Below are 144,179 nucleotides of genomic sequence, written 5' to 3'. Positions count from 1 at the left end.
AAAATAAGTGGTTTCTTTTGCTGGCGTATGTTTATCCTGATAAACCTTTCTGTAGGAAGAAGTTCTTGGGTGTTCTGGATCAGCTCTGTCACCTCATCCTTCTGGTATTCAATCCATGAAGAGTTTTTAGCTATGCTTGCAAATTTTCTGATTCAGGGTTTTTTTAGCACCGTTTTATTTCTTATTTTCTATATTTAAAAAATATAGTTATAAAAATTGAGATAAGAAAATATTTGATATTATTGTTTTTATTTTTTATTCTTTTTAATGAAACTTTTATTATTTTTAGAAAAATGAAAGGAAGAAATACCTACATTTGGTATTTTCAAAAACAAAAAAATTCATGTTTATTACTATCATTTCAAACACCGCCTCCACAGCTACCATCATAGCTTTCATCCCATTATTGTCACCTCTACCACATTGATGGCTCCTCCATCACCACCCTTACCATTGCTATCACGATCATTGTTACCTTCGCTCTGAATAATCATTATTACTTTTGCCACATCATCGGTCCATTTGTCACCACTATCTTTGTTGTTATTATCACCATTACCATCATTCCCTCTATCACACCATTACCACTAGTATCGTCTCCTCACTATACCACCATCGCTTCCATTGCCTCCAGTGCAACTGCCGCCGCCTATACCATCACCATCATATTTATTTTTAAAAAATAATTTGACCGTACAAAATATATTTATTTTTTAAAACTTAAAAAATAAAAATAATTAAGTGTATGATAATGCCAACTCTGGTTATGATTAACTTGGATTATCTTGTTCTTTTCCCATGCGTATTTCATTAATTTCCTCTCGATTTTCGGTAATAGGTGCTTTCATTGCTTCAACTTCAGCAATTAAAAGGACTAAATATCCAGTTTCTCGCACTCATCTTTTTAATTTTTTGATTGAAAATGGGGGAAGCAGAGCACTTCCCCCAGATTTATTGCTTAGAAATTATGAATTTGCCACATAGCATGACAAATTATGATAGACTAGAATAAAACGAGAGCGTTTATGGCTTCTGAGAATTGACTCTCTAGCTTTCCCGCTGCAGAGATCCCCCCAAAGCACAAAGAAATTCAGAGCCATATGAAGTGACGAACGGATCGAGCCAATCTTCTGAAGAAAAATCCCTGCGTTTCGTTCCAACCAAATCTGCCAATGTATCGACACAATGAGCTGGTCCCAATCTTTTCGCGATTCTCACTTGATTTTCTTCCGCCGCCAAGTCAGACCGAAGATCCCGAATGTCCTTCGACCAGCCTGAAATGTTTAAGATGTAATTTCAAAGGGAACCATAAACTTTTAGCAAAAGTATATTTCACAAGAAGATGAGAGGTAGATTCATTGGGGCTAGCAAGTAAAATAGTTAGCGAGTTTAAGCTTCTATTGACATAAATGATCTTAAGATCTTAAAAATAGACCTCACCCAAAATGGCTAGCCGGAAGGTATTATTTGAATTTCTTGATCCTGTACAAGTAGCCAAGATCTATCCAGAAAATAACCGATATGGGACTAAACGCAGGTCCGCACACAGACTAAGAGTTCAAATCTAATCACAAGCACCACGACTTGTGGTCAACCTAATGAATCCGTACTATAGTGTCTTCTAGTCTACATAGGTTTCGGGTCAGTCCGCTCTAATACTATTTGTCACAACCCAGTATCTCACCCAAAAAGGATAATTGGAAGGTATTATTTGAGTTCTTTGATTCTGTATAAATACCAAAGATCTACCCAGTAAATAACTGATATGGGATTAAATACATGCCCGCATGGGTTCTCACATAACCGGGGCAATTCTAAGATGATGTTAATAATCTAATAGCTCAGATTGTCAAGCTCTACAAACTACAGCGGTGCATCCTTCGCAGCGAGCGCGAAGTATGCTTACGATCATTCCGATCGCACGGCAACTTCTAACAGATCTTGCAGTAGCTTCAATTCAAATGCGAAAGCTTCATAATGCCTTCAATATGTACTTCCAAACTCGGAACCAGCACAGAGTTAGTTGTGACTTCCATGGCCTCGCAATGGAGATGGACAAGGATGATCCATTTTATGTACCTCCCTCTAAATAAAGCTCACAAACCTGTTCCTCGAAATCACCTGCATCTTCCTCTAGCATCCTTGCACTGCCATGTCTTATCATGTCTTACGTCGTCGGGCAAGATTCTAACGTTGTATCCATTGATTCATTTGTTTCAGGGAAGTCGCATGTGTGCTGTTCTTGAGAAAAATCTAAAGAACTACATCTAATGTGGATGTTGCAGTGGCACTGGGTTTTAGTTATTGATATTTTTGGTTCAAACTTGATAGCTTTTCATTGCCTTTTCTTTTGGTTATTCTTCTACTGTTTTATATAGCTTGAATTGGTTTCATTGAAAACTTCTCAACTGTTATCTGAACTCTCTTGGTCTTAAATCATTTGGACCTGAACCTTATTTGTGTATCTGGAAACCTGGTCTCAGATATCAAATCATTTAGAAGCCAATGCATACCTGCTACTTTATATTGTATTCCTACTTGACCTCAACTCTGTCTTGGCAAGAATCGATCAGTTTAATTATCAAAGAACTATTTGCTTTTAATTGCATTAACTCATTGATGCCACCTTTGGCCAACTCGGTCGACGTAAGCTCATTTCTTTGATAAAGCTTACAAAATGATGCTTCTGATGGAGTTTCCAATATCCAGTCCCAGGCTTGGAAGATCAAACCTGATTAAAGGTGTATCCTTTATCAACTCAATCAACTCACCATCGTTGTATATATTCGTCTCCGCAAAACTAGGATCAGTAATGGAAACGGATTGCTTGGAAGGAAGTTTCTTGGAAGTGAGATCCATTCACCAGCATTTGTCACAGCAATGTCTAATCTTTTGGACTGTGCTTCAATCATTTGATTTGCCTTCTTGTTGGTGAGTGTAAAGAGGTTGTAGTAGCTGGAAGTGGGGTAACTGGGGTGGCTCTTATGCCATTTAATAACTTCTTCTAGTTGGCCAAAAAAAAAAATTTCTCACCCTCCCAAAAAAAAGAAACGGGCTGAACTTTCCAGCATGGCCAATCCCAGCAAGGATTCCACAAGATCTGCCATCATGATTCGTACCTGTAACTTCATTCCTGTTATCTAATTCTGGGAACACATTCAAAGTGTAGATCATGAACGACAGATACTCATTGCATATATTTTAATCAGAACTCAAATAAGAAATTTCTAAAAACCCTTCTCTGTTTGTTGTTGGTAGTACAACTTTTAGGGTTTTTGAAAGTAAAGCTTTTACTTGTAGCAAAAAAAAAATGGAGCTTTCAAAAAATAAAAATAAAAAGAAATGCTAACTACGTAACCTAACTGAGAAAATACTTTTAATATAATAAAATAATAATAAAGGGTACTAAATAGTATTATAAAATATAATAAAATATAATATTATATATTATTACATAGTATAATATTATTATAATATAATATGATACGATATAATATAGTAATATATTAACATGTTATTATAATGATATAATGTAATAACATAATATAATATAACATAATATCATAGCTAATGTCAGTTAATAATTATAATAAAATATTTTGATATAAACTATTGCAATTATTATTATTATTATTATTATTATTATTATTATTATTATTATTATTACTACTATTACTACATATTACTATATTATTTCATAGTATAATATTTTTATGGCACTTCTTTATGGAAGTTTTGGTCACTATAAAAATTTCATTAAAGCCACATCAACTTTCTGGCATTTGCTATAAAATAGCTCAGGAGAGATTCTTCCGTAAGTAAATCTTTTTCAGCTTTTTAGCAAAGTTAAAATAGTTTCCAATTATTTACCAAACATCACTGTATCATTCAAAGTACTTTTTTTTTGGACAATTTCTGATGCTCCAAACACCTTGCCAAATGGGGAGTGCCCCAATATAATAGGGGTGCACTTCAAAGTTAGTGGCAACATACAAGAAACTGAGCCATCAATCATGTGCAAGAGTATAAAATGACATAACTTTTTTTTTTTTGGTACAGCGACCACTCACATATAACCGGTGTGAGTTATAGCCTATAAAGTCAGAAAGAAGCAAAAAATGCAAAGAAGATGATACAGAATCATGTTGATGTCTCCGGAATATTGGGCCGCATAAGAAGCCACATAATCGGTAGCACTATTGGCCTCCCTGTGTATGCATTCACCTTGGTGACCACATAACTATTCAGATGATCAAATTAGACTTTATAAACCAGCTATTATTCGAAAATTTCCAGATAAATAAAGATGATTAGTGTTGCACAAGTTCATTCCAAGAAGAAATTTGAATAAATGGGAGCTCATCATACAGGGATCGATCTCTATAATCCCGCCACATAAATATACCTCAATCACTGTTCCCACCCTAATTGAACACCTAAGCCTTCCCATTTTACACCCATCCTTGAGGCATTTCAAGCTGGGAGGGTTTATCATTCTCCCAGCCAGAATACATGCACTGTGGCAAAAAAACTAGCTCATTTTGAAGGTGGAATGCTCGTATATCATAACGACTAACTACCTAGATGCTGTAAGATTTACCTTGCTTGGTCTACTACTACTTTGAGGATCTTTGGTTGGCTATGCAGCTCCATCAATAGCCATATTCCCCAATCCCACTGCCATTTCCTCCTTTTCATCTCTCTCCTTCCTCTGCTTCTCGGAAACAGATGGCTGTCTTTGATCAGTGGGTGGCACGCATGGCTCACGTAGTAAAGGTCCTGCATCAATCCATGGGTGCTGAAGCAACTGAGAAGCTGTGGGACGCTTTTCTGGAACGAAGTCTAATACAGGGACAAGGAAGTCGGCAATGTCTTTTGCATCTCGTTCGTTGAAGTTGTACTTCTCAATGAGCACTTTGTGGAGTGGCCAAAACTTCAAGCGGCGGATGTGCCTCAAGTCCCCATACCTGTTAAAGAATGCACGGGAGTACCGGCCGCCCAAGGCGATCTGGCAACAAGCATTGAGTGAAGTTGTAAACAAAAAAGCTTTCTATAGATGAACTTAAGTGGGGAGTAAAGATGGCTTTACCTTGCGTGGCATCATACCCAGTAGCTCCATCATCAGTGCTAAGTGGTCCTGCACATCATAAGTAGAATAATGGATAAACAATTATAGCTCAAGTATTACCAGTATAGATTCTCCCCTATTACAACATCATCACAGTCAATCTAGATCATCCTAATCATAGCTGCTCCAGAAAGCCTGGAAGAATCGAGATACCATATCCATGCATTAGTAGAAGATGGTTTGCGCAGTGTACCAAGCAGCAAATTCATACCTCTTAATTTAGGAGAAAGCTATCTCTATTAGACATGCATAAGAGCATGCAGTCATCCAACAAAGAATTGTATGCACTAGGGATAGTGTTTGCAGGCAACATTGATGCAGGACAGTAGAATGCTTGTCTGCACAGAAATTTCTATAATGCCACGAAACCAGCATAGAAATTTTTATGCTGGCAATAGAAGATAGAACAATTTGCAAAATTTGCTGTTACGTATGCTCAGAGAACCAGCTTATCTGCTCCTCTCTTGAGGGCTTTGTATGCTCCGCATTTAACTAGGAATGTGAGGCATGGATTTTATTCTGATCTGGATGGGCTGCAAATTTAGTTTGCAAGCCTGAATCATTATAAGTACCAAAAAGTATGTTTCTTGATGATATCAGGTTTGAAGTTTGGAGACACGCGTCAAAGTTAATGAAACCTGGAAAAATATCAGGTTTGGCGTTCGGACATGATAATATCTATGGGAAATATAAACAGCACAATGCAACATCAGATATTCAAGCACACCTAGCATTATGTTTCTTCTTATTTTTGGAGAAAGCAAATCTTGATCGATAAAAGAAAAAAGGAAATATTCATCTCGAGAATTCTAATAAAATATTTCAGCATCACAAAACAATGAACACCAGCTATTGCAGGAAATGTGCAACTATCACTATTAACTTTCGCCTTTCACATTTTCACTTCACTGTAACATCTAGGATTGATAATGATAAATTGTATGGAATGTCAAAAAATTGATAACACAACATTAGCAGCCACTAGTTTATCTGTTGGTATGTGGAAAATATGCAGACACTCTAGACTGGTCAAAAAGAAGAAAAAAATCAAAAATGAATGTTTTTTACCTACGCATCAAGTGAACAATATAAATTACTGGCATAGCAAGTGTCTAAGTGAACAATCAATAACCCCTGTTAGTTCAAAAAAAAAATGTTTAACATGGTTTTAAAATCACTCAAGAGAACTAATTAATCCAGCTAGGGCATCTTTGGGGAGCATTTTTCTTAGATGCAGTCCCTAATGAGCAACTGGGTGACAACATGTGGTTTGAACTCTGACAGAAAAGTAGCGGCGACATGAGAGCAGTGACCCTCAGACACAAAGAGAAAGATGACATAAGAATGAGATAAATGTGGCAATTGATTCTTACATAAAAAGTCAAGCAGATGGCCTGACAAATGTGGCATTAACATAAAGCAAGAATTCAGCTCAGCTGTAAAAACAATGGCAGAAGCATAGGCAAGATAGGGAACAATAGAGATTGTAACAATCATCCTAGAGCTCGGTCGCTTCTACAGTGATTTTTCCCTCCTTTGTATCTTTACAGGCTACCTAGCTAAAAATGGATATATTACGAAAATTTTGGGTTTCCCGACCCAGACACGAATATGACCAACAATTTAATATGGTCAACCCTACCCAGGCTTCAGCAAGAGATTGATGTAACAAACAATAAGAGTTTTTCTTGCATTTAATTCATGTAATGGCATAATCAAAACCCCAGCCTTACATAATTTTCTTACTAGGAAAATAAATCTTCTGAAATTTCACTCAACGTCCACATGATTGACTAAGGCCTTGATGCCATGTTGCAATATGCAACACAGGCTCTGCTTAAAAATTGGCTATTAAGAGCATTTTGCACCAATACATAATCAAGTGTATTTTTTTCACCATATAAATATGTCATGTATGACGCTCACTTACACTTGAATACCTTAGAACTCTAAGGGGCTGTTTTGTCGGCTAAATATATGAAAACCGGTAATTATAGAAAATAACTTTACAGATCTATATGTAAACATATGTTGGTAAGAGTTAAGTATTAATTTTGATTTATACTAGCATTTCATGGAGAGCAGAGCTTGGTGCAATAGTAAAGTTGCTTCATTATAACATGCGTGCCATGGGTTTGAAACATCAAACCACAGATACAGTCTTTCCGTCCATAGGGAAAGGCTGCATACATCTAACCCTCCCCAGACTCCAAACTGGCGGGAGCCTTGTACATCTGGATGCCCTTTTACCAGCATTTCACGAAAAATAAACTATATGATTAATAAGAGAAAAAGGGATCTATGCTTTCAGATATCACCAGACACTCAATACTCATAAAATATCATACCTCCAAAATAAAAAATAAAAAATTAAACACAAACACAAAAGAGTAATAGACTATATGAGTAATAGAAATATCCTCAGATATTTCTTTCATCCTTACCACCGAGCTGCAACGAAAGAAACTAGCATGAAGTAGCCAGCTAATAAATTTGTTTTCATCTTTCATGTCTTCTTTAAATGACTCTTTTTTTTGGTACAGATTGAATGACTCTTTTGAAAGGGTAATGAAAAAAAGTGGCAGGTCATCCTTTTTTTCCTTTATAAAAACCAGTTCTCATACCCTCTTTCTGACTCCATCTCCTCCCTCCAACAATCTCAACCCTAGAACTCTCACTACAAAAACCTGCTCAGATCCTCTTATGATTTCTTGGGATTGGACTGCATATGCACGTCATTATTGAAATACATGTGCAGAGGTAGATTTTAGGACAACATGGAAATGTTAGGATTTTTTCTCATTTATTGTATTTTATATCATAAATGCCAATAAATAGGATTTTAAATCATTTCTTTGACAATAAATCTACAAACAGATGCATTCTGCCGGTTCAAATTCTGACCCTTGTTATCCTATGTGAGTCGACTCGGAGAGAACAAAACTTATTCAATCTAACAGTTTCAACGTAAATCCTAGATTTGCATGTGGCATATATATTCAACACAACAAAAGCTTTAAATAGCTTGAAATCATTCTGATCATTATGTCTGCCTAATAATAGAACAGAACCTGTAGCACTCTTGAGTAACTTGTGACGTGCATGCTTATTTCCAAAGATGATATGCATTCTAAACCTTCAATGCTATGGAAACTTGGAAAATTCCTACCCAGTTGTTTTGTTTATGGTTACATATATTTGTCGTTCTAGTCATGCCCTAAAGGCAGCAGAACTCATTGTCAGTTATTTCAGAGAAGCAAAATGAAAACTGTAAGGCATATCCCTTCTGGATTGGGAACAGAGAATCTTCGAGCGGAATAAAAGTGATAGAAATCTTAAAACACACGTTGTTGGTTTCCAAGACTTACAAAGGATCCTATAATAAGAAAAAAGGAGACTTCTACTAGTCACTAAGAAGTCACTTAAAGCATGGACATCAAGTAAAGCGACAAATGGATCGCACCATGATTGTCCAAGCTGCAAAGTTCCATTCATACCAGGCCTTGACATTGACAGTGATAACATATTTTACACTAGCTTGAATACTTCACTCTAAGCGTGATATGAAGTCACTAATAAGTTCATATGTTGAAGTTTCTTTCAGTTTTTTTCTTTTTTTCACCATTTTATCTTAAGTAAAACCTATATCTATCAAAGTACATCTTACTAACAAATAGCCTTCACTTCATATGCTTTAATATGAGCAATTAAAGAGCTACAGTAGAATCATTCATAGAAATTGAATGCTGCCGATGTATTTGTAACCTTCTTCAAGAGTGCTAGAATAGAAGCATTAATAGAAATTGTAAAATAGATTCTTCCCCAGTCCATATACTTGTAAGTTGTAACTTTCTAACTCCATCAAGTTAACTAAAAGTGGTGGTAAGAGGATGGATAGCACTTTGTGAATAATATGGGATGTGGATTTTTATGTTGAACTTTCCATGCTGCTAACATTTCCTGTTTGACGAATATGTATAAATTTAGTGTTGTTTATCTCAGATCCTGCATACATAACCTCATCTATTTGTGCTCTTCTCACCTTTTTATCATGCTTGTTAATTTTTAATACTGCAATTGTTGTTAATATGATATTAAATTTAATAATTTGCAAATGATGATGCTTATTTTGCATTACCGTTTGCGTGTACTCTTTTATGAAGAGCTTTAATTGAAGTGCTTTAGAAAGAAGCACTCTTTCACTTATGCAGCTTAAGGTAACACAACATGTGAAATCATTTGTTTTAAACTTATTTGGTCTTAACCAAGGTTTCAAATACCAGTACTAGACCTCACACCAGTTTTTTGCCAGAATGGCATGGTACCAGGTAATGGCGCATAGTACATGATTACATCTCTTACCAACACACTTTGTACTGGTGCTGGAAACCAGCCAGAGGTACAGGTACATTCATATTGGCCCGTTTCAACGCTATCTGAAACCTTGGTTTCAATAGAATAGGTCTAATTCTAATAGATATAAATCGAACTATCTTGATATTGTATTAAGCAAGGTCCGCCGTATCGGTGCCGGTCGGCGTACCGGTGGCCGGCCGGGCCAGTACCGCGAGCCAGAAATTTGAATTTTTTCTTAAAAAAAATGTTGTCTCTGTTGGATCTTAAATTAAGTGAAGATTGATGTTTTTTTATTGCTTTTTTCATGATTTTTGATGTTTTTATGTTTAAATTTAGGGTTGAAATTTGAAACATAGATGATGCATGTTATGTTTTTCTCCCGTTCCAAATGATAAAATAATACACATAAAATATCTTCAAATTAAAATAGAATCATTTACATACATTTAAAGCACTCTTGGATATCTAAAATCGGAACGAGTGCCGATGCCTCTCGTAGATATCCGGATCATAAGTATAATCAGGAGGAGGCAAATCAACCCAATCAGAAGGAACGCGCGCCAGGTTATAAGAACTGTCAGATCTCTCGCTCACGCTCTGGCTCTGAGAGGTGTCCTCTGATTGTGTAGGAGCCCATCCAAATATAGCGGAAGTAAAATCCAATGCACCATATCCATATTCGTCAAGCTAAAGCTGTGGATAATAGAATCCGTATCCGTATGCTGTCGGATTTACAGTCGTATCCTGTCTTCCTGAACGACCTCGAGCCCGTCTTCTATATCCAATGATATCCTCACGAAATCTATCAGGTGGTCGACCGTGGTCCGTATCCTGTGTAGCATCCGTAAATTGGGACTCACCGGTGAAATAAAGACCACCCTCCGGCTATGTCTCATGAGTACCATATTGTCCTCCGCTCCCTCCATGGCTAGAAGATCCATCACCACCAGAACCTTCATCGCTGCTAGTCCAAGTCTCTTCCTCGATACTCTCCATTGGGACCCTTTGTTTGCCTTTCCTGGCCCTCTTTGTTTGGCTATGTCGCCCTTGTCTGCCAAGCATCTCTCGATCAGTTCTCTCGGAGGGTGTCTCGTACCAATCATGTGGTGACTGGCTCCCCTGTCCCTGCGGCTGATCAACTCTAGGAGTGCGTGGAATATTGCGCTCAGCCCATTGCTCTGGATCGACCGTAGCTTCGGTGGCTATGAAGCTAGCTGATCGTGGAGGCGATCCTGGCTCGTCAAGCTCGGGCTCCTGCTGCTGGCCTACAAGCCAGCCGAGTAGTGGATCATCGTCATCAGCGGTGAAGGTCCGTAAATCGGATATGTATACTTGAGCTCCGCTTCCTCCTGGATGCACTTTAGCCTCAACCGCAAATTGTAATGCACATAAACAAGGTCGTTGAGGCGTTTTTGCGTCAAACGGTTTCTTTGTTTGCTATGGATAAGGGCGAAGGTGGACCAATTGCGCTCACAGCCACTAGAGGAGACTGTTTGGGAGAGGATCCGGATAGCTATCCGCTTAGATTTCTCGCGGATCCGCCAAAATGCACCCACCATTCAGCTGCAAAAATGTTTATGAAAATTACATATATGATAGTTTCATAATAGTAACTAAGTAACACCAGGTGAATGTTTTCCTGATGTGTCACATACCTGGATTCATATTATGTTTGTTGACGACAGCCGCTCGTTGGCCAAAATTGTAGCTGCCCTCTCTAAATAATTTGCTCTGTGAAAAATAAGCATAAGAAAGCCATGTTAATAATTGAAGATGCCGATATACTTACAGATGCTGGTAATTACTAAATCATAATTACCTCTTCAAGACATAAGGCCGCTTTTTCTGAATCATGCTCCATCTTGTAAATCACATTACGCAAAGCATCCAGAAGTGTTTCATCCATACCAATTCCATCTATGTTGTACTGAAACCGGGGGTTTAGGTAGTATGCTGCACATATACGAGACTATCTTAGCATAATTATATAATTACATCCATCACTATAATTGTCACTATAATTATATCTTAGCTTACCCGCTAGATGCAATTTCTTACCCATTTGCGCTCCCCACCATTGCTCAATGATGTTGATGTACGACCGGCCATGTGCTGGATCTGCCTCCATAATCTGATCCTTTGTCTTGACCATCATGTGATATAAAAACCCCATCTGGGGATAGATCTCGCTATCTACGGCCCGCAGCACTTCATATAATGGTTTGATAGCCTTGACTATTGTATTAGCCCGCTGCCAGAATGGCTGTCTCGTCACCAAGTCTTTTATCTTGCTCCCTTCAGTGCCGGCATAAGAATATCTACTATCATACCATTCGGGACTGGCAAACATCTGATGTAGGACTCCTCTCTTCTCAAGTATGCTATCAAGTGCGATGAAGTTGGTAGCAAACCGTGCGACTTCTGGTCTCAGAATCTCTCCTCCTGCATACTTTCTCATCAGTGAAAGGATCCAGTTATGGCTATAAATATACCTGGTAATGCATTGGGCTGTCTCCATCGTTTGTTGCACCCTACGGATCTTTCCAATGTCCATCAACATGAGATCGATACAATGCGCAGCACATGGGGTCCAGAAAATATGTGGTCGCCGCTCCATCAAGACCTGCCCGGCAACCTTATATTGCGGCCCATTATCAGTGACGACCAGCACGACATTCTCCTCTCCTACCAGATCAATCACATCCTCCATAAGTTTCAGCATGTACGTGGTGTTGTGCACATAAGCCGAAGCATCAACCGACTTGTGGAAGAAGGTCTTCGCATCACAGTATGTCAGAAAGTTGATGATGCTCCACCTGATCGGACCGGTCCAACCATCGCACATGATGGTTAGTCCATATATGGATCACTTGCTCTTGTAGGAGTCAATCCAATTCTCCAGCTCCTCCTTATTGTTGTCAAGAAGCTCACCGTATATGTCCTTCGGGCCTGAAGGAACTACACCGGGACCGGCAGCTTGTATGGCGGCAATGGCAGACCTGTAGTATGTATTGTCTGCCACATTCGCTGGGATGTAGCTGAAGTGAAACCAGAATCCAATAGCTCGCCATATAGTTTTCTTCTTATCCTTCATCCACATTGTGTCTACCCTCTGCTGCCTTGAATCTCTGCTGAGGAGAGCATGCGGATCTACATCATGAATTGTCGCTCCTTATGGAATTTCTCTAGATGACTTCTTTCGGCTACCAAAACTACCCAGCATAGATGCAACCGGCCACGTTCTTTGCCGACGCCCTCCCTGACTGAAGTTGTCCTCAAGAACTCTGGATCTTGTCTAGTGCTCCCAGAACCGCCGCCCGACTCGTATGCAGAGGGCCCAAATCAAGCCCTATGTCTGGCCACCTCCTCCTGCTGCCACTAATCATCCAGGCTTGCATGCATGGCCGCCTGAATATCTGCCTCCTCCTCATCTAGATCCTCAACCTCCTCTGGCTCCCTAGAGTGATAGGAAGATAGCTCTGCCGCTCGGCGATCGACCTCGGCTCTCTTCTTGGAAGCCATCTCCTTTGCTTCTTTGACCTTAGCAAGATTCTGCCTCATCAGCACACGAATCTCGCTAGAACAATTCGGGCACGTAGCAACCTCACCGGAATTTCTGGCTAAGTGTTGCTTCAACCTGGTTACCCCTCCTCCCTTAAAAATCTTGTCGCAAAAGTTGCATTGAAATTGGTGTCGTTGCCCCTCTCTTCCAAGTTTTCGCCCATAAGACCAGCCAATATCACGCTTTGTAGGGTTCGTTTATCTTGATGGCTCCATTTCTATCATAAATGTACAACTTATCAAAAAATTAAGCAAATAAAGTAAATTTTCGCATTATCTTATTTTTTAAGTAATTTATAAACTATTTTTTTTAAGTTACTTATTAACAAAATTAATGAAATAACATAGGACAAAAAAATCGCACCTTAAATAGTCTTTGCTAGATTTTTTGGGTAGGACCTCCTCCTCAATTTGTGGGCTATCTCTCAAATATTTCCGTCTCTGATTACTCTTCAGAGGCTCACTGAATTTGAGTTACTCTGGACAAGTCAATCTCTCTGAATGCTCTCGATTTGAGTTACTCTGGACAGAGCCTCTCGTTCGGTTCTTATAACCGAACGAGTGAGGAGGAAGGCGAGGTGCAAACAGGCCAATCTTTCTCGGGCTCGGCCATCAAGATTTATTTTGAAAAGGCTGAAACAGAAGTGGCCGAGAGGCCACTTCTTTTGTGTTGTGAAAAGAAAGAAGTGGCCTCTCGGCCACTTCTTTTTTAAAAAAAAAACTAAAAAAAGAAGTGGCCGAGAGGCCACCTCTTTTCTTGCCTCGACCACTTCTTTCTTTCCCATCAAAAAAAGCTGTGGCCGACAGACCACAGCTTTTTTTTAAAAAGAAGTGGCCCGTTTGGGAAACCACAGCGCGGCGCAGTGGTTTCAAAAACCACAGCGCCTCGTGCTGTGGTTCATTAAAAAAAAAAATCGTACCGGTTCGCACCAGTACGAGGCCGGTACCGACCTGTACGGGCTCCGTACCGGTCGGTTCTGCTAAAAAAACTAGGAGATACCGGAAATAACATGGTTCCGGTACCGGTCTAGTTCCGGACCGGTACGGTAGTCCATGGTATTAAGCAATTAAAAAAATGCCCATAAAACCATATGTTTGGTTTGGATTGAGTTCACGCAAGCAAATTAAATTTAAATTGACCTAATCATGTGCATGTGCAAGACAACTATTCTTATGTAAGGCAGCTTTTTGACTAGATTTCCTAACTTCTTCTAAAGCAGCTTTTTACTTCTGTTTATGTGAGTAGTACTTATAGAAGGTTACCATACACATCCTTGTCCCGAAAGGCAATTTTTTATTGTAAAAGTTCTAGAAATGCTTTTGTTAACAACACCAAACACACCCTCATCATGTTAAGCTAGATTGTGTGAAATAATTGCAAATTTGTATCTCAAGAAAATGGCAAAATTTGGGGTAAACCCATTTGACACCTAAAAAAATATATTCATGTTTAGACCCCATGTATTCTCTGAAAAATCTATAGGTCAACAATATTCCCAAAAAGCCAACCATTTGTGGGAAGAGAGATCATTTATTTGAAGATTGAATGAGAAAGAAACCATCTCATATCAGTGAATTTTCATTTGGTCCTTGATTTAAAGATTTTTTTCACCTCCAACTAGTAGATAAGACCTCAATTACAAATAAGCACCTCCTGCGAGAGAGGCCGATTTTGGACCTTCATAAACAAACCTAAACTAGTCGAGCTAGGTTCCATATATAAATTCATTGATACATGTAGGACTTCTTGATTGCGATGCAAGTAGTATTTGTGCACTACAAATCTCATTCGATCATATGGACACTTCAATAGGAAGTACTTCTATACTTGTGAAATACAAGACAAGACAAACCCATAAACCTATCTTTTAATACATCTTTGCCCTCAACCAACAAACACTGTCTTTCGCCAAATTACATTCAAAATCACGTAACATTTATCCCCTATGATTTGTCCATGACTCATTAATGTGATTTAAGTTATATGACATGAAGTTAGAAATAGAGATGGGCATCGGGCCTGGGTCGGGCCGGGCCGTGCCTGGCCCGGCTTGTTACTAAACGGATCGTGCCTGGCACGGCCTGCTTAACCTAAAGGCTAAGCCCGACACAGCTCTAGGCTCGTGGGGTGGCGGGCCATGCCGGGCCCGGCACGGGCCGTGCCATGCACGAGACGGGCCATGTCGGGCCCGGCACGGGCCGTGCCAGGCACGAGACGGGCCATGCCTGACACGAATCAACGCCGGAACACATGCTCCTTGCCGGTGTCGCGATCCATATGTTTTATCCACCGGGCCACAACCACTGCCCAAGCTCGGCCCCTTCCCCACGCCAAGATGCAGCACCTCCAACCCCCTCCCTATCGGCAAGAACGCCGACTTCACCAGCCTCGTCCCTGCCGCCATCGCCGCCGCCCCGCTCCGCATCCTCCCGGCGCCCTTCCTCACCACCACCATCCCCCTCGGCCCCGCCCTCGGCCCCGCCCTCGCCGCCCGCAATACCTTCACCGCATCCCTCCGCCGCCAGTCCACCACCATGAAGTCCACCCCCTGCATCTCCCCCATCACCTCCTCCGCCTCCCCAACCACCACCGCCGGCTCCACAGCCGGCAGCCCCGCTCTTCGCATCACCTCCACGTACTCGGCCACCGACCGCTCGTCCGGGACTACACACACATGCCGCCCCCGCGTGTGCCTGGCGGCAGCCTCGAGGCCGAGGCTCGTGGCTGCCCCGTCGCCGTGATCCCAGGCCTCCACGATGAGCTGAGCCTTCCACCCACCGGCCATGGCGGCTACCAGCTCCGCCACGTTGGTCTCCTCGAGCTCACGGTTGGCTAAGGCTTTTACGGCGCCGATGTACGCCTTGGAGGCCGTTTCCGGGCACCAAACCAGCTTCATCTTCCCCCCCTTCTCTCTCTCTCTAAATCTCTTTCGTCTCTAGCTTGTTCCGATGGACGACGAAGTGGGGAAGCGTGGGAATATAAATGGGAGCATGTGCCCTAGGCCCGCGGGCCGTGCCGTGCTTGGCCCACGAATTGTGCCAGCCCAGGCCCTTATGAGCCGTGCCAGGCTCGGCCCGCGGGCCAAAAATCCCTAACCCAGCCCGGCCCCCTTTTATGAGCCGTGCCTAGCACGGCCCATTACTGTAGCAAGCAGGCCGTGCCAGGCATGGCCCGCTTCGTGCTGCGGCCCGGCCCAATGCCCACCTCTAGTTAGAAATCAATCTGAATTGCACATAACACGACTTAATAAGAAAAGATTCTTACAACAAAACTTAAAATAAGCTTTCCATCAAGATTTATTGAACCAAAACCGGAGGGCATACCGGCCAATGACTGGTTTGGCATGGTACGGGTCCATACCATACCATTCCGAGGTGTACCGACAAAGAGAGAGCCAGAGAAAGGGGGGAGAGGGAGGAGATAGAGGAAGAGAGAAAGAAATAGATGGAGGGAGAGGGAGAGGGAGAGGGAGAGGAAGGGAGGGAGAGGGAGAGGGACCAAGAAAGGGAGGGAGAGAGAGAGGGCTCGAAAGCCCTTATCTTGTTCGCAGGGGGTCGCCCCTATATTGAAACAAAACAGGGCCAAGCCCTAAATTCTTTGAAAGATTTCCAACTAAAGTCGGCAAACTTCAACCTCTCCCTCTCCCTCCATTTCGAACCGGTGGACTGAACCATGCCAATAACCAACCGGTCCAATTCAGTACGCCCGGAACTGGCCGGTTCGGCGCAATTCAACAAACCATGCATCCCATGGCATAGCATAAAAACAAATGAAGGAATAAATAACTTACGTCATAACCTCTAAAAACCAAACAATCCTTGTAGACACTCCAAAACACAAAATTGAGCCAATAGGGCACCAAATATTGTTGGTGTGCTGTATGTCTGTTCTTGAGGACTCATCCAAGTTACCTAAACACTCCATTTTTAAGCTATTTGAAAATGTGAAACAGGATCGGCGGAACCGTCCCATTCCATTCCGCTCCATACCGTGGGCTCACTGGTATGGTTCCGGCAATGGAAACGAAACTTGTTGCCGAAGCTGGAGAAGAAAAAGGAAAGAGAGAGCGAGCGGGGGAGAAAGGGAGAGGGAGAGGGCCGGAGGTCGGCAGAGGCCATGGGAGCGAGGCCACATCCACTACCCGCCACCGGCCTCCCTCCTTCTCTCCCCCTTCTCTCTCTCTCTCTCCTCTGATCTACGTGTCGTCTCCTCCATCAGTACAGACCCGGCACGGCCCGTACCGACTCGTACTGTCGAAGAAGCGGTATGGTGTCCAGTACCGGTTCCGCGGACCTTGGTCGACACTTTTAGACACTGGAACAAAGCTAGACACAACACGATATGGCTGAACTCTTCACCTTGAAGTGTCCTATTGACGTTAGACATAAGTGTCCAATACTTGAACTTTTTTGGGAGTATCATGTAGGGACTATTAGTTTTAATTGTTGGACTCTTTGAGTGAAGTGTCCTTATTTTTCTTTTGTAAACACTTAAAGCAAAGTCTCTTTATTATTTATAATATAAAGTTATCTTAGTTATATGAACACTTTAAGCAATTGTATTATGTTTTTAATATAAAAATAACATGGTTAGTTATCATTTTCAATATCTCTACATATCTTGAACGAAAATAAAAAATAAATTAAACAACATGGCTATTCCACTAGTTTAATTTTCAATTAACTTCTATAATTAATTAGCATCTATAATTCCAAATCTCTTTTTTTTTTTGAATAAGCGTCAAAAGACCCAGAGACACTACATTCATACATACATACATATGCAAACAGATACAAATATTCTCTCTATACATATAATATTAGATGTAAATACATACCATGTTCCCATGCCTTGATTTTTTGAGGTTGCTGCGTTTGACACTTGAGGACACTTGCCACTTGGCACCCATGCCAAGTGTCTAAGTAACATTGGGACTCATATGTCAGGAAAAACTTGGTCTTGTTAAAGTATAAGAGGAGACCTCTAACAGAGGAATGATGTATTTTAGATTTATTATTGATGCAAAGTATCGCTTGTTCCTACTCTTTACTCCTAGAATTATTTATTGAAAGCTCATTTTTCTCTTTGATTGTCCTAAACTGATAACTATGCAATGTTAACATAAGCAAAAGCATCATCTAATGATTGAGGTGAAAACCGTTTGTCGGTCTTGAAAAATCAACATAACCTGAAATTTTAATCTATGTCTCCTTTAAAATGACGCATACATGTTATGATTCTAAACATGAATAAGGGATGTGCCATTTATCAGTTTAATGAGTGGTTAGGGAATATCTAGGATTCTCTTCTGAAACTATAAAGAGCACATTACATGTCAAACTTGAAAGTACCTGACTGTAAACACATAATCAAGGTTGCATCCTTTAGAAATAAGCATAAGCATTAAACAAGATTGTCATTTTCCTCCAAACAAATAGACATTTCACTTTTTAACCGCCAGAATGTACAAGAAATCAATTAGTCCATACATCTTGTTATTATGACTCTCCATAACAGGGGATATCAACAGCTACTCCTAGGGCAGTACTAAGACATGTTAATACTCTGAATTATTCAAAGATGAAGAAGCTGAGCTAAAAATGAAAACCTTCTATAAAGGGGCTAATGCTAACTTTAACTATACTATAATTTGCATTGCTTTTTCTACAATTATCTTTTCAGTATTTAATGATGCATAAAGGTGATGTATAACTATCTGCTAGGTCAGAGTTGCTTTGAGGTGGTTCCATGACATGGAAACAATTGGCAAGAGGCTGTTTGTAGTTGGTATAAAGAATTGAGAAGCATAATTACTAAGAAGTTTTTAACCAGTACAGCCTGCTTGCCACTAAATTACATTGCCTCTCTCTTAATCAACTTTCTCTGTAATTCCTGTAAAGGAACAAATGGAGAGAGAAGTTGTGGAAGGGAAGATGTAGGGGACATACAATGGCTCCATTATGGATCATTTGGTGCTAACAAAATCTATACATTTTGACTTATTGGTTGCTAGATCGTCCAGTTTAATCTTTCAAATTCTGTTGAAGTCAAAAAAAAAGATAGTAGTACATGACACAACAAAAGATGTTTGTATAAGAGATAATCACTCATATGCAACTGTAGAAACCCCAATAGAATTCCTCCAGACAAGGAAACAGAAACTTAGCAAGGTATGGTAGACACAAGGGGCTGAAAGGAATTAGAAAGAAAAACATCCTCAACAAGAAAAGAATAGAAATTAAGAGGCTGACCATAATAGGGAGACAGCTTTTACAATGAAAAACTGATTTAAATTAATGAGAGGAAGAGGAATTATCAAATACAGATAGACTTTTTTTTTGTTTGGAGATATAATGTCAAATTATTAAAACCTTCCTTGAGAAATATTTGGAGAATTAGATTTAAAAAGATATTGATGCAAAGGTGCATTTTCACATGGTAGTTTTTTGAGAATCTAACCCCAGACAATGTCATGAAAATAATGGAAATGGATCTTATTTGAGAAGATATTATTAGAAGACATATATGCCTAGGAGGATTCCACTAATAGAAAAAGGGAGAACCAGAAGGCTGCCACCAATTGGGAGAGGAGAAAATAATCTTCCATCTATTAACCTTTGGCAGTAATTACAATGAGATTCACATACTTCCAATTTTACAAGGTGGTGAAGCATATCAAGGCAAAACATAGGTTCAGATCTCAAATCCTGCAAAATCAATTTTCTGTATTATAATGCAGCTGAGATGAAAACAAGATACCTACTCACATGCAAAGTTGTTAGACAAGAAACAAGCAAAAGAAGAAATTGAAAAACTAAAAGAGGTCCGAAGTATTGAAATATTGGACCATTAAAATAAGCACATGATGCCAGAATCGTGAATTTGAAACTGCATTAGAAAACTTAGTATTAGATAAGGACTTTAAGTTTCCATCTTGAACTAAAAAAGAACTAAGTATATCGTTTGTTTGATAAACCAGACTTCACAGTATCCAATCTGAAATCCAGTTTACTAGTAAACAAGTACTATATGATAGACCATCTAATTCATTAGCTCACTCCAGGTGAAACGTTGAGTACATAGGTCAGACGTTCCCAATATTTGCAAAAGAGAGGCCTGCTTCTGATAAAATCAGAGCAATATTCATTTAATTTCACCGAATTTACGCTCTAAAGACTGAATTATAACATATTCTGAACTAATGATGGGTTTCTGTAAGATGATCTTTCCTCTGCTTGATGACATCAGAAATGCAGCTCATAGCAGGAACCTTTTGAAGGATACCCTTAAATTCACGTGTGTTCTAAAAAATAAACTAGATATTCTAGGGAGTGTATGAAAATAAAGTTATATTACATGATTGGCAGGAATAATGGAGTGATTATTCACGTAAAAAATGCCATAGTTAAATTATAGGTGGACAAAGTTTTGCCTTTGAACCTGAACCTGTGTTTAATTGTCACCATATGACAACCACATGTATGTGATATAGTTTCTCCTACAAAAAATTGCAGATAAGCCTCGTAGAAACTTCATTGCCGCAATTTAAAAATATCACCTTACTACCAGCACAGCCTACAACATAAGTGACTCTAGGCAACAGAAAGATGAGTTACCTAGGTTGATTCCAGTTTTGGTTGCATGTATTGTGCAATGTATATTACAGTAGACAGAATGATGTAATGTGAATGTATAAAATTATTTTCACACATGTTATTCCATTAGGTTTAAGAAAGATTTATCTCAGCTGTGAATACAGGCAAAGGTACTTAAGCAATTAGAACTGACAGGAGAGCAGCTCTGGGTAGCATTAATTCAAGCACCACTAAACTTTTAAGTATCAAATATGATTTAACACCATTGATAACCAAAATGTAAATAAATAAGGAAAGAAAAACTCTAAATCAAAAGGTACCAATTTCATGTCTTTTACCTCATCCCGGTCAAAATTGTCCCCACTATGTGGATCAAAGAGCACATCCCCTGTCGCAAGCTCAAAGCAAATGCAGGCAAATGACCACATATCAGCAGGTGTCGAATACTTGGACCCAAGAAGCACCTCAGGGCAACGATACTGCCTTGTCTGTATATCACTTGTGAACTGCTTGTATGTCCAACAAGCATTCCCAAAGTCCACCAGCTTGCACTGTAAGTCAGCCTCCATCACCAACTTCTTCCTCGTGTTCCTGCTCCCTCTCCTATGCCCATGCACTGCTCCCTTTTGCACTTCAACACCACCATCACCATCACCATCATCATTTGGTGCAGATGAATCCTGCACCCCATCAGCATCTGCAGCAGCCGTAGCCATGGCACTTCCTGATGTTGCGGCAGCTGCTCGCTTTGCTTTCCGCTTCATCTTTTTCTTCTGATTCCGAGTAAGGTCCCCATTAACAGGGGCAGGGGACTTGGGTGGCAGGTCATTGGACTTCGCAGCAGGGATAAAGGGGGGAGTAGTGGACTGACGCGGGTCCCTGGAAGGGTCAATGCTGGATACCAGGAGAACGTTCTCGGGCTTAAGGTCAGTGTGGATGATCTGTAGATCATGGTGGAGGTAGTCAAGGCCCACAAGAATATGGCGGCAGATCTCTTTCACCATGGAAAGGGGAACACCCCGGTAGTCGGTGTACTTAATGAGAGTGAGGAGGTTGTCCCCGAGAAACTCAAACACCATGCACACATGGTGTCCATTAGGTCCTGAATGCTTGAAGTGATCGAGCAGCTTCACAACACATCGCTTGTTGTCCGGATCCCCCTCGGCAATCTGTTTCAAGATCTTTATCTCGTCCATTGCAGCCTCCGTGTAGTGCTGCGCACTTTTCTGCACCTTCAGTGCCACATACCGCTATAACACCAAAGCAAAATCAGATTTTGATTCTAGTTCCTCCATGTTCAAGCAACATATGAGACAGATTACATATAGAAAGATCAGGCCTTTATCAAGGTCATCATATTGCAAATACAAAGAGTTGCAGCCATGAGTTAAGATCAAACTTTTAGACCATTTTTTTCCATTTTTGATCTCGGAAACAAATGGGTTTTCGTACTTTTTATCAATCCTCATCAGCTCTTACAGCAAAAGAGCTAAATAATCGAAACAAGATCAAGTCTTCAACCATTACTTCTTCGACTTTTGAGAAAAAACTTTAAACAAAAAAAAAAAAAAACGATCTTCCTTTCTTTAGGAGAAAATGATCAGATTAATAGGACTCTGTCTATAAACAGCGAGAAAAGAAGAGATGGATTCAGCTTCTACGGAGAGAATCCGAGGGTTTTAGGGATCTTACGGAGTGGACAGTGTCCCAGGCGAGCCAGACGGTAGAGAAGTGGCCCCAGCCGAGCTTGGACTGGACGACGTAGGCCCCTTGCTTGAAGGAATCGCCGACGCGGACGGCGTGGTACCCGCCCCGCCGGTAGTCCTCGATGCCCTCGTCCTCCGACGTGTAGTTGCTGCTCTCGCTCCGCCCGTCCTCCGACGCCATCCGATCCAACGGACCTCACTCCCCCTCCGATCGATCCCCCGCCGCCTCGCCGCCCTCTGTCGCCTGATTCGAGAACTAGGGTTTGCTCTCCATGCGCTCTCGTCCTCCCTCCCCCGCTCAAGCTCTCCCTCGCACGGCTTCGGAGCGAAAATAAGTTAAATAAATAAATAAATAGCTTATCCAAAAAAAAATGAGGGGAATATAAATTGTACCTCATCAACTAATTAAGTAACCAAAACCACAGCTTCTTTTTGGGAAAACACTGGAAAATTAGATGACGTGGCTGACCTGAATGCTAACAGGCCAGATGGTTAAGAAAAGATAGTGGGTGCATTTGATGCTACCAGTGCATGGAAGTTGATGCGAGGAGCCATTTTGATGGAGGAATCTCACTGTCGCCGGAATAACGGGAGGAGGTAGAAGGCAAGGAAATGGGCCTTCTCTGCTTTGGGAAGGAAGGTGGTGGGAAACTAACGACTGTCAGATGGCAGTGGCGCATAGGCTTGGGACAAGGGGGTTGGACCAGCACTGGACCGAGCTTGGTAGGATTATTTATTTATTTTTTTTTACTAAGGCAGGTAATTCATATAATACGTGTATGAATACATCCAAAAAAAAATCAGAAAATAGAAGGTCACAGAGCTTCAGAGGCAGCTCTCCATTCCCGGCCCATAAGGTGCTACCGGTGTGGTTAGCTCCTATTAGCTTCTCTAAATACATGCTTAACCTGAACGGTCCCACCATCCCTCATCATCATCCAGATGTCTTGAAGCAAAGGATGGTCGCAATCGGTAGCCCTCGAAGCTCTTTGGATCCAGCTGATGACCTTGGCCGAGTTACTCTCCAGAATAATTGAACTAGCTAGTAGCACTCAACGAGCGTGTCGAAGGCCCACCCAGACAGTCCTTAGCTCCGCACCGAGGACCGTGATGCCGAGTAACTGATATCCACCTGTTACCACTATCCTAGAGCACGAGTCCCTGATTACGAAACCTACGCCTCCACTCGTGCCTCCATTCAGCATAAACCATCAAAGTTGACCTTGAGGGAGCTCGAGGGTGGGGGCTCCTAGGTGAAGAACACCATAAGAGGTACTGCCAAGGCAGAATAGGAACCTCAGATATCCCAAGCTGTCAAAGGCCCTTTTACGAAGGAGACTTGACTAATCTCCACCGCCTGTGCCCGAACGCTCTCCGCTACGAGTCTTGGCGACAAGCTATGCTCATCAAAAGTTCGAGCATTCCTTTCCAGCTAGATCTGGTATGCTGTGAAAATCACTTTAACAGCCTTCTAGCATGTCAGTGGGTTGTCCGACTACCGATGGATGGTCTGTAAGAACTGGTCCCTCTAACTCTAAACCTTCCTCAGAATCTCTACCAATTGTCAGGTCACCCTCGCCCATGGACACCGAAACATCACATGGTCTACCGTCTCGTTGACCCTACACACCCCGCACTCAGCTAGGATCCTCAAGCCTCGTCCGCTTAGCACTGCTCTAGTCGGAAGCCAATCCCAAACCACCTTTCATAAAAATAGTGCGATCCTCAAGTGAAGGCCCAAATGCCAGATTCAAGCACACTCCTAAGTTTCTTCTACTCACCACACCTGAATGCACGACATGAAAACTCACAGATACATACCCAATAGTTCATTGATATACACTTACTATTTTGGTGACCCTACCTTATTACAACCTCACAATGAAGCAAATATATATTAGATTGTTAATTTGTTAATACATAGCATACGTTCAGGTTATGCATTGATGAACTCTCGATGCCACATCCATGCTATTTGACCTTCGGAAACCTTCTCAAGGTCTTTAATACCGAGCTCAAATCTATCGCTCACGGCATCAACTCGACACAATGAGGATGGTGATGTTGGGGGTAGAGACAGCCAGCAATGAGGTAAAGATCTCAAGTTTGTGTAGATTTGAGGCCTTCAGGTTTAATTGGAAGGAAGAAGGGTGATAGGAAAGAGGGAATGTTGATAAAGAGTTGAAATAATGAGTCATGACAATTTGGTGGAGTTCTCCATACTGTGGAGCCTCGTTGGTGCGCCAGAGAAGAGCCAATAATCATAATAAGAAGAGAGGGAGAAGAGAAAATTTAAGATTCGTTTGGTTCGTAGAAAGTATTTTTTTTAAAAAAATATAATTTTTGAGAAATAGATTTCTATGAATATGATGACTGAAAAAGTATTTTTAGCATGTTTAGTTGATCATGAAAAAAATGGCAGATTTTTAAAATAATTATGTTTGGTTCGCCATCCTTTTTTTTTTAAATTATATATAATTGCTTAGGCTCGGCTCTTTCGGGAGTATTAAGAGAGGATAAGAGGATAAGCGGCACGCTAAGTGCCACAGTCGGGGTCGTACTACCGTAGGAGGCCACGAGAGCGCACGTGCGAGGGGCGCGCGCGCGGTGGAGGTGGTTGGTTGGCTTCACCTCTCTTGGCGACCTTCACTTCTCTCCATTTCTTCTTTCTTCTCCTCGCCTCCTTTGTGACTCTGCTCAGAAGACCTCTCCAACCGCCGGCGGAGCTCCGTCCCCGTTCTCTCTGTCCGGTGAGATCCCATTCCTCCGATCGCTTTCTCTTCTTCTTATCTGCCCCAAACCCTAGAATTCTTCAGCTCCTTTTCCGATCGCTGCAGCGAAGACCAGAATTTCAAAGTTGTTTCTTGAATCATTGGTATATAAAACCCTATATCTTCCATGGAAACCCTAATGTCGTGGATCTCCGTTGCTTCTTTCTGGATAAAGAGTGGATCGATCTGGATTCTGTTCAATTTATTGCGCTGTTTTTTCTTTTTTGATTTGTCGTGATATTGAGGGAAATTTTGAGTTTTCGTACCATTTTCTTCACCTTTTAATGAACTCCTTATCTTCTTCTATTTCGTTCGTGCAGTTTCGAGTTTTGATGCGGTTCTTACTGTGCCATTTGACAAATGGTTGTTTGTGATTAATTTGCCATCTGTATTCTTTTGGGTCGAGTGTGGAGAGGCCTGTGGGCTGTGTTTGGGTTTAGGTTCATAGTTTCGTGATATAATGCCTGGATCTCTGATTAGTGGTGTTCTGTTGATGGTTTGGAAGAGTTAAATTGGGGTTTAGTTGTGATGGAGGTGTTGCCTTTGACAAGATGTAAAGCACTTGAGATGGAGCTATGTAGCTACTACTGTTCCTCATTACTTATAAAAACTGTTATCTCGACATTCAATGGATTTGGATTTAGAATATTGAATGTGAACGGTGCTCTGACGTTTCTATGGTAATGTTAGTATGTCCTTCTAGTTTAAGATTGTTTCTATCATACTTTGCCAAGTCCTATCACCTATTGACTCAGAAATGCACAGTACTCATTGCGCATTGAAGTTTTAAAAAGTAAGAATGCTCCTTTTATCCTTTATTAACCAAACAATTTATGGTCATGTATTTGATGACTTACAGATCCCAATTTCCTACCTAGCAGCAGTAGTGTATGTATCATCTCATTCTTTAATGAAATTCAGTGCTAATGGTACTGGCACCAGTAGTCTTTATTTGCTTTATTTCATTATTGTATTTAATATTTTTTTTAGCATAGTTAAGTGTATGTATTATTCATGTAAGTGTGTTGTAGGGAGCATATATTGCTTCATGCTGTGTCTGTGTACTGTACGGATTGACCCCCCCCCCCCCACCCTTTTGTTTTGACTAACTGAGATTTGCTTTAAGAACCCATTTTTGCACACCATTTGTTTTCATGACCACATCCATTTTCATCACAAGCTTCTCCAGATTTTGTTTATAACTTCCTTTCATTTTTTCAATCTTTTCTTCCTCTTCTCAGCCCTAGGTGTTGTCCGAGCTCTTGTACTTTTAGTTGCACATACCCATACCCCTTCATCCAGTTCTTCATTATCTTTTCCTCACCTATATCAACTTCTATGCTCCTATTATAGAAGCACCTTGTTGTTCCAAATTTTACCATCATCAAATTAGCATTCCACAAATACTCTTGTGTGCTTGCACTTTCTTTGTTGCTGAGTGTTTTGAAATAAACAATCTTCAGGGCTCTTTTATCATCTTCCAAAATTTTCCTTTTGTGAACCAAACATATATCTGCCACAAAACACTCTAGAATCATCTAGTCATCCATCTGACTCTAGTCTGTCATAGATGTCTCGACCCATCTTACCATGGTTCTATAATAATATCTCCATGATAAAAAATGCTTGTGTTCTGGTGTCCTTTGGCTATCATGTTTATTGGGGGCAAAATGTCAATTTCTATTTTCACTAGTATTGTGTCTCATAAGTCACAACGCTGTGGCGTCATTTCGGCATGTATTTTGATGGGGATCTTATATCAATTTTTATCTCCCTAATATTTTGTTCCCTATATTCATTCATATCTACTTTCTGTTTCTATGTTTTGATTTATCTTAATTTTGTTCATGGGTTCGTGCTAGGCCCTGATAAAATCTTGTAAGGCCTGTTCTGTCCCATGCAACAAAGTTTAAGATATTCCTAATTCAATTTTCTGAATTTTAAGGAAAAGATTTATATTCTATTCCTGGATGGGATCTGAAATTTCCTTAATGACTTTGCAGGTATTTTGAGTGGAATTATGAATTTTCTATTGCGAACTGCCCATCCTGTAGCTTCAGATCTACATAGTGCTCCTGAAGCCAAACATCAGAAAGATGTGCGACCGACACAGAAGCAAGCTACTACTTTGGAGGGTCTTATTGCTGAAGATCTATTTCCGAACTCGCTCACAGAAGAAGATGATGACAAAGACGGTGATGGAGTTGGTGATGCAGGTGGGGAAACCCAAGGTTCAGAAAACCAAGTTGCTTGTGGAAACCTCACTGATGTTACAGAAGATGAAGGATGGATCACAATTCCATACAGTATGTCCTCTCAAACATTTTAATTCATTTTTTTGACAAGCTTATTATTGATAGATAGATAAACCTAATCTATGACTAACAATACAACTTGGATTACAAAGAGTCTGCCATTGCTAAAGATTATGAAGGCAGGTTCCATGGTTAAATTGATCATCGACATAACGTTACTTGTGAATCTTGTGAATCTTTGTAAATGCTTCTTCACTGCAGTAGGAATTTGCTACCTCAGTGCTGAATAACACTTCTCCATGGATCTGAGAACTGAGATTTCCTAAGTATAAAATTTCCAGATTCTATAAACATGGCTTTGGTAGGTTCTTGAACTATATAGATTTCAATAGTAAATATATCTGATCTTCCACATACTTCTCATTTATCAGTTTGCTTTCAGTATTTGATTCATATCCTTGATTTCTACTATAATTGGTAGAAAACATCGTGAGTGGTGAGTGTTTCCATCAGATAATTTTCAATGTATAAACAGGTTGGTTTAGAATATTCTTCTTATGTCCGTTGAGTGTGTTTTAAACTGTGTGTATGCATGTCACTAGAAAAACTCTAGACATATACAAATGCACACACTTGTAACTGTTTGTTTTTAGGATAACCACAAGTTATACTATTCTCATATGGGTATCTATGTATAGTGTTTTAAAATGATTCTCTGCCAAAAAGCATGGTCATTCATCTAGGAAAACCTAGCATCAGGGTATGATCTTTTCTTTTTTACTTGTACTTGTACTAAATAAAGTTTCAAATATGATATTACCAATTTTTAATTCAGATCTGTGGAAGTCTCCTCTTTCATTTCCCAATTATATCGGCCCTCCATTTTGCTCGAATTGTTAAAAAGAAGAGGGGACAAAGGTAATTAACAAGATTTGGGATGCACATTGGTGCCATGAAATTTCTCATTTCTTAGTTATTAGTAGGAGAAACAATATAAAAACGTTTGTGTGTATATATATATATATATATCATACATAGGGACACATCTATGTACATATATAGTTTCAAAAAGATACTATGTGTTGAAGACAAAATAAGTACTGAAAGCGAATATGGTGCTGCTAAGTTCTATTTTTTTTTGAAAAATAAAGCATGCATTATCATCTTTTTGGTCCTTTGTTCTTAATGTATTTATTTGTTCATCATATCCTGGTTCATTTTACTAAAATATACTAGCATTTGCGGGAATTTTCTAACATGACACCAAAACATTTCCTATATAACTTACTAAAATATAACTTTTTACTTAGTTGTTGGTGTATGTTACCATTATCAAAAGGAACAGTATAATTGGTCAAAATTTCTTGTCTAAAAGCTTCAAATTTAAGTTTCTTTGAAGTATAGGAAACTATAAGTCTAATAATCTTTGTCATGTATAATAAATTTCAACTTAGATGTATTTTTCCCCTGAAAGGAGTTTCCTGGATGAGAAGGAATCATTGCGAGAGGGAGGTTGGGGGAAGAAGGCTACGATTGGCTTATGAGTTGTGCCTTAGAAACGAACGATATTTTGTATTATCAAACCTTGTCTTCTTTGCGCTTTCTCTATACTCTATCCAAGTCTAACAGGGATTTTCGGAGGGTTATTTTCTGGTTTCATGAGCTTAGCCTTATTAATGATGAGGTATCTCTTTAAACTTACCAACTGCCCGACTAGGTTCTATTGCAGCTCTGTCTCTTGTCCAAACTTTTCTTGGCTAGGATTTTGGAAGGTGACTATTTGTTGATAGCTTATGGCTGGTCATAAAAAGTCTATTAATTCCTTCCTAGGACCCTTGTCGACATATAGTTGTACATGGATTGGATGATAATAATGATGAAAAATGATGAATGATCAGTATTCTTCCTTTCCCTTTGAGAGCTGAAGGGGACTTTTGATGGAAGCTTTACTGAGGGATGATGAGCTTAGAAGTTCTGCCTACTCACATTCTAAGTGGTGTAGAAATTGTGTAAACACTTGCTAATTCTTTTGCTGGGCCTTGAAGCACTCATCTGTTATTTCATACAAGTGGTTCCTTCCAATTACTTGAATGGTAAATATTAAATTTTTCTTAATAATAATATCAATTTATATGTAATAACATATTATATTTTGATAAAAAGAAAATATGCAAAAAAGTTATTGCACAAGAAAATTCGTGAATAAAGTAATGAATTTTGCAGTGGAATTATTGAATGAGAGTTGAGATTTAAGATTCAAGTATTTTCCAACTTTAAAGCAGCAAGCATCCACAACAAAAATAACAAAAAATTAACAGCGATCATCCACTGATAACAAATACTGAAAAAAACAATTTTCTGTTTCCAACCACCAAAGAAAACCAGGGATGATGATACAAGATCATGAGACCCTTCCGAACTTCTTCTGACTTCCTAGCCCCTCACCTGTTAGTTTGGAATGCATTTTTTTATTCTTTTCTTGGGGACTATTTCAAGTTCTGGGTCTTGGGATAAAAATTCTAAGCAACCCAACCAGTAGATGAGATTTGACATGGATTGGAGTCTTGGAGATTTATTTTTCTGTATATTGGTGACTTAGAACAGAAACAGTCCTACTTTAAAAATTTCAAAGATTGTTAATGGGCTGTTTAGGGAAGATAGTGATGAAGCTATTATGTTAACTTTTGCATGATAGTGTGCTGTTAGTTTCCTTAAACTATTGGACTCCAAGTAAATAGGGAAATCACGAAGGATGGGGGGCGGGGGGGCGGGGCAGATGAAGTTGGGTCAGGAGAGCCCATATCCTAAGAAAGAAACCTAATATAGAGTTTTTTGCATGGTTTTGGGTACCTTATGAGTGATCCTAGTTCCATAGTGTCCTAAAACACTGAATAAAAATTTTGCAATGGAGTTATAACCTTTTACTATGGAGGTGTTTTGATCATAATAAGTTTAAGGCTCCCTCTCAAGGAATCCAAATTACCAGTGACTATCATATTGGAATCATATGTACTAATATAAATAAATAAATATAGAGACTCCAATGAAATACATTTTCAGGGCAATTGAAACACAAACTTTTTATTAATTGGCAATTGTAATTGTACAAGGAGCTTCTTCAAACTGCTCGTTGCTTTAATGTGTATCACTTAAGCATTTGTTGTCTGCACTAGTCTAAAGCACTTCAGCGACTGCTTTTACTGTTAAGATTAATAAATTAGAAGAAGCCTTATATCAAAGTAGTAAAGTATCTGATTAAATGTGTTGTTAGTGATGATGCAAAAATGTCAACATAGTATTGTCTGGTCCATGGTAGTTTATGTTTCAACCAATATCCATATGTTTCGGCTGAAATTGATTAGTTTATTCTGAGCCTGAGCTAAAACTTAGCCTCGGATTGCCCAGATGTTGGTTCAGTTTCTGTCAGTTTGGTGGTTTCTGCCATTTTCTGCAAGTGCTAACTGAAACTGATCATAGATACTATATATGTTGATTAATTGGCTTTTTTGGGGCATTTTTGGATTATCTATGCAGTTATTTAAGTATTTTTGTGTAATTAGTATCAACTCTCCATCTTTTTTTCTTTGTTAACTTAAGAAAAAGGGTTCTAGCTCAATAATATTCCTTTTACGTAAATGAGTCATTCAAGTAAATTTTCAGACTTAACAATTATTAAGAATGTATCGTTAAGTATATCTACGTCAATATGTATGTATATAAAGTCATTTAGTCGACGATGCAAGAATAAACTATGAGAAAACAATGTTTTCTAAATACAATTGATATTTGCAATTTTATAATGGAATGGGAATTATTTGCTTTGATTCAATATTTGGAGAATTAATCACCTAGCAGCGCCAATGTGCTTACTCATTAGTGATAAATATGGCTTCTGAAAAGCATCTCTTGATAATTAAAATAGAAGCTTTGCACTTTTACAGGATATTGGAAGCAACTGGGACTCGAGCTTATAGAAACTCAATAGAAAGTTAATAAATAGAAGAAAAAAGTAACAATTGCTTTGCTATTTGTCATCTGGGGTAGTTCATAAGATTTGAGCTTTAATTTGCAATATCTGAGCTCAAAGCTTGTAAACATTTAAATGAACTCTAACTAATCCTGGTTTTGTTTGTGACTTTTCTAGATTAGAACTTTTATGTTGGTAATTGGTACTTGATATTATGGTAAATTGGTAATCATTAAAACAAGTTCATGTCTACAGGCAGTTTGTGTGTTAAGTTTTACTCTTGTAAATGTGTATGTAGCTACTAATTAGATAATTAGATTGCTATTAAACAATATAACTTTATATTACATTTGATTTGATGTATAACATGATTATTTGACAATTTCATTTATATTACATACATACATACATACATACATATATTGGAAACCTCAGACTTTCAATTTGGATGCACTAAAACCATATAGTCAATCATTCCAAATGATTCAAAAAGACTTAAAAAACATGATGTATGTTTTCTTGGCTTTCTTTCATCTTTTTTTTTTTAATGTTGTTCTTGATTTTTCTTATTTTCTTGACTGAAATTCTGAAGTCAGAGTGAGACTGCTGAAACCCAAACTTAATCGGAAACTAAAACTAAAATCAGATTAGGCTATCTGTTCTGATTTTGGATTGAATAAGCTGAAGCCTTAAGCTGAACCTGATATTGTTACAAGTATATAGTGGAAATTGCTTCGGATCTGGAATATGTTTATCTGTTCACAATATTAGTTTTGTACTTGAGCGGCAGGCAGTGTAGATATTGCATGTTTCAGTAAAAAACCAGGAACAAGCGGCCTCTTTTTTATTGGATAGGAGTCTACCAAGCTCCCCCTTCACCCCTCTAATGGGTCCATTGTACCTAGCACTCTTTTTTAGCACAAGAGAAGACATGATAAAAATTGCTTTGTTCGAGTATTCTTTACTGAAGGGCAACCTAGAAAATGTTCTAGCTAGGATGGGAAGCTATCAATTAGAGTTTATTTAATCAAAAGAAAAGCTAAGAATGTTGTTGGGTGCTTGGCCTAATGGTCTTCAACTCATTATTCTCCTCAATCTCGAGGAATATTGGTTTTGGATCTTGTTCGGTACTCTAGGGTTATAAGTTGCTACTACTAATTGATAGGCATGATACCATTCTTGGTAGTGATTGCAACACAGTTTGTGTGACATTGAGAATTCACAACAATGTTCGCGAAATTGATACTGGAGGGGGTACTGGTCGGCGATCAATTTGGCATGGTATGGGTCTATACCATGCTGTTCTGGGTGTACCTTCACAGGAAGAGCCAAAGAGGGGGGGAGAGGGAGAAGGGGAGAGAGAGAAAAAGAGAGAGGTAGGGAGGGAGAGGGAGGGGAGGAAGGGAGGGAGAGGGCCGAGAGGCCTTCGTTGTCAAGGGGGAGAGAGAGAAAGGGAGGGAGATAGAGAGGGGAAGAAAGAGAGACTTACCAGGGCATGTTGATAGTGGCATCATCATTAAGTTGTCAGGGATGGAGGTTGAGGAGCAGCTCAATGATATTGAAGGAGGCGATTGGGCGAGGATGGAGGCTTTAATAAAACCAAACCAAACCATCCGAATCGTGTCGGTAGCCGACCAGTTGGTTCGATACGTGTTCGTCCTTTCCTGTCCACCTAAAAATATGCTAGACAGATCGTTGTTAGAACCGACGAACAAAAGTTAAATTTAATTTACTCTTACCTGTTCTACTCGAAGAATAGTGGTTGTAAGAGGTCGATCCACAGGGAGGCGATTGGAGTTGCTTAAAAATTAGAACGTTCACTCGGATTTGAAATCGATTTTTGAATGATAAAAGGAAAACATTATCTTGAGGATGTTGAATGATTCCCTGGACTACCAGAGAATGTTTTCTAATTGAAATTAACAGAAAGACAGTTACTTAAATTTGAAAAGCATTTATTTAATTAATCAAAGAAGAGTTTTTTTTGCATAAATTAAAATGGATGAAAACAGTGCTTAGGGAGATTGAAGCCTGGAACATAGACTGCATAACATAAAACAAACTGCAGGAATTAAACTTAACCTGAAACATGAATTGCATATAAGAAAAATTAAAAGATTTCATAAAAAAAAAACAGAAATTAACTCGAACCTAGAACAGGGATTGCATGAAAGAAATTTTTCTAGATTTCATAAAAAGAAGACTGATTACAAATAAAAGTGGAGATTAGAGGCCTAATACTCCCCTATTTTGCAAATAAAATAAAGAAAAGAAAATAAAGAAAAAAAATCACTTCTCTTTCTCTCCCATTCCCACGGTGGGCTTCCAACATAAAATAACTTTTTATGTTCTTCTTCTTCCCAAGAACAGAGCACCCCTGTTCTTGAAAAACAGCCGACTCCTTCTTTGGTTCCCACCCCAAACGAGCACACCCTCCCCTTGGCCTTCCCCTTCTCTTTTATAGCCGCGGGGTCACTTGGAATTTGGGGAGGAATCACCGGTCATCCGAGATGCTGGGAAGGAGGAGGAGATGGCGGGCGGATTGCTCCGGACGACTTCCCTCTTTGGCCACGGACGCGAGATCGCCGGACGCCTGATGCGGAAGGTGGGGACGGCTGGGATTCGGATCGCAGAAGGGAGGTGCGGACTTCCTTCTTCGGGCGCTGCTGGGATCACGGCTTGCATCACGGGGCTCCGGGAGGTGGATCAAGAGCGACTGGGATTGGATGCGGAAGGTGGGGACGCGCTGAAATGGAAGAAAATTTGGGCATTTTCACCGCGTGAAGAACGCGGTTGCTGGGACGTGCCGGCTATGAGATGCATCTGATACGCGGGCGTTGCTGCTGCTGATGGTGTGGAGGATTGGGACGCATGCGGAAGGCACGGATGGAAGGTTCACCGTGTGATACACTGGGGATCTAATCGCGAGATCCTTGGGAAAGAGCTGCTGGTTGATCCGGTTGGGACGCGGCATGGACTGGCACGCTGAAGAAGAAGATCACGGAAGAGCTGGGATTTTGATCGTGTAAGGAAGGAGACGCATGCGGAAGGTGGGGACGCGGGCTGGTGACACGTCTGATACGCGGAAGGCTTGCTGGAGCGTGGCTGAAACGGGCGAGAGAGCCGCTGGAAGGAAGAAGAATGGTGAATCATCAAAACAAATTTCCGTAGCACTGTTCATATGAACAGTATTTTTACGTAACACTGTTCATATGAACAGTTTCATCTCAAATACTGTTCATATGAACAGTGTTTTCACGGAACACTGTTCATATGAACAGTGATTTCAGGAATGAATAGTAATTTCGGGAATAAATAGTAATTTCAGCTATTGTTTATGGGATTGGAGGTTAAAAAGTTCTTTTTCTTTGTGATGAAGTGAGAGTGGGAATCTTTATTCCGGAAGAGTGCACGTGCTAATCCGGAAAGGAGGGAATGCGAGGATCACTGGAGGATCGCACGCGGGCTCGGATGTTTGGGAGCAATTGTGCTCGATCAGATCATGGCAGGATTGGGCCCGCATCGTTTGAAGTGTGGGGAACGAGCTGATTAGGCTTACTTGCATAAATAAAACATTAATTAGTTAATTTTATTATTAATAATTAGCTAAAATACTAATTAAAATGGTCTGATGATTGCACTTTTGTGCTCTCATCACACCCCCCAACCAGCTTATTGCTAGTCTCTAGCAATTTAGTGCGACAATGATAAAATGAGAGTGCAAAAAGTTTTATTTATTATATATATATAAATATACATGAACTAAGATAAATACTCACTTTCGTAGAGCATTATGATTGCACTTAGCACGTGCAACAAGCCGTTAAACCCCTAGGTTACCCTAGTGGACGAGTGTTGTCTCGTGAGGGTTTGCAGTGAAGTTACCCACAAACTTCAATCCCAAAATAAAATTTGGTTTATGAAATGAAAGTCTAATTTCAAGTAAATAACTGATAAGAATCTCAAAAGCACACAAGGCTTTAATTACTAAGTAGCCCAAATTCTAGGTTAGTATGCAATTTAAGTTGAAGTTATTAAGTTTTCTGCTAGGGAGTTGTAATACTTATTTATACTTGAGTGCTTAGTGAAGTCTAGACCATGCACCAGCTAAGGTTTCGGATCTCCAAAATATCGCTAATATTAGTAGTTTCCAAGAATTGGTCGGACAAGACCTATTTGCTGATTCAAAATCATCTTATCTGCAGGACTTCGAGAGCTGTGGATGTTTACTTTAATACCTCATGGGCTTTATCTGTAATATTCCAGTTTACTCGAATTTTTACAACGACGGCTTTCACACTATTGTCTTTCTTAAGGTCAATATACACATTTTTTTTTCATCATTTTTTTTTGTTTTTTTTTGTTTTTTTTTGTTTTTTTTTCGTTAAAGAGAAATGATAGTGTATATATTGTGCACTTTTACTCCTGTGATGATTCCTCCATGTAGCGAGCAATTAGTCGACAATTCTCACACCAGTTGGCATGAGGTGTCGGGCATCAAGACTCCCCTACGGACCTATGCTCGGGTTCCTCATCACAAGCCCGCTGACCATTGTCAATAGGTAGCCCTTTTCGATGCACCTGACTAAATCCACCAAATAGTTTTTTTTTTTTTTGAACTTTTTTTTTTAATAAAAGATATTTACATGTTGGGTTGCCTCCCAAGAGCGCTAAGTTTTATGTCTTCAGCCAGACAAAATGTAAATCTCCCTTTTTTTTTAACCATTATCTAAGAATGGTTTTGGACAAGTTCGATGAAGAACAGTCGGCTGCTGACGATCTATGCTCATAAGGGGAACAGAACTAAGAGGCGCATGCTTGACCCCTTCCTCGGAATGGGCAAGGTAAGCTTCTAAAGGGTCCTTATTATAAGTTTGTAAGAAAGTCTCCTGAACCAGACTTTCAATCATGTCAACTTCATTGATTTCTTTGTCGTCTGGTGGTTGTTTACTTATGTTGAAGACATTAAGCTCGACTTTCATGTTGCCAAAAGATAACTTCAGCATCCCATTTCGACAGTTGATCACAGCATTTGCTGTGGCTAAGAAAGGTCTACCTAAAATTATAGGTGTGTGACTGTCTGGATGTATTGCAGGTTCAGTCTCAAGGATAACGAAGTCCACAGGATAGTAAAACTCATTTACTTTCACTATTACATCCTCTACAATCCCCTTGGGGTACTTCACTGTCCTATCTGCTAAGGAAAGGGTAATATTTGTAGGCTTTAATTCTCCCAAACCTAATTTTTGGTACACATAGTAGGGAAGTAGGTTTACACTGGCTCCTAAATCTAATAGAGCTCTCTGGATGATCGTCTCTCCTATTTTTATTTCAATAGTTGGGCAACCAGGGTCTTTGAATTTCGGGGCAATCTGTTGTTGAATGAGAGATGAGGCTTGTGCAGCCATAACAGCTTGCTTAGGAATACTTGTTTTTCTTTTGACCGTGGTGAGGTCTTTCAAGAATTTTGTATAGGAGGGAATTTGTCGTATGGCATCGAGGAAAGGTATATTTATTTGAACAGTTTTAAAGACTTCCATTATTTCATCAAAGTTAGATTGTTTCTTGGAGTCCCGAAGTCTACTAGGAAAGGGAACCTTAGGTTTGTATATTTCTATGGGTTCTTCCTTTTTGTCTGATTTATCCTGTTCTTGACCCTTCTTCTGAATAGGATTCTTATCGGATTCAGTTTTATTTTCTTTTTCATGTTCAGGAAGTTGGACTTTATTGTCCACTTGCTTGCCAGACCTTAAAGTGGTAATTGCCTGGACTTCATAGGTCGGATTTCCATTAGAATTGATTTGATACTGACCTATCTGACCTTGATTTTGTTGTTTACTAGGGTTAGGCACTGGTTGACTAGGTAGTTCTTCTCTCTTCCTATCCCCTAGAGAGTTAGCTATTTGGCTCAGACTAACCTCAAGTTTTGCAATTGCTTGCGCATGGAATTGGTTAGTCTGGGCTTGGGCTGTATTGGTCTGTTGTTGTTGCTTGATAAAATCTTGTTGTTGTTTCATCATATTAGCCATCATGGTTTCTAATTGTGAAGGTTGCTGTGGGATAGGGGCATTATAAGGCGGTACAGATGGAACCAAAGGTTGGTTCATTTGTGGTGGACCTATCCTGGGAAAGTTGTTCTGAAAACCTGGTGGACCACCTTGATGCTGAATAGGTTCATTTTGCTTGTATGAGAAATTTGGGTGGAACCTATTATCAGGGTGATAAACTGGGCTGAACGAGTTGGGAGTGGGCTTCTTAAAGGCACTATATGAATTTAGAGCATTTGCTTGCTCGGCCTTTATGGTGGGCAGATTAGGGCAGCACTCCACTAGATGCTCAGGACTGTTACACAAAACACACAAACTATATGACTCGTGATCCACTTTCATGACGGGATTTGACTCTTTGTATGAACTCGAACTAGTGGAAACAGTGAAAGCATCAAACTTTTTACTTAAGTTGTTCATTCCAGTCACTAGGTTGGACATAACATTTTTGAGTTCTGGGTCTGTTTTCATTTCATAATTACCTAGTTTTCTAGACCCGAACTCATCTCTATTTACTTCCTCACCATAGCTACTCCAATTTTGGGCGTTCTCGGCTAAGTCAACAAGAAATTCATAGGCTTGATCCGGGGTTTGGTTCATGAACCTACCCTTGTGCATGGACTCAATCATGTTTCTATGTGCCGGAGTTAGTCCTTTGTAAAAGAAATGTACTAGATCAGCCTTGTCAAGCCCATGGTGCGGGCACTTGACTAACAGATCATGGAATCTTTCCCAAAGTTGGAAAAATTCCTCCTCAGATTTTCCTCTAAAAGTTCTGATGGCATCCTTAATTTTTTCAGTTTTTACCATGGGATAGAACTTAGCCATGAACTTCCTAGACAACTGTTCCCATGATGTGATGGAATTTGAAGCAAGGGAATACAGCCATGCAGCAGCACGATCTTCTAAAGTCATGGGAAACAATCTTAATTTAATACCCTCTTCATCTAAGTTTTGATTTCTAAATGTTTGACAGATTGTCAAAAACTTGTTTAGATGAATATAGGGTTGTTCACTCTCGAACCCATGAAACTTGGGTAACATGTTTATTATTGCAGCCCGAATTTCAAATTGGGCTGCATTATTTATTGGCAATACTATACATGTAGGCGGACTAGCGGATGCAGGAGCGAATAATTCATTCAGGGTTCTAATATGTTCACCCATTGTAGAGATCGACGGTTGGTTTACAGTTCGCAGGTTATGATGAAAAGTTCTGTCAATCTCAGGATCAAATGGGGTTAACTTATCCCTTAATGACCTTCTACCATGCATACATTTTCCACAACTTAATTAGACTCAAAATTATTTACTTTTTTTTTTAAACGAAATCCTAAAAGATAAGAAGAAGGGCTAGACCAAGATGACCACAATCAACACCACACAATAATTTGACCCTATTAATTTTAGAGCTAAGTGAGGTTTAGTAGCTTCTTAAATCTAGTTGCATAGAGACTTATCAGGTTAAAAAAGTTCCTGAAATTCTCTTTAGATTAGACAGCTCCTAATCTCCCTTTCAGATTAAGCTTGAGCTTACCAGTTAAGTGATCCAATAACCAGTGACCAGAAAAGTTCCGGGGTGTGCAGTGGTGCCAGAAGGGATATACCGATACCACAATACCCGTAACAGTTCTCACTATTGTAAAACTTTCCTAGACATCACCAATTACTAAATTCTCACTGGAGTGGCTTTCAGCTGCTTCTTTCCAAGAGCCTAATTGAGCTCGAAAACCCTAAGGCCAACGTCTAATTTGATTTTAATTTAATTTGGCTTAGGATAAATATGCAAGGTGGTGATTTTTGGGCTAAGGACAGGTAATGACTTCCCGACCTTATCTTTTTAATGGGTTTTGCCCTTAATTACTTTATGCAAATGCTTAATACTAAATGCAGCAAATAATCAATATTTTTTTTTTAAAGTTTATGCAATGTCATTAGGTTGTATTGATTAAATGAGCAATCAATAAATTTTTTTTTTATTTTTTTATAATTTTTTATTTTTATTTATTATTATTTTTTATTATTTTTTTATATATAGCAATAACTTGAATGTAAACTAAACACAATTCTTATGCGTCAGTCAATCTCCGAATGTCCGTTGAATAAGCTCTGGAGATTACTCCGTGAGGAGTCCCAATAGAGGTATGATCACCTCGGGGGATTGCGCCTTATCAATTACTAGCAAAAATAATATAGATTTTTTTTTTTTAATTTTTTTTTGAATTTTTTTAATATATTTTTTAAATTTAAATTTAAATTTCAAATTTCGAATTTCAGAATTCAAATTTTGAATTTAAATTTTTGAATTTTTGAATTTTGAAATATTTTTTATATTTTATTATTTATTTATTTATTTATTTATTTTTTTTTTTTTTTGAAATTTTTTTTTCGAATTTCAAATTTCAGAATTTAATAACTACGAAATTATTAACTAAAAATAATCAAAATAATAAAAATAAAAACTTACTACCGGAGTGCGTTCACTCCGGGCATCCAAAATCCAATTTGATCTTCGTGATCGTTCTTGCTTCTCGATTTGTCTCCCCGGCAACGGCGCCAAAAATTTTGTTCGTCCTTTTCTGTCCACCTAAAAATATGCTAGACAGATCGTTGTTAGAACCGACGAACAAAAGTTAAATTTAATTTACTCTTACCTGTTCTACTCGAAGAATAGTGGTTGTAAGAGGTCGATCCACAGGGAGGCGATTGGAGTTGCTTAAAAATTAGAACGTTCACTCGGATTTGAAATCGATTTTTGAATGATAAAAGGAAAACATTATCTTGAGGATGTTGAATGATTCCCTGGACTACCAGAGAATGTTTTCTAATTGAAATTAACAGAAAGACAGTTACTTAAATTTGAAAAGCATTTATTTAATTAATCAAAGAAGAGTTTTTTTTGCATAAATTAAAATGGATGAAAACAGTGCTTAGGGAGATTGAAGCCTGGAACATAGACTGCATAACATAAAACAAACTGCAGGAATTAAACTTAACCTGAAACATGAATTGCATATAAGAAAAATTAAAAGATTTCATAAAAAAAAAAACAGAAATTAACTCGAACCTAGAACAGGGATTGCATGAAAGAAATTTTTCTAGATTTCATAAAAAGAAGACTGATTACAAATAAAAGTGGAGATTAGAGGCCTAATACTCCCCTATTTTGCAAATAAAATAAAGAAAAGAAAATAAAGAAAAAAAATCACTTCTCTTTCTCTCCCATTCCCACGGTGGGCTTCCAACATAAAATAACTTTTTATGTTCTTCTTCTTCCCAAGAACAGAGCACCCCTGTTCTTGAAAAACAGCCGACTCCTTCTTTGGTTCCCACCCCAAACGAGCACACCCTCCCCTTGGCCTTCCCCTTCTCTTTTATAGCCACGGGGTCACTTGGAATTTGGGGAGGAATCACCGGTCATCCGAGATGCTGGGAAGGAGGAGGAGATGGCGGGCGGATTGCTCCGGACGATTTCCCTCTTTGGCCACGGACGCGAGATCGTCGGACGCCTGATGCGGAAGGTGGGGACGGCTGGGATTCGGATCGCAGAAGGGAGGTGCGGACTTCCTTCTTCGGGCGCTGCTGGGATCACGGCTTGCATCACGGGGCTCCGGGAGGTGGATCAAGAGCGACTGGGATTGGATGCGGAAGGTGGGGACGCGCTGAAATGGAAGAAAATTTGGGCATTTTCACCGCGTGAAGAACGCGGTTGCTGGGACGTGCCGGCTATGAGATGCATCTGATACGCGGGCGTTGCTGCTGCTGATGGTGTGGAGGATTGGGACGCATGCGGAAGGCACGGATGGAAGGTTCACCGTGTGATACACTGGGGATCTAATCGCGAGATCCTTGGGAAAGAGCTGCTGGTTGATCCGGTTGGGACGCGGCATGGACTGGCACGCTGAAGAAGAAGATCACGGAAGAGCTGGGATTTTGATCGCGTAAGGAAGGAGACGCATGCGGAAGGTGGGGACGCGGGCTGGTGACACGTCTGATACGCGGAAGGCTTGCTGGAGCGTGGCTGAAACGGGCGAGAGAGCCGCTGGAAGGAAGAAGAATGGTGAATCATCAAAACAAATTTCCGTAGCACTGTTCATATGAACAGTATTTTTACGTAACACTGTTCATATGAACAGTTTCATCTCAAATACTGTTCATATGAACAGTGTTTTCACGGAACACTGTTCATATGAACAGTGATTTCAGGAATGAATAGTAATTTCGGGAATAAATAGTAATTTCAGCTATTGTTTATGGGATTGGAGGTTAAAAAGTTCTTTTTCTTTGTGATGAAGTGAGAGTGGGAATCTTTATTCCGGAAGAGTGCACGTGCTAATCCGGAAAGGAGGGAATGCGAGGATCACTGGAGGATCGCACGCGGGCTCGGATGTTTGGGAGCAATTGTGCTCGATCAGATCATGGCAGGATTGGGCCCGCATCGTTTGAAGTGTGGGGAACGAGCTGATTAGGCTTACTTGCATAAATAAAACATTAATTAGTTAATTTTATTATTAATAATTAGCTAAAATACTAATTAAAATGGTCTGATGATTGCACTTTTGTGCTCTCATCAATACGCTCTGAACTAGCCGGTTCGGCATGGTTCGTTGAACCTTGCTTCACAACATGATGCTTAAGTGTGGTAGAAACTAGTGCTTAGCAAAAAGGGTTAAGTCTCAAGGGTGTTTAGATGCCATAGATTTTGATAATATGGATCTATCAAAGATGCTTATCGTGGAATGGGTGTTTCTTGTAGGGTTGCTTGATGTGCCCATGGTAGTCAAGTTGAATTGTCAAATATGTAGATGGCCCAGGATTAGCTATGCTAAAGATATGTTGGGTAGTCCTATGTGCACAAAAAGCAGGAGTCTTTCTCTAATGTGTGTGTGTGTTGGGGGTAGGGGGAGGAGGTTTAAGCGATGCTAAAGATATGTAGATCAATTGTGGGAGTCTATTAGTAGACGTTCAAAAAGTTTCTCAAGGCAAAATTCTAGGGCGGTTATTTGACATTTCTCCTAATGACTGGATCCCAACCATCCATCAAATACTTTTTACTCTTGAATCACAACTATCAATGAGACGCATAATCTACTTCTTTGCATTGCATAGACTCTCACTTCATTAGATGATGGAGTGGTAGCTGTCCTTGATATATGTCATAAAGGATTCACCCTCTTGTTGCATGATATTTCATAGATTGATGGGATCAAAATTGTTAATCAATTATTACTTGATTGTTTGAGGGGATTACAAATATTATCAATTACTATTTCCCTTTAACTGGTTATGTGTCTGATACTGTAGCATCTATCGAGTAGTGTTTCGCTTGTTGATGGTAGCAAGGTTGTCCGTAAAATGCTCTTTCCTCTTTAAATCAACCACTTGTACTGCAACTGTCAAATAACATATCATCAAGGGGGTTATAGTCAATTAGTCATCCATCAAATATTCCTTCTCCATGAGTCAGTCATGTGTGTTATATGTGTCAAATACTTGTGAATATAGTTCATATTCTGAGTTTATAATACCAGCCTTGCGTACCCCAAAAGTCATCATTTTGCTAATTTTACTGAAAAGTTATGAAGGTACTTCAACTTTGCATTGCTTGGAAAATGTTAATGGAATCTGAGTGATCTGGAGGAGGGGAAGTCTCCAAGGTTGCGAAATTGAGGTTAATTTTTGGGGGAGGAGGGGGGGGGGGGGGGGGGCGAGTGGGAGCTTTTAATTCGCCAAGATTTTTCTCATATGGAAAACTATGATTTTACAAAGTTGGAATTGGCTTAAGTAGCAGGAGAATGGAGCCAGAATTTTAATGGATGTCCCTATTGCTTCATAGGTTGCTATGCTGAGGCTTATTTTTCTTGCATCTAAAAATGTATTTTGATTTCTTTTTTCTGTGCTGAGGAAGTTTTATAGTGCTTGTACCAAGGACCAACGCAAGACATGGGGAAATTCGGGAATTGACATGGATGCCAACTTCCTAGGATGGATTTCTTGAGGTAGGCCAAGTTGAAGTTGGTTCATTAAGTTCTTGTTTATCAAAGGAATAATTAAATTTGATATCCAAATGCAGATTTGTAGATCAGAAGTTTTTTGAAGCTCCCATTGTCCACTGATTTTATTTTCTAGTGAAAGGTCTTAGTTGGGGCAAATTTGCTTAGGGCTTGTTTGGTGTTGCTTCTATTTTTCAAAAATGAAGCCAGACCTAGGTTTTCTAGCTTCTCATAGAAGCACTTTTTGGACTTTTTCATCTTGTTGAAGCATTTTTAAGGTACCATTACCAAATACTTTTTTTAAGAAATGTTTTCTTTTTTTTTTCTTTGCTTTATTTTATTATTTTTTTTAAAGATTAGGAGGAGCTAATCCCCACCTACCCACCCCACTCTAAAGGACTGACTGCAACTCGAATCAAGCACTCGCCCCCTTGCCCAAGTGGCAACCAGTGATACCATTTGAGCAAACATTTTTTTTTTCTTTTAAAAGTTACAAAGTGCTTTATTAAGCAGCATCAAACACACCCTTAAATTAGGAAATGGATGAAGTGTGCAAGCTTCGCCGTAAATAGATAAGAGTGTCGTACGGTCTTGCTATTTTCTTTCTCAATGTTGGTTTGGGAGAACTTGTAGTTGCGTACAAACACTATGCCTTGCCTCAATAATATCTTTAGGCTTTAGCTTGTTTTAAAGCTGAGCTGGTTTAGGTTGGTAAATAGATCTTGAATTTAGTTGGAACTTCACCCCCAAAAATTGTTTGTGATATATCGTTGTTAAAAGTGAAAATCATGTGGATGAAAAGAAGAAAATTTCAGAACACACTTGAGCCCTTGCAGTTGGAAAACAGGCTATCTTATTATAGGTTAACTGCCAAAAATTAAAATTACAAACTATTAAAGGAATTGATGAACTTTTAACTGAGAAATGCCATTTGGTACAGACATTTTAATTTATAGGTATGACTTTTGTCAAGTTTGAGGACCATAACTCTTTTTTCTTTTCCCTCCTTTTTACCTATTATGTCCACTGGATTTATTATATTTTAACAATACTGATTTCGTTGCCTTGGGGACATGGGGGCAGCCCACACCCTCCATGAGTGATGTGTTCCCCCTAAATCAGCTAGGACTTGCGGGAGTATATCTGGTGGTAATAAACATATGTGCATTGAATTTTTCTTTCATTTTAATATCCTGACTGTTGAAGAAGTCCTGCTTTGTTAGTCTACTGCCAGGTATCATGCAAATTGAGATTGTTGTGAGATAGCTGATGAATCCTATACTCATAAAACAAAAATAACCAAGAATCTTCGTAGTAGTTTATACTGTTTGTTTTTGATTGCTTAATGTATCCTACTATACTATCTTCTCTTATCTTATTTGCATAGATTAATAAATCCTTTTGCTCCATATGTTAAACCTTATCTCATTTTTTAGCTTTCTGCTTCCTTTGTCTTAACTACCATTCTGGTAGGATCCAGTATTGTTGTCTAACTGTGCTGAGACGCGTGTTTTATCCTGTGGCATTCATTTACTTAAGCAACTAGTGAAAATTGCTGGTCAGGGCTTTTAACAAAAAAAAAAAAAAACAATAGATGATTGTCTTTCAGACATCTGATGAGGCCCATGAATGAAACTTATAACAAGCATTGATAGAGATTATGGATTGATTTTGAACTTTTCATGGACATCGTTTGCCAAAAATGGTACTAGATCCTTATTAATTTTGTTTCATATGTACCCACTTCCCCCTCGACTAAAGTTGATCATTTTGACTCAAACAATTTTATATCTTGCCTGTTAAAATTAGAACTTTTTTCAGGTTTGTACAGCTCAGGTTACAATAGATAATGCTGATTACCATGTCTATGGGATACTATCCATACTTCTATTAAAGTAAAAGATTTTTCTTATCATTTATTCCATAGTTATTGACTTTATACTTACAGAGGAACTTCCAGACAATTGGAGTGATGCACCTGATATACTACAGTTGCGTTTGTTAGACCGTTCTTTTATTTTTCCTGGTAAGTACATTTTTCAAACTATTCTTTCTCAGCTGATTCCATTACATCCAAAAGACTTTTTTGGTTGGGATCTGATCTGTTTCCATCCCAGGTGAACAGATTCATATACTGGTATGCTTATCAGCAGCAAAGCAGGACACAGAAATCATTACTCCATTTAGAGTTGCGGCAGTGATGTCTAAAAATGGTAAATCTAGTCAGAATGGAAACCAGCAGACCAAAATTGTAGGAATTAAATCCAGGGATGCCAATGGCACACATGAAGAAACTGTTCATCAAAATATAAAAGACAATGGAGAAACTATATCAACTGGAAACGAGATGACGCCTAGACGAGTTATCTCTGCAACCAAATCTCTCCTTAGGATGGAAGATCATAAGCAACAGACTGAAAATTTGTTGGAAAGATTTAGAAATTCAAATTTCTTTGTTCGAATTGCCCAGCTGGATGAACCACTTTGGTCTAAGAGAAATGTGGCAGAACAATCCTCAGTGAATTCTGAGATGGCAGGGGAAAGATTCCAATCAATTGGAGGATCATTGAACATGTCAACGAGCCTTCTTAATGCAGTTGTTGACAAGGGAAATTTTGGTGGTAATACATCTGGTGGACTGGCTCGAGACACTGTCAAATGCTACTCCCTGCGCAATGGTGACATAGTGGTATGTTTGAGAGAGTTTTCTATTTTTATGCATTTTATAATCAAGAGACTAGATAACATTCTTTTAATTTATAGTAACCACATATCATTTGCTCGTTACATTTTTCTTCTTCCAAATTCTTCCATTGGTTCTCTAAATGTTTGTATTTTAATACTTCTCATGAATAATGGCAGTATGAGGACATTGCCACCCAAAATTATGTGGCATGCCAAACTTGTGTTAACTTGTGTTCATGATGCTGATTGTTCTTTAGATTGTGACTGAAGATATAGCTTACGTTATATTCCTATTTGTTTTTTCTTGAAGATAAACATCATCAAAACTTTTGTAATAAAATACTTTTTTTGAGTAAATATTGTTAGTAATTAATAACTAGGGCATAAACTTTCTTTGTGGTGTATGTTGTTTTTGTATGCCATTTTTACTCTTAAATAACAAGTGCATACAAAGTTGCAAACACTTGTGTGATATGTATTTGTATTCCATTTTCACTCTTAAATAACAAGTGCATGCAAGTTGCAAAAACTCGTGTGGGTCCCCCTGCATGTAAATATGTGTTATAGTTCTTAATTTTGAGAAATTTGACTTCCACATTAACATTGCATCTTTGTGTTCCCTTCACCTATTACATTAAATGTAGTTAAATACTTAAATCTGTTATTCGACAAGGCACTTTGCATGTTAACGGTCTAAGGTCGAAATCTCTAATCTTTAATAAAGGTAATTGTTCCACCAATATTTTTCTACTCTGTGCTGCAATTCTTTTACTTCTCTAGAAATTCTTTTATTCTTTTTAACATAATCAAGAAAAAATGGGACTCTGTTTCACTTTGACTTTTTGGTCTATGATTTGTGCTAAGTGGTTAACAATTAAAAATCCCATATTCCCATATGAAACCTTGTTATCTTCCACTTTCATCTAGAACCTTTCCAAGTTTAGGAAATTTTTTGATGGTCGCTGCCTGAAAGGCAAAGTGTGAAGTTGAATGGTGACTTATGAGGCAGGTTTCTTGACCCACTGGGTTTCATGACTGGCCCTACTCTTGCCATAAGTTCCTTGGCCAAGACTTTGAAGCCAATTCCTAAAAGTTGATAGCTATTCATAAAGATCTGTTTAATCCTTCTTTGAGCCTTTTTGGGCTAGAGTTTTACTCTACAGCTGACTTTATTTTTCCAAGAGAAAGGTTAATATGGTAGTAAGATATGATTGGATGAAGCACTTCCATAATTCTGAGTTCAACTTCAATGCTTTTCAAAATGTGGATTTATGATCTGGATTTAATCAGAATTATTTTTTGACTTGATCACTGGTTTGAGGTACCATGGTACAGCAGTACAGGGTCGTACTGATAAAGTATTGGTAGGGTATGTATGCCCCTCCATCTGCTCATGGTTGGCCAACACAGGGTGGTGCAGCGTGCAATACAAGGCAGGATAGATTGCAGTACAGCCAGTGGTTTGAACCTTTCTCAGCATATTGTTTATGCAATGGTGTAAGTAATTAAATTGAATAATATAAGTATGTGTGTTATTTATAATGCATGGGCTAATGGGAACAATTTAGAGGCATAGTGACAATACACAGTAACAATTTAATGCAAAAAGGAGGTGCACATGGGGTATTTATAATGTTCTAGGGCCCCTTATAATGAATTAGGACTCATGGGTGCCTCTAGAATCTGGCTTAAAGATGAACAACAACAAGAATCTAGAATCTAGAACTAGTCTCATGCCATAAGGGTGAAAGGCGACTTCTTGAGACATCTAATGACTAATGGCATCATAACTGTTAAGTGTCAACCCTTCTAATGACATAAGGTTGCCATTAGATGACTCCTTAGCCAAATAGGACTCAAATGCACAGTTTATGATCTCATTGCATGGTTTCTGCCATTAGAATATACAGACTTGGCACCATTGTCACAATTTAGGATTTTCAGCCATATCTTTCTCATTCAATCTCCGATTGATGTGATTCAAGCTGCCTTGGAAAGCTAACTAGATGCCGGACACAATGAAGATGGTCCTATTGAAAATTTTTGTGTGGTGATGCCCTGGAGTTGCTAATACTTACGTCATCTACCAATATTGCAAAAGTTTTAGCTCTTGAGGTACTTGCGAGCCAAGTGCTACCATATGGTCATGCTTGGCCATCATTTAAGGCTTCCTAGAGGTGACCATGGTTCTTTCTTACAGATTGTTTGCCTTTAGCATGAATCTCGAGGGAGGGTTATTGTCGGCCTGCATCAGCCTGCTTTTCCGTTTCTTTGTTTCTAAGTATTCACATAGTTTTTTTCTTTTTTTTATTTATTTAAAAATGCTAGCTAGTATGTAGATAAATAATTGTGATATAATATTTTGAATGTGCAAGTGTAGATAGTAAGGATCATGTGATTTTTTTTCAAAGAGAATCATAGCAAAGAAGACAGTAGTGTGATTTCTACACATTGTTAAATACAGATACCACTATAGGTCTATACTTAGTAAGAGCACAATAGAAGAGGAACTATGGATCCATTAGATAAATTTGAAGTTCTGAAGTCGTGAAAACTTAGAAAAGGATGGAGAAGGAAGAGGTGTTAGGACTACATGGGTTATATAGTTAATTGGGTTATTTAGTTAAGATAAGGTGCCAATAATTGAAGGTGATTTTTGGTATATGAAGAGGGTAATGGAACAAAGAGAAATGACATGGATGCTGTCCAATTAATCTATCTTTATGCCGCAAAGATAAACCATGGAAATTATTTATTGGTTATGTAAACTTTTGATATTGTACATGCACAAACAAGGAGATCGCTTTTGTATTACAATATAATAAACTGCATATGAAGAGCTTTTCTAATGATCTCAGTAGTCAGTACCTTAGTTTCATTTATTATTGGTAGTTTTGTTGGATATATAATTTCTTGCTATGATAACATATGGTACAATTAATAAGGTTTGGCTAAGCATAAGCAAAGTTCAAGAGTTCTTGAAACTATATTATACTTTTCATGATAGAGAAATAAAAGATTTATAAAGGAGTAATGGAAACAGGCAAACCAAAGGTGCTTATTTGTGATCACTAACTACTTGTATGAAGGAATGGTGACATATGTACATGCGTGTCTATGCACACACACGCGGACATGTTTCCAATGGTAGCAAAACTACTCTAAATTGTTAATCTAAAGCATGTGTTTGCCTACACTTGCCATAGATGAACTAATTGTTCATATTCAAAAGAATTTGCACACAGAATAGGCACTGCCCCAGCTAATGTGCAGGTTCAGCAAGTCACCTGTCCAACTGCCAGGTCAATTGGTTGAACTGAGAAGATCTATATATATATCTGTGCTATATATTATGGAAGCTCCAAACATGACTGCCCATCATCGGTTCGTTCAGCTCACCTTGGTGACCACATACATAAGGTGGAAAAGAGAAGATCAGAAAATGAAACGGGATGTGGGAGGGGAGTGGGGGATGATAGACTCTAGTCTGTCTGTAACTAGGACCCTGTCTAGGAAACCTGACAACTTGCAGAGGAAAAAAGATAAAAAAAGGTAGTCCAACACACTGATTGGAGGAAAGAACATGGACTTTATGTTCCCTCTTCATGTGCATTGCATGTGCTGAATACCAGTATCTAAAAAATTAAGCCATGCAATCTATCCTCAGCAATTTGAAGTTTTTGAGCAGAGGTGCTGTCATGTGAGACTGTGAGAGATATAGAGGAGCTATGAGTACGTCTGGTACTCATGATCCTGTTAATCTCAGATAAGAGGTTCCACTAATAAGGTGATTTCTTTCTCATCCATAATACGTCTGGGTACTCATGATCCTGTTAATATCAGATAAGAGGTTCCACTAATAAGGTGATTTCTTTCTCATCCATAATACGTCGGGTACTCATGATCCTGTTAATCTCAGATGAGAGGTTCCACTAATAAAGTGATTTTTTTCTTATCCATAAGACATAATAGGCACAATGAATTCCATGAGTCCAATGATTATGAACCATTGCTCAAAATTTATTTCTATACTATATGAAGCATCCTCGTAGAATTTTTCCAAAAAAAAGTGTCATTAAAATGTATTTTTCTTCTCAAACTTACTTCTATAATACAGTACTAGAATACCAATCCAAGCCTCTTAACACAAATACTAAAGTGCCCTTTAAGATGGTCTGCATTGTTTTTATGATAACTCACTGTTGATATTCGTTGAATGCCAATGGCTTCCTTCAGCATTATCTTCCGATAAAATATTATTTTTATGTTTTATGTGAAAAAATTCTCGGATAACCATATACTACTGATTTATCATGCTTGTTTTTGTCTGCTGGAAGGATGCAGGTTCTTTTACAGGTGAATGTTGGAATTGGCATTATAAAAGACCCTGTTCTTGAGATTCTTCAATTTGAGAAGGACCAAGCTAGCAACTCTGTTTCTGAGAACCTCAGTAGCTCACCTGTTCCGAATAGTGAGGATCCATGTCACGACCTGCTTAGATGGTTGCTCCCCTTGGATCGCACTCTACCTCCTTCGCGTCCATTATCACCTCCTTTAAGCTCAAGTATATCTCAGAAAACAAATTTATCGTCTAGTTCACAAATTTTTTCGTTTGGTCATTTTAGAAGCTACTCCATGCCTTCACTTCCTCAAGTTACCGGACCACCTTCATCTGCTGTTCCTCCTTCCAACTCAAGACCAGCATTTGATCTTGAAGATTTTGACCGCTTTTCACCAGAGAAACAAATAAGAAGTCGAGATATGGGAAATGCAGGGATTTTATCATTTCGAGGTGTTTCTTTAGAGCCAGAACGGTTTTCTGTTCGCTGTGGGCTGGAAGGCATATACTTACCAGGCAGGAGGTGGCGGAGAAAACTTGAAATCATTCAACCATTGGAAATCCGTTCTTTTGCTGCTGAGTGCATTACAGAGGATTTTATCTGTGTCCAAATAAAGGTATAAGTACTTATTTTTTTTACTATATCAAATTAATTTGTTTATGATCCTCATTTGAAAGCAATATATTCTTTGTTTTGTCTAGGAAGTGTTTGTTACTTTTTCAAATGCTGCAACCGATCTTAACAGGCTAGCATTTATATTTTGTTATGCAGAATGTGATGCCAGCCCATATACCAGATTCTATTATTTTTTTGGATGCAATAACTGTTGTCTTTGAGGAGGCTTCAAAAGAAGGTCCATCTGTATCCCTACCAGTTGCATGTACTGAGACAGGAAATGGTCATAGCTTACCCAATCTTGCCCTCAGGTTGGTGTTCGATACTCTTGCTGTTATCCAGTGTGGTATTCCTGCTTTTATTTTTATACATAAATATGTACGTATGTATGTACATTTGACAAACTCATACAGAATCTAAGTTTATTGCTACCTTGAGTGGCAACTCTGCATTGATCCTTTTTTTGGAAGGGCAAGGAACGCAATAGCCCACCCATTTATAACTCTGTATTGACTTGAAGATGTGTTTCAGTATCCGATGCTGGCATGAAGCATAAAAAGATTCTGGGGAACCCTATGTGCTAATACATACACACAATTAATTGATAATGATGAAATGCATAATATAATCTAAATATAGGAAACAAAAAGAACTATAGCTTAGATAAGTGAAATATTTATAGAACTTGCTGGATATACCAAGAATTTGGATATCTAGATTTGAATGCAGGGCATGTGCATTAAAAGCTCATTGCGTACTGAATGATTTTCACTTGCTGGATTTTATTAAGAAGTTGGTTAACTAAATCTTGTAATCTACCAATTACATATACCTAGAAGAACTGCCACTCAAATCTTGGATACCAGATTAGTGACTTATGTATTATATTTTTTATTCACGTGCCTTTTTGTAATGCTATTTAGCCATATACCTCTGGAGCTAATATGATGCATGTAGATGTGGATATCGTGAATGCTGCTTGGAAAATTTAGACATAAGCTATGCATATAAAAGTCATACTTGGTAAATCCAATATTTTATCAAATTGGAAATTTACAATATTATTTTCTTGGAAGATATATTTATAATTTCATTTTAAGTACAGTCACTTGTATCAGACATTAATGAAGACAATTTGTGTAAGCATCCCTTAAATTGTCACCCACACCTCAGAAAATTTACTAGTTTTGCATCTATGCTTGTTCTCATGAGTATGTACCTGTGCAGGAGGGGCGAGGAACATTCTTTCATTCTCAAACCAGCAACTACACTGAACAGAGATTTTAGGGGCAATGGTGAGACAAACTCTATGCAACCACATTCAAAGATGGGTACCATGGTGCCAAATGTGCATATGATATCAAGAAGTGCAGATCAGTATGCAATTCTAGTATCATGTCGCTGCAACTATACTGGTAATATCTTTATACTGTTGGAAATCAATTGCTTTCTATAAGCATTTATGCTATTAGTTTGACTTCTAACCTGTAATTTCTTTTGCAATAGAATCAAAACTATTTTTCAAGCAGCTGACAGATTGGCGACCCCGCATTGCAAGAGATCTCATGATCACTGTAGCACCAGAATCATATCAACAAACTATTAGAGCAAATGCAAAAGCACCCCACCTTCCTGTTCAGGTTTCTCCTGCATTTTCTGAGTGTTGGTCCATTAGCAATATGGAGAAACATATAATTACAGGACATATGAATGTGTTCTCTAATGAATGTAATCTCTTGTGATTTTTTTCAGGTGTTAACTCTAAAAGCTACTAATTTAACATCTGAAGATCTTACACTAACTGTTCTTGCTCCAGAATCATCTACTTCTTCACCTACAGTTTTATCCTTGAACTCTTCACCAAAAGCCCCAATGGACCCTTTTATTAGTTTTCATGAGTATATGGGAAGGATGGGTGGGGATAAACTTGGAATCAGGACGCATAGGCTGAGTTCAATGCCTGCCTCAACAGAATCTCAAAAAGTGAGTGATAGTGGTGGAATAAGATCAAGCTCCCTTGAGCACTGGACTGATTCAATGTCTCATGTGATTTCAAGTAATGACTCAGGCTGTACACATCTATGGTTGCAGAGCACAGTGCCTCTAGGGTAATAAAATATTCAAATTGTTCTATACCCAAAACTAGTAAATATATAGCTCTTGGATAAATAACTGAGATCTTTATTCTCCATGATCAACTAGATGTGTTCCTGCACATTCGAACGCTACAGTCAAGCTTGAGTTACTTCCATTAACTGATGGGATAGTTACACTTGATACACTTCAAATAGCTGTCAAGGAGAAAGGTATTGCTCTGCATAATTTTGAAAATTCATTTTTTCCCCAACTCTTTTTCAGAATTTTTGGTGTTCTCACATAATCTTCATTGGAATTAAAAATTTATATATCTTTTGTGAATTTGAATGAATGCCCAACATGTTCAAGTTAGTGATCCAGAATCCTAAGGACATATTAAGTGATACAATGTTGCCTATTTTTATAAATTAATATCAAGAAATGATTAAAAAAAAGAAAGATGAAGAGAGAAAAGAGGAAGAAGAGATTGGCTTAATAGAGGGGAACCTCATGTAGGTTCACAAGAAGCATGTAAAGAATATTTTTTTTTTGAATGGTTGGTTATGATGTATATGGTTATATGTGATAATCCCTTCTGTCCACCCTCCAACCCCACATTTTTTTCCTTTTCTTTTCTTTTTTTAATCTCTATGAGTGTTTGTTGATCTGCCCATACTATCTCTGTCTTATTAGGAGATTAATGCTGTCTATTTTCTTAAGTTAATGTCAAGAAATAATAAAAAGGACAAACACAAAAAAGGAAAAAGGGAAGAAGATATTGACTTCATGAAGGGGAATCACAAACAGGTGAACACGAACCAAGTGAAGAAAATATTTTTTTCGTTTTGAGCAGTTGGCTATGATGTATATAATAGGGGAAATAATCATCTCCCCACCCCACCCCACCCCACCCCACCCCACCTCCACTTTTCTTCCTTCGCTTGGTCTCTGTGTCTTTATGTACTATTTCCATCTTAACAGGAGTTGCAATGACTTCTATTTTTTTAACTTAATGGCAAGAAATGATAAAAAAAAGAAACATACGAGAAAAAAAAAAGTAAAAGGGAGAAGAGATTGACTTTTGGTTAGTTGGTTATGATGTATATAGTTGTGGAAATACCCATCATCCTCACCTTTCTTCCCTTTTTTGTGTCTGTGAAGTCTGTTGATCTGTCCATTCTGTTTCCATCTTATTCTGTACCTGCCACCATGGTTTGTTCTCGTGGCAACTCATGCGTACAAAGTTCACTGTAAGTTGAATCTTTCTACTTCATTCAAAATCATCCAATGTAACATATTTTGCTTAATATTCTTTAATAAGTTGCACGTGGCATACAACTTAACTAAATTTCCAACTCAATCTCAATTTTAAATTGTTGGTCAAATGCTTATCATATCACAATCACCCTTGACATTGTGGCTTGCAGGTTCATTTCTCGTTTTTGTATATTTACTTTATTCTTGGGCATCACTATGCTTTTGCAAGTATTCCAGGTCTGTTTGGATGCTGGAAGATCTTATCAGAGAAATAAGATCTTATAGGCATGTTCTTTTCTTTTAAAACTACATATGAAACGAATGTCTCATCAAGAGCTCATGGCAGAAAGCAGCGGTCAGCAACAGATAATCCCTTATTTTTAGGCATATTTAATCCCTTTTTCGAGGTGATTTAGCTTCTCTCTTAAAAATTGGGATTAGTTGTTGCTCGGCTTCTCCAATTTCTGGGTGTCACCTCCATCCATATATCTTTAGAACATAAGTCCCTGTCAGAAGCTCTTAGTGGACTAATAAGATGTTCTGGCATCCAAAAAGGCCCTTAATGCTTCATGTTATTCAACATATCACTGTATCAGTTAATATACCAAATCAACAGTGTCCCAAACACCCAATATTTTCTATACCGTAGTATTTCATCTCTCTTATCCCTGAAGGTTTTCTTTTTTCTAATCTTTTTTTTTTTACTTGAGTTATTTGGCTTGAAACTGGATGTAAATCATACTGACCAAACAAATAAGAAAGTTTGGAAATTATCCTCAAGTTGTGGGTGCTCTCATTTTTCCTGAAGTGTCAAATATCATGATAGATATGCGATGTTTTATGTACAGTGGATGTTTCTGCGAACAAGTTGCTTTGCTTGCCAAAACTGATAGTTCTCTATTTTCGGAACGACTAACTTTTCCTGACATATTCCGTTGGAAACTTTATAATGTGTAATTATTCACTTTTATTATGCTTCATGTTTTTGTTTATGTATACTCAAAGAAACTCCCTTGTCTGTTTCACTGCTATCATTTAAGAAACTCTACACATTTGAAAATGGGGAATTTTTGTTTCATATTAAAAAATTTCAGGTGCTATTTGGAGGTTTTCTTAGTGGTTGGTTACATATTTGGTAGAGCATGTTTTTCAAATAAAACTGACTTAGCACCAAGTGGACATGCATCTAATTATAATCTGAGGTGCACCAGAATGAATCACTTCTGCACTTCAAAACACAGTTGAGCATACTTGGATATAATGGAAAGTTGAATCTAGTTTTGTCTGATAAGTTCATTTGATATATGATATAAATAATTATTCATGATGTCTATGTATTTTCTGTGTAGATATTATATATCCTTTTCAGTTAAGTACTACAGTTTGACTGGGTCAAGATTGTCTTGGTATACCAGTCCAGCATGAGGTTTTTTATACATTTAAAAGCAATTAACTGAACTTCATTGTTGCTGCACTTACTTTAAGAAAGAACCTGGTTTGAATTTTAATATATATTGGAATTTTGAATTTTAAAAGACCTATATTGACTAAAATGTATATAAGTAGATGAATGAATGATGTTCATTTATCCACTGGATGCCATTTTGAACTACAAAAACTGTTTTCTGATGAGATAGTCTTATAGTTTCTGTTTAGTTCCCGGTGATTGTGGTAGATTGAGAAATTAAATATATATTTTCTATTTAATCCCAGTGATAAATTTTCATGAGCTGGTTTTTGACATAGCAGGTCTGACATATATCCCAGAGTACTCATTGAAGATATATGCGACTTCCAGCATTGCAACAGGGATTTTGTAGTGCACGTTAAACCTGCTGTATCCTGTTATTCAGTTATCTCAGTCATCTTGGTGGATCAAAATGTTGCCTGCTAGGTTTTGTATGATATTGGATGGATGGAGGTTCATACCAACAAGATTATTAGCGCTAAATGATTTCATTTCTGCCTATTTGAGGACCAATGTGGGCCGAAGGGTGCACGTATTATTTTCACATTCATAGCTGATGCCTTCGGTTCTAATTTCTGAGCTGATGACAAGGTTTCTGATGTGCCATGTGAACAAAGACCTGCATTCATGTTGTACTCTATCAACCACTTTATAATGCCCAGTCAGATCTCCCATATTTGGGAATGCCATAATTGTATTTTGTTCCGGTCAATTAATTTGTGATTGTTCTTCAATCTCGGAATAAATTTGAAGATCATGTGGGTGCCATTTACTTTTTTTTTCATGTCCAGAGTTCTCCCTAGTTTTGCTTGTAGCATTTGTTTTACCATAACATATGTTGAATTCCTTTCTATAGTTATGTACAAACGTGTGAATCATCTCACATAGTCGCATGGGATGCTGGCTTGTTCTTAGCAGGGATACCAGGTGTGAGCTCAAGGCTCTGAAAATTTTGGTAAGTTGATGCAATATGAGTCCTGCCATTTTGGGTCCCAAAGTCATAATGAAAACACTCTTATTCAACACAAATTTTAAACCCAATTACTTTTTAATTGCTACAAGTTTGCAGAGCCAATAAAGAAACCACAGTGATCTTTAAATGAGGGAATTTGAGTATGTACTACTGTTATGTGGGATGCACCATCCTTACTCTAGTAACAGAAAGCCAATCATGATGAATATGTGTAAAAGCCTGTAAATCAGTAAAGAAAGTTTTAATAATTATAGAGATGCCTTTCGACATTGCAAGCCATCTTTGTCAATATGGCCGCTGTAATGGTGGCTATGCTTTTGTTCATCTTACCATCCACTGCTGCTTAATCGTGCAAAGAAATCTGGGAAAAAATGCTCCTTGACGTCATGCAGTAGGGTAGATTCAGAGTCAATCTAATTGCGGAGTCTTGAATATTTTGTTTTCTACATTCAAATATTGGAAATTTCTATGTATTTCAATTTAAAGAATCCTAGAGATTAAGCCACAGTTGACAACAAATGTCGTCTTCATTATTGCTTCCAAAATTTTTGTTGCAATGGGCATATATAGAACATATGCACTAGATTTTTATCTTTGGCTCTACAGGGAGGGCAAGTCCCCCATTTAGCAGCCTGAGGCCAAGTCACAAAACATTAGTAGCCTTAAAGCATAGATAAAATCGATGAAAATGTGATTGTAAATTAGTTCAAAAAATTTATTGTAAAAATATAGGTACCTGAGTTAGTTGTTAGGTTCATACCGGACATTGCCGAACCCTGTAACAGTATTAGAGGATCCCTGAAAAAATTAGAAGGATTACTCAATAATAAATTTAAACACAACTTGGTTTCAAGAAAGATGAAAAAATTATTTAATACCTGACTCAGTAATTTGTAAATGATATGTTAGGATTCCATAGATATGCATTTAGAGTTATTTGGAAGTAATTTGATCAACTTGTCTATATATATATTTTTTTTAATAATTAAAGCATCTATATGCCATACCTGATTAGTTAAAGGGAATAATCTATTCATATTTCTTGTTGTCATGCTAGAAAATGGTAGAAACTGCATGAATACATGAAATATTATTAATATAGATATAGACTCGAATAATGAAATCAACTATTCAAAACAAACATGATTTTGAAAGCTAATCACCATTGTCGACCAAATTGATTAAATGTTGGACGCATAGCATGTGAAACTTGCAAATATGAACCTATCCATAAAATCAAATCAGTAAAAAATAAGTACACACACAAAAAAAAAAATGCTATTCATTACTTACATGACATTTCATTGCTTGGTTGTCATATGGTGGATAACGCTATATTACGGAAAACACTATTTATACTTTTCACTTCTATATGTTGATGTAATGTTAGCAGAAAAAGTATTAGTACTAATTGTTGGACATCACTTGCCCCAAGTTCATATAATTTATTAAGCCATTTATTCTCCCATATATTCGGTTCTTTCACTATTTTTTTTCCAAGTTTGATCAAACTCTTGCATAGGCTCACAACCATGCAAGAGTTTGGAAATACTTAGGTCCCATTTGGGGAGCTTTTGGAGGACCAAAAAGCAATTTTTGGCCTCCAAAAGTACTTTTGGATGAAAAATGATGCTTGGTAAAAAGTTCGGAAAGCTATTTTAGCTTTTCTAGAAAGCTAATAACAGCTTTTTGGAAAAAGCTCCATTTTGGAACTTTTCGAAAAAGCTATTTTGAGCTTTATCGGAAGGCTATTTTTTTGACCAAAATACTCATAATAAAATATAACAATTACATACTTTGTCCCTTTATAAACTTAAAAATTTGCTGGAGCCCTAACGAGGAACTCTAGCCGTGGATCAGACTCCCTTCCGTGCAAGAAAAGGTATTCTTGACTCCCTAGTCATAGATTAGACCTAAAAATTAATTTACACCTTTTTTTATAATTATAATATTTTTATACCTTTATTATTTTGTTATACTATAAATATAATATTATATTACATTATATCATAATACATTAATATGTTATGTTAAATAATTTAATATTATATTATATTATGAAAAATTAATTTATGCTAATAATTATAATACTTTATACCTTTATTATTGTATTATACTATAAATATAATATAATATTACATTATATCATAATACATTAATATGTTATGTTAAATAATTTAATATTATATTATATTATGGAAAATTAATTTATGCTAATAATTATAATATTTTATACTTTTATTATTGTATTATACTATAAATATAATATTATATTACATTATATCATAATACATTAATATGTTATGTTAAATAATTTAATATTATGTTATATTATGAGAAATTAATGTATGCTAATAATTATAATATTTTGTATCTTTATTATTGTATTATACTATAAATATAATGTTATATTACATTATATTATAATACATTGATATGTTATGTTAAATAATTTAATATTATATTAAATTATTATGCTATAGTATATAATGCTATATCATTATATTATAATAATATTATATTACATTATAGTAATATTATACTATATCATATATTTATGTATTAATATATGCTATATTTTATTATGCTTTGTTGTATAATACTATGTAATGTCCTTTATGATAATTTTGTCATACAAAAGTACTTTTTCAGTTTGTTACCAAATATATGTTAAAGTGCCACAATACTTTTTTGGAAGCTTTTTCCCAGCCACTCTATTAGTTCCTCGTCGGAAGTTTTCTGAGTTCGTCCTTCCGAGTTAATCTCGTTGCGCGTAGACTTTCAGTTTCAGTATTTCAGTAGTAGTCAACTTTCGATGAGAGGCATTTTTTTATTATTATATTAATGATTTTTGATTTTCTTTTTTAGGAATAATTCATTCATTCTCTTGAGGAATTTTTTCATGAGTAGGGTCGAGTGAATAATTGGATACAGCAACCAAAAATCTTTGGGACCAAAAGCAGTTAAATATGGTTACGAAATAACAAACAACTTTTTATAAAAGCTCTACTTCAGAAAGCTATACTTTCAACAGCTTTACTTTTAAAAGCTCTACTGCAAACATTTAAATCCAAGTTTTCCACAAAGATGGCCAATATTTTAGCACCATTTTTGCAATGCCACTCACACAAATGACATTTTATATTGGGAGAAACCTTGTTCCATATTACCTCCAAAAAAGATGCAAACAATCATGATGATATAGTTTCATCAAACAAGAATGCATAACCATAGAACATATTTTTTCAGTGATTATGGATTCCAAAAAATGGAGCACAAATCACATTGTATTTGCTCATGCGATAGCATCATGACATCTCCAAAACATTCATAATCTATTTTTGAGGTACCATCTCCAAAGAAATTAATGAGTTGGTTTGTATCATCTCGTGCACTGTATAAAAGAACATCAAATCTTATACTTGCATGGAACTAAAATGATTCATAAGGGTCTATACATCTCCTACACTAATTAACTCTCGGATTGTAAAAATTTTTGAGCATCACACGGAGTAAAGCCAACATTTTGAATCTCCCCGACCTTTTCTAATAAGTATGCTTTAGAAATATGTTATCCTTCGCTTGATCCTTACTGAATTTTTCTAATGATCTTTAACAAATTCATGATTGTGCTTAGAAATATGCTCAATTACATTCCGAATATTGGCCTTAATTTTAAATTTAACGCAAGCATTGCATCTTCACTTAATTTCTACTCTTTCAACCTTTCCATCATTCATGAGGGGGAACATATGGTGCATATCCTTCACACGAACATAAAAAAGTGTGTCAATTCATTATAAACTTCCTACCCTTTCTAATACTAAAGTCCTTATTTAAAGTATAAGCATTATATGCCGCATTAACATCATATCCATTATTAAAAATCATTCAAGTTCCACAGTAGTATGTCTGATCAATTTTGATAGTTGTAGTTGGAATAACAAGACCGTCCTTTACCAGCGGGGAGACAAAGCGAGTTAAATGAAAAGACAAGATTTATGTATTTATTTATTTGCCAATTATATGATTCAACTTTGCTATAATTTTAGGTAGGGCTACCAAAAAAATAAATTATGAGCAGCTCAAGTTAGAACCAAAATTTTGGTTCAATATTGGCTTAATCAATATACAAGCTGAGTATGGGTTTAGGATTTAAGATTTTTTTTCCCTCTCACCAAAAGAACAAGCAAAGTATGAACTAGGACTTCTAGCTTGAAATAAATGAGTTAATCACCGATTGCACTCTCATTTATAATCATGTATTGATGCTTTCATAATTCACATTCTTTAGTTAACTAATATGTTGATAGGTATATCAAGTATCACATTATAATTGGAAAAATTAGGCATTGACTTTTTAGGAAATAATTAACAGTGTTCTTACTAGGTACCATAATTAACTCTTGAAATGTCAACTCTTTAGGATCAATTTGGAAATGAATGGGATTTTTTAAACGATAATATTCTATTCTTTTAAGGTATGTATAGCTAGCTCTTTTATAAGGCAAGATCATTCAAAACTTATTTTTAGCCAAAAAGTTATTATTTTAGTTTTGATATTCTATCCAACAGTAAAAATATTTTTTTTGGTAGTCTTAATTGTCCACCTTAGCAATTTTCTTTATTCTTGGGCTGTTTAGTAATTAGCAATAATACCAAATTATTTTAAAGAATTAAGATAGTATAATAAGCAATTTGATATAAGATTGTTGTACTAAATATATTAAAGAATTAAGATAGTATAATAAGCAATTTGATATAAGATTGCACTATAATAAATAATCATTTCATACTATAGTTATGGCTATTTATATGATTTTAACGTACATTACAACTAATTAATATAATGATATAACAATTGATATATTTTTATATCACTATAAAATTATATACTATTATCATTATACTATACTAGAAAAATTATATTATATAAGAATAACATAATTTATTATTGATGATAATTTATTACTTTATATAAGAAACATGATACTATATTATACTGTAATAATAATATATATTCCTGTATATGTTATAATATCAATATAACACAATACTGATACATAATATTTTTATTAATATTATTATCTAAACAATATTATTTTGATTTTATATGATGTTATATTGTATTTTATTACAAAAATATTGTACCATCATAATACCACAACAATTATTATTAGTATGGTATAAAACTATAAGTAAAAGGTAATAAAGCAATAGAAAATAAAGAGAAAGAAAACACAAGAGAGCATGAGATATAAATGGCTCTTTTATTCTTTCTTGCTTTTCTTCTTCTGATACAAGACTACATATCATCCATTTATAGGCCAAAGGAAAAAGATCAAAGGCTATAAGATTAAAGGCCATAAATACATTAATTCATCATTAATGATGAAATTGGAGGGTTATGAGAAGTTGAATAGTCATGGATGAATTCTGATGAATATCCATCTAGAGATGAAGATGAAAAGTCAAGATTTTATAACACTCCTCCTTGGATATTCATCTCCTAAGAATATGCATCATTAAAACCTTACTAGGAAAAAACCCTGTGGGACAAAAATCCTAGTGAAGGAAAAAGAGTACAATATTCTCATTATATGCTTCTCAGACTGTTTCATTAAAAACCTTGCTAGGAAAACCCAATGGGACAAAATCTAGGCAAAGGAAAAAAGAGTACAACGCGTATAAGCCTCCTCCTCATGTGAGCATGTCAATAAATGGCTCTAAGTTGACACATACCAATCTTCTGTACTAGTTTCTTAAATGTTGTTGCAGGCAATGCTTTGGTGAATAAGTCTGCTAGATTTTCACTTGAGCGAATCTGCCAAACATCTATTTCACCTTTCTTCTGGAGTTCATGTGTGAAAAAGAATTTTGGTGAGATGTGCTTGGTTCTATCACCTTTAATATATCCTTTTTCTATTTGAGCAATACATGCAGTATTATCCTCGTATATTATTGTTGACTTCTCGCTGATCGTTGGAAAATTACATTCTTCATAGATATGTTGAAGCAAAGATCTCAACCACACACATTCTCGACTTGCTTCATGAAGCGCAAGTATCTCGGCATGATTGGAAGGAGTGGTAGTGATAGTTTGCTTTATAGATCGCCAAGATATAGCAGTACCACCATATGTGAATAAATATCCTGTTTGTGATCGCCCTTTATGTGGGTCAGACAAATATCCAGCATCTGCATATCCAACCAGTTCCGGTTTTGGTTGCTTTGAATATAATAATCCCAAATCAATTGTTCCTCGAAGATAACGAAATATGTGTTTAACACCATTCCAATGTCTCCGTGTTGGTGCCGAACTATATCTTGCTAATAAAATAACAGAAAAAGCTATGTCCGGTCGCGTATAGTTAGCAAGATACATTAGTGCACCAATTGCACAGAGATACGGCACTTCAGGGCCAAGAATCTCTTCGTTATCTTCTCGAGGATGAAAAGGGTCCTTTTTTCTATCACAGGATCGAACAACTATTAGGGCACTCAAGGAATGAGCTTTATCCATATAAAAATATTTTAACACCTTTTCTGTGTAATTAGATTGATGAACAAATATTCCATCTGATAAATGCTCGATCTGCAGGCCGAGACAAAATTTTGTCTTTCCAAGATCTTTCATCTCAAATTCTCTATTTAAGTATATAACTGCTTCTGCAAGCTCTTCAGGAGTCCCGATGATATTGAGATCATCAACATACACTGCAATAATAACAAACCCAGATTTTGATTTCTTTATAAAAACACATGGGCTAATAGCTTTGTTAACATATCCTTCCTTCAGGAGGTATGTACTAAGACGATTATACCACATTCGTCTAGATTGCTTTAATCCATACAAAGATTTTTTTAACTTGATTGAATACATTTTTCGAGATTTTGAACTACATGCTTCAGACATTTTAAGTCCTTCAGGGACTTTCATATAAATATTATTATCAAGTGATCCATATAAATAAGCTGTGACCACATCGATAAGATGCATATGAAGTCCTTCAGAAAATGCTAAACTAATTAAAAACCTAAATGTAGTTGCATCCATTATAGGAGAATATGTCTCCACATAATCAATTCCAGGTATCTGTGAGAAATCTTGTGCTACAAGTCGTGCTTTGTATCTGACAACCTCATTATTCTCATTCTTTTTCTGTACAAACACCCACTTGTAGCCAACATGTTGTACATTTTCAGGCGTTTGGACTACAGGTCCAAATACATTTCGCTTTGCAAGCAAATTTAATTCGGCTTGGATTGCGTCTTTCCATTTTGGCCAATCATTTCTATGTCGATATTCTTGAATGGACTTCGGTTCAAGATCCTCGTTTTCTTTTATTAAATCAGTAGCTACTGCATATGCAAATATTTCATCAACCACAATTTTATTTCGGTTCCATCTTTTTCCTGTAGTGATATAACTTATTGAGATTTCTTCATTCTCAATATTTGCAATTCTTTCATCATTTTCAGGCGCCTGACACTCTTCTGGAGTTGTTTCTTTAGTTATGTCTAGTACTGGCTTTTGTGCCATAGCCTCTTCAGGAGGATCAAGAACTAAAGTAGTGCTAACTTGTTTATTTTGCTCCCATCTCTTTGTTGGATTTTTATCTTTGGAACCAAGAGGTCTACCACGCTTCTGGCGTGCAAGAGACTCATTTGCTAATGTGTTCGTAGTTTGTTCCTTTGGAACTTCAATTCGAGCAGGAGCATTTACAGTTGGTATATGTGACTTGGTCACTTTCTTAGCATCAGTGAATGCATCTGGTAATTGATTTGCAACCTTTTGCAAATGAATAATTTTCTGAACTTCCAGTTCAGACTGCTTTGTACGAGGATCAAAATGAGATATTGATCATGCATTCCATAAGAGTTCCTATTTTTCCAGCTTTTGTTTTTCTCCTCCTAATCTGGGGAATATTGTTTCATCAAATTGACAATCAGCAAAATGTGCTGTAAAAAGATAGTCAATAGTTCAAGATATTTAATAATTGATGGAGATTCGAATCCAATATAAATTCCTAGTCTCCTTTGTGGACCCATCTTTGTGCGATGTGGTCGGGCAATTGGAACGTATACTGCACAACCAAAGATTCTTAGATGGGATATATCTGGTTCTTTGCGAGAAACAAGCTGTAATAGGGAGTATTTATGATGAGCAGTTGGCCTAGTTCGAATTAGTGCTGCAGCATATAATATAGCATGTTCCCAAACAGAACTAGGCAACTTTGTTCGCATAAGTAATGGTCTAGCAATTAGCTGCAGGCGTTTAATCAGAGATTCTGCCAGACCATTTTGTGTATGCATGTGGGCCACAGGATGCTCAACAATAATCCCAATTGACATGCAATAATCATTAAAAACTTGGGATGTAAACTCTCCTGCATTATCAAGACAAATTTTCTTGATTGTATAATTCGGGAATTGAGCTCTTAACCGGATTATTTGTGCAAGGAGTCTCGCAAATGCCACATTATGGGTGGATAATAGACTAACGTGTGACCAACATATTGAGGCATCTATTAATACCATAAAATATCGAAATGGTCCACATGATGGAGTAAAGGTCAACAAAGTGTTTGGTCGTACGGCCGGTACGTGACTAATGTCCTTTCATGCCACATCGATAGCAATCACTTTCTTTATTTTTAGAGGAGTTCTGTGGTTTCTCCTCCTTGTTTGCTGATTTCTTAAAATTTATGCCATGGTGGCCTCTGCGATACCAATGGTTATTACGACCACGACCATTACCACGGCCACGACTACGTCCACGGCCATGTCCCTGACTATGACCATGGTCATGTCTATGATGAACAGATGATGCAGCATTCACTTCAGAAAATGGATCTGAACCAGTTGGTCATGATTGATGATTTTTCATCAGAAGTTCATTATTTTGCTCAGCAACAAGTAGGCATGATATCAGCTCAGAATATCTTTTAAAACCCCGCTTTCGATACTGCTGCTGCAGGAGCACATTCGAGGCATGAAAAGTAGAATATGTTTTTCTAATATATCCTGTTCAGTAATTTTTTTCTCCGCATAATTTTAACTGAGACGCAATTCTGAATACTGCGGAATTATACTCGCTTACAGTTTTAAAATCCTGCAGTCGTAGGTGGGATCGTATATTTCTGATGATCATATCTTTCTTTCAAATTTGTCCAAAGGACATATGGATCTTTCACTGTAAGATATTCGGCTTTCAAGCTTTCATGGAAATGGTGGCGAAGGAAGATCATTGCTTTGATTTAACTAAATTAATCTATGAGTACAAATTGAAATTTTATCAAAGTAAATAGATCTAGGATTTGGAATCCACCACATAGCATTGCATCAAGGATTGTGTTCTTAATTTTTATCTTTTGGAGAGGCATGCAATTTTGGCTACAAGCCTTTTAAAATAAAAGCATACATAGTGTTAGGAAGATCCATCTTCGGTGTAGCATGAAGTGTCTACCTAAGTATGCTAATCTAGGATGCAGCACACTTCATCTTCCTAGGCATGGATCATCTTAGACTACTTTAGCAAACATGATTAGTAACTAGCATGCTCAAAATTTAAATATCATGAAGAAATATTTCATTGGAAATAAGAATTTAAACAAGCTCCAAAATAATAAAAAAGTAAGAACTACAATTGCCCTCCGAGCATGGCTTCCGGACGACCTCCCATCTTCAAATGAAATTGAGCACCTCTCATTCTTCCCAAAATATCACAAACTCTTCTCTTTCCCCCCTCCTTTCTCCTTTTTTTTATAATTTTTTTATCTCTCCCGCTCGGTTTTCTTCTTCCTTTCCTTCACCGAAACAGGGGTTCCCCTGTTCTTCAAACCGAGCTCTCTCCCCCCCTTTCACCGATGGCCACCCTCCTCCTTTTATAGCCGTCCGGCGTACGCGGAGATAGGAAAGAAGGAATCACGGCGGCTGATTCCGGGGCGTGGTGCCGGGATGCAGATCGCGGGAGAGGAGGAAGAGGGGCCGCGGGATCTGGTCGGTGATGGCGGAGAGGCCGGATTTCCGCTGCTGGGAAGAGTCGACCGCACGGGTACGGTGGGCACGCGGCTGATTGCGGCCGGCTGGAATCGCGGAGGACTGGTCGCCGGCGGATTTGGTCGCGGGATCGTCGGGAGGACGCTGCGGACGGTGGGTGGCCGCGGGATCAACGGGGAGACGCCGGGATTTCGACGCGGCTTGATGGCGGAGTTGGATCTCGGCTGCGGGCTGCGTCACAGGCGGAGGACGAGGCGGAATCGACGGGAAGAATGGGAACGGCCCGGATGCACTGCGGGGGAGGGGGGGAAGAAGATGAACAGTGGCCAAGCCTTTTTTATTATTTTTTTATTGTTATTTATTTATTTATTATGTATTATTTATTTTTTCTCTAACACTGTTCACATGAACAGTGTTCTCGGCATTTTAATTTATTTTTTTTATAACACTGTTCATATGAACAGTGTTTTAACGGGACACTGTTTATATAAACAGTGAATCGTGAATTTTTAGTTATTATTATTATAAATTTTATATGAAGGCAGATAACGAATTGGTTGGGAATTGACTTTGGGTTTGAGGTGGGTCATGATGGTTGACTTGTCCTTGAGCCCATTGTCATTTAATCTTGCTAAGCTGCTTCAGATCGAACTCGACCAGACAAGACTAAAAACCGGACCGTGACCTAATAAAAAGGGTTAATCAAACCTTTGCCCCATACATAATTAATTATAACTTTCGATCGAATCAGGACCAAAACCCATTTAATTATACCCTTAGCTTGATTACAATCCCATCAGGTTACTAAACCGGGTCAACACAATCTCCTCCTTATATGTTTTCATAAAAGATTATAACCAGGAGAGAGACAAGTTTAGAGTCTGTTTTGAGAAAAGAATTATTTACCTCTTACCATATTTTAAATTCATTTCAATGTTTATTTAATTTTATGGTAAAATATATATTTATCAGTTTAAAAACATTGATAAGTGCTATGAAAAGATAACTAAATTATAGATTATTAAGCACTTATCATGCTTTGGCACGATCCTGCAGGGATGCATTATTTTCTTCTTTTATAGTTTCTCCATGATTCATTGCGTCCAAATGGATCTCGGCATCAAGAGTTCATGACAAATAATTTTTGCCAGATATGTTAAGAGCTACAAATTCAAGCTTGGTGAGATTTGACATTATGAAATAAAAGGAAAGAAAAATATATTACCACAAATAAGTGAAGACCCTTATTTGGTTAGAGTCTCGTGCTGATAACGTGGTATAAAACTATAAGTAAAAGGTCATAAAGCAATAGAAAATAAAGAGAAAGAAAACACAAGAGAGTATGAGATATAAATGGCTCTTTTATTATTTCTTGCTTTTCTCTTTCCCAAGACTACATATCATCTATTTATTGGCCAAAGGAGAAAGATCAAAGGCCATAAATACATTAATTTATCATTAATGATGAAATTGGAGGGTTATGAGAAGTTGAATAATTATGGATGAATTCAGATGAATATTCATCTAGAGATGAAGATGAGAAGTCAAGATTTTATAACATAGCAGTAAATATAGCATATTATTTAAATAATCAAGGAGGGGCATTTTTGGATTTAAAAAAATTAAATTGGGACAAGCAAAGAATCGCGGTTCCAAATCTAATCCAGGAACTATGGACCCCGGTTATACCCGGTTTGACCCAACTGTATCGGGCATAACTATCCCGACCCGCAAAATGTGATATTCTTGGTCCTTTATCCCGGGATAATCGTAGACATGGGATAAAATCGGGTTAATGCTTTTCCCAAGTCTGCCCCCTGCTCTCGATCTGTCCTTCCCTCCCTTATTAATTCTCGCTCCTTTTTCTTCTTCTCAAATCGATGTACTAGAAGGCGATCCCTTTCCTCTCTCTTCTTCCCTTTATCCTTCTTGTTCTCGGCCAAATACCTAGTTTGGATTCCTTCTCCACCATCGCCGAGGGGAGATCGGTCGTCCGGGGCCCGAAACTAGGGTTTCCGGGTTCGAATCAGCTGACTTTTTGCCTGCGGTGAGGTGTTCCTCGCAGAAAGATCTCGCGGTCTACGATTTTAACGAAGAGGAGGAGGCCGTGGAGGCGGAGTCCGGAAAGTTCTCGGCGAGGATCCAGTCCAAGTTGAAGGAAGCAGAAACCAAGTATCAGTTCCTTGAGGCATGTAAGCCCTTTCCCACTCGAAACCTGAAACTAATTTGGACTTGCTTAATCAGTTGATTCTTTTGCTTAATTTCGTTGCTGAATCGTTTTGCGAATCTGAAACACATAGATGTTCTGGGTTTCTGTGATTCGAAGGATGAATTGTAGTAAAAAAGGGGAATTTATGTCTCTTCGTTTAAAGTGGCATTTCTAGCATGCTGGTAAAATCCTCTGGGTCAACCTGCCAAACTCTCTGCTATCTGCTAAACAGTGCATCTGTTAATTATACCATCACAAATTCAAAATTTACGATGGCACATGGTACAGTGAAGTCGATCATCTCTGAGATTTAGGCGTTCGGTTGGCTAGCTAGTAGAATATCGTCTTATGGAAAATATGGATTTTATCCAAAAGAATTGGATATATTGATCCTTCTGTGAGATTTGGCCCCTGCTACATCCTCAAAAGAATTGGTTTGCTAGATGTTTAGGCCTTTTTGAAATCTATTTATGGGTCACTAGTATTTTGGCTTTCCAGTTTGTAGGAAATGCATGCTTGTGCAAGTGGCCTGTGCAGGGGAGACATGATGATGTTCATTGTATGGACCTTGGGAGCATGTTTAGATGAGATGGAAATTAGGCCTGTTTTGAGTGATCCTTACTATTCCACCACATGTTTGGAATGAATATTATAAATACCAAATATAGTTATCAGCTATATGAGATTCTCTCTAGTGAGTCAAAACATTAGAACATCGGTCATAAAGATTTTGTTCCATATCCTTTTAAAACTTGTTCTTTTTTATTTTTGGAGGGGATGGAGGGAAGATCCATCTAGTGGAATTATCCATGTCCAAACACTTGGGAAACAGCTCCCTGGTTTCAAACCTAAGATTCTTCCATTTGGAGGAGCCAAGCTACTGTTTTATTGGCCAGCTCACAATTTCCTGTTGTTTACACTTAAACTTTTCTTGATCAACATTATCCACTTCAATATTTACCATGAAATTACAAAGACCAAATGAGCGTTTGGTTGGATAGAGGAGTATCTTATAGTAACTTGTGAGACTTTTGAATAATATCATAATAAGCTATTCAATATTAAAAAAGGAAAAAGGATCCTTATGGATCATGTTCGAAGGATTCTCTAGTCCTTGTAATAGCCTGCCCTTTATAGGTTAAAAAAAATTCTATCGATGTCATGACCCATAAGGATGCACTTTTTGATTCCATTCTCTTTTAGACTTCCTCTATTAAATTACTATGTAAGATGTTGCCTTAATTCCCCCCTCTTTCCCTCTTTTTTCCTTTCCAACCTTGCTATCTCCCACCCAAATAATGCTAGAAACAATCCGCCCCCTTTTGCTGCTAGCTTGGGTAGTTCTCTCCTACTCCATTTGTTGCTAGTTTGCATGACTTGCAAAAGTGGCCTTAATTTTTGGCTGCTCATCCATCGTCAATCTATCCTTTATCCTGAATTGACAACTCTTTTGCCTATTGCATATCTTCCATAGCCATCAATTAATAACCTCATTTTTTTCAGCCCTTCCGGCCCACCTTATCGCTTGAACCAACCATTATTGCCCCACTTTTTTCACCATGTCTAGCCACCATGACCTTTGCACCCAATCTTTTTCACCACCCTAACATAGATCCATCTTTGACTGCTACCGTTCGATGGCTGTGGCTTTTCTTGTTGCTGACGGGAATTGAGAATAAAGATGTAACATTGGGCTGGAAATTGAAGGCAAGATGTTTTATGGTGTTTTATGTTGATGACCATTATTGTGGGATCTTCACTTTTGTTTGTCTCATAGCATCTTTTAAAACGTGCTATGGTTCGAAAAGAAACCTCTAGTGGTAACTCTAAACTATAGGCAACATCTTGTAACTACCTATAATGACAAGATTGAAAATAGCTAGCAAGTGGCAGGCTGGCAGCTTCACCCTGTTTCATTCGGGTTTTAAAACACCGGTTTGAGGAGATTAGTAAAGGATTATTTTGTTCTTGACATGTGTTTTATTTTGGGTTAGGCATGTTGTAAGAGATGACACTATCAAATTGACTCACCGATAGTTAAGAGGGGGATTCAATTTGAGCTTATAGCAATAGTGCTAGAATATTGACCAAATCAAAATTAAGTTGATGTGACTGTTGTCACCCCTAATCATGGATTGAAGGTTTATGGCCAAGAGTAAGGATGTATATGAACTCAATGTTGTAGAGACTAGGAAAATAAAAGTAAGATGATCTGTCATATAGTGACTTGCATTGCAAATGCAACTTGCTTCAATCTTAGATTATACATCCTTTAAGGGTTTGTTTAAATGCCCAGATAGGCTATTTTAGGACAAGTTCTCCACACATTGGATGTTTAAGAGAGGCAAGACTGACACAAAATAAATTGGGTAGCGATGGAAGAGAAAACTTGATATGTTGGGGAGCTTGTAGATCATATAATCCCCAAAAGATACAAGATTCCTTCCCTGAGATGCTTTCCACTATCCTCAGATATTTGGAATCAGTTTAGAGAAATTCTTTACTCTCCCATGCTAACCTCTTCTAACCATCAAGGATACTTGGTATGCCATCCAAATAGAGGTGGCAATTGTGTCGGGTCAGGTCGGAAGTCCCAAACCTGAGCCTGTTATATTTAGTAAGCAGGTAATCTGATTCGAACTATTTAACCTATTTAATAAACAGGTCATATCGATTACCCTGTATAACCTATTAACCTATATAACTTGTATAATCTATATAACCTGTTTACATAAATTAGTATTAACCACTAAACCAGTTAACTTGATTAACATAGACAATAATGATTCTTCACAGTCATCTAAAACTATAAAAGTGCATATTTGCTTTATAATGAGAATTAATAGAAATGATATAAGAGAATTAGAAATGATACCTCTTTCCAATGATTCAAAACTCAATATGGAATAATCCACGACAATTCATTTCATAGGTTACATCTTAGATTGTGGTAGTTCACTACCACATGGACCTTAAAAGGGAAAAAAATTCCACACCGATAAAAGTTGTGGACTTGTATCGAACTTATACCGTAGTTTATACAGGATTATGCTTATATCCACCAGAACACACACTCCGACCTAGTCGCAAAACAAGATGTTTGATAGAAAGATCTAATCTTGACCTATGACCTGCAAGCTTTTTATCAACCAAAGTTTAATCCATAAAAGGAAACCAATTATGATCAGCTACCGACATTATTTTAACACTCCAGCATGGATTTGGAAAAGCGAAGAAGGGAAGAGGAAGAGGAGGCTCAAATTCACCATTTAATCTGCACCTAAATCAAAATGACTGCAATCAGTTGGATGCAAAAGCAGACCATCCAAGATTAGTTGCCATTAGAAATGGCTGATTTTTGCTTCACGAATCAGCAAAATCTCATCCAAGAATCATCTTACCTCTTCATAAAAACGTAAAATCAAATATCATTTGTGGCCGAAGCTGTTACAGCCCGATATGATCTCTTAACAAAACTGCTTCCACTAGAAGATTATTGAGGTAGAAAGATTTTATCCAAGAATCATCTCTCGGCTTCTCTCTCTCTCTCTCTCCCCCCTTCCACCCTCTCCCTCTTTCGCCCTCCCTTCCTCGCCTCTCCCTCCCTCCCTCCCTCTCTTTTTCCCTTTTCTTCGCTCTTGTTTTGCCGGGTTTCTTGAACCGAGGTGCCAAACCGTGTTGGTTCACCCTTGGTATGATTTGGTATGCCCTTAATCGTGTGGTTCGAGGCAGTACAACATTCCATGACATATAGTAAAGATTTTATGTTCCTTTGCTTCCATGACCAAATCCTTAGAAACCCCCTTTTTGGACTTTATCACCACAGCCAGTGGAGATCAATCATCTTGGGCTTGGTCCTAGGCTTTATTCTAGAGTTTCCAAGCTTCAATCAGCTGAGTTCTCGCTTGTATGAGTTCCTGGCAAAAGGATCTTGTTATCTACAATTTATAAAAGTCTTGTTCGCATGTATGCTAGAACCCAAAGTCGGCGGAACCATCCCGAACTGGGCGGTTTGGGTCGTACCGAGCTGTCTCGGCGGCGGACCGGGACGGTTCCGGCAATGAAAACGAAACCTGTTGCCGGAGGGGGAGAAGGAGAAGAAAAAAGAGGAAAAGAGAGAATGAGCTGGGGAGGGAGGGAGAGGGAGAGGAAGGAAGAGAGAGGGAGTTGGAGGCGAGCTGCGCGGAGGGGGGCTTTGCGACCGGGTCCTCTCTTTCGTTTGAAATAGGGGTCCAGCCCTTTTTTTTTATTTCGCGATTTTTAAGTGAAGTCGGCAAGCGTCTGTTTCGGACGAAACAGGGGACCTGGCCACGGAGCTCTCCTTCGCCTCCGCCCGGGTCGCTGGCCTCTGCCGGCCCTCTGTCTCCCTCCCTCTTTCCCCCTTCTCTCTCTCTTTTTTTCTCTCCCGTTCGTCCTCTCCCCCGCCTCCTCTGTTATGTCAGTACGGGGCTGGCATGGAACGGTTTGGGGGCGTACCATTCTGCGCTGCCGGGCAACCGGTCCGGCCTTAGGATCCGGCACAGCAGACCCTGGAACCATACCGTTCCGTGCCATCGGGCAACTGGTCTGGGCCCCGGTTCCTGCACAACAGACCCTGCTTGAACCTTTTCCTTTGTCCATGTTTTGTAATCAACTCCATCTATATTGTATGAGGATTCTTTGTCGCTGTTTTTGCGCTTTTAGTTTTGTTTAATGGCCAGTTCGCATTTAATAATTGGATAAATCTGCAATTTTTATCATGAAGTAGAATGTGTTCTTATTGGTGTTGCAACACTCAATAGTGGATCCTTTACAAACCTCTGAACCTTCTTAGAGTGGGTTTCGGGAATGGAGGATACTCCCTTAGCAAAATTCTGTCACAGGTGCCTATGATTTTTTTAGTTTTGATGTTTAATTATGATACATATAACACTCATCATCTCGAAGATTAGCAATCTCTGCTGATCAAATATTCTGCTACCAGAGGTCATCATTTGTCAATCATTTACCAACCTCATTTGCTATATACGTGTTGAGAATGAATACTTACTTACAAGGGGTATTTGAATGCCATCTTTAGTAAAATATTTAGGGGTTTCAAAATGATGGACTTCTAGTTAGAGAATCTTGGATCTTTTATGAATGCTTAACCTTTCATGCACATAGAAATATATTTTCTGTAAATTATTTATTTTACTTTAATCTCAATCTTTTCACTTTTATTTGATGATGCACTGTGTTATATCTTTCCTTGTTTATTAGTATTGTTGTTCTATGATGAACACTTGGAGCGAATAGTGAAATTCTGTTCTATGATGATTTATTAGTACATTTACTGTTGTTATTTTCTCATTTTATGTTTTTATCTCTTTGTTGCAGTCCACTCAAGCTTGAATTTAAGGCGAACAGATGTGACCAGTGCTTATATGGATTTGTGTGAAAGAGATAATGCCCGGGAGTCATGTATCATAGATACACCACAAAAAAATCTGGCTGCTTCTGATGAGAAAATTGAGTTCGATGAATTTATTGCATCCTCAACAAGTTATGAAGACAATGGTCATATACTCACAGATGAAAACGAACCTGAGATTCTTACAGGAACGGATCCTCTTATAATTAGAACTTCTGGTCTTGTAGTACCTTCTGTAGGCGACAAACAATTCTCAGAGTCTTCATCCGATGTATTCCATATTCTTACTGATTTCATTGGACCTGAATCTTTTGTGCTACTCTGTCCTTTTAATTCTTATTAGGTTCTCATATTGAAATGCTGTCAGGGAACAACAGTTGATGTGATTTCAGATGATGAAGGTAGCTGGGTGTCGGCATCTGATTCTCCATCAGCAACACATTCTGATGTCGAGAGTGAAGGTCATTTTTTACTCACAGGACTTCTGTTGTTATTGCTTAATACCTGTTTCGTGACTGCTTACTGTGTAATTTCAGGTTACTTAGAACACCGAGTCTCAGATAATTGTTACAGTGCATGTGCAGATACGGTAAGATTTTTTTTTCATGACCATATTTCTGGGGTATTACACTGGTGAACCTTTACAAAGCAAGATTAATGTTAATATATTTGATGCAAGGTATGCCGTACTAGTCCGAACCGGGCGGTATGGATACGGATACGTACCGTACCGGTTCGGTACAGATTCTCGGTACGGATTGCGTACCGATACTCGGTACGCCAAAAAAATCATACCGTACTGTACCGACACTGGGCTAGTGTGGCACCAGTACGGGGTCTAGTACCAAGACGAAGAACCTTGATTTGATGTTCTTTCCTTTTATCCTAAAAGAGTATCCGGGACATGAATAATTAATTTTGTTCTTTTCATAACTTAGAATATTCCCTGCCCATCCCTATGCCCCTTAGTTTTGGAGTTAGAGAATTGTTTTTGATATTAATGTCTAAGTGCATATACTATATTGTTTTTGGAGTTAGAGAGTTGTTTTTGACATTAATTTTCAAATGCATATACTATGTGGTTTATGACGCTTTGCGTCACTTCCCCAGTCACTTTATTTGATTTGATATAATAAATATGGATTATAAAGGATACACTTTTTTTATCAGTTGATGAAAAATTTTCCATCCCATTTCAAGGGACAATTTCAATGTTTTCATTCAATTTGTATATGTATTTTTTTTCTTGCTGTGAGCTATTGATTTCCACAAGGTGGTGGAGCTCTGCCTCATTTGTTCATTTCTGTGATTGTCGAGGCACAAATTCCAAATTTTTGTATGTAAAATTCACAACAAATGCTACAAATCATCCAACCTATAAATATTGGGAAATATCTCTTTGTACAAGCAAGTTTCAATAAAACTGCATTTTGCCTACTTACAACCTAGGGAAATTACTATATACCACCGTATTTCCACAAAATCCTAAGCAACCTTTGGAGACTTTTCATTGTCTAGACTTCCATCCAACACTCTTTGACCCATGGATTGATAAATCCATGGTGTAAACTCAAGTGATGATACTCATCTGGATCCAATCCATGGTGTAAACTCAAGTGATGATACTCATCTGGATCCACCTGATGTAATCCATGGGTTTTTCAACCCACCAAAACATAATTATCTGCAACATCAGAGAGAGTAGTTGGTTGATATTTATCAGAGATAGGTATACCTAGACTTTAAGTTAAGATGCTAAACTTAAATTGATGGAACCCATCCTCAGTCTCTAATGGAACTCATTGCCAACTATGGTCATTAAAGCATTGTGTTCATCAATCCATGGTTTTATCAGCCGAAGGGGAAAGAAAAGGAGAATGATAACTCTTTGGCATGAACTTACAGTTACACAGAGCAAGAGCAGAAAGTTCCAAGTGTTGGAATAGGGAAGTGGCCATCCTTCAATTTCTGGAGAGTGGGAACAACAAAATTGCCTGTATAAAATGAATGGTGATATATTTTATGGTTTTTTCAGTGATTTTTTCAATATCTCGATCCAAGATCAAGTGAGTAAAAAATTTTAATTATAGTTTTTTTTTCCAAGTTAAACGTTATACAGACGAAGCTGTGATAGGAGTAAGAATGAGTTTCTGTAATGGATGCAAAGTGGAAATAATAGTTTTCAAACCTAGGCGTGCATCTTAAATTTTATATCACAGGAAGGGGTTCCACTAGAGGAAATAGTAGATCCCCTTTGTAAAATGGTGCAATTCTAAATCGTGTAATTCACTTTGTCAATGTTGATGCATTCAGTCCAAACAAGGGTCTGTGCGACTCGTGGTACAATAGCCCACTCATTAGGTATATCTGGCTCTGATGCAGTTGATGACATAGAGTTGCAATTGGCAAAATGACGCAGAAACAAAACATAACTGGATGAGATGGAGTGATTTTTCTGGTCATTAGACCTGCAGCTTTTTTTGGTTGATGATCAGCCTGAAGGTTATGTTTTTGTTATTTTAAGTTCTCTTATACATCCCCCACTTAAATCTATGCGTAACAAGCTGCATCAATTGAAATGTGAATATTGAATGCTTATTGCGAGAAACTAGAGTTGATGTTTTGTTATATGGTATTTAAGGCATTCTAGTTAATTAAGCATACGGATGTGTCGTGGAAGGTCAGGTAGTATTGGCTCAAGTTTGTGGTTGCTGACATGCTGGACATTTGAGAGCTCTTGCCTAGTTTTTGGATAACTTGCTATTTCTTAATGGTGTATGCTTTAATTTGTAATGTAAATTACCATCAGCAGGATACTTTATGGTTACTTTTTCTTATTATGTTTTTAAATTTTCATTCCTCTATTTTAATTGTATTGGTCATTTGTTCTGGTTGCTGTTCTTATCGTTTTCTTTAAACCTTTTTAGTTCTGCATGTTCCTGCTTGTTTTATTTGTTATCATCATTCAATATACTTAATTAATACTCTTTTTTTGTGGCTTGCAGGTGGATGACAACATGGCTGTCATAGTTTTCCCTGATTATGTTATATATAAGAACATGCTGTGTGGAGACTCTCGGTTAACCTTCTTCACAGATTGCATTAAGATTGAGTGTTCGGATGTCAATGGAAATGGAAAATTTGTTTTAGAATGTGCAATTGCTGATATCATTTATATTCATCGCCAGTGGAGTGGAAGTGTGGGTGTTGCTGCAGACTTTAATTTAAAAATCAAATTGGGTACTATACCGTATCTCATTGCTTTTGGTTGTTTGTGATATCATCGTCTTCTTATTACAGGTTGAAGCTGCTTTGGTTAAACTTTGTTTTAAAGCAACTGATGCTAATGGAAATGAAAAACCTCACAATGATGGTGGTATGTCTTTTCCCAAATATTTTCATTGCCGATTCCATCATTTGGCACCTTTCTATTCTAAAATTGCCTTATTTATTTTGAGTCACTTGTTTTGTTATCTATGGAGCTGCATCAACATCCACCATGCCTTTTTCTCCTAATTTTTTATCAGTTTGTCTTGGCAATTAAAATTTCAGTTTAGTGGTGAGATAGGCGTACTTTGTATGTTCAGTTTGGACTGTAGAGTTAACTGAGTCTACTTTAGCCTATGACTGCAGGCAACTGATACATTAAGTTCTAACTAGGCAGACAACACTCTTCCTTTTTTTTTTGCTTAAATATATGAAAATTCTCTTATTTTTTGTTACGTTATGTTTGTGAATATTATATGATTGCAAGAATTCGTATTTGACCATATCAGATGGAAGGAGAAATTGCTAAATAGCTTGATCTCTAAGTTGTACGGTATCACCATTCATGAAAAAAAAATGGCTGTTGCTTATCTAGTTGTTAACCCATTTTTATTCAAATAATTGTTTAGATATGTTTCCTATGACTTTTCATTGTTCGGACTTCAGAGCGTGTGGATTTGGTTTCCGAACTCTAGAAGAAGGCTTTCAAAGAGCAGATTGAAAAGCTGGTTCTGCTTGTTGTAATCCCAGCTCAATTTCGTAACATTTAGATGTGTCGATGAAGAATAATGCCATTTAACTGTTTATTGATGCTATCAGATTCCCTCTTTGGCTTCCTCTCCTAGGTACTCTAGAGGAGCTTTCTTTGACCGCTTATTGGCTACTCCAGACTTTTTCTGAGATTGAAGGCTTAGTTTTGTCAACCTAATTAGATAAATATTCTTTATGAACAAGTTGGTGGTTAGGAGTTCCTCACCTAATGAATATATACTTCCCTTCTGTGAAACATGCATATGCAACATGCTCTATTTTGTGTGAGTTATCACCACCAGAATTTGAAATGAATTAGAAAGCATATTTGTGATTGCATCACCAATGCACTGAACTTTTATTGTTCACAATCAGGGACTCATTGGGTTTGAAATGCTTAAATGGCTTTCCAAGGTCAAATTTCTTGGGACAATTTTCTTGGCAAATGTTTCGGGCATATAGAGGTGTTGAGCGTGGATGTATAAAACAATGCACATTTTAATTCACCACCAAAATACGTTATAAGATGCACATTTCTGAAGATTTTTTAAGGAAACTTAAGTTAGGCTTTTTTTTGGTTTAATTGGCAGTACTCTCTTTCTCCTGTGACTCCTGATTGCTGCTTATATATCATTCATACTCTACTTTGATAGACTTAACTGGGGCATATGCCATGTTCCAAGGTGATAACTTTTTATTCTTAAGAGTAGCTGGGAGCCATAGTTACCAATCATTGTTTCAATTAGTTATTGTGGAGTTTATAAATCCTTCTTCTCATCAATCAAATTAGGGGCAACATCTTTTGTTATTTTAAACTTTTCTAAAGCCTTTCTCATTAATTCCATCTACATTTGGTTTAGGTCCTCCCTCTATATAGGCATTTCAATGTAGATCTAGGCAGCTTTCCAGATTGGTGATTTCTTAGATCTTCGTTGCTCATGTCCATACCATCTTAATTGTCTCTCCATCACTCTACTTTTAATTGGTGCCACTCTACAATGCCTCCATTGTACTTGTTCCTTACCCTATTCTTTGAAGTTCTATTGCAGATCCATCCCAACATTCTCATTTCTACCACAGACATCTTATGTGCTAGGCACTTCTAATTGCCAAACATTTTGAAGTGTACAACAGTCTTAAGCCTTGTCCTAGTCTTATTAAATTACCTTTAGCTTGTCAAGGCATTAGTCAGTTGCATAACACTCCAAATGCAACTTACCGATTACACTCCAAATGTACCTTACCAGTTCATTCACGCACCTTTATTAGAATATTTCTTCTTCCATCTCATTATTCCATTGAAGTATGGCCAGAATATTTAACCATGATTTGAAACTAGGGTCAATTTTGGCTCTCCTAGCTGAAACTAATTTATAGATTCTTTCTCATTTGCATACTTTTTCTGTTTCTTTAAATGTATGGAATCATTTTCCCTAGATAAACTTGAAATTTGCAAGTTGAGAACATGTGGAAGTACCAAGATGTTTTGATTTCAAAGGCATTGGAGGAAAGGAAAATTTTTGGACATAGGTTGGCCTATCCTAGAGCCTACATTTCATAAATATTTTTGCTATTGGATTTTTGATTGCTAATGATACAGTGAACTTTTAACATGAATTTTTGAGCATTTTATGTTCAACAAATATTTATATATGTTTTGATTGTGTGAAAGTATTAAATAGTAGATCTATAAGTAGGATTACAATTGGTTCTACATATCAAATAGTAGATCTATAAGTAGTGTTATAGAAGGGTCTAAGTATCAAATAGTATATCTATAAGTGGGGTTACCAATGGGTCTCGTCATCCCATGACCTGGCCTAGTTAGGTCCACCCCAACATGATTGTTATGCTCTTAGGGCATGTTTGGTTGGGGGGAGTTGGACTCTGGAATGGGAATGGGAATGAGTGACTTCCATTCTAGCCATTTGGTCCGGGGGAGTTTCTTTCCCATTCCGATTCTAGGAGGAAATGGGAATGCCCCAATCCTCCAAAATCTAATTTCTACTCTCCCCTAGTATTCAAATCTGATTCTGATTTCAGTCACGAACCAAACATGTTGGGGGGTATGGCCATTCTGATTCTCATTCCATTCTAATTCTGTTTCCAATTCCGATTTCCATCACGAACCAAACATGCCCTTAAGTTGTCTGAAAAATTACCCTTTTCAAAACTGGGAAGGTTCTTGCTCATATTTTTTCCTACCCAACCCGACCTGTGCCCTAATCGGGTCTAAAATAGGTCAAACATTAGATGATCTGGCCAAATCCAACCATGAACCTGGTTCGATCTGACTTAATCCAATACCCTATAGTTTTGTTGTAATTCCTAATTTCTTCATCACTATCCATTTGCCATGTTTGGACTTGTAGGTTAGGTATATGAACACTATATGTAGCTTGAGGACTCAACTATGTTTGAGCCTAGATCATGTCCGTGTCATTAGTAGCATCATTCCACACCAATACCCTTCTTCAGTTTTCTTCGCTTGTCCATGTCATTATTAGTTTTCCTTCAACACATACAATGGATGGTGTAGATTTCATATATCTTGCATTGAGCTTGAACTCCAGACTTGACCTATCCTAGACCCAAATACTTTAGGTTGGGTTTGGCCCATCTAGACCTGATGGATTTAAAAATTTTTCATGGTCATGTTGACTCAGCCCAGTTTGCCAATGGGCTGGTTCTGGGTCTAAAATCATGTGTAAAAGAATATTGGCTCAGGTCAGGGTCATGCTTGACTTAGTCTGGACTGGGCTTGGTTTTAGGCATAAGTCCCATACACCATTATATATTTTGAAAGATGTCCGCGTTATTACTAGGGACTAATTTTATTTTTCTTCACTTATTTATTTTTTAATTTTTGATTCACATTTTGGATTTATCTTTAACTTTCAGGTTGAAGCTATCAATGCTAGAAAAAAAAAAAAACAAAATTGCTTAAATTGGAACTCATTTGGACTTTTGAATTTGAAACCATGTTTTTGATCCTTCATTCATTTTGTATGGGACAACACGTCAAAACCAATTAGCTTAAGTTGTCTTTTAGCCATCACTTACAATCGGGGCTTGCATACCTACCATGGGAAGTTAGATCCCCCATGGTCTGCATCCTACCGGAGGCCCAAGTAGGGGGCGAAGAGGCTCCATGGGCAGATTGAGAGAGAGCGAGTGATTGAGAGAGTTTGAGATCAAGAGGGAGAGATAGAAAGTGAGCGATTGAGGTCGAGAGGGAGGAATTGAAAGTGAGCGATTGAGAGAGTTTGTGGGTGGGGGGGGGGAGAGAGAGAGAGGGGGGGGGGCAAGCGAGTTGATCGAGAGAGTTTGGGAAGGGCGGATCTAGAGAGAGAGAGAGTTTGGCGAGGGGAAGAGTTTTTTAAAGGAATGGTTCGGTCGAATTGGTATATGCTGGTCAGATCAAATCCAAACTGAGCAGAACCACTCATTCTGCTTGGTTTGGAATCTTTAAAATAGCATTTGATCGGTTCTGCACCTTTTCCAACCAAGCATCCAAACTGATCCACTTCTGCACCAGTTTGGGTTGGTACAGATGGGGCAGTTTGGGTTGGGTTGGCAGATGCTTGTTACAAACATTTTCTGCCTTTTCAGTCGGTTGTACAAATTGGTGCTAAAGTTGTTTTGGGAAAAAAGATCACGGTGGCTACCATAGTGGTTTTAGAGTTCAGCTATCAGACCACAGCCCTGGGTGGTTTAGATGGTGTTAAAGCCTGTGGCTGGTGCCATGCCAGCTGCAAACCTGATATGACGCTCCATGGTGGGCCCAAGTTAGGCACCATGAAACCACAGTGGCTAGTGAATTTTTTTTCCCCTCCTGAATAATGTTACGAAACCATTACTTCCTCATTGACTCTTGGTAGCATTGTTCTGTTTGCGTTATTTAGTAAATAATGATGTTACAACTAATACAATAATGTGACTGCAAGAAACAACTGATTAGTTATCCCTAGTTATTAAATGTTCATATTGACAACAACTAGTATATTAATTACTAAATGGTCGTTGAATTTAAATTAAGTGCATGTGCGTTGTGCTTGTACTAAAGTCTAGATTGATTGTTGGCATTAATTCAATCAGTTTTGAATATACACTCTCATTGCTACACATCTTTTGATATAAAAAATCACTGCTATTTTGTATATGTTATTAGATATAATCTTACCTATAAACTAATTCTCATTCTTATTGGTTTTATTTTCATGTGGTAAAGAAATAGTTTTGTGTTTCAATTTTGGACATCTGTTTGTTATGGACGTTGTTTATTATGTTTGGTGGATGATATTATATTATATTATTCATCTTAATTTTCATTGTCCATATCTTTGTGGTGTTTCATATTTTTGTTATTGATGTTTTTTCCTCTTATCTCTTTTTCATAACGTTCATATGAAATATTGTTTATTGAATTCTTAGTAATGTAGATAGCTAATATATTTTAGGCCTGCCTAGCCAATCTCTTTTTAGTATCATTTGCTCTTAACATAAAACCTGCTAAAAAAGTAGTAGGACAATACAAGAGATACACTATCATGTCAAGTAATTTGTTCTGGTGTTGTAGGTTTTGAGCTGATCTTGGTAAATGATTTTGATGTTGGTAGCAGACATTTGAACAATATGATTATTACATATAGATTGTCCAATGCTTAGAGGAGTAGGTACATTGCTAGTAGCTGTTTTGAATTTTGGCCAATGTTTGGAACCTAATGACTTGGACCAAGTTGCCATTGGTGGTTGTGTCATGGATTTTCCGTTAAATTTTGTGTCACCCATGGTTTGAGCGGCTAAAAGCTATAGCTTTTGGAAATTTTCCCAAATATATGGCTCCCACTATACCATTACTGCTAGAGCTTTCTTCCACCATTCTCCAATTGAGGTCTCCCATCAGACTTCACCTCCCATTAGGTCTCACCGCCATTGTCTACTAGGCCTCCCATTAGATCTCGCTTCCTACCAGCTCTTGTTGTCCCTCTGATCGGGCTTGTCGTCTCACCACCTTGGCCCCCATGAGATCACATCTTCTCGCCTCACCTCCCACGAATTCTTGTCACCTCATCTTTGCTCTGACATGGTCATGTCCTCTAACCTTGGATTCCATTGTATTTGGCTGGGCTGTGTTCGATACCACCAGATCTTTTCATGCCGCCCCAATCCCCTCTAGGTTTGACCACGAAACTTTGATCCCACGTGAGAGCTAACCAAGCCCTTCTCTCTTTCTTCTTGTTTTTAGGACCTAGACATGTCAAACTTGGTTCAACGATATGATTTGAATGGATGAACCAAGGTATGCTGTGCTGATACTAGACTCGTATTGGTTTCCCGGTAGTACAGTATGGTGCTATGCCTTTCTGTTCTGAGCCATACTGACAAAGCCAGACCTATTAAGGGAGGGGGAGAGGGAGAAGGAAAGGGGGGAAAAGAGAGAGGGCTTTCGAGCCCCCATATCCTCCGTAGGTGGCGGCCGCACGAAACAGAGGCTCTGCCCCTTTTGTTTTTTTTGAACTTTCTTAAGTGATGTTGGCAATCCGTCCCTTTCCCTCCTACTCTTTCCCTTCTTCCCTCTCCCCGCCTCTCTTTTCCTCTCTTTTCTTCTCCCTCTCTCGTTCCCTCGCTGGATATCTCGAATGGAGGGGCAGAACCATGTTGGTTCGCCTTTGAACTGTATGCCTAGAACTGGGCGGTTCGGGATGGTACAACCTTCTTTGGGTTGAACCATTCGGGTCATTATACCAATTTTCAGGTTTACGTTTGAACCAACCCATAAAAATTGGTGGGGGACGGGTCAAACAGATTTACTCAAGAGGGTTGACTGGGTTTCTAAACACTGGTTTTGACTGTCAACAATGATTCTGTTTCTATGCTAGCTTGTTTGTTGTGAAAGGTTAATTAACTTGGTGGTTGCTGATTATGTATAAGTTGCAGGCATACACTGCATTCATTTGAGTAAAAAATATTTTACTATAGCTCTATTTGTGCCATCTTCAATGATCTAGACCATGTGTCTGAGTGTGGAAACCAGTTCTGGCTGGTAATATAATTTCCTGTACTGAATTAACAGGAACTTTTCATTCTGCACGAAATTAAAATTTTGAACTGCTATCTGTAGTTAACTATTATATTGCTCTTTAGATTCTCATTCTAAGGAAATACAAGAACAAATTGAAGAGCTATCTGTCTCCATGTTTCATTATATGTTTCTGCATACATGTCTTGCCAGCATGGGTTTTATATGTAGTTAGTCAGATAGATCAGTATATTATTAGTGCTTTTTAATCTCGCTGAAGCTTGTCAATCATATATGCCCCATTATTGCTTTTTCCCCATTTAACGGGTCTTGCAATCTTTTTTCCGCTAGTTTTAAATTTTCCACTTTTTTCTTTTATTTCCCTTTTTGATGGGCTGACTGACATGATCTTTTCGAATTGAAATTACTTGTAGAATTGAAGATAATATTTGCCATTGCTGATACACATTGGTTTGAAAAGGAGCAGAAAATCAGGAATCTGGCAGAAAGATATGGAGATATATGGAACGCTCTTCCTAAGTAAGATTTTAAAATTCAAAATTATTAGAAAACAAATACCCTTGTTCATGCATTTGGAAATTTAAGCGAACTCCCGATCTATAGGTAAAGAGATGATCTTGTTTTCTGTAGCAATGGGATTTCTTCTATCTTGACTACATAATGTAGTTTATCTCTTCCTCAAGTCCAGGCTCCAGAAACTCAGTTATAGATCTGGTTTACTCGGGCCTACCAGACTTTGATTTCAGCAATTTCAATCTGTGTTTAAAGTTTTGGTCAGAATATCATTAAATATAACAAAAAATTAGGAAAATAATTGAAGAACAATACAAGAAAGCTTATGTTACAGAATTTAGAATATCTGGTTTTGTTTGGATAATTAGATATATGGTTTTGGTATTCAGACAGAAAGTCTCTAAATTGAGCAGAAAGGGAAGCCTGAAAATATATAAGCTTAAAATAGATCAAAAACAATGAAATTTTCAAAAATTCATGGGACAAATCAACTTGATGCATGATACACTGTTCAGTTCTCTTGAAAATTAGATTAGCCAATGCATAACTATTTTAATATGTAAAAAATTAACGTGTACAAGTACAAAACTGCATGCAAATAATTACTCAATATCTGGGTTAGCATCAAGTAATAACCAAATGCAAACATCTAGATTTTAATTATAAAGTTTGAGGAGAAACTTAACTACAATCATGTGTGGATCATCATTTTTTAATAAGATTTGAGCAAAGATCTCATCAATTTCAGTTAAAATCTCGTGAATGTTGTGTCAATCAAGGGGACTCAATCTGCTATCTGGAGTCTATGGACTCTTTCTCTTTCTTCTCCTTATAAAATTTCTCGAAATTCAAAAATATCTCTTACATCTGAAATAAAATTAAATTTCTCTGAAGTTCATGGAACTTAACTACAATTACTTCTAATGATGTCAAAATTTACAAGTCTATCTTTAATTTTATATAGTTTTTGTCAATTTATCACTCATGTTTCAATGGGGGTACTGCAGGTTTTTGTCTTAGTCAGAATACTGAAAATTCATTTGACAAGTCTTTGTCTATCTGAAAATTTACTAGAATGAGTAATTTGGTTTTATTATATCTGCAGCTATGTGAGTCAGAATCCCTTCTTTTAACTTGAAATTATAGAAAATGACCTAAAATTGATGGTAGTTAGTAGTTAGCCATATACATTGAAATAAATGAAGAAATGCTTGGAAAATGGGCACTGAAAGATGAAATAATCAACTGTTGTGTACTTGTGGCGAATATTGTTAGTATCTGTGCGACACATTCAACTATAAATATAATATAATGCAATCTTGCACTTACAGTTTATATAACATTTTTTAAGGCAACTGTATTCATCTGCTTAAATTCTTTCGGCATATTTTTCCTGCATTTTTTTAATTAAAAAATGTTCCTTGGTGGCCTCATATATTTTGATGCATTCTTGACTTTGCTGTGTAACATCACTAATATTTTTACTGCAACTATTGAAAGCTTTATGTTATGTGTATTTTAGTTAGTGCTCTTGTATCTCTCCTGCAGATGAAGACTATTAGCTATTGCATGTTTAACCATCTTTTCAGCTATAAAGATTATCAGACTGAGCTTGTGTTCGTCTAATGGCTGTTTTGCAACACATGATCTGTGTTTGCAGTGATGATCTGGTGGGGGGAGACGACACCTTGGTCCCTGATATGTTGTTTTCAAGGCAATGCTTTACTGAGTGAGTATGACTAGCCTTAGCATGCCTATTTCTTTTTGGTGCTATTTGGTTAGTAATTTTTGATATTCACTGCTCAACTATTAATTTTATTTGAATACATGCACAGACACATATCTATGTAAACAAATAACCACTTTCACAACAACGTGTATAAGCTTGTATTTATAGATAGGTTTCTATGTGTGCCGACATGCATTCACACACTCGTTTGTGCATATTTGAGATCTGTTTGTAACGTGCATTCCTAGTTTTGTATCATTTTCATAATGCAGTGTTGGAGGAGAGGGAAGAGGAGGTTGGGGGGGGGGGGGGGGGGGGCTTGGTACATGATGATGTACATGGATATCATTACTCTTGCAAAATGTATCAAGTGAGCACTGAAAGCGAAAAAAAATGTTGAATGGTAGGTGAAAATAAGCAGCAAAAGCTTTTATAACAAGGTAATACCAAAAATCAGGGGAAGCAACACCCAGCAAATGTGAGAGGCTATAATGAGCATAATTTTGTAGTGTGTTGAAAACTGAATCGGTGGTGTTGACTGGTACTCATCGTGCATCTATTTTTTATTTCAGTTCTGTTTCTCTTTGTTTACTAGTTGGTGTACCCACTAGCTCTCCTTCATTTTACTATGCTTGTTTTTTGTTTTCTTGAGGTCTAAGTGTGAAAATTTCGCATAAACTTGGGACTTGCTGTCCCTTGGGAATTGAAGGTCATTCTCTCTGACACAAAGCAGGTAAGCACACGTATCAAATAGATTTGTGGTATACTCTTCTCTTTCTTCACTTAAATTCTTTCATGGATTCAAGTGTTTTGTGCTGGTGCCATGCCGATTAGGCACTAGCTTAGTACATGCTGGATGACTTACCATGCCCATGTTTGGCACACAGTGAGCATCCAGCTAGTTTTCATGGCATGCAAGGGCTTAGACAGAAGCACATATTTGGTGCCTCCTTTTCATTTCTAAATATTCTGACTTTTTTCTAAGGATCTTAGGTATTTTTATATGCAAGAAAACTTGTATTAAACTTGAGAAAATAGTACACTAGAATCAAAAGTTAGGGCATGCATGCTTGCTTATTACTATGCAATACATTCTACAACGTAATATGGTATAGTGTTACACCTTACCGTATTAGCACCAAAAACAAGATATTAGCATGCTCTTTGGTTACTTGTGAATCCATTTTCATACGAAAGGATTTGCAATTGCCAATAGAAATGGTGTAATTCTATTTGTAGTTGCAAAAACTGTTTTCTATTTGGTTGCATGTAACTGATAACCTGAGTTATCAAAGGCTCAAGGCATGCTGAGGCACTAAAGTATCTTTGAGCCCAAGCGCAAGGCAAAGTGAGATGTGTGCGTCAGCAAGGAAAAAGTGCTATACATATGTATGTATGTATATGCATATATATGCATTGATTCATGTATCTATGTATATCTGTACATGTTTATGTATGTATATGTATGTAGCAGAACCATGCACAACAAAAAGAGATGGACATAGGCACCTCAACAATTTCAGCTACACCCACAAGCAGTCAAAAATCCATATGCACACGCCACAACAGTCTTAGCCACCCATGATCACATACAAAGTCACAAAGGCTGCTTTTTTGTGGTGTGCCTTGCACCTTAGTCTCACTGCTAACAATAATGCTGATATCTGCAAATCCATTTGTTGTGTTTGGTTGTACAGTGTTGAAAGAGGTGTAGTAACCTGTAAATGATCACAATGAACTAATTAATTAAGGTAAAGTTTCATGTGTCATGGTTGAGACAAGTCACCGGAGAGAGTGGTGGGGCAGTGGAAAAGGAGAGGGACGAGAGAGGTGCAAGGTCGGAGAAACCGGTACCGGGCACTATTCCGGTTTTCCGGCAGCACGAGTTGGTACGGGTTGTGCCGGGCTTGTACTGACGAACCGGACACCGGTGGAGAGGAAAAGAGAGAGAGAGGGAGGGTGGCGGACGCCGGTGGAGGCCGCGGTCGGACCTTTGTTTCATTCGAAACAGGGGAACCGGTTGCGGCCTTGCCCCCCATGGCCCTCGCCGGCCTCCGCCAGTCCCCACCGGCCCTCCCGACCTCTCCCTCTCCCTCCCTCTCTCGCTCGCTCTCTCTTTCCTTCTCCGGCTTCAGCAATGAGTCTCGTTTCCTCCTCATATCCTAAAAATAGAAAAAAGTGTTGTATAGTATACATAGTAGGAGGGAGGGAAAAAAACTCCTATTGATTGAGGGTTTTGGAGGACATGATATGCTCCGTCGTTGCCGGAACTGTATCGGTGAGCCACCGGTACGGCTCGGATCGGCCGGAACTGTCTGGTTTGGGACGGTTCTGCCGACCTTGGAGAGGTGGAAGAGGAGAGAGGAGGTGGTAGACATTGGAGTGGGAAGAGGATGATGGTGGAAGGTGATGCAAGTTGTGAGGAGAGAGAAATGGAAGAGGACTGGTTGCAACTGGTGAGGGAGGGAGATGGCTCTTGGACCATGGATTTGCCAATGGTGTCATAAGGGGGGAGTATGTATAACTACAGTAAATTATTATATAATATATTGTTAATTATATTGTGTGTATATGGGACCTCCAGAGGTTAAATCCTAGTTCCAACCCAGTGGAAGGGGTGATGATGTTGCTGTCTATATTAGAATGGGTTTAAAATGTCTCCCACCCAACCTGCAACTCCAAGTTATAAAATCTTTTGAAGGCAATTTTGAATTCAAAAAATGCTGTGACTTATGGGGCCTTTTTTCTAACCAAGTTGCAGCCTTACAAATAAATTGTAGGTGACCAAACAATTGCAGAACTTTACATGCAACTTCTGGAATAGAATTTGTGTTGACCTATTTGCAAGCAACCAAATAGCCCCTAGATGATGGATACATGGCAATCATTTGCTAAAACACATACTTTAGTGAGTCAATGAAAACACTATATCATATGACAACACTTTATCAGAAATTATTAGTGATCTTTCATCAATTGCACAAAGATTTTGTCAATTTGGCATAGTTGGCTTCTATCCATGCTAGAAAACAAGCTCCCCGCATCCTAAATGAAGAAAACAATGGATAATGCAAGGAAACAAAAGAAGGATCTGTTCACTTTTGGTTTGCGCTGGTTGTATATTGAATTGGTATTGTTCAATATGGCTGATAAAGCGAGTACCTTATAGGCATGTTGGTGCATGCTCGTGATGGCCCAGCACAGTAAGTGCTATGTTGTAGCATTGTGAACCATGATTGTTGTAACACAATATTAAAGCAACAAACCAATCTTGAATTAGACCAAATAACACCTCGTTGGTGCGGAACAAGTGATAGGGTTCTAATATGTGAATTTGAATTGCAAGCTAGTGACTAAGGGAAGATGATAAGTTTTAGGGTTTTAGTAATAAATTAACGAACTTGTGCTACCAAAACACTTGTTAGCTTGTATTGGATACCAAAATTGTCGGTGAAATTATGGCTTGCTTTATTCCACAACCATTAGTGCCCTTGTAATCCACCAAGGGTTGAAAGGAATCCGCCTTATGAAGAATAGACACTAACATGCAAGGATTGTTGTGCCAGTACTGGGACCCGTACTGATTGCTCGGTGGCACGGTTCGGTACGATACTGTGCCATTCTATGCCGAGCCTGCACTGATATAGTAGCACTGGAGGAGGGCGGGGGAGAGGGAGAACGGGAAAGAGGAAATGAGAGAGAGGGGGGGAGGGAGGGAGAGGGACGAGGTTGGCCAGAGGAGGCCGACGAAGGGCCAGGGAGGGGCCCTCTCCCTCCCTCCTCCCTCTCCCATGCCCTCCCTCCCCTTCTCTTACTCTTTTCCTCTCTGCCATTCTCCCTCTCTCCCGCCCTTGCCGGTTTCTCGAACGGAGAGGTAGAACCGTGCCGGTTTGCCTGCCCTTGGTACGACACAATATGCCTTGAACCGGGCGGTTCGAGGTGATACGGCGAACCTTGCATGCACTTGAGAGAAAGAAGCTAATCTTATCGGTTGTCAAAACTTGAGCAACGATTGCATTTGTAGTTTTCAAGGACCATTTTAAGTAGACTCATATTTGCCTTCAAAATCTTCCTTAAAGTAGTAAGACCATAAAAAAATTAATTTGAGTAAAACCTACTCGAAATCAGAAATCCCTCTGCTAGGGCAATCCCATGCTAGGATTTTGCATTAGATGGATCCCTAGCACATTCAAATATGGTAAGCCTTACCAGTGTGTACCGAGCATACCGTACTGTGCCGAAACCGAACCAATACATGATACAAGAATACCGAGTATATATATGCTGAACTAACCCTTGTACTCGGTATACTGACATTATAGCAGGATGATACCAGTATGGGGTTTGCTATTGAGGTTGTGAAGATTGCATTCAACCTTGGATGGGTCTTCAAGTCCACTTTTGACTTGTTGGATACGCTAGGTAGTTCTAGATATGCTTGATTTTGAGTTTGTGGCATTGAACTTCTTTTGCTAAAGTAAATTCTACTTCATGATTGTGGATTGATTTTGATTTATTAACTGAATGTGGGAACTGGGTTTACATAACCATCTGTTTAGTTGCAAAATAATGTTATCTGGAGCATAGAAATTTGCTAACTTTTTATACTTACTTTTTCAATTTTAGTTTGCCTTGACACTTCAACTACTTGTTTATCTTTTTTTAATGCATTTATTTTTTTCCTGTAATACTACTAGAAATTATGGTTTTTTTGCTCACAAAAAGAATTATGGACTTCTCAGAATTGTGGAGCCCTTTGAAGATGTTATCTACCCTAAAGGAGATCCTGATGCTGTCTCTATAAGTAAAAGAGACATTGAGCTGTTACAACCAGAAACTTTTGTCAATGACACAATTATTGACTTTTATATCAAGTAAGAGAAGTTAAATGCTTCTGCTTGATTTTTGAGTTGCAAATTCAAGTTTTATATGTTTCTGTACCAAGGAATGGTCTTCATTGTATAACATGCAATTGAAGCATGAGTAGTTATTCATTGCCTTGTCAATTTGATCTATTTTGTTTGGATGTCTTTGATTTTTCTGATGCTTGGCGTATAATATACACTCACACATGCACACAGGCACTTTGATGGTTGGTATGCAGAAAGCTTTCTAGACACACATCTCTATAGAGCTCCACGTTTGCATCATGTTTGCTCCTCAGAAACGTGAAGTCCACCAATGCTTGAATCGTGGCTGTGAGGCCATGCACAAACAGATGGGAACTCTTCATCTGGAAGTTTTCTTTCAGCGTTCTACATTGATGTAACTATGAGATTAATAGGCATGTATGGTTAAAGAACATAGAAGCCACCTTTACTCATTTAATTGAATATTGTTGTTAAGTTATAGCCTCTACCAAATGCTTGAACCAGCTGACCTCCACTTCATAGGATAGGTTATGCTAATGATATAAGTAATTCTCAACAAGGACATACAAGGGGAAGCAGGATTAACCACAGTTAAATTGATGTACTTGACATTGAGATTGTTTATGTAGACAAACAATCATTTCATGGTATCATATGAATTTGCGTTTCGGAAGTTCCATAGTCATAATTATTTTTGGAGATAGGTATCCCAAGGGGATAAATCATGTCATTAAAATCTGGAGTGCCATTGGGGAGGTTTTCAAAGTAATAAATTTTCCGGTAGTCTTTACTAATTTGAAGCTTTTCAATAACTAAGTCTCAATCATGATGTTTAATGTTAGCATGGCCACCATATACAAGAAAAGTAGCCAGTTGACATGGAGAAAACCTTCTTACATCTTTTCCTATATATGGTTATGACAATGTTGCCTTTGTGTATTTCACTTTTGAAATCCTTTACCATTTCAATCATCCATTCAGATTAGTTTAATGTAATTGCTGTATACTTGTTTTTTATTTATGACATTGATATATGACACCAAGATCAACCAGAATGCCTAGTTCGATGTCAAGGATAATCTTTCCTACTTGAAGTAAAGTGCCTATCTGCATGGACCAGCATACACTGTGCTTGTTCCTTACCTGTATGCAGCACAGCTAAGCACGAGACCTTTGGCTAGTGCATCTGTTCCTGTTTGTGTCCTACGTAGTAGTGCTTACGAAGCTCTAGCCTGGATCTGGGGCGTGACACTCATCTGCAAACATCTTCTTCCATTACCAAAAGGTCGAAAAAAAGGAAGCTAGAAGGATGTGAAGTAACTAGTATGGTTGTTGTTGTTGTTATTGCTATCATCATTATTATTACCTTTTTTATATCAGCCTTCTTTCATATTTGGACTAAACTGCATCCTTTCTGATTAATATGGATATTCTTTTATTACCTCTGTATATATGGAACTTCATATTGAAATCGAGATTTTTTTGTGGTGGTACTTGATTGTAGATATTTGAAGAACAAGATTGAACCTAATGAGAAGCATAGGTTCCATTTCTTCAACAGTTTTTTCTTCCGTAAACTAGCGGACATGGACAAGGATCCAGGCAGTGCTTCGGAAGGCAGAGCAGCTTTCCTTCGTGTTCGTAAATGGACACGGAAAGTAAATATATTTGAGAAGGATTACATTTTCATACCAGTTAACTTCAAGTAAGAATACTATTCTCAAATATTTTGGATAATTTTGAAGAAATTAACCTTCAAAAGCTAAATTGAATTTATGACCTCAAACTACAGTTTGCACTGGAGTTTGCTTGTTATTTGTCATCCTGGAGAAGCAGCAACTTTAAAAGGTAAGATTTTTCTGTGTGAAACTCTTACACTTTATTCCACAAGTTTTATTTTGCACTCATGATTTATTGTTTTCTTCCAGATGATGACATAAAGGAGTCTTCTAAAGTGCCCTGTATATTGCATATGGATTCCATTAAGGGCAGTCATAGTGGTCTCAAGAATATTATTCAAAGGTTTGTTTATCTATTTTAAACCTGAATATAATTCACCTTATTGACCTCTTCTAATATGTCCGCTTACATGTGTGAAAATCCTTCCTTGCGTCATAGTTTTTAAGGTATTATGTCGTTCCTGTTCCAGCCAAGGATAGACATGTTACTGTACATATTCTATCATATTGTATGGAGCGAGAAAGGCCAGGGTCAAGCACTATTTGGTATTCCAACAGAATTCAATGTATACTATCCATGAAATAAATGTGCTCTTTTACCTTTAAAAAATAATTTAAGTACACAACATCCATGATTGTCGAGAGCCTATAATGAATCTTCTGCATGTTTCATGCAATTGCAGTCTTATGTAGTCACTGATTGCTTTTTCATCTTGATTTTTGTTGTTCATCTGTGATAGTTTATTTAATGAAGTTTTTATTGTTCTATTTGGCATTCCCTCTTCTGAATGATAGCTTGGAATATTTGCCCCAAATATATTGATTTTGCATTATTGTATTGTTATAGCTTTATGAGGCAGTAATACAGTTTGGCCCTTATATAAGCTACAAATTTGCTGGAGTCCCTCAAACCGTATTGAGATTCATATATTTGTGCCTGCTCTAGTTCATGTGGTAAGTGGGTCTGTCCATATAGATGCACGACTGATGCTGGGGTGGAAAAGGTGGAGTGTTGACTTTATGTTGATAACCAGTGAAAACAAGTAGTTCATAGTATGTTATATGTGTAAGTAAGCTTCCTATATGAATTACTTATCTTACTCGTGCCTTCATGCATGCTAAATTTCATCAGAATTTGTCTGAATTATGGACATTGAATTTTTTTTTGCATTTTATGTATGGGCCAAAAGATAGCAAGGTTTTAAATTTCGGCCAAAATCAATTCGTTTCAGCTTAACCTGAACTGAAATTGATTCTCGCTTCCATGTTTTGATTAGTTTTGGTGGTTTTGGTTGGTTAATTTCTGCCAAAACTGGGCAGTTTCAGCCAGTTCTGCTGAAACTCCCTGGTTTCGGTGGGTTTGGTCGTCCAAAAGAACCCTCATTATGATGCTCTGTAGATAGTAAAGATTAATGCGAACAAATCGATACAACACAGTTCAGAAAATAACTACTTATGTGAAATAGATGTAAGATTCAACGAATGCATGCATTTGACTAGATAGAGTCTTAACCTCAAAAATACGAGAAATAATGAAGAAAATTCAATATATCTTCAGTTCTACTAAATATGAAACATAATGAATTTTTAAACAACTGATGCTCAAGAAATTAATGTATGCATGCTTGCATGCAAGGTTTTAAGTCCCAGCGGGAGGGGGGCTCTTCCGTTCCTATGAGAAAATAGGACCGGGACAGTGTTGGGACTTTGAAACCCATCTATGTTGAGGAGGAAGAAGAGAAAAGGAAGGAAAGATGAGGAAATGAAAAGTGAAAGGAAAGAAGGAAAAAAAAAGGAAAGAAAGGCAGGGAGGAGAAAAGGAATGAAAGGAAAGAAAGAAGGAAGAAAGGAAAGAAAAAGAAGAAAAAGGAAAGAAAAGGAGGGGAAAAAGGGGGGAGAGAAGGAAGAAAGGAAAGTAGAAAAAGAAAGAAAAGAAAGAAAAGACAAGGAAAGAAGAAGGGGAGAGAGATGGATAATATCTATGGGACTCTCGATCGGGGCTGCTGCCGGTATGAGGCGAGACAATGGGGTGTCCTGTTCCATGGAGAAACTGGGACACCCCTGTCCCACGAGATCTAAAATCTTGCGTGCATATATACCACATACATATGTATATTCAGCATAACAAATATTAGCATGCTTAATTTCACTCGCATGTAATTTAACTTCAGTCTTAAATTACATAAACTATAACCTGTATAATGAAGCACTTTAAAATATTGTAGAAAAAAGGATGTTCAAATGCATGAGGCTCTCGCCATTGCAAGGTGTGGAAGGGTCAAGCATACTCTGCTTTACCCCCATGTGCAGACAGACTGTTTCTGTATTTGGAACCCGTGACATGTAGGTCATAATGAATCAACCTTACCATTATGCCAACACCTACCCCTGGCTTCAAATATTGTATAATAACTTTCTAATGCTCTTTTGTTGATCTTATTATTTTTATTCTTTTTTTTTTTTGGAAAGATCAAAATCTTGAAACATGGACTAGAACTTTTGAAATTATTTAAGCCAAAACTCTACCCAAGGTATTAAAACCAAAACTGCAATTGAGTTTTAAAACCTTTAAGGATAGGTACTTCTATAGCTGCAAGAGGAACATAGGTATAATAAAGAAGATATGCGTCAACATATTTTAGTATCTGTGCCTACTTGGATATTGCTAGGATCTGTGAATGTGTCTATTTTGTTGGAAGCTGCTGTGCCATAATCTTTAATGTGCCTATTTTGTTGGAAGTTGTCATGCTAGAATCGTTGAATGTGATATGAAATAAACGAGTATAGATTTGACCTTTAAAGTTGCTCGTATGATGTTTATATGGTGTCTATGAGGTTTGACCTTATGGACTCGAATGGTTGGGATGGGTTTGGTGGATCCTAGGGTCAGCGGAACCGTCCTGAACCAGAGGATTCCGGTCGTTCCGAGCTGTACCGGCGGCTCACTAGTACAGTTTCGGCAACGGAAAGAAAAACCATTGCCGGAGCTGGAGGAGAAGAAAAGAGAGCGAGTGGGGGAGAGAGGGGGAGGGAGAGGGAGAGAGGCTGACAGAAGGTGGCGGAGCGCCCTCCACCGGCCTCCGCCATCGTCCACCGTCCACCGGTCTCCTCTCTCCTCCCTCTCTCCCCCTTCTCTCTCTCTTTTTCTCTCTCTCATAATCTATGTGCCCTCTCCTCTATTGGTACAAGCTCGGAACAGCACGATGCAGGCCCGTATTGACTCGAGCCGCCGAAAAACCGGTACGGGGCCCTGTACCAGTTCTGCCAACCTTGGTGGGCCCTGCTGGTTGGTTGGGCGTCATGGGTTATAGTAATGATTGATCGGGATGTCTGAGGTTTGTGTGTATTGGTTTTTTGGTTTGAGGTGTTGGATTCGCAAGCATGGGTTTTTAGGCTTTTGAAGAATATGATTGTGTACAGATAGGTGAGGTTATATTGTTAAAGGGTAAATTAGGTTTTGAGTAAAGAGGGTAGTATTGGTTTTTGGACAATTATTAATTGAATGGGATGCTTGTGGGATTTACTCATTGGGGAATGTTATAGTTTCAGCAATCAATTGAGCACAAGCTATTCAGGCTTGGGTAAGGTCAAATGGTGCTAGAATGGTTTCTAATTAGTTTTAGGTAAATCAAAGAGGGGTCCCTAAATGACTTGGCCATAGGAGGCCTTATCATGGCTCAAAAACTGTTTAATCTACAGATGTATTTAACATTATACATACAATAGAAAGTAATTTCCCATCTCACGTCTGGTGGTGGATGTCATTAATTTTAGTTTTTGGTCAAATTACATGATGCAATGCACATGACAAATGTCAGTCCTCAAAAACTTGTGGAACTTAACCACAATAGTCATTTGAATGAAATATCCATCTATTAAAGAGTTCCAGCACTGACACATATATAACTGAAATATTTAAACTTTTTGAAGGTCATTTTGACCTTTGATGCATTATGTAGAGTTGCTTACACTAAACTTTCTGAAAGGCTTTGAAGGACTTGGAATGTTCTTTGCCTTGGTAGAACTGTTGTTTGGAGGACATATTTTCTTTGTATTTGACCCTGGTATGAAAGTCTTTATTTTCTTTCACCCTGGACTTGATATCCAGCAATATTATTAAAAATTTTGCTTTAATGAGTGTGATTTCTTAGTTACTTGTCTTTTTCGGAGATTGGCAGTTACCTATGGGAGGAATGGAAGGAAAGACATCCAGAAGCATCTGAAGATAATTCATCAAAGTTCTCAAATTTAAGATATGTCTCACTTGAGGTTCGTTTCCCTGGTTCAATGACAGCTTAGTTGAACTTGAAAAAACTTTTATTATTAATTGTACCAGATTATGCGCAATCCACTTTTTGCTACCAATGTCAAGTTACTGATTATTGAAATTAGAAACTTGTGTGTGCCCTTGGGTATGAATGAATGCTTTACTTGTTTGTTGGCATATTTATGAAGTGTGTAGCCTATAGGTGTTAGCGAGCATACTTCTTGGAGGTTCATCATCCATGGCATATTTAACTTGTGATAATGTTTATCTTGTTTAAAATATTTTAGTGTCAGAATTGTTAGGCATTTGTTAGTCTGAAGAGGATAAGAGGGGGGAAGGGGGTTCTATGTTTATTTAAATATATCAGCATGTTAGATAATTTAAAGAGGAAAATCTCTCCATGGCTATCCTTTGATAGACATTTTATATTTGAAGGAGCATTATATTTTGGTTGGATCTACTCAATTCTTTTGGATGATGCATGGGTCCACTAAGCCAGTCGGGATGTAAATATGGTAAGCTTGTTTAGGTTAAGGCTCTGCTGTGTACTGGCATGGTTCAATAATTTCAGTTTCAGATTTCATTTTGGTGAATTTAGGTCTGAAATGCGATAAGCTTTTTTAGGTTAAGGTATTTTTTTTGTGGTTATAAAATTATATTTCACCATGACATTTGACAACTAGGTCACTCCTCTGCCTGACAGATTCTCAAAGTCAATATTGTTCAATATTGTCTTTTTTCCTTATTTTAATGGAATTTATGCCGATAATGCTAACCTACTTCCACCATATTTGATCAAAACTTATGTTTTTGTTATCCTTGCTTATGAATCTTATATTTCCAAGGCATTGATCTTCTTCTATATGTCCCTCTTAGCTTTATGGCTCATGCAATTCTTGGTTGAGTCACTATGTTGGGAGAACTTTAACCATTATGTCCTGTTTTGTGTTTTAATAGTCGCTTATTTCTCACTTGTTACTTTTTGTTTCAGTTGCCACAACAGGAGAATTCATTTGATTGCGGCCTTTTCTTACTTCATTTTGTGGAATTGTTTCTGGAAGAAGCTCCAGCAAATTTCAGCCCTTTCAAAATCACAAAGTTTTCCAGTTTTGTGAGTCTTTTTTCTCTATGTAATCTTTCACAATTATTTGCCTAAAAATTGGAAGGAACTACAAGAAAGACCTGTATTGTTTCACTAGTGAGTTATGAAATTATCCCTTTGCACTTTCTTAATATCTATACTTATTTATCACATTCTTACTAAATTTACTTGGCCTGCCATACTTCATATATTAGTGTCCACGCGGTTCATGATCATTTGAAAATGTCATGCTTTTCTTAAACTTATCACATGGTAGTTGCACGAGTATGATGTAAAATCAGCAGAAGAGTTCTAAAGAAATTGAACTTCATAAGAAATTATAAATATTCTATGCCATTCAACATAACCAGAATCTTGTAAATGATGGATTGATCGATCATGTGGATACTTCTGACTCTGTTACTGCCCACTGCTAAACAAATTGTTTGAAGAGTCTTTTTAAAAAAATTCAGATTTTAATGGATTTGTTCAAGTCCCATGGAATACTAAATTTATCATCCTTAGTATTGTCTGGTCTTCTTTGCAAGTGGTGCCGAGAATACATGTTTAATTTTCATTCAATTGAAATATCATTTTAAAACTATTTCATATATCCCATTTTCTTATGTATTCCTACTTGCCTAATTCTGTCAATGGATTTTTTGTTATAAGAAATGGAAGCTCTCCGGCAGCTAAAATCAACATTTCTTTCTTAACCACGACGTGGAAACTAACATTCATTCTTCCTTTGATGGCGAGGGTGGTCCTTTTGGCTTTTCTAGTATTGTAAGAACTAGGATCTGTCACTTGCCCTGCATGTGCTTTTGCTTGAAAGAATAATTCTGGATGTCTCACCTGTCTTCTGCATGTAAGGGAAGCCGTGCTTATTATTGCCTTATTTTCCACTTTTCTGGTAGATTGTCAGAGTCCAACATTCTTGGTGACTCTAAATGGAAAGGCCACAGAGTCCAGCATGCATGCTTGATTCATGGCTTTCCAACTATACAGGAAGATAATTTAAGCATGAAGAAAATGATTTATTGATCCATTTCCCCAAAAGGCTGGTAAATTGAAGTATATAGAGATGCAGGCAGAGAACCCACTCAAATTAAAGAAAAAACTACTCCTCTAACCTCGCTCGGGACTACAACCAAACCGGTATCGAATATCGTCCCCGCCCCCGGAGATGGCATTCAATACCTGTAACCCAGTAACCGAGGAAGCCGGCTGAAGCCGGGGTTCTCAAACGGCGAAGCCTTAGGGCGTGGGGTCCTCTCAAACGGCGAGGCCTTGTTTACTCCCTCCCTCAAGGTCGGTCGAGTTGGCACAGGGGTAAAAGAAGACAAAGAGTCCAAGACGAAAGCATTTATAGAATAGAGCGAAAAAGGGCTTTCGAGTGAGCTTGGGGGATTCGATCGAGGTCAAGGATTGGTCTATGCAAATGGTAGTTGCTCATTTTTCTCCACCCATTTTATAAAAATGATCTTCCGATGGATAAGGGGGATCTGGGGCAGTTTATGCAGGAGTTTTTTCTTTAGCTCTAGTTCTAACCAAATGCAAAAGTCTCACGAAAAAGCAAGTTGTTTGAGCTGCAGTCTCAGGGCCGGCCCGGGCCCTAGGCGACCGAGGCGGTCGCCTAAGGCCCCGGGCCAATGGAAGGCCCCCAGGAGGCTGACCAAAAGGAAGGAAAGGCCCCATATAAAACGGGATCTGGAGCTGGCTACGAGTCTTCCCCCTTGATGGAAGGGAGGTGGAGAGTTTCCTGGCCTGCAGAGGGGCAATTTGGGAAGTTGGGGACAGTAGTTTTGTTTTGGGTGGGGAGAGAGAGGAGGGATTTGGTTGGCTTGATAGACGCCTGAAGCCACTCTTATCTTTCATCCCTTCTCTTTTTTGGTTTTGGTCTTGGTTTTCCTTCCCTCACATTACTCCTGATCCAGCTGGGCCATCCGGAAGAAAGATAGGGGGATTGGAGATGGACTTCTTGGAGGGTGGAGATTCTTTTAGCTTTCTCCTCTCGGTTTCTCTCCCCTCTTGGGTGGTAGAGAGAGAAAAGGAGGGAGAGGGTTGAATGGCTGCTGTGCTGTGATGTTGCAGTTGCTGCTTGGGTACTCACTTGAAGGGGAGATGGTGGGATGGGACTTTTATTAATTAGATGGAGTGAATTTCCCATAGTGACCCTACTTTCTCTTATAGAGAGGTTCCTTTATGGACAAATTCTTTTCTCTACCTTGACCATGAACTGCCATGGGATGACCTTTTCATGGTAAACAGTATTGCCAAGCATTATCTCAGTTATTTAATCAGTTTCATGGCCCTTCATTTAGAGTAATTACTTTTATGTGCTTCCATTCAAGAATTATATTAAATTGAAAAAGCTTCTTGTCTATCTTTGTTGGATTCATGTATCTTTGTTGAAATAGTGTACTTGATAGCTATCTATTTTTATTTATTTTTTTAAGTATTTTATATTTATTAAAAAAATTATTATTAAAATTATTATTTTTAAAAAAAGAAGCCTCGTTCATTGGTTTCGCCTTAGGCCTCAGAATGTATTGAGCCGCCCTTGTGCAGTCTAAAAGCAATTTTTAAGGATTTAACTAAAAATCTGCAGTCTAATCATAAGTAGGTAATTTGAATAAACATGTTTGAGCTGTCTAGAAAGCTGATAGTGCAGCATGAACGGTGTTAATAGGCCTGTCGTTGGATCAGATCTACCTTAATTGCCTCGAACCTGATCCAATAGTCTGTATCCCATAAGGAGTTTCTGATGCAATAATTTGTAATGTCGAATTCAATTTATCAGTCCACTTACAAACATAATTTAAACAGTGTGATCCAATCTGTTGATGATCCGATCTTATATATATATATCTGTATGCATTTATGTTCTTATCTTTCTCTCTCTCTGTGTGGGTGTGTGTGTGTGTATATCAACCACCTTGTTTGCTGAAATTTGGCTAATCACTGGCCCCGGGTTCCTTCCTGATGTTGTTGCTGCGGTGCTAATGTATCAGCCAAAGCTCAGTTTAGAAGAAAAGAATCCTTACCTACCTACTTGCATTTTTACCAGATTGGATCAGATTGTCACATTGGATAGCAAATATTATTGGATTCTGATTTGAGCTAGAACTTCAATGATACAAGGGGTTATTTAGTTTTTATTCTGTCCCGATAGATCTTTATTAGAAGTGGACCCAATATTCATGGAACAGCTCTTCATAACTATGCATGTGGCGCACAGCACATCCTATTGGGCTAATGGTGGAAGATTGTTACACTCAGAATAGCTGAAGGCATCAGTACTTGCGTAGAAAGCCTTCAAATTTCTTCGTAGTTCTGTTTGTCATATTTCTCGCTTATAGAAAAAGCATAGCATGTATCCCTTTTTTTTGGGAAATAAGAAAAGTGTTTTTGCATGTTCCAGTTAGCAAACACCAGTTGTGCGCGCGCACAGTTTCTGCAGGGGGTGAAAGAGTACAAGTACAGAATTCATGCATGGCACATACTCTTGCATATATACACATAAATACATAGACACACACAACACATACATACATACCTACATACGTATATATCTACAGATATACATACATACATGTATGTATGTATCCTTTGTATGTGTAGCTATCCCTTCTTTGGCATATGTGGATGCTTATTACATTGTTCCTGTGCCACTAAGAACCAACCTCCCCATTGGAAAAGTCTTCCATTTTCACCCGAAGTTCCAAATAGCTCTAGATCATTCTGAAATTATTTTATTGTGCCTCTCTATGTTTCTCTTAACATGATGTTGGGTTTTTTTTTTCAGCTTGGTGCTGATTGGTTTTCGCCCGTTGAGGCTTATCTTAAGCGTTTTATCATTTGGAAGCTGATATATGATCTTCTCAAGGTCCCCTCTCAAAAAGTTATGCCAACAACATGTACCAATGGACATTTCTCTGGGTTTCCTGAAATTGAGGCTGATCCCGTCATAGAATTTCTTCCTGTGCAATGCCATCCAGCCAAGCCAGCAGTTGGTGATTCAATAACTCCTGCTACTGACAGAGGAAATGAAAATGATGTTGAGCAAGTACGAGCAGTAGAATTTCTTCCCCAGCCGTGCAGTCCGGCTAAGCCAGTACTTTCTTATTCATGCGGACCTGCTTCTGACAGAGTAATTCAAATTGAACTGTCAAATACATCTTCTGATGTCACTCAATGTGATAAAAATGTGGGACTGGTTGTGCGAGAACTTCTTGGACCAGGGGCAACTGCAGGGTTTTATCCTGAGGTCCCAGAAAATGCTTGTCAACAGGATGAACCGTTTGAGAAACTTGCATCTACAGCATGTCGGGTAGTGGTATTCTTCCTCCATGGTGACTAGTTTCACTTACAGCAATATTTATATACCCGTTTGATGCATGATTTCTTTCATTACATCCATTACTCATTATCAGTGGAGTAACATGGTATCTTTGTGGATTAGGAACATGTGGATAAGAGTCTGCATTTTGTTTCCTCAAGCCTAGACAACGATGCTTGCCAACCACCAGGTGGAATCTCCAATTCCCAGATTTGTTCGACTTCGTATTCCCCTGAGGTTGTGGGAGTGCATGATACATTACAGAGCTCTATGCAAGAAAAGGAAGCAAATGTTACATCACTTGAGTCTTTTAACATGGACCAAACAGTTTCTGATTGGAACCATGAAGCAGGAGAACCAGAGTCTGTCTCGCCCAAGAACAAAGGATATGTTCCAGATAGCCCTTCTCTTTCTTCTGAGAAGCAACTGGATGGTTTTGTCGAGGATTCTCAGAAAACAGATACTGTTAATGTGAAGAATGAGGATCATCAAAATTCCCAGGTAATTGATTCCATGGAGGATGGTGGGGATGGTGGAGATTGTAAGGAAGTTAAAAAATCTGAGGCCAGGGTTGGGGATAGTATAACTGAAGCAGAGGATGGAGATTGTGATAATTGCCAGAAACAGGATGCTACAAGGGCAGATGGGGAAGAGGGCCAAAACAATGCTGTTACTGAAGCAGATGGCATGGATGGTGATTGCGAGAATGTTGTTACCACTGAAGCAGAGAGTGGGTTATGCGGTGGTCCTTGCGAAGAGAATCTTCCTCCCATGTACTGTCAAGATATCGTAATAGCTGATGATGAGAGTTCATTAGATGACGACGATGATGAGAGGCTAACTGCAAAGAGATTAGAACAGCAACCTTGCAAACGTCAGAAGGTTATGCTCCCTGAAGGCAGAAGGCGCACCCGAAGCTTCACAAGAGACTGCCCTTGAATGGCTCTCCGATAATTGGTCATTTTTGCTTGATTAATGCACCTTGTAAATTTTTCTGTGACATACTAGCTGTCTGTATACGGTCAGATAGGATATGGGGTGTTTATAGGGGTGTCTTTCGGTATCTCCCCTCTTTACCTGCATTGGTGATTTTGTTAGCTAGCTGCATCATTAAATAACCAATTGAGGTGTCCTTGCCTTTCACAATGAATTATTCTCCTATAGTCACTGTTTAGCAATTCTTGTGCTCTTCACGAGACATTGTGTCAAGAGTAGGGGAACATACAGAGCAGCTATTAATTCAAGCATATTATGGGTTGAGTTGATAGCATCTAGGCTGCAGCCTCATGCATTTGGTCGATACTTGAAACTGAGCCCCTCCTTAAGGCCTTTTGAGAAAATAGCAATTCTGGCTTCAAAGTCTTCCTTTCTAACCGTGGAAGTGTGGAACTTTCAATTGAGCTCTTTTTATTTGATTCATGGTCTGATCGGTGAATCTGTTAAAAAAGATGCATCCTCTCACAAAAGAGCAAGATGGTTGTGTATTTTTGGCTTGTCGCAGCTTCCATGAGCTCGCATGGGTACACTACATTATTAGACTCGTTTCCGCGAGGCCAAATGAAGCTCTGATAAACTGTGCACCTAATTGTTCAATTTCTTGAGTGTTGCTCATGTGATTGGGAATTATTGATGTTGTTTCCAAACTGATGGGATATTTAAAAAATCATGTTGTTATGATCTAGTTAAGTCTAGTATTGGAAATTATGTACTATTGTATGGTTGGTAAATTGAAATTCAAGACATTGTTTACAAAAAAAAAAAGGAAAACACTTGTGGCACGGAATCAGAGTTTTACCTGTTGATTTTCTCCGATTGACACCTATGGCTATGCTATCTTCTCTCTGCTTGGGGTGGTCGTATCTCATTTTTGATAAAATTTATGTAAATAGATAATAAATATTAGAAGGATTCAAAATTTTGATCTTTCGGTTAATAGCCATTTGGAGAATGGAAGATTCATTGGATAAGGAGAGGCGCATATTTAAGAGAATTAGTATTATATGGTAGAATATTTTTGTCAAACATAGCACATTGAAAATTTTGGCTTTCTTGCAGTGATTTTTTTAATAATTTTGTTTTTTTGATAAGATATTATTATAGTTATGAAGGACTTGCATGATATTTGTAACTTAATAATGGGTGTCTAAAGGATTACTTTATTTGCTCATTTTTTTATTATAGAAATAATGATTGTAGTCGATATAATTTTAAATATTCATCATTGAACATATTTAATTATCTATGTAAATTTAAATTTATTATTTTATTTTTTGAAAATTAACTGTTTCAATTAATGGCTAATAATGGTCCTTACGACATCTATTTTCCAAAGAGTTTAGTGGGCGCTAATTGGGTCAGATAACATCCATTATAACATGTCATATGGTGGTTTTTTAATGTTTTCCCCCCAGCATCATTGAAACTTAGGGTCAGCTACGCTCATGCGAGTCTTAATGCACAAATTAGGGATCAAGCTTATGGTTCCAGAATTTATGCACAAATTGGGCCAAATTAACTAAACCCACAAATCAAATTCGACTGCAAGTTAACAAGTTGGGCTTCACGGACGGCCCACAGCGGCCCATTGACTAATGATCCAACAGGCCCAGCATGTTACGATGATCAAGGAAATATTGGACTTCCCGGAAAAAGAAAAGACGAGAGTTGGGCTTTCCTAGGCCTTAATGGCGTGGCCAAGATTCTCGTAAAATTTAAATTAAATGCGCAGCTATTTTTCTTGTCATGATTAGGAAAGGTTTCTAACGTTAATTACTAGTTCTCTTTCCGAACAGAACTAGGACTAATCTCTCTTCTCACCCTCTACATACATATCAGACCGGCCTCGAGGCCTTTCTCCCCATCAATCTCTCTTGATTTCCTTCATCTCAGTTCTGCCTCCCTTTCGTTGTTCCGTTCGTTCTTCCACCATGCAAGAAGCAAGAAAGCGTCCAAAGATGATGAAATCCAAGGGGAAGAAGGCCGATGAAACCCATCTCCCACGCATGACTCCTGCATGGGTGCTGGAGTTGGCGCAGAAGGGAAAGGGCACGGAGCCATGCTTCATCATGGCCAAGACCCTGGCCAAGACCGACCTCCGCGCCGGGCAGAACCGCCTCCTCATCCCCGCCGCCTCCGTGAAAGCCCACCTCATCCCTTTCCTCTCCGACGAGGAGAGGGCCGCCGCCAACCTTCTCGATCGCGAGCGGAAGCGCAAGAGGCCGAGCACCGAAGACGGAGACCTCGAAGGACGCAAGACCAAGAAGATGAAGCTGGCCGAGTCCGGCGGGGGCGTTCTTCAAGAACCAGGCGAAGGAGAGGCCTCCGAGGACAAGAAGAACGAGAAGACGAGCAAGAAGAAGAAGAAGAAGGAGGCAGGGAGGAAGCACGGCGGGCTGCATGTGCCGGTGTGCGTGGGAGCCAACAAGTGGAAGGCGTACGTGATCATGACCCGTTGGGACTCCACCAACGGCACCGTCCTCAAGGGCGCCGAGTACTCGACGCATCTGGCTAGGTGGAGCGGCGTCAAGGTGGGCGACAAGGTGGAGTTGTGGGGTTTTCGGGAAGGAGAGATGGGGAGGCCGTGCTTCGTTCTCCACAGGATTACGGAGGGATTAACCGAGTGAATTCAGGGTGGAGGAGTTTGGGTTTGATCTCAGGGGAGCAGAGCTGCAGAGGGATTCTTGATTCTTTCCAACCAACGGTTGGCCTGTCATTATAATTCTTATTCTTGATTTTTTTTCTTTCAAGAGGAAACGTGTGGTTTGTATGTAAAAGAGTGGGAACATATATATGTTTAAATCTCAGATTCTTTTATTAGGATTTGTTCAATGTATCCAGGAGAAGACAATGTATTTATGATGCAGAATGTTATTAATATGGTGAATAATAGATACATATTCTTGATTCTGCAATTGAAGCATGAGTAGTTATTCATTGCCTTGTCAATTTGATCCATGTTATTTGGATGTCTTTGATTTTTCTGATGCTAGGAGTATAATATACACTCACATATGCACACAGGCACTTTGATGGTTCCTATGTAAAAAGCTTTCTAGACACACATCTCTATAGGGCTTCATGTTTGCAGTAACCATGAGATTAATAGGCATGTATGTTTAAAGAACATAGAAGCCACCTTTACTCATTTCATTGAATATTGTTGTTAAGGTATAGCCTCTTCCCAATATACCAAGTGCTTGAACCAGCCGACCTCCACTTCACAGGATAGGTTATGCTAATGATATAAGTAATTCTCAACGAGGGCATACATGATACATGGGGAAGCAGGATTAACCACAGTTAAATCCAAGTACTTGACCTTGAGATTGTTTATGTAGACAAACAACCATTTCATGGTATCATATGAATTTGTGTTTCAGAAGTTCCATAGTCATAATTATTTTCAGAGATAGGTATCCCAAGCGGATAAATCATGTCATTAAATTCCGGAGTGCCACTGGGGAGGTTTTCAAAGTAATAAATTTTCCGATAGTCTTTACTGATTTGAAGCTTTTCAATAACTAAGTCTCAATCATGATGTTTAATGTTAGCATGGCCACCATATACAAGAAAAGTAGCCAGTTGACATGGAGAGAACCTTCTTACATCTTTTCTTATTTATGGTTATGACAATGTTGCCTTTCTGTATTTCAATTTTGAAATCCTTCACCATTTCAATCATCCATGCAGATTAGTTTGAAATCCTTGACAATGAGCAAAGGCAATTGTTATATACTTGTTTTTTATTTATGGCATTGATATACGACACCAAGATCAACCAGAATGCCTAGTTCGATGTCAAGGATAACCTTTCCTACTTGCAGTAAAGTGCCTATCTGCATCGACCAACATTCACTGTACTTGTTCCTTACTAATCTGCTGCGCAGCTAAGTGCGAGACCTTTGGCCAGTGCATTTGTTCCTGTTTGTGTCCTACGTAGTAGTGCTTACGAAGCTTTGGCACGACACGGCACGTACCATGCAAGTGCCAGGCAGCATGGCAATGACATGCAATACTAGTCCTTGCCTTTTGTGAATCTAACCTGTGGCTTCAGCTGCTGTATCTTTACTGCATGGCCGAACAATTGTGTTCTATGTGAGAAACCTCTAAAGCATTAAATAAGCTTAAGGACTGAACTAGGACAATTTACTAATTGATGGATGTTAAGCACATTGTATAACAATCAAGTTTGCAGTTAACAACTATTCTAGCTATATAATTTGAGTCAACAAGCCTGAACCAATATTTCAAAGATTAGCTTTATGGATTATTTTTGCCTTTTTTGCACCCCCAAAGTAAGCCTTTATGAGTTTTACCTAAGCAACATCCATGTATTCTCGCTTCAACTCCTTAATATATCCATTTACCCTTGTACACAATCCTGTATTGTTGTAATCATGAATCCATCTTTATGGGGTATTCATTACAAGGTGCAAAACTTTTACCATAATCCATCTTTAGTTTTAAATGATTTAAACCTCTCCTGACTCACCGATCTCCAGACTGTTGTATCATATAACTGGCAAAAGCACCAAAAGGTTCTGTAATAACAAGAAAGGGAGCAATTGAGCAGGTCTCCTGTGGAGGAGTTTGTATCTTAGGTGAGTCTTGGTTTTATGAGTTTTGGTCTTTGATTTTTTTTTATTGCATTTCATCAATATAGAAATAACGAAAGGAAATATTCACGATTTAGGGGATGCATAGACACTACATATTATATATCATAGGAGAATTAGTTCAACTAGATGTTGTTGATCCTGTTCTTAATTTTAATTAATAATGGGTGCTCATTCCATAAATCCAACTTTTATATTATTGTTACTATTTTTCACAAAATATAATCAATTACATAATCACAATTTACTCACAATTTGAAATCCCCAAAACATGATGAGGTTGCTGAACTGGATGTTTTGAAAATTTAAAGTAAATTGCTGGCTTCTTAAATTAATCAATTGTCTGATCTTTATAATAGAAGAAGGAATGCAATATTTTTATTGTTCAAAAAATATGTAGAGACTATTGCGTCGTGGAAGCACTATATGGCGATTTTATAGATAAAGGGCATTCTTTAGCAGTAATAGCTCATCTAAGCTCAAATTAGCAGTAATGTTCATCCTAAAAATCTTGATTAGAAAGATCTAATAATACTCACTAACCTATTCAACTTATGGAGATTTGATGGGACTTCGTCTGGTAGAAGATGTTAATAGAGTCACAAAAATAAAGTATAGTTGGGGGGCAGCCATCTTACCATAAAATATTTTTTCTATATATTTTTTGGGTAATCCTAATCATGTTGTAGATTTAGATAGTAGGCTTTTCTTAATTTGACCCACTTTGAAAACACTTATGCCATTGTTCGAGTTAGATTAGAGGGCTCAACCCTTCTTTATTTTGATGACATGGTTGATGACCGCTTCTCCTTTGGTTATAGCCTTATTGCTATCAAATACCTTAGGAACACTGATAATGATCATGCAAAAGACGGTCGTGGTGCTACCATCTTTTGATCCACTGATCACATGGTTGTTATATGGATTAAGGCATGAAGAAGGATCTAAAGGACTAACCATCCATTTCAATTACCTGAAATTCTCAATTATGACCCTTGAGTTTAATTATATATATATATATATATATATATATATATATATATATATATATATATATATATATATATATATATATATATATATATATATATATATGCATATATAAGGATGCTTTGCCCTAATCCTAATTAAAACCCTTGTTGTTGCAACTTGAGAATATCTGTTCAGGCTTAGTTATATGTCCCATTTAAAATTTTAGAAAATGCAGGTTGGGCGGTGTGCTTTATCTTTCATTGGAACTTTTATAACTACTATCATTGCATGAACTTAATCACCGATGCATGATTTTGCATAACTATTCTAGTCCTTATGTTCAATCTATGGTTGACAGCTAGAATGGGAAGCAATTGTGTAGAATGATGTGGACATGCAACAAGGCAGTAACAATTATAGCATTTAATTTAAAAGTCAAAACCAGGACATTGCATTTAAAAACAAAGTCATATGGATTATGCTTAAAATAGAAGCTCAAAGATGACTATAATATAACAAATGATTATAAGCTCGAAGAGGGGGAAAATGCATTGAGTAACTCAAAAATGATTATAAGCCTTGAAAAGCTCAAATGCTTATTAACTTAACAAATAGCTGATACATTTTCTCAAAGATAGCATATGGCCATATAGGGGTTATTTCAACAAAATAGATTGTAACGACCAATTCATAAATAAGCTAGCAAGGCACTACCTCTATGAATTTCTTTAATGTTGCTCTATGGTTTTGACTATGTGTTACGTAGTGCGGTTTCCCCATGCTTACCATAGGTTAAGTATGAAACCATATATTATTCATTGTGTTGCAATCCGTTAAGGACAAGGAGTTGAACATAGAGAAACAACCCTTATGAGATACACGCATATTATGCATATTGGACTTATAAATGCATGTGTGAATGTTTTTTTTTTTTTTGGTAAAAAAAAAAAAGGAAAGAAGGGGGCGAGGAGAACCTTACCCATGTAGCAACCCCCACTGGCCCCCTCCTCGCTGGAGCATATTCGATTCAGATCGCAAATTTTCCGCGTGCCCTTTCCCATTTGTGTTTACCCACGTGTGAGTAGGTCACCCCAACATCACTCCGTTTGCTAGCGGACCAGTAGCACTCTCTCCACTAGTGTCCAGACGTGGGGCATCCGGTCTCTGAATTTAATCGATGCCCGCGCGTTTTGAATCTGGATCACTCTGGAGGAAGACAAGCCCTTCCACTGGGCTACCACCTCGGTGGCCATGTGTGAATGTTTTGATATTGACCTACATGTTTTGCATGTATGGTAATCGCTTCTAAAGGAAAAATAAATGGACGAACAAATTGCACCTTCTAAATGCTGCATTGCACCCTATTGGAACATTGATTGGTGATGTGAAAAGGGTTGAGTTTTGGAGTGCGAGGAAAACACCAATGTGTCTCATAGCCCATTGTGTCTTGCACCCAGGGATGAGCAGGGAAGAATGGAGCAGGTCTGAAAATTAAATTCTCGGGTCCGGATTGGGTTCGGTTGGCTCGAACCAGATGTGCGTAGATTCTTCCACTACGTCACGCCTACATCACGTGATCGCTATGCGCTGTTTACACTTAACCCCCTCTACTTCCATTCAATATTTAATAACTTCTACTTTTTAGAGGACGGTGAAAGTGAAGTGCTTGAGAACGTTCCAGGGTTTCTCATTTCTCGCTGTTTCCTCTAGGGTTTCGATCGCCGCTTCTCTAGGGATTCCAGGTTCGCTGCTCCTTCGTCTCGATTCCATTGGTTTAGGGCGGAGTAGAGGAGGAGGGCAAGATGGGGTTCCAGATGCGGCCGTACGGGATGCAGGCGATGCTCAAAGAAGGGCACAAGCACTTATCGGGTCTCGACGAGGCGGTGCTTAAGAACATTGACGCTTGCAAGGAGCTCTCCGTCATCACCCGCACCTCCCTCGGGCCCAATGGTGAGAGTTTCCCCGCTTAAAATCTCGTTAGGTGTTCTGTTTTGTGGCCCAAGATTTGATCTTTTAGCGTTTTGGTTTGGGTTTTTACGGTTGCGTCGATTCTTTCATAGTGATTCTGTGAGTGCATTGCACTTGTTCTGTGATTAGGTCTCAATTTGGTCGTGCCAATCTGCACGGTTTCTGTTCTTTAATTAGTTGAAGAAATGAAGATAAATCAAAAGAGAATGGAACTCCAAATAACGTAAAGTTATATGTTTTCTAACCCGAGTTATTGTGGGAGTGTTTTTTTCGTTTTTGTTTGCTTGGTCTATATATTTCCATTTCCAACATTTAATGCAGAACTTACTTGAGTTTCGGACAGTGGCAGCTTATATGATTTTTGTTTTGTTCTGTTTTTCACATTGTGTAGCGAACGAATACTGTTATACTTGATTTGTACCTCAGGAACCTTTTTTTTCTCTTGTGGTTGGGTTGACAGGTGGAGGGAAGGGTGTATTATTGATGAAAAATATTTATTTTTGATTTATTTCTGGTTCTTTTGCTATCCAATTCAGGCACTTTTCATGGAATTTATTTGGCTTCTACATGCTTAACCTTGCTATAGGTGGAGGGAAGGGTGTATTATTGATGAAAAATATTTATTTTTGATTTATTTCTGGTTCTTTTGCTATCCAATTCAGGCACTTTTCATGGAATTTATTTGGCTTCTACATGCTTAACCTTGCTATACTGTACCTCATCAGTTCCTTTTTTGCTGGAAAGTTGGGAAGAAAGCTGGTAATTTAGGTTTAGTGGTATTTCTTGTGTTGTATTCTTGAATTTTTGCATGACATTAGAGCAGAAAAGTTTGTATATCATTTGGAGTTTTCCCGAATTTTCATCAGTTTCATCCTTACTGTGGGCACACTCATGTAGCGGTGCTCTGTGATTATTATGGGCCTGGTTATGGATGCATTATGAGTTGGGTTTATGGTTATATCCATTAATTTTTTTAATAATTTATCTAGGTATGAATAAAATGATCATCAATCATCTGGACAAGCTCTTTGTAACAAATGATGCGGCCACTATCGTGAATGAGCTTGAGGTCCAGCATCCTGCTGCCAAGATTTTGGTGCTGGCAGGAAAGGCTCAACAGGAGGAAATTGGTGATGGAGCTAATCTTACAATCTCCTTTGCTGGGGAGCTCCTTCAAAATGCAGAGGAGCTTATCAGGATGGGGCTGCATCCCAGTGAAATAATTAGTGGTTATACAAAAGCGATCAATAAGGTTCTTGTTGCTTTGATGAAATGTTAATGCTTGTAAATCAATATATGTAAGATCTATGGCGTTCACATATGCATTTTATTTCTTAATGATTAGACAGTGGAAATATTAGATGAGTTGGTTGAGAAAGGATCAGAAACTATGGATGTGAGAAACAAAGATGAAGTTGTTTCTCGAATGAAAGCTGCTGTTGCTAGCAAGCAGTTTGGGCAAGAAGGTATTTTGTGTCCTCTTATCGCTGATGTGAGTACCTCAACACCTGAGATTATCCATTATTTTCTTGTTTTTTTCATTATTGTGAACATGAAGTGCTATTGCATGTCAGGCATGCATCCAGGTCTGTCCAAAAAATCCAGCAAACTTTAATGTAGATAATGTTCGAGTTGCAAAACTGCTTGGAGGTGGTTTGCACAACTGCACGGTCGTTCGTGGTATGGTCTTAAAAAATGATGTCATCGGGAGTATAAAGAGGATGGAAAAGGCAAAGGTAAATAGTATCAGATTGTTTTTTAGTTAATTTTTACCTTTTTCTGGTTTGTTGATGTTACATCTATATAAAGAGAACGTAAAGCTTGGAATGTACCATAGCATCTTGAAATTACGTAAGTTCGGCATTTGAGAATGCAAGACATGTTAACATATATATGACACTATGCCTTAGTTGTGCGTTACTGAAGCAATCAAAACCTAATGAGCATGCCACCTCCAGAAGACATAGCATCTTGTAATAGGTGCGCTGTGCCTATAAGCATCTCTAACCTGTAGTGATGATGCACATACCTCATTATACAAAAACTTGCGTGTCAGCCTTAGTTTTTTTTTTTTAAGAGCCTTACTCTGAGGTGTGCATGCAGGTGAGCTTCAAATGAGCCTTTTTGCAAAATGTGGGCTGAAAATCTACCATCATTACTCATACTAGGGTCGCGCATGCGATGCGTGTGTGATGAAGAATCCCTGTCGAGCTGGAGTATGGCAGTGGATAGAAAGATATCATTTCTTCTACTTGGGCATGATACTCAAGGAAAACGTGATTTTTAATACTTAAACAATGTAATCCAGCATGTGTTGTCGCTTTTAAGCAGAAGGCTTCAAAGTTCAGCGCCCAGCCTGATTTCGGGTGGCCTCAGTGTCCAGCATGAATGTGCCGGACTTCGAGGCTTCCATATAACACATCATATATATACATATATACGTACAAATATGCCATGTATACATATATGTATGTATGTATATACATATATATGTGAATACATGATACATTGTTTGCCTCTCTCCCTCTCTCTCTCTCTATATATATATAGAGATAGATGATATGCTCTGGTTCATTCTTATGGTATTTGAGTTCTTTTGTTGGTCGGACATGCTAATATGTGATAGTAACAAGCATTTGCTACAAAAGCATGCCCCCCTTAGGGACCATCTTCACATTTGATACCTGTCAGATGTACAGGGAAACTGAATTGTGCGATATGGTATAGACATTTGTTTGAAAAGATGCAAGCATCCATTTAAAATCTTTATGCTTTCCTCTTTTTGAGGGGACTTGATATGAGGCTTATAGTCTCCTAAGAAAACAAGAGAAGTAAATGTGGGAATCTTCTTGGTAGACATGCTCACCTACCCTTGAGGCACATTTGTTTGATGCGGTATTTTCATCTTGTTGAGATTCAAAATTTTATTTCCTTTTACCTGTTCTCTATGACACGAGTTTTGTAATTAGATTTGTTTCTTCTAATTCCACCTCAAATATTTTGGTGGTGTAAGAATTAGATAACAAGCTCTGACATGCAATGCTTATTTGTACGCTTCAGGGAGGTATCAGTATGTGTTTCTTAGCAATTTAAGTTTCTATGACCCTGTTGTATGTATCTATTTTATCCTTAACTTGTGGATTATGTTGTGCATGATATCATATCCTTTCCTACCAAGTTTGTGAGCTTTGTTGGATCACTAATTCATTGTCTTAGTATAGAAAATGGGATATGTTGCTTACCTATGAGACTAGATATATTTAAAATTGGAACGTAGCACTTTAACCATGAGACTATAAGATGACTGCTTTCTCTTTAATCCTTTGACATTATTTTTTGATATTTAAAGCATTCATGCAGTTTTCTTAGGTGCTTAGTCTGCCGACATAATCATGTTGATGATGCATTCCTTTTGTAGATTGCGGTGTTCGCTGGAGGTGTTGATACATCAGCAACTGAAACAAAGGGAACTGTTCTAATCCATAATGCTGAACAGGTAGTATTTTGACCAAGGATTTAAGTAATGAATCTTACTGGTCTGTACTGGGCATATCATACCAGACGTTTAAAAACTGGTACCAGGTATGCCTCTTGTACCAAGAGTCATTATGAAGGGAAGTGCTGCACTGGCACTTGATACAGCCTATACCAGTATGGGTACCAAAATCAGTACTTATAACCTTTAATTTTGACCAAAAAAATGTATGCATGTATTTTGTTGTTCCTCCATTTTTTTATTTGTTTTTCTTTTATTGTAATTTCATTTTTTTCACTTATAAAAGGTGTCAGGAAAGTTTCAAGCACTACATGCTGAAAATGTATCAACCAGCTTTGATGTAGTCATAATTTTTTTATTGTGAATTGCCCCTCAGAACTTTGGAGAGTCTTAGACGGTGTGCTTAGATACATTGGTGATTCTATCTGGATACTCAAAAACCTCAATTTTTTTTTGTTCTTGTCTGTTATTGCAGGTTGCAAATGGCCTGTTTAACTTTGTACTTTCATTAATAAATAAGCAATTATCTATTATCCAGCTTTGATTTTTTGAGCTAGTAAACACATTGGATGTGAATCACATAAGATTGATTATTTCAAGCTAAAATTCATAATAATTAATAGTTTATGTCATAAAGCAGCAATCTTCTTGTATTGACGCTTTATCTATTAGGCTATACATATCGATACTCTATTAGTATGATATGTCATTGGCATAGTAAGCCATGCTGATTGAGGTAGACATGGTATATAAAAATAATCAAAGTTGTTTTTTGTCGTCGGAAAATTTTAAACATCATATAATGTTTGCTGTGCCAGGGATGAAAATGCTTGTTCATATTGTATCACATCTTAGATATATACCTTGTCAAAGGTTATTGGCTTGATATGGGGGCGCATACCTTCATGCCATGTTTGCATGCCTATATTAATGCGTATGATCATGTCAAGTGTATTGCTTAATACTCATAGTTACTTTGGTCTGATACCTTCACTCTACTAGTTCGTCATGCACCCATGTTGGCACAAGTACATATGTAGGATGTGCTTAACACGTTGGCAAAACCAATTGGACCTTGCTTTTGAGATATCTAAGAAGTTAAAGGCAAAGAGAGAGAGGCAGAGTGGATGGAGAGAAAGAGGATCGGCGGGTGTAGGTGTGGGTAATGAAGTGGGAGTAGGTTGGCTAGTGGTGAGATGTGTTAGTTGACCAATCATAGAGTTCAATGGTACATGAAGGAGGCTTGCAATAGACATAGCATCTTGGAGGTGCAAGGCACTCAGGTGGGTTACTGGAAGAGATTGGGTGTCTGATGAAGGAGAGATGTTTAGTTTGGTTGTTGAAAAACAGATTTCTTTTTTTTTGGTAGATAGTTCTTAGGCTAGTTTCATTCCACTAAATCTCCCTGGTACAAGCAACTTGGTTTTTCACCTTTAAAATTGGGGATAGGAGAGAGACCAAGTAGAGTTGCAAGTAGTTTTGATGGCATATTTTGCTACTAGATGAGCAAAGTTGTTGCTTGCCGAAGGAGCTAAGATGATGGAAAATGGATTGTGACAGTTTTATTCTTGCTTCATCCACTTAGTTATTTCTCCCGTGTGGAAGGGGGATTGTTGCAATCAAATGGTTAGTGTGACTAATGAGGGCTAAGCTATTAGTGGGGCTCCAAGTTATGCTAGGTAAGGAGGCATATATCTTCATGAAAAAATGTTAGTCTAGCATTGCTCTTTTTTGTGAGGAGCTTTTGATGGATACTTGTGATCCGTCAAGCATGAATGTCCCTTGTGGTTTAGAAGCTCCTTTGTATACTAAATGTAGAGTATAATTTTCACTCTAAGGGAGGATATTACTCGAAGAAGATTATGGCCGAGTTGCAATTGGGTCCACATACCTGTGCCTAGTTTTGTGATCCTTCTTAGCTGACTCCATCCTAAACTTTGGGAATAGGATGTGTCCGGCTCCTGGACACCCATAACTGACTCTTGTACGTGAACACGTGTTACACTACACAATAGTGTATGCTCGTATTCTTTTGCATAATTTAAACCTATATTTCAACTATTAGTAATTTGGAATTCCTTTGTTTGTATTTCTTCTATTTTTGATCGAGAATTTGAAGGCCCAACATATAGAGAGAGTGAGATAGTGATACAAAGTAGTCATTCTATATCAAACAAAATATTGAAAATCAAAGTAGGGCATGTTTGGTTGGGGGGAGTTGGACTCTGGAATGAGAATGGAAACGAGTTACTCCCATTGCAGCCATTTGGTTGGGTGAGTCCCACTCCCATTATGATTCCAGGAGAGAATCCCCTAAAACCCAATCCCTACTCTCCCTTAGTATTCAAATTCCACTTCGGTTTTGATTCTAATTCCGGTTACGAACCAAACATGCTAGGGGATATGGCCATTCTGATTCCCATTCCAATATATTCCGATTTCGATTCCAGTCGCGAACGAAACATGCCCCTAGTGTAGGAGATTTTGTAATATGCTTAATGTGTACAACACTTATTATGTTGTAATGTTCAAATGTAAGTAACTGCCCCATGTAATGTTTCTATTATAAGTTTTGAGCTTAGTTGCATTGTTGTATTATAAAATAGTTGTTTAATTTTAATAACTATGCAATGAATTTGTTAAATTGCAATCATCATAGATTCTTAGAATGTGTTTTGATTCTATGTTTATATAAAAACTAGTTAAAAACTATATTTATTTGTTGAAAACATGTCTATGAACTAATATAAAAAAATTAAAATTAGTTGTTAAAGTAACGAATAATATTACATATGTTTTCATGCACATTGTCAAGATCTTCAGGTCCAGATGAAAATGGTCTTGGACAATTTGGATCTCATCCTTGGATCAGGGAACTTATGATCATAAAATTGAGATCCGTGTCATCAATCTTGTAGTCCCATGGATTGTAAGTCCACATGCAGAATCCAGTTTCTTTAGTTCAATTTGTCTATACTGTCTTTTGGAATTATTTACTTATTAGCTATAAGCATTAGGTTTTGAACTTCTAAAAAGTAAATAAAAAGAAATTTTAGGAGCAAGAGACAAATCTTTTCTTTTTCGCAACCATTTGTTTGAACTATTTATTTTTTGTTAATATTCTACCTAGAATAATTATTGAACTAATATTTTTGGAGTGGCAGCATATAAATATCTTGAGTAACTGAGTATGATGCCTGTTTCACTAGACATGCTATGTATAGACTTCTGGTGAAGAAATTATAGTTTTGTAAGCATGACCTTTCGTTCTCCATTCACCTACTGTTCAATTAGCCTGCTTTTTGAATTTTCACATTTCTTTTATAGTTTTATGTTTTTAATTTTTTGAAAGAATTCGGTAAAATTCTCATAATCGAAGATTCGATCCTTGATTTGAACTAGAGTAGCCCCTTCTATGATTTATGACCGATTCCCAATCCTAAAAATATTGATCATGCCAGCATGTACCAATTGTGTTAGCATAATAGGTCATGATATTGTATTGTGTTAACCCTTGATTGACACTTAAATGATACATGATAGTTTAGTTCATGATTCGCTATACTGGTGTGTACTGTCCCATACCAGGCATATCGTGCCGTATGTGTTTTGAACTAAGACTCGGTACTGGGGATGTACAGAGTCTTGATACGCCAAACTGACCCTCATATCGGGCATATCGATGTTGTACCAAGTATGGGTTCAATACCGAGATAGCGAACCTTAGTTTAGTCCATTTTTTTTGGTATTACAAAATCTTCACTTGTAATTGCAGTAGTAAAGAAAAATCTCAAATGGACCATACTCCCATTCGTGTCATTAACAATTGTTTTGAACAGTATAAATTCCATCTATTTTAAAAATAGTTTTTTTGTAAATCCAGAAAGCCTATTGATTTGGTAGATTATCTATGGCTAGATGAATAACTACTATGTTCTATTGAAGAAATAGCTTATATGTTATTATAGAAGTTTGATATCAGCATGATAAAAGTTTCACTCTACATATGAAATACAGTGTCAGTCAATTTAACTATCGGTGCAGTTTCTCAGAAGTGGTAGTATGCTTATTTAGATATAAGTTGTTTATCCACATGGTTTGCCATTTTTCTTGGATCAATAAATAAAAAAGAGAAACTCTTAGTAAATCTTTGCTTTGCTCTTGCGAAATTTTAATTCTATATTTTTTTTCCATTCACGATAAATTCTTCTTCTGCATAACTGCCAAGTTGTTTACCATGCAGCTTCCATTTTTTTCTCTGAAGACCAGCAAACCAATGACATGGGCTTTGTTTACAGAGCTTGCACTCTTTTGTCCGTAACCTCTCCACTCCCAATCCCTTTTCCTCCCTAACCTCTCTCCTTGCTTCATCCTCTTTGTTCATTTCAAACTTGATTCAATGAGATCTGGCGAGTTTGTCTCCTCTCTAGCTGTAGGTAACCCCACATTGATGCTCTCCTCTTTTCCTTCCCTTCTCTCTCAAAAACCTTGCCCAAATCTTTTTCTGCACTTGTACCCTTCATCTTCTTCCCTCCTCCTCCTCCTCCTGTTCTTCTTCTACTATTTCTTCTTCCCCTTGTTTTATCCTGTTTAGATTTGCGAGTCTAAGTGCTTTCTTCTACCATTACATTGTTAAGGGAGGGTTTGCTATGGGTAATGGTGTAAACAGGTCTGATTTTGGTCAGTCTCTAGAAAGATCCAAATAGAAATCCAATATGGGTAATTCAAGATCCAAATAATGATGCATTTTTTTCTGTATTTGATTTTGGTAAACATGAATATCTTCAAGTTGAAGTACAGGTTCGATGAAAACCATCAAGTATGTGAGAACAGATTGAGAGGTTCAACGATTCTTGTGTGCATTTCTTGTGATGTATTCAGTCATGTCATGCAATTTGTTTTTGATATGGTAATAGGAGCTAATGATTTGTAGTAGGCTTCTAATATTGCTTTTATGGAGAAAGCATATCTGCATGTGAGTTTTTATGTTTCTGCTTATTGAACATGTTTTTCTATACTCCGCTATGAAAAATAAAAAACAACAATGACTATCAAACATGTATGTTTTGTCAGAAATTTAGAAAAAAGAGAAACATTTTTTTTTTCAGTTTTTAAAAACATAAAAAATGACAACGATGTCAAACACAACCTTAGTTTCTAAGATCCTACTTTTGAAAATTGAGCAATTATTTTGCTTCAAATATGCATATTGCCATTGGATGTGACAATTGCATTATGATGATGATGGATAAGTGATCTCTGTTAATGATGGAAAGATTAATGGTGCTTGCAGCTAGAGAATTATGCGAAAACTGAAGAAGCCAAAGTTGAGGAGCTCATTAAAGCAGTTGCTGATTCAGGTGCCAAGGTGGTTGTAAGTGGAGCTGCAGTGGGAGACATGGCATTACATTTCTGTGAGCGCTACAAGTAAATGAGCTCTTCTTGTTGTCCTAAAATAATGACATCTATACCTTACAACCAGTCAAGTTGGATGGAACTATTTGTTGGATGACTATATCGGGAGTTGTGTGAATCTAATTTCTATGAATTACAAATTATTTGTTTTAACAATTCCCCCTTCTGTGTCTTGCATTTCTTTTCCTTTTATGTCAGTATGATGATTAATACGTGGACTACTGCGGCAGAAATATGTGCTGATTGGTTTTACTTGCTAAAATTCATATTAGTACTCCATATTAGCTACTAGTCTAGTAAGAAATTCTCATGCATTTACCTTTGTATAGTGATTGTGTGCCTCATATGAGACATGATGGAATAGAGCCTTTTCATTTTTTTGTTTTTTTGGGTGCCCAACATCAAAGCCTGACTTGTATGTAGCCGTTGATATATGAAATGAATATTACTAATTTCCACCATCTCTTGCAGACTCATGGTTCTAAAAATTAGCTCGAAGTTTGAATTGCGGAGGTTTTGCCGTACAACTGGTGCCATAGCTCTTGTAAGTTTCATTATTTCTTGAAAGTTTTGTCCCTTTTTTATTTATATGTAGACATTGCTTACTTTCTCACATAATATGCCTCTTTGATTGTAAACACAGCTGAAACTTAGCCGACCAAATCCTGATGAGCTGGGATATGCTGACTCTGTTTCAGTGGAAGAAATTGGTGGTGTTCGGGTACTGTTGCCATATCTATGACCACCATCAACATTATTAATGTTTTGAAGTTCTTTTGGTTAGCTTGCTTTCTTGAATACTGATTGTTTCACCTTTTGTTTAAATAGGTGACTGTTGTGAAAAATGAAGAAGGTGGAAACTCGGTTTCTACTGTGGTTTTACGAGGTAGTACAGATAGTATATTGGATGACCTGGAAAGGGCCGTTGATGATGGTGTTAATACATATAAGGTGTGTCATGAAATATAATTTCTTCTTTGATAGGAACTTAAGCATTATGATAACATGGAGAGGGGGCATAAAATGGTTGATCCTGTTTATGTCTTATGTAACTTTGACCTTTTCCCCACTGCTAATAAAATCTTTCCATCCCTCACCAGGCAATGTGCAGGGACAGTCGCATAGTTCCTGGGTCTGCTGCTACTGAGATAGAGTTGGCTAGAAAGTTGAAGGAGTTTTCCTTTAAAGAAACGGGGTATTATTTCTTATTCTTCTCTAATCTTCTTAAATATGCCTTAAATGGTGGCCAATATTTCAAGTCGTGCCTTTTTGATATTTCATCATTATGTAGCTCAATTGATTAATTATTCATTATTAGATATGTGAGACTTCTGTCAAGTTGCATGCTCATCTCTTACTTTACCCACTAACAACATGGATGTTATTCTTAGTTTGGAGAGCATCTCAAAGATTTATATGTTTTTTGTGTATGGGAAATATAGGATGAAACATAACATTATTGTTCTGATGTTGGTAGGTATTGTTCATCTTGCACCAGAGCAGTCTTTGCTGCTATAATAGAATGTTTCGTTGTTTGTCATGCTAGGGACATAATAGTCCTCCCTTGTTTCATTACGTAATTAAGTGGAATATTTGGGAATTTATGTAACTTAACCACGATTAGTTCTCGAGTATATTTGGGGCTGATCAGCATACATAACAAGATAGAAGTGGGTTTTCCTTTAGGATATTAGGCTTTGGATGAGTATGGTTGTTTGGAACAAGCTAATGTGGGGATTTTTATAGGTTCCAATTTGTTGAATAGCAATGTTGAGGCTACCATTGGCTTTTCACAACTGGTTGTGGTCTTAGAGTGGTGATGTTCTAGTTCTTTGGTCGTGTTAAATTCTCTTTCTTATGTATATGCCTTTCTCTTTGTTAGTTTGTTCATGAAGAACACCTTGTGTTTGGCCTTGTGGGCGCTGCTGGTCTCCTAGGGCCTTTTCATTTCCGTGTTATCAATTATTAGTATGTAGAGATGAAAAGGGCTTCATCGTATATTGCCAACCTACTATTTTGTGCCAATATAGTTGATGTGTTGTTATTTCATGCATTTTTTTGGGAGTTGATGCATGTCTTTCAGCCCTTGTATCCTTTACTTTTTAAAATTTGATAGAAATATTAGTTTCATCTCTGTATTCATTGTAATGTTCAAATTTTTATGAGTTTGTATAGATCTTCCATGGTCATCATTTTAAACGCTCATGATAGTCACTTAGCCTCACATGATATGCTCAAACTGTCTTGGACATAAAAGTGACTATGCTATCCAGAACATGTTGGGCCCTTGGGTAGGCAACTATTCCAAGCCTCTCATCTCTTTCCCAGCATCTGATGATCAATTGTTTAGGGCATCTCAATTTAATGTTTCTGATGTAATTATAGTTTTTATGTAATATTCCAGTTGATCAATGGTTCAATATCTTTATTTCATTTTTCATGTCGTTTGTGTTTATTGAGAGCTGAAAATTATGGAACCTCTTTGTTGGTCCAAACTCTTTCAATCTTGGAGGCTGAGGCTTAGTTAGTCCTTTTGAGTAGGAAAGTTAAGTTTTGGTAAATAAAGAGACCTACTTAAATACATTTGTGTCAAAAGGTCCTGGACATAGGATAAGATGGATTAGGATGGTCTTGGTTTTATAGGATTGTCTTTGGTGTCTTTTAAATATCTTTTTATGTTGGTAAGAACATCAAAGAATTGTGATATTAAGACTAACTATTGAATGGGAGAAAAAAAATCTTGTGATGGATTTCACCCCAGTTCTCGTCTCTCTCTCTCTCTCTCTCTCTCTCTCTCTCTCTCTCTCTCTCTCTCTCCTTCCTGCTTCTCCCTTCTCCTTTTCTCCTAGCTTGTTTCTTATTTTCTCTCTTCAAATTGAAATCCAGTACCTTTATGAATGCTTTGTGGGTTAAGGTGGCATTTTGATACAAATGAATTATCTCATCCTCCCCCTCTTTGGTTGTGTCTCTCTCCTTGGGGGAAAGAAGAAGAAAAACCCTCTAAAGTTCTTCAAATGCAAATTTTGATGTGACCGTTAATTATGTATTTTTTATTTTGTCTTTTACAGTGGATTTGCAAAGGTAAGTGGACAAATTTCACATGCCAATGGATGTGAAATATGGCAAGGCATACAATAATTTTGATTCTCTTTTTGCAGATTGGATCAGTATGCCATTGCGAAATTTGCAGAAAGCTTTGAAATGGTTCCTAGAACCCTATCTGAGAATGCTGGGCTGAACGCTATGGAGATTATTTCTTCCTTGTATGCTGAACATGCTGCAGGAAATGCCAACGTTGGTATTGATTTGGAAGAAGGTGCCTGCAAGGATGTCTCAACCATGAATATCTGGGATCTTCATCTCACCAAGTGAGCCTCTTCTCATTACTTTTGTGATCATGAAGTATTTTTTTGATTCATTGCATTCACTTCTTGGCTTTCTTCTAATCATATTTCTTTTTAAATGTAAAATTTTATATCATCATGGGAGCACCATGTGCTAACTGTCTAATTAAAGCTGCATTCCTTAGTAACTTTTTTTTTGTTTTGTTTTCTTTAGTAATTTAGAATTTATGTTGGACACTGCCCAATCAGTTATGAATGCAATTGTTTTGGAATTAAATGTAAAAGGATTTGAATGCATTTTCCAGTATTGATCTTTCCAATTGCCATAATGTTATGAAATGTATTAGGTAAATGAATAATTAGGATTCTTTGTTCTCTGTATGTGATCTTCCTTTTGGAGATTGTCTGATAGATGACTAAATTAAGTGCATGAGGTGACCACGAAGAGCCTATCATTGTTAAAAATAGTTTAATATGTCAAAAGTCAATGACAGTTTTATACATACACAAGTGCTGCTTTGGGAGCAGAGGCAATAAACTGCAGTTCTTTTTTGATGTTTCGGTGGTGAGATAGTTTTGTTTCTTTCTTCTAACCATTTGCAGCAGACATGATTAATTCCGAATGAATGTGTGAAATGTCTCACCATCGCTGTGGTTGATCTGAATGAGCTAGTCTTCGAATCAAAGAAATTTTGATGGTAGTTATATTCAAAAAACTGTGCCCTCTGAAGTAAATGGGAGGTGCTGTCTGGAGTGGATGAGAGGATTCTTTTCTTCTCAAAAAATGGTCATTTACCTGAAAGATATTTCATTCAGATTTGACAGTTGATATCTTCATCATTTATAAGATATGACAATGCTTTAGAAGTTTCCAAGGGAAGCATGAGTGTTGCTATTGCTGTTTGGTAAGATTTACCAGGTGGCTTGTGATTAGTAACGCGTATCAATTAGGATAGCTGATGCTAGATGCATTTGATATATATGGAGGCAAACATATTTTTCCTGTGAGAACTGATTGTACTATGAATGCTTAGCCATAAATAGGTGAAAATAGAATTTTCTTCAAAATCTTACAGACTTGCCTAGGAGGATAGATTCCTTACTCTATAACTTATATTGGTTCTCTGCATATGTTATTTTATAGCGAACATTCATTTTTTTGATTATCTTAGTTTTTTAATATATATATATATATATATATATATATATATATATAGAGAGAGAGAGAGAGAGAGAGAGAGAGAGAGAGAGAGAGAGAGAGAGAGAGAGGATCTGGTTGATTAGATTTTAAGTCATCCAGTCAGGTGAAATCAGAAGATAGGGGGCTGATTTCGATGATCGAAGCCATTGAAATTAATGTACCGCATCAAAAAACTAAGTACATAACAAAAATCATGTGATTTGGAATTCCTAGCTAATGCATCAAATGATTAAAAGCATATGATTTTTGGTCGTTAAACAGACTAGAGTTAGCAGATCCCATTCAACCGCTTGGATCATTAGTATCGAACCCTCATCTTCTACATCCTCGTTCATCTCTCACTTGCTATATATATATATATATATATATTTGGGGATTTATGCCAGAGTCTTCGTCTTCCCATTGTTGAAAAACTGCTATACATATAAGCTATATCCATGTGCTTTGTACTGTAACATGTATTTGTAGCTTTAGTATATAGTACCTGTAGTACTTGGATAGGTATTCATTAAAATTATCCCATCCTTGGAGCAGGTTCTTTGCACTCAAATATGCTGCAGATGCTGCTTGTACTGTTCTCCGGGTTGATCAGGTGAGCTCTTTTCCTATTTCATAGTTTCCTTGTATGGTTTCTGATATTGCAAATGTCCTCTTCTTCTAGCTGCTGCTGCTGCTTTTTTTTTTTTTTGTTTGAGAACTAGAACAGGAGAAAACCTAGACAGTAAATCTGAGTGAGGTTGGACTTGAACCGAAGTTCTTGATTCCATCTTCCAAAGACTTTACCAACTCTACTAATTCACACCCTCCCTGCTTCTTGCTTATTAAGAAAGCTTTTATATGTGGTAACTTCCTTAACAAAATTCCATATATGTTGACATCGAAAGTATATGCTTGTTGGGCAGATTATAATGGCAAAACCAGCAGGTGGCCCAAAGAGAGACCCACCGGCCGGGATGGATGAGGATTGATGATGTGCATATGGGTTGACTGTGAAGCACTAGCATCAATTTGCTAGCTAAGAAGTAGCTTCAATGCTTTTATGTATTTTAGTAGGTGAGGGCACTAGAAAATTTTGATTCCCATCCAGGAAATCTGGTACTTTAGCATCTTGACATACCAACAACATGTGCAATGTCGCTCTGTTCTGAATCACTTTTAGTCTGTGTTTTGCAGTTCTGTATTTCTCATTACAATGTTAGATTTCCATCAGCTTTGAGTGTGAACTCAAGTGAGGTTATTGGCTATTTTCTTTTGTTGTGTTGTGGTTGATATAGCTATATTGCTTGTCTACTCTCATTTGATGAATTTTAAACAGTTGATACATAAATCATGGAAGAAAAACTTGATACATAAGATGCGCTATATTATTGCTTGCATCGTGTAGTTTTCAGGCACATTTCCTTCATTTCTTATTACTCTTGCTAACTTAATCTGATTCAGCTGCAGCAGTCACTTGAACAGATCTTACACAACTTGCGGTCCTCCTTATGGATCTCAGTTTGCCATTGGTTATCTACTTAAATCTTCAGGAGTGTAATTAACGTTTGGCTTTACAACTTTCATATTAATCTTGTGCACCCTTTACTGAAAAGTTCTTGCATCTAGGCGTGTAAGCAAATTGACCAAACCATAAAATCGACCCAATCAGGTTATTTTGGTTCATTTTGGGTCAGGTTTTTTCACATCCGGTCTGATCTGATCTTGGTTTGGATTTTTTAAAACTGTGAAATTTGGCTATGGTTAGGTTGTAAAAAAACCTAACTTAAACCGAACCCACATTTAAATATACATGGTTCTTCAACCTTCAGCAATTCAGGCGTTTGGTAGCTCTAGTCTTTCTTCATCTCCTTGCTTTCATTGGGAGAGTATTTGTAGAGATTTCTCTTCTACTCTTCATTCTTTTTCTTTTCTTCTTCTTCTTCTTCTTCTTCTTCTTCTTCTTCTTCTTCTTCTTAGGCCCTGTTTGGGGGAGCTTTTGGAGGGCCAGAAAGTGTTCTGGCCCTCCAAAAGTACTTTTAGATAAAAAACTGTGTTTGGTAAATTTTTCAAAAAGCTGTTTCAGCTTTTGCGGGAAGCTGAAAACAGCTTTTGGGAGGAAGCTCCAATTTGGAGCTTTTGGGAGGAAGCTGTTTCAGCTTTTTCGGAAAGCTATATTTTTGACAAAAATGCCCATATTAAAATAACATAATTATATAGTTTGTCCCTTTATAAACCTAAAAATCTGCTGGAGCCAAGAACCCTAGCCGTCAGACTCCCTTCCGTAAGAAAATGTATTTTTCTTTTCAATTTTTGTATGCATCTCTTGAACCACATTTTAGAAGAAAAAATTTTTAATCCTTTTCCATACCTTCCAAAATCAATCTATTATTTTTTTTTTATCATCAACCTCGCGGCCCATGCTAAGATCCTCCTCGAGCGTGGACCACGAAGAAGAGCCCCTGGACCGCGGAAAATTATTTTATGGAAAATTATGAGAAATTATTATGGAAATTATTTTATACTAATAATTATAATATTTTATACCTTTATTTTGGTGTGATACTATAAATATAATATCATATTATATTATATCATAATACATTAATATGCTATGTTAAATAATTTAATATTATGTTATATTATGAAAAATTAATTTATACTAATAATTATAATATTTTATACCTTTATTTTTGTATTATACTATAAATATAATATCATATAATATTATATCATAATACATTAATATGTTATGTTAAATAAATTTAATCTTATGTTATATTATGGAAAATTAATTTATACTAATAATTATAATATTTTATAACTTTATTATTGTATTATACTATAAATATTATATTATATTATATTACATTATAATACATTAATATGTTATTTTAAATAATTTAATATTATGTTATATTATGAAAAATTAATTTATAATAATAATTATAATTTTTTATACCTTTATTATTGTATTATACTATAAATATTGTATTATATTACATTACATTATAATACATTAATATGTTATTTTAAATAATTTAATATTATGTTATATTATGAAAAATTAATTTATACTAACAATTATAATATTTTATACTTTTATTATTGTATTATACTATAAATATAATATATATTACATTATATCATAATACATTAATATGCTATGTTAAATAATTTAATATTATGTTAAATTACCAAATATTAATTTACTCTAATAATTATATTACTATTATGCTATATTAACATAATATTATTTTATATTACAATAATATTATACTATATCGTATATTTATGTATTAATTTATGTTATATTTTATTATGTTCTGTTGTATAATACTATGTAATGTCCTTTATGGTAATTTTGTCATACAAAAGTACTTTCTCAGTTTGTTTACCAAACACAAAATAAAATACCACAGCACTTTACGAATATAGTTACCAAACAGCAAACAACTTTTTATAACAGCTCTACTTCAAACAGCTCTACTTCCAACAGCTCTATTTCTAACAGCTCTACTGCCAACAGCTCCTCCAAACAGGGCCTTAGTCTTCTTCTCTTCGTCATCTATGTGTATATAAAATTAAGTCATTGATGATGTGTGACTAGTTAGTGGTTTGTCTTCTCCTTTTCGGTGCATGTATTCTTTTCTAGCAATTGTGGAGTTAGCTTTAGAGGCTCTGTTGTTCCACAGACAACCAACCTGCAGCCATTGCTAGTTAGGCGAGTCATCAGTGAGGAAGGGAGGGAATGATCTTTCCATCTTATCTAATCAAGAATCCCCTCTGAGCCTTCGAACCCTAGGTCTCTAACTGGTTTTCTTTCTTACAGCTGGCTGGTAGTCTTCTTCTTCTTCTTCTTGGTGGGTGATGGCCATGCATTTGTTTAGTGAAGCCCATTTAGCCTAGCCCATTTGATAGAAGTCTACTTAGCCTAGCAATCCAATAAACCGAATCAAATTTCTCAGACCAGTTTGAAGTAGTTTTCACATATGATTTGGTCGGTTTTCCAACTACATATTTCTAGTTTGAGTTTGTTGAGTAGCATGTGGTTTGAGCTTGCTGTTTTATGTTGATATAATGTGAGCCAGGCTTGGCTCGACAAATGCTCATGACTGCTCATATGCAATCGATAAAATCTATATTCTTAGATCAAAAATTTTGATAATGAATAACTACTCCATTTTTCATAAAAAATCATTTAAAAATTCATTTTTAAGCTTTAGTTGATATACAATCTCCACCAAACAAAATGATAAAACTTACTTCATATAATGTTTCATAGAGGAGGGATCATATTTGATCTATTCTATATTAAAAAATAACATGTTTTGGTTAACTTGTCAAGTGCCTCGATTATGCTGGCCTGGCAATTCAATAATTAATCATCACCAGTATACCACACTAATTCATGCAAGTTACACTGATCCTATATCGACATTTAGAAATCCGGAGGTCAGCCATGATTCCTCTATATTCACCATAAGCAACAAAACAAACATAGGTCAAAGTAACTCCAATTCTTACCCATCTGAATCAATTATGTTGAATGTTAATATGTAAATATTAAAGCCATATATATATAGTAACCGAATGATGAGGTTAACATGCAATGGTCACAATGCTTTCACTAAATGATGCGGACCAGACCAGACTACCCAGTAGGAAACTGGTTGCCACCACTCCTGTTCACTAGTTAGCCCACTGCAGACGAGCATTCTTTTTTTATTTCTCAAATTGGTTCAGCTCCACTTGTTACAAACCAATCTAGACCTTGCAGTCCTGAAAACTTAGTGAGAGGTCTAAAGTTAAATTTGAGACGTATTAGATGGGTGGAAAGAAGGCATTTCGGCAAAATAAAAGGCCAAGTTATTAGTTTGAGGTCTAGGGTCCACTTGCAATGAAAAGCACATCACAAATATCTGAAAAGGCCACTCTTTCCCACAAAAATACAAAACGAGTTATCCATTCCTGCCCACCTTAAAAAATCTTCTGGACCGAACAATACCACTAACTTGAGAAACTTGCAGATAAGGCTCAGTGTCTCACTAACTCGAAGATTTCCAAGTACAAGAACTAGAGAAGACAATGGCAAAGGCAAGCATGTCTGCCTTCTTTCTCAACTCTACTTCTCTTCGCCCTTCAAACCCACTGAAGCATCCAAAAACCTTTCATACGCACATTCTTGTCGATCCTCAGTGTCACAGACACAAGAGAATCCGCTCCTTGCTAGCGTTGGCTTCAAGCGTAGCCTCCCGGGTCAATGTGGATTACCTGAAGAAAGAATTCAGCGGTCATGGAGTCAGCTTTGAAGGTATTGGTGATGGTTGTGTCATCAAGATGGCACTGGACAATGGTAGTGTTGCCAATGTGGTGCTGCCAAGTGGCCTGATAACATCATACAGGCCGCTCATGTGGCACGGAGCCACCATGGAAGTGCTGCAAACAGCTGTGTACCAAGGCAAAAATGGCGAAACAGTTATCCGAGGAGGGGTGTCCGCAGATTTCAAGCTTGCGAATGATGGTGGAATTCCATGGTCGCCAAGCACTTGGTCTCTTCAAAATGTTAGAGGAAGTCCTCAAGAATCTATTCAGGCAGGTTCTTCGATCTTCGATTTCATTCTTTTTCTCCTTGTAGGCACGTCTTAAGAACATATGGTTAAATTTAGGAAAGATAGAAGATTTGGATGCAAGGCCAATTGGATCATGCTGGTTAAAGTTATGCTATCCTCAACATTTAAGTAGGAAAAATAAGTTTTCATTTTCCAAATCTTCTGAGGCCAAAATTTGAGAATATACTGAACCCATCCCTGTAATTCTTGGGAAGAAAAAAAAAAACTTCTCTTTTCACTGTAATGATGTTGGACTGCCATTGAATCATAAAAAATGATTTTTATCATTTTATTTCATTTTTTAAGTACTTCATATAAAAAATGCAAACGCCAGCATCTTCATTTCATCAGCTACATGTAACAGTAGGATTTGTCCACAAATGAGTGACATGGGTCTTTTAAGAGTCAAGAGTTCTTACCATTTTCCAATATAACACAATCCACTAGTCAAGGGAGATTTTGATGCAGCTTTTAGGAGCGCATCTGCTGCTGTTTTTTTTTTTTCTTCTCCTGAGGGGGTGTGGTGGGGGATTGGGGATTCAATCTTCATTTGCTTTATTCAATATAAATTGAGCTCTGCTCATGTTACATGCAGCTTTTCGAACTTGTTTCCTGCGCTATAATTAAGCAAATGACAGTGGTTTCATTCTAAAAGTTACACCAAGTTATCAACTATTTCATGGTCCTACTCTAAATCCTATGCTTTATTCATATGCTTGTATCTGATTTTCTGCAGTATTCAATGCCAGGTGGAGCTTGTATCTGTTGCTCCAGAGAACATGATTGAAGTCAAATGCCTGGTGACACTTCATCAAGATATCCTAGGCTCAGAGTTTACCATCAACAACACTAAATCATCATCTATCCAATTGTCTGGCTCTGTAATAAGCCATCTCAAAGTAAGCACACCTGATGCAACTTATGCTGTTGGGCTACAAGGCTCAAATTACCGCAGCAAACAGCCAAAGTCGTCAGGATTCAGCATTGTTCCTCCAGACACCAGCAGAAAGGGAACCTCAAATTCAAGCCAATCCCTAGCTCAGAAAACACTTCAAGCAGTGTTCTCCAGACAGGAAATTGAAGACGAGAAGGATCATGAACCAATGAATGAATGGTTCAAAATAGAAGAATCAGAGGGAGAGGAAGATGATGATTATGCACATATGACAGAGAGAATGAGTAGGATTTACTCCAATGCACCTAGAGAGTTCACAATTATTGACAGGGTAACGAGCTAACCAATATCCGGAATTTCTTATGTTAATATTAAATAAGTATTTATAGGTGCTGCTATTATTCTAAGGAAAAAGTTAGAACACCAAGAATTGGATGGGTGTTGTAAGCCTTGACAATAATCGCTTTAAGGGGAAGTTAGAAACAAATTTGACAAAGGAAATAGAAATGCAAAAAAAGAAACTTAAATATCAAGGTATATGTTTCAAGAAAGAAAAGTCCAAAGCTAAGTAGTAAGAGCATAAAATATAAAAAGGAAGTATTCAAGCATCTCCCTTTTTCCTCCCTCATGCAAGGAAGTATGAGGTTTATAACCCTGTGGATTGCTAAAAGCACCTATGAGACCACAGTTGGATTCTCGTCTCAAGGGCTCAAGGGCTTTCATATATATATATATATATATATATGATTTGTTTAGCATGATAATATTAAGAAGATTGATGTTTTATTTTTCATCCTAGGGATCAATGGATACTCCAAGCCAACCTCATATAGAGGGGATCATTTACAATTTGCTTTTGTTTAAATAAAAAAAAAATTCTTTGCTAATTTGATGAATTATATCTCTTTTTCTTTTTTGATGATGCAGGGAAGACGAAATTCAGTCGTAATTCGAAAGGGAGGGTTTGATGAGTTTTATGTCTTCAGCCCTGGATCAAACTATGAGTGGTATGGCAAATATGCATATGTGTGCATAGGACCATCTGCTACATTGACACCTCTAGTTTTGGGTCCTGGAGGCACATGGAGTGGAGCTCAGTACTTGTATAATCCAAACCTGTAAGTCATGCTAAAGAATAGAGATTGTGAGGGGCCTTCTTCTTTCATTTAGAACAAGGTTGCTGCTAATTACTACCAAAATTTGTCTGCTATGTCATTTGAAAGGCTACTTACATGTTCGGTGTTTTTTTTTTTATTATTACTATAGAACTCTCAGAAGTTCTTAAATTTTCTCTTTTTTTCCCCTCATTTCTTCGAGAGTGATAAAATTTCTTGCTGTTTTAAAGTAGATTTGAGAAAAAAGGTAAATTGGTAATAGGGGTAACTGGGAAGCTTGAAGTGCGAGTGAGATCACGCTAACATAAAATAGGATGCTATACATTATGACAGAGTTGAGGAGACCAAGATATTGAATAATGAGTGTTAACATCCTATCTGACAACCTAGGCATTTAAGTTCTTAACCTCATCGCACGTATAGAGCCCGAGGGACGGAACCCCAAACAGGAGATGATACGTGGATTACCAAGTGAGAGTGGGTAAATCTTGGTAGGCAAGACTAGTCGGTGGGCTCTAATACTTTGTTAAGATCCTATCTAAACATTCAGACATTCAGATAGGTGAACCTTAAGTATATAAGCACCACAAGAGTCCTTAACCTATTTGATGTAGGACTATAATTCCTCAACAGAAAGGAATGAAACCATAATTAGTCATAACAGGCAGTGCAGGATTTCATGTTTAGGATATGACCAAGTAGATGTTTCTATATACACTTAACAAAAACATATAGTTTCATAAATAATAAAAAGAATGAAAAATTTAGTTTACAAAAGAAGCATAAATAACGTACGAAGGAAGCAAAAATAATAAAGAGTCCTAGAATCACATCAACTTTTGGAACTAAAACCTATTGAATCTAGGAGATTAACATTTGCAACAAGCATTTTGGTATTTTAACATTTGGGACAACTGATGCAGAGATTTTGCTAATTCTGATGGTTGGCTATATATTCTTAGGGCAGGTACTATCATATATTTTTCTGGATTATGTTGGATGCAGCCCTTATCCTTATTCAGTATCCTTTTTCAGTAGCTTGACAGGTAACTCAACAATAGATTAATCATCGGCACTGTAGCTATTGCATTGAAGAAAGGAATAGCTGAACATGACTAAAATTCCCTTTAACAATGTGTTTTATAAAATATCATCAATTATTTGAAGACAAAAGATCTTGCAAATAGAGGTGCTGCTAAACATCCAAAAAGGCTAATCAGAAAGTATTATTTGAATTTCTTGGTCTTATAAAAGTATCCAATATCTACCTAGAGCATAGCCGATATGGGGCTAAATATATGCTCGACAGGTTCATACATACTCTCTTCGTTTAAGCTCTAGCATCTCACCATACTAAGAGTACAAATCCATTCAAATCCATTCGCAAGTATCACAATCAGCTTGCGGTCAGCCTAATGGACTTCTATTGCAGTGTCTTCTAATCTACATAGGTTATGGGCTAGATCTGCTCTGATACTATTTGTAATTAAAAAAGGCTAATTGTATGGTATTACTTGAGTTCCTTGATCTTGTATAAGCACCCCCAAGATTTACCTAGTATGTAGCCGATGTGGGACCAAAGACACGCCCACACAAGTTTTTACGTTTATAATGCTTCTAACCTTTTGAGCACCAATTTATAGATAAATCACTTTTAAGCAACTTCATGAATGGAGGAAAGTTTTTAAGCAATTAATTTGTTTTGAGTCCTTGTCATATAAAGCCCCAATACATGCCTCCCAACTGCAACAAAGACAGAACTTCAATTCTATATAGCATAGTTCAATTATATCAAGCGCGCAAGTAAAGCATTTAACCGGTTTAAACTACACAATCATTATTTAGAATTGTTCATCAATTTCAGCATATAATGAGTGGACCATACAACAATATAATATAAAGCCTGCAAGGAGACATTATATTGGAACGACATCAAAGAAAAGCTCATCATTGTCAGTTCATACTGCTGACAAAATAATAGCAACAAGAATCAAGGAAAAAAGCCCGAAATAAGTCCTATAACTGCTATTCTACGCTTAACCCTTTTCTTTCTTTCAGCCAGAACCTTAAAATTAACTGTACAATCTTCTCTGCATACTTTGCAAACACTATTTTCAGTAACATCACAAGTGGATGGCACTGATTCAGTGCCCAACAATCTCATTTTCTCAATATTTTTCTCTACCACCCCAAATTTTAAGTTACGTGCATGATTATCTCCATTTTATGCTACTATTGGATTCCATTCCACTTTACCCGAACATGGACTTCCAAGTGTCCGAATGTGTTGTTGCTCAGGGTCTTCAGAACCAACATAAGCTAAGTTTTCGATGGACCACATGAGCTTCCATGGAGTTAAAATAGACCTTAATAGGAATTTTTTGCTTTTTTCTCCCTATGGGATTTGAGCCAGCCCACTCCAAAGCTATTCCTAGATACTTATGAATATAGGCTTAACCCAATCCATAATTCTATAATTTTGCTAGTTGTATTAGCCCAATCCACGAATCCAATAAAATTTCCAGTCCAATCATTCAAACAAACCCTTAATTATAAGCTGTAGTAAGAAATTCTGGAAGACCAATAAATTCGTTGCGAGTCTTTATTTTCTCTGAACATAACACAGTTAATCAATAAATTCAATATTCTCCAACTCGCATACATGAGGACTAGGGGTAGTATCTCTTGTTACCGCGCTTGTGGCACTGCTCTATATAAATCCAGAAAATGCCTCTGACTTCTCTTGTTTGTGTCACTCATCTCGCTGTCGCCAGACTGCTCTAACTCAACTTTTGCATTATTGCTTTCCAAGCAAGCTTTGATATAAAAGCCATCCTCGAAAGAAACAATTGCATGTTTAGATCTTTTTGTCCAACTATCATCTTTGCAGTCTGTAATGCCTCAAACGCTGCATTCCTGACAAATGGTATGCGATCACTTTGGCATTGCTCCATGACATGGACTACTTTACTAGGCTCTGGAGAGATACTCCTTGGATTTTACACACTTCATCAAGAAGTTAATCATCTGAATGGTTGAGAGATGCTGCTGGGAATTACTCTTTGCAGCACCAACTGATAATATCTGTGAGCCAGATCGCATAAGCGACCTTGCATAAAACTCGGTGATTATACTATTGTGCTTCATCAAAGACATCAGCAAGCCCATAAGAGTATTTGCTTCGGTCACCTTCTCCACCTCCCACTCGATGCTGTGGATCACGCCGTTGGGGAGGACCACCATGTCCGGATGGACCATGGCGGTGAGGTCGACCTGCTTGGTTGTGCTCAATCAATGAGCTCAGCGAGCTTGCTATAATGAGAGTCAACGAGGGCAACAAGGATGGATTGGGTCAGCCTAGTCCTTCATCCCAGTTGGGTTAGGTCAACCTGATTGGGTTTTGGGCTAAGACAGGGCTAGGGCTAGGGTGAGATTTTGACAATTTTGAGTCATACTCAACTAAGGGCCTGGCCCGACCCAGCCCGCTTGATTCTAGCTCTAACTAGTATCCTTGATCTTGGCATGACCGTCATTAATTAGCAAGTGAGATAGGCATCAAAGTATGATCAAGTATGACATGTGAAGTTCATGTTATATTTTGCTACTGTAACCCTTTGGTTGATACCAATTAAGATGGTTCTTCAGATTTGTGCTCCTAAGGAATAAAGTTCTACATAATGACCCTTATAATGTTTTGCAGATTTTTATCATGACCTCGCTAATGTACACAAATCCAATCATTATCTAGCCACTACCCCACCATAACAGTTCATAAATAACAACAAAAACAATTGCTATTCAAAATTTCTAGTGTTCAATAACATAAAATCTCCACATCACAGAGGAGAAGAGAGATGTGGAGATCCACAACAGCTAGGGTTTTCCTTCTGCGATCCTCCTCGATCGGAGGCCTCTTCCATTCCATCCCCAATGTCCTTCTGAAATTCTAACCTAAATCCCACCTCCAAACCCGATTCCATTCAGATGGATTCTCCCCACCGGCTCCCACGACCAGAACAATAGATTCTTCTTGTCCGGCGGTGAGGTGGTATCCGGAGAGGAGGATGGCAAAAGTGCTAGCTTTAATTTTGTGGAGTCGGACAGCGTGTCGATTTCTGAATCCGGTGAGGCTGCGATCGATAAAAAATTCCGGTTTTGGCGACGAATCCGATGCTTCTCTGATGGATTCTGACGGCGATGCTGCTGAATTTGGTGAAAAAGGCAATGCCTTTGGTGAAAATCCAGGCTTGATTTTGGAGGAATCAGAAAGTTGTTTGTTGGATTTTGGTGAGGATAAGAGGGAGGTTGAGGGAGAGAATATGAGTTCTTCGGGGGAAGAAAGTATCCATGGTGATGTTGCGGCGGATATTTGCACCAGGGGACATAAGTGCTTGATAGTCCCAAACATCTAAAAGTCTAAAATAGCCTTATCTTGACTGCATTGCTGCAAAGCTTTCAGTAGCCGAGTAGCCAGTGGTCTTCAAACAACAGCTGAGATACTCAAGTATCCTTTACCTTCCAAAACCTCTGCTTTAGTGGGAATATTTTTTGACTTGTGAGTTCCTACTGAATAGAAGTACTCTTTTCATCTCAGGGGTTCACTTCAATCGGATTATGAGTTGGTTCCTGTGTATGCTTTGCTTAGTGATGAAAAACACATGTTTAGGTACATTGTTGGAGAATAATTAGTATATAAATATATGCTTATTTGAAAAAGTTAGAACTCCACTTCTTGCTCTTTCCAAATTTTACCATAATAGAATTTTGTTTTTACTTGTTAAATTAATTCAAAATTCGTCAGTGTGGTGATAATGTATCCTGTTGTGTGGACCATCCCTTAAGTTCATCTAGGAAAGATATTGCAAATTCTTTGAGAATTTCTAGATTATCCAATCCTAACCGTATATGTTATTGATGATGTTTGGGATGGCATGAAGGCCCTAAGAGCACATTTCTGAACAAAATGTATACTTTTCCCCCTTCCTTTTAGGAGAGTAAACTAGTAACTGATGATATGTTTAGGATGTATTTATGCAATCAACTTTGTAGATACTGGATTCTTTACAAACACCCGGTATAGTTTATGTCTATTTTACAGGACAAGAAGTTTGTTTTCTCTGTGCTCCTTGCTGAGAATGCATTGATACTGATGTGGATCCAACCAACCTAGTTCAAGTGCTCTATGCTTCTACCAGAAAGGCTTTTCAAGAAATGCATATTCCTGCTACCAAAATTCAGAAGTAGAATTACACTGAAGCTCAAAATATTTTTATGTAATTAATTTCCACACACATATATGCGTGTATACATATACATACATACATACATACATATATATATATATATATATATATATATAATATTTTGATATTTATTATTTTTATTATTTTTTGCCGAACTTTATTCCGCTCATGAAGATGAGCGATCCTATCTAGTCTTTAGGTGCGAACAAGTATATGATTGCATGTAATAAGAAGGCATATGTATGTTTAGAGCGACTAAAATGGTGAGAGACTATGTCGGAACCTTTGAGTGGCAGTGCAGGAAATTAGCATTAGGATATATCTATATATTTATATCTCCCTTAGGCAGTGAATGGGCTTGGGGGAGGGAAACGACTCCCTCCTTTGGGGAGGAGGAGGGAAGAATAGTCATGGCCCGGGAGGGAGGGGAGGTGGTGCATTGGCGCGCTCGGTCTCGGCTGCTTGGGTGCTGGGGAGAGCATCGCCGTGCTCGTCTCGCTCTCGCTTCTGGGGAGAGCGATTGAGGGAAGTCGTGGTGGTCCGCTGCTTGGTATTATTAATACCCCATGCAGTGGAGCCCACATGTGGGGAGCACTTGACAGGGTTGGCCTTCGATGCTGCCTTCTCAAAAATAAAATCAAAAAAAAAGGTAAAGGTGTTAGATGTATGCCCTAGAAGCCAATCTGGCTGACACATTGTTAATTCTAGGGACATAATTTTGTACTTGACTATTTATTATTGAATAAATAAAAGGCATCTTTTCATTCATATTATTTATGTGTCTATGAATCATCCAAGAAATTAATAAGATGATGATACATGTTACGGGGGAAATAAGCCGCCATGCCCCACGTGACCGGCACGCGCGCCCAGGAAGACTACGGCTGCCCTTTGATCCAGCAATCCGACCCCGAGTCGGACATCCTCGGCTCCGCAGCCCGACCCCGAGTCGGCTGCCCTTTGATCCAGCGCTCCGACCCCGAGTCGGACATCCTCGGCTCCGCAGCCCGACCCCGAGTCGGCTGCCCTTTGATCCAGCGCTCCGACCCCGAGTCGGACGTCCTCGGCTCCGCAGCCCGACCCCGAGTCGGCTGCCCTTTGATCCAGCAATCCGACCCCGAGTCGGATATCCTCGGCTCCGCAGCCCGACCCCGAGTCGGCTGCCCCTTGATCCAGCGCTCCGACCCCGAGTCGGAGATCTCTTGATAACGACAGGCTATTCCCCAGAGGCACGCCGCGGCCTCCTGCTCCACTACTCCCTGCAACGGCTGTATCCGATGCTGCTCCACGATCTCCTGCATCAGCCGTACAAAGCGGAGCCCCACTATGCCCTGACGTGGCCGTACCCGGTGCTGCTCCACGACGCCCTGTAACGGCCATGTCAGTGGCCACACCATCGTGCCCCACGATAACGAACCCCCCTGAGAGACCCCCCAGCCAGGTATATATGCGGCTGGGGGGAGAAAGGGGGGGGAGGTGAGCAATATCTCCCAGAGCACTCTCTTACTTGCGATTATCACCTCTCCTCCTCCTCCAATCTCCTCTGACTTGACCGTCGGAGGGCCATCACCACCCTGGTGGTGGTGCAAGGCTTGTTTGCAGGTTTCTTGGCGGAAGGTGGAGCGCAACCAACACCAACCAAGACAACTCAGACGGAACCCCGTTCACACCGCAGTGCCAATCGTTCTCGGTTTGGACCACCAGCAACAGTTGGCGCTAGAAGGAGGGCCCGAATCTTAGAACGATCGTAATGGCACGGCGAGGTGGTCGTGGAGCTTCCAATGCTTCCGGTCGCGGAGCCTCTCGCGCCTCCGGCCGAGAGGCTGCTGCGTCCCCAACGCACTCTCAGCAGCATTCCACCGCCCCTTCTCCCATTCAGACGGTCGAAGCTGCTCAGTTCGACCAGCTAGCCCAGCAGGTTCGCACCCTCGCGGAGGCAGTGCAGAATCTGCAGGGTGTGATCTCTCGGGTGCCGCAACGGGCTCAGGAGCCGCTGCCCCCCGAGCACTCGCCTCTTCCTCACAACCCGCGCTCCTTCCTCTCCCATGGAGAGGAGCGCCGGCGCGAGGAGGATTCTCGAGTGCGGTCCATTCTGCCAGGACCTTCTCATCGGAGCTGTGCGGGGTACGAGAGGCGGACCCGGGCGCGTTCTCAGACACCCCAGTCCTCGAGGGGCCCGCACTCCAGTCGGTCCCCCTCGCGCCGCTCCTTGTCCCCCACCCACCGGTCGCGCTCCCTGGACCGGCGGGTGGACGATCTCCACAGACAACTCCAGGTCCTGAAGGGCCACTCCAAAGATCCCTTCGCTGACTTGGAGATCTCCTCCCAGCCGGCGCTTGCCTCGAGGATCCTGCGGACCCCGAACCCGCCGGGGTTCAAAATGCCGGCGATCGAACCCTACGACGGGGCGGCGGACCCGCGGGACCACGTGGAGAGTTTCAGGACTCTTATGCTCCTCCATGGAGCATCGGATCCGCTCCTCTGCAAGGCCTTCCCGGCGACCCTCCGTGGCCCGGCAAGGGCATGGTTCGCCGGCCTGGAGTCTAACTCCATCCAGTCCTTCGACCAGTTCACCCGCTTCTTCATCAGCCATTTCGCCGTCAGTAGCAGGCGGCGACTGGTCTCCGACTCCCTCTTTGATGTCCGGCAAAACGAGGGAGAAAGCCTGCGGGATTATCTCACCCGCTTCAACAAGGCTACACTGGAGGTCCGGAACCTGAGCCAGGAAGTGGCTCTCTCAGCCCTGAAGCGTGGCTTCCGGAAGGGCAGACTCACCTTCTCCCTGGACAAACGCCTGCCGCGGAGCTTCCCGGAGCTGTTATCTCGGGCAAACCAGTATGCAGACGCCGAGGAGGCAGCCTCCCACCGGAACAAGGAGGCCGCCGAGGCCCCTCTAAAGCCCGGGAAGAAAAGGCGAAAAGAGGCACCCCAGAGGAGGAGCCCGACGCCTCAACGCCGGCGCAGAAGCCCGTCACCAGCAAGGAACCACGGCGCCACACGCCCTCGTTCTCCGCACCGACGCTTCAACCGGTACACCCCACTCCTGGCCCCCCGGGCCCAGATCCTCATGGAGGTCAAGGGGCGGGAGGACCTCCCGGTCCCGAGGCAGATGAAGAAGATCCCTGGGAGGAGGCCTTCTCGGGCGTACTGTGAGTACCACCGAGACCACGGCCACGATACCGAAGACTGCTTCCAGCTTCGGGACGAGATCGAGGCTCTCATTCGCCGAGGGCGTCTCGGTCGATATGTAAACGACCGACGTCCCCCGGCAGACCCGCGTCCGGCCGACCCGGCCCCTCAGGAGCCTCGGGAGCAGAATCGACCCGTTGCGGGAGTGATCCACACCATCACTGGGGGCTGCTCTCGGCCCGTGAGGAACGCAGGGGGCTCGGCGGAAGCATCAGGAGTGGCCGTCGCGAAGAGGCAGCGGGTCGGAAATGTAATCGCTTTTTGTGATGAAGATGTAAAGGGGGTTCAGACTCCCCACGATGACGCCATGGTGATCTCTCTCACTATGGCGAACTATGATGTAAGGCGTGTTCTTGTGGATAGTGGAAGCTCAGCTGATATTTTGTATTACGAGGCCTTCCAAAAGATGAGCTTGTCCCGACAATTGTTGCACAAAACATCCACCCCCCTCATAGGATTCACTGGAGACGCTATCTCGGCCGAAGGTGTCATTGAGCTGCCTGTGACTGCGGGCGTTGCACCCGCAGAAGCCACGGTGCGACTCGGGTTCTTGGTCGTCCGTGTCCCCTCGGCCTACAACGCTATCCTCGGACGACCCGGACTGAACGCCCTTCGCGCGGTGGTTTCTACCTACCATTTGCTCATGCGGTTCCCCACGGCGGCCGGGATTGGAGAGGTCCGAGGTGACCAACCAACCGCACGGCAGTGTTTCCTAGCAACTCTCAAAGGGAAGAAGCCCATGGAGGCCCTAAGCGTCGAGTCCCTTGACGCCAGAGACGAAGTGGCCTTGCGGCACGGGGAGCCGGCCGAGGGCGTAATCGAAGTTCCCCTCGAAGAAGGCCGCCCGGACCGCACGGTCCGGGTCGGTGCCAACCTCGACTTGGAAGCTCGGCTCCGGTTAGTGGAATTCCTCCGAGCCAATGCTGATGTGTTTGCCTGGTCGGCGGCCGATGTACCTGGGATCGACCCGGAGGTCATTTCTCACGCCCTCAACGTCGACCCGACCCACCGACCAGTAAAGCAAAAGAAGAGACACTGTGCCCCGGATCGGATCCGGGTGGTCGACCAGGAGGTAGACAAACTCTTGGAGGCAGGTTTCATAAGGGAAGTGAGCTACCCCGAGTGGCTGGCAAACGTCGTACTTGTCCGGAAGACGAGCGGGAAGTGGAGGATGTGCGTCGACTACACCGACCTGAACAAGGCGTGCCCCAAGGATAGCTTTCCGCTTCCGCGAATAGACCAATTGGTCGACGCGACTTCCGGATATCAGCTGCTGTCTTTCATGGACGCCTTCTCCGGCTACAACCAAATAATGATGGCTCCACAGGACGAGGAGAAAACGGCCTTCATAACAGACAGGGGGCTGTACTGTTACAAGGTAATGCCCTTCGGTCTGAAGAACGCTGGCGCTACTTACCAGCGCCTCGTCAATAAAATCTTCAAGGAGCAGATCGGCCGGAACATGGAGGTGTACGTGGACGATATGCTGGTAAAGAGCCGCCATGCGGATCAGCACATTGCGGATCTGGAGGAGACCTTCGCCACCTTGCGGAAGTTTCGTATGAAGCTAAACCCAGCGAAGTGCGCCTTTGGTGCTTCGGCCGGGAGGTTCCTCGGCTTCATTGTCAACCAGCGGGGGATCGAGGCCAACCCGGACAAAATCAAGGCCATCCAAGATATGTCCCCTCCGACCAAAGTGAAGGAGGTTCAGGAGCTCGCTGGAAGGGTCGCCGCGCTCGGACGATTTGTGGCAAAATCGGCCGAACGCTGCCAACCGTTCTTCAAGGTGTTGAAGCGCCCGAAAGACTTCCTCTGGACGGCTGAATGTCAAGTGGCGTTCGACCAGCTCAAGGAGTACATGGCGTCTCCTCCCCTGCTGTCCAAGCCGCAAGAGGGGGAGATGCTCTACCTTTACCTGGCGGTCTCCCCAACCGCAGTCAGCGCAGTACTGGTTCGGGAAGAGGCAAAACTTCAGAAGCCCGTGTACTACACCAGCCGAGTCCTCCGGGATGCCGAGACGCGGTACACGAAGGCTGAAAAGATCGCCTTCGCGCTGCTGACTGCGACCAGGAGGCTTCGCCCCTATTTTCAGGCTCATTCTGTCACCCTTTTGACCGATCAACCACTGCGGCAGATCCTCAGCAATCCTGAGAATGCGGGACGGCTGGTGAAGTGGGCAGTAGAACTGGGTGAGTTCGACATCCGCTACCAGCCCCGGCCCGCCATCAAGGCCCAGGTGCTCGCGGACTTTCTCGCTGAGTGCACTGTGCAGGAGGCGGAACCTAGGCCGCCGGAAACACCCAGCCTCGATCTCCCGATCTGGACGCTCCACATTGACGGGTCGTCGAACCCTGAAGGTGGAGGGGCTGGGCTGGTCCTTACCAATCCCGATGGAGTGATAGCCGAGTATGCCTTGAGGTTCGGATTTCCAGTGACCAACAATGAGGCGGAGTACGAGGCCCTAGTCACGGGACTCAAACTCGCCAAGGAGCTCGGCATCCGGCGTCTGAAGGTCTTCACCGACTCCCAGCTGGTGGTCGGGCAGGTTCGAGGGGAGTTCGAGGCACGGAGCCCGACCATGCAGAGCTACGTCCGGAAGGTGCAAGCACTCATTCCCGACCTCGGCAGTATTGACATTCAGCAGGTCCCAAGGAGCGAAAATGCTAGGGCCGACAGGTTGTCCCGCTTGGTGGGCGCTGAGGCACACAACTTGTCAAGGGCAATATACCTGGAGACCCTAGATGCCCCGAGCATCGGCGAGGCTGAAGCGGTAATGGCAATTGATCCGGAACCATCTTGGATGGACCCGCTTGTAGCTTACCTCGCCGAAGGGATCCTCCCCGAAGATGAAGATCAAGCTCGGCGACTTGTTATGAAGTCCGCCCACTACGTACTCTACGAAGGGAGGCTGTATCGGACCTCGTTCACCGCCCCCCTCTTAAGGTGCCTCCGCCCTTCGGAAGCGGCTTACGCCCTCAGCGAAGTCCACGAAGGCATCTGCGGATCGCACCTGGGGGCTAGGTCCCTGGCACATAAGATCATGAGGCAAGGCTACTATTGGCCGACCTTATTGGAAGACTCAAAGGATCACGTACGGAAATGCGACGCCTGCCAGCGCCACGCCAACATCCAGAGAGTCCCCTCTGTTCCCTTGGCGCCAATCACCGCCCCCTGGCCCTTTGCACAGTGGGGAATGGAT

At 38.6% G+C, this 144,179-nt stretch overlaps 5 protein-coding genes across 12 annotated transcripts; 4 read left to right on the top strand and 1 right to left on the bottom strand.

The window, feature by feature from the left end:
* Nucleotides 1–4,278: 4,278 nt before the first annotated feature.
* LOC120112444 (SRSF protein kinase 2-like) lies at nucleotides 4,279–22,916 on the bottom strand. Its single transcript, XM_039131893.1, has 5 exons — nucleotides 22,741–22,916; nucleotides 22,334–22,665; nucleotides 20,980–21,891; nucleotides 5,090–5,137; nucleotides 4,279–5,008 (listed from the first exon to the last, which is right to left on the bottom strand). Exons 2-5 carry the CDS (start codon nucleotides 22,526–22,528, stop codon nucleotides 4,640–4,642), a joined length of 1,524 nt encoding a protein of 507 aa, XP_038987821.1. The 5' UTR covers nucleotides 22,529–22,665; nucleotides 22,741–22,916; the 3' UTR covers nucleotides 4,279–4,639.
* Nucleotides 22,917–24,912: 1,996 nt separating this feature from the next.
* On the top strand, nucleotides 24,913–56,699 carry LOC103718451. Of its 2 annotated transcripts, XM_008807282.4 has the most exons (11): nucleotides 24,913–25,097; nucleotides 27,122–27,424; nucleotides 45,329–45,406; nucleotides 45,498–46,069; nucleotides 50,410–51,021; nucleotides 51,177–51,331; nucleotides 52,248–52,435; nucleotides 52,527–52,660; nucleotides 52,773–53,128; nucleotides 53,223–53,326; nucleotides 56,103–56,699. In XM_008807282.4, exons 2-11 carry the CDS (start codon nucleotides 27,139–27,141, stop codon nucleotides 56,171–56,173), a joined length of 2,556 nt encoding a protein of 851 aa, XP_008805504.2. In that variant the 5' UTR covers nucleotides 24,913–25,097; nucleotides 27,122–27,138; the 3' UTR covers nucleotides 56,174–56,699. The 2 variants fall into 2 exon arrangements, with proteins under 2 accessions (XP_008805504.2, XP_017701041.2); XM_017845552.2 differs by lacking the exon at nucleotides 24,913–25,097 and having other exon boundaries at nucleotides 45,506–46,069.
* Nucleotides 56,700–68,599: 11,900 nt separating this feature from the next.
* LOC120112442 (probable ubiquitin-like-specific protease 2B) lies at nucleotides 68,600–104,532 on the top strand. 7 transcript variants are annotated; one of them, XM_039131891.1, is made up of 16 exons: nucleotides 68,600–68,988; nucleotides 74,364–74,668; nucleotides 74,765–74,858; nucleotides 74,934–74,986; nucleotides 77,403–77,597; nucleotides 77,698–77,773; nucleotides 84,871–84,976; nucleotides 86,631–86,699; nucleotides 91,397–91,573; nucleotides 93,075–93,275; nucleotides 93,363–93,418; nucleotides 93,499–93,592; nucleotides 97,428–97,518; nucleotides 98,508–98,627; nucleotides 102,406–102,952; nucleotides 103,063–103,454. In XM_039131891.1, the coding sequence occupies exons 2-16, from the start codon at nucleotides 74,411–74,413 to the stop codon at nucleotides 103,074–103,076; spliced, it is 2,151 nt and encodes a 716-aa protein (XP_038987819.1). In that variant the 5' UTR covers nucleotides 68,600–68,988; nucleotides 74,364–74,410; the 3' UTR covers nucleotides 103,077–103,454. The 7 variants fall into 7 exon arrangements, with proteins under 7 accessions (XP_038987819.1, XP_038987815.1, XP_038987814.1 ...); XM_039131887.1 differs by having other exon boundaries at nucleotides 68,604–68,988; nucleotides 102,406–102,933; nucleotides 103,063–104,532; XM_039131886.1 differs by having other exon boundaries at nucleotides 68,605–68,984; nucleotides 102,406–102,936; nucleotides 103,063–104,532.
* A 6,634-nt stretch (nucleotides 104,533–111,166) lies between these two features.
* Nucleotides 111,167–126,298, top strand: LOC103717372 (T-complex protein 1 subunit theta). Its single transcript, XM_008805728.3, has 13 exons — nucleotides 111,167–111,476; nucleotides 112,484–112,746; nucleotides 112,840–112,986; nucleotides 113,069–113,230; nucleotides 114,913–114,990; nucleotides 120,284–120,417; nucleotides 120,877–120,949; nucleotides 121,049–121,126; nucleotides 121,234–121,356; nucleotides 121,506–121,600; nucleotides 123,564–123,773; nucleotides 125,485–125,542; nucleotides 125,853–126,298. Exons 1-13 carry the CDS (start codon nucleotides 111,329–111,331, stop codon nucleotides 125,916–125,918), a joined length of 1,635 nt encoding a protein of 544 aa, XP_008803950.2. The 5' UTR covers nucleotides 111,167–111,328; the 3' UTR covers nucleotides 125,919–126,298.
* A 3,648-nt stretch (nucleotides 126,299–129,946) lies between these two features.
* On the top strand, nucleotides 129,947–132,735 carry LOC103703780 (protein NDH-DEPENDENT CYCLIC ELECTRON FLOW 5). Its single transcript, XM_008786757.4, has 3 exons — nucleotides 129,947–130,521; nucleotides 131,288–131,764; nucleotides 132,361–132,735. The coding sequence occupies exons 1-3, from the start codon at nucleotides 130,015–130,017 to the stop codon at nucleotides 132,553–132,555; spliced, it is 1,179 nt and encodes a 392-aa protein (XP_008784979.2). The 5' UTR covers nucleotides 129,947–130,014; the 3' UTR covers nucleotides 132,556–132,735.
* The last annotated feature ends 11,444 nt before the right edge of the window (nucleotides 132,736–144,179 follow it).

The sequence above is a fragment of the Phoenix dactylifera genome, chromosome 11, assembly GCF_009389715.1.
Source record: "Phoenix dactylifera cultivar Barhee BC4 chromosome 11, palm_55x_up_171113_PBpolish2nd_filt_p, whole genome shotgun sequence".
Taxonomy (NCBI): domain Eukaryota; kingdom Viridiplantae; phylum Streptophyta; class Magnoliopsida; order Arecales; family Arecaceae; genus Phoenix; species Phoenix dactylifera.
This window is presented reverse-complemented; position numbering and strand designations above follow the sequence as displayed.

Bases quoted from the DNA above. Each gene is read 5' to 3' on its own strand.
- LOC120112444 (XM_039131893.1), bottom strand. From the start codon at position 22,528: ATGGCGTCGGAGGACGGGCGGAGCGAGAGCAGCAACTACACGTCGGAG. The intron at 21,892-22,333 runs GTAAGATCCCTA...TTGGTGTTATAG, and splicing joins CCTGGGACACTGTCCACTCC to CGGTATGTGGCACTGAAGGT. The intron at 5,009-5,089 runs GTAAAGCCATCT...GCTTGTTGCCAG, and splicing joins TGGGTATGATGCCACGCAAG to ATCGCCTTGGGCGGCCGGTA.
- LOC103718451 (XM_008807282.4), top strand. From the start codon at position 27,139: ATGAATTTTCTATTGCGAACTGCCCATCCTGTAGCTTCAGATCTACAT. The intron at 51,022-51,176 runs GTATAAGTACTT...TTTGTTATGCAG, and splicing joins TTATCTGTGTCCAAATAAAG to AATGTGATGCCAGCCCATAT. The intron at 51,332-52,247 runs GTTGGTGTTCGA...GTACCTGTGCAG, and splicing joins TTACCCAATCTTGCCCTCAG to GAGGGGCGAGGAACATTCTT.
- LOC120112442 (XM_039131886.1), top strand. From the start codon at position 74,411: ATGGATTTGTGTGAAAGAGATAATGCCCGGGAGTCATGTATCATAGAT. The intron at 97,519-98,507 runs GTTCGTTTCCCT...TTTTTGTTTCAG, and splicing joins TAAGATATGTCTCACTTGAG to TTGCCACAACAGGAGAATTC. The intron at 98,628-102,405 runs GTGAGTCTTTTT...TTTTTTTTTCAG, and splicing joins TCACAAAGTTTTCCAGTTTT to CTTGGTGCTGATTGGTTTTC.
- LOC103717372 (XM_008805728.3), top strand. From the start codon at position 111,329: ATGGGGTTCCAGATGCGGCCGTACGGGATGCAGGCGATGCTCAAAGAA. The intron at 114,991-120,283 runs GTAGTATTTTGA...TGGTGCTTGCAG, and splicing joins TAATCCATAATGCTGAACAG to CTAGAGAATTATGCGAAAAC. The intron at 121,357-121,505 runs GTGTGTCATGAA...ATCCCTCACCAG, and splicing joins ATGGTGTTAATACATATAAG to GCAATGTGCAGGGACAGTCG.
- LOC103703780 (XM_008786757.4), top strand. From the start codon at position 130,015: ATGGCAAAGGCAAGCATGTCTGCCTTCTTTCTCAACTCTACTTCTCTT. The intron at 130,522-131,287 runs GCAGGTTCTTCG...ATTCAATGCCAG, and splicing joins GTCCTCAAGAATCTATTCAG to GTGGAGCTTGTATCTGTTGC. The intron at 131,765-132,360 runs GTAACGAGCTAA...TTGATGATGCAG, and splicing joins AGTTCACAATTATTGACAGG to GGAAGACGAAATTCAGTCGT.